General features: G+C 40.8%; 2 protein-coding genes, 1 non-coding gene and 1 pseudogene across 11 annotated transcripts; 2 read left to right on the top strand and 2 right to left on the bottom strand.

Moving 5' to 3' along the window:
• Nucleotides 1-2,281: 2,281 nt before the first annotated feature.
• Nucleotides 2,282-73,653, bottom strand: LOC125363341 (signal recognition particle 54 kDa protein). Of its 6 annotated transcripts, none has more exons than XM_048362504.1 (17): nt 73,387-73,653; nt 62,621-62,731; nt 55,185-55,276; nt 54,209-54,293; nt 50,650-50,754; nt 48,800-48,866; nt 48,658-48,715; nt 45,746-45,896; nt 44,502-44,650; nt 43,310-43,410; nt 42,680-42,766; nt 38,677-38,750; nt 38,276-38,384; nt 33,281-33,451; nt 30,128-30,223; nt 6,749-6,846; nt 2,282-3,075 (listed from the first exon to the last, which is right to left on the bottom strand). In XM_048362504.1, exons 2-17 carry the CDS (start codon nt 62,696-62,698, stop codon nt 2,869-2,871), a joined length of 1,728 nt encoding a protein of 575 aa, XP_048218461.1. In that variant the 5' UTR covers nt 62,699-62,731; nt 73,387-73,653; the 3' UTR covers nt 2,282-2,868. The 6 variants fall into 6 exon arrangements, with proteins under 6 accessions (XP_048218461.1, XP_048218459.1, XP_048218460.1 ...); XM_048362500.1 differs by lacking the exons at nt 2,282-3,075; nt 6,749-6,846 and adding exons at nt 29,215-29,780; nt 67,944-68,079 and having other exon boundaries at nt 73,387-73,648; XM_048362499.1 differs by lacking the exons at nt 2,282-3,075; nt 6,749-6,846 and adding an exon at nt 29,215-29,780 and having other exon boundaries at nt 73,387-73,647.
• On the bottom strand, nt 24,410-26,915 carry LOC125363343 (annotated as a pseudogene).
• Nucleotides 73,654-74,084: 431 nt separating the features above from the next.
• On the top strand, nt 74,085-100,453 carry LOC125363356. Of its 4 annotated transcripts, none has more exons than XM_048362523.1 (8): nt 74,085-74,197; nt 84,662-84,783; nt 86,365-86,503; nt 89,521-89,642; nt 92,507-92,617; nt 95,686-95,792; nt 97,395-97,485; nt 100,256-100,453. In XM_048362523.1, the coding sequence occupies exons 1-8, from the start codon at nt 74,101-74,103 to the stop codon at nt 100,370-100,372; spliced, it is 906 nt and encodes a 301-aa protein (XP_048218480.1). In that variant the 5' UTR covers nt 74,085-74,100; the 3' UTR covers nt 100,373-100,453. The 4 variants fall into 4 exon arrangements, with proteins under 4 accessions (XP_048218480.1, XP_048218481.1, XP_048218482.1 ...); XM_048362524.1 differs by having other exon boundaries at nt 97,395-97,489; XM_048362525.1 differs by having other exon boundaries at nt 74,100-74,223.
• LOC125363714 lies at nt 81,740-81,903 on the top strand. The gene has a single exon (XR_007213306.1). It is a non-coding gene; the product is annotated as a U1 spliceosomal RNA (small nuclear RNA).
• Nucleotides 100,454-121,896: the final 21,443 nt, after the last annotated feature.

Genomic DNA, 121,896 nt, shown 5'->3' with positions numbered 1-121,896 from the left:
AAGTGCTGAGATTATAAGGCTCATGCCCAACACTCAGCTTATTTTATGAGATGAGAAGAAAGTAGAATATTATGAGCTGTGATCCAGAGGGAATAATAATTCTCCAAAAGGATTAAGAAGTAGGAAAAAGGAGGCTTAAAATGAGACAAACCATTTAATGCACTTATGAGAAATTTCAGTTTGTATAAACAAAAAAGCATAAAAATTTAAGGCACGGTGAATAAGTACTCTATGTAAACTGGCCACATCTGGACAAGGAAAGTAAAATTCAAGAAATATAAAACCCTCCTTAGTCATCATTTTCCCTTTCTGTGATAATCAAGAAAGTTTCTAGTTAAATTCTTTTATACACTTGTACTTCTAAGGAGAAAAGATTCATATCACCTTTATACAACTTTATCTTTACTTAATAACCAAGTGTTTAAGATGAAATGCCATCTCCAATTTAAAGACAAATCAGAGAGGCCAGGCTAGAAGAGTTTAGAGCTGTTAATAAACAATATGGTGATCAACTTACGTAATCTAAAGGTTAATCCTTTTAAGTACTAAGTTACATAATTTATACCCTTGAATAAAAAAATGCCATTAGGTACTATGAACCATCATACCATATGAATCCATACAACCAAAGATTCCTAAAGAATTTAATTATCCTTCCTAAATTCTTTAAATCACAGCTGAAAAACTTAAAACATCTCAACTTGAAATTGAAGAACTTAATTTACTGACAACAGACTTCTGTAATATGCCTATAATACATACATATCCTGCATATATATGTGTGTGTGTGTGCGCGCGCGCCTGTGTGCGCCAGTACTGAGGCTTGAAGTCAGGCTCTCACACTCTTTTTTCTTTTTTTTTTTGCCAGTCCTGGGCCTTGGACTCAGGGCCTGAGCACTGTCCCTGGCTTCTTCCCGCTCAAGGCTAGCACTCTGCCACTTGAGCCACAGCGCCGCTTCTGGCCGTTTTCTGTCTATGTGGTGCTGGGGAATCGAACCTAGGGCCTCGTGTATCCGAGGCAGGCACTCTTGCCACTAGGCTATATCCCCAGCCCCTCTCACACTCTTACTTAACTTTTTTGCTCAAGGCTGGTGCTGGTGTTCTACCACTTCAATCACATCTACACTTCTTTTTGCTAGTTAATTGAAGATAAGAGTCTCAATAACTTTCTTGTTCCAATTGGTTTCAAACTTCAGATCCTCAGGTCTCAATCTCCTAAATTGCTAGGATTATAGATGTATACGAGGCAAGCACTCTTGCCACTAGGCCATATCCCCAGCCCCTAGGATTATAGATGTGAGTTGCCAGCACCTGGCTGTTTTGACTTTCTTTTGAGATATATATAAGGGACAGCTTAAGGGTACTGTCCTTTAGTTTTTTTGAGCTAAAATATAGCTTGAGCTATATTTTATACAGATTTAAGACTAAAAGCTTAATACTGTTAGAAAAAGGATGCTAGTCAATTTCTAAAATAACATTTTTTATCCACATATAGTTATATAAATCAAAACAGATACCTCACAGGGTTCTGTGTACACACTTAGGAGGGTTTTTTTGTTTTGTTTTTGTTGGTTCTGGGGCTTGAACTCTGGACCTGGGTGCTGTCCCTGAGCTCTTCAAGCTCAAGGCTAGCGCTCTACTACTTGAGTCACAGGGCCACTTCTGGTTTTTGAGAGGTTTATTGGATAAGAGTGTCACACACTTTCCTGCCTGCCCTTTCCTACCTGCCCAGGCTGGCTTTAAACTGAGATCCTCAGATCCCAGCCTCCTGAGTAGCTAGGATTACAGGCCTGAGCCACTGGTGCCCAGCTAGGAGTATTTTTTAAATTAGCTTTATATTATATAGCTTTGCAAAGTTTTCAAATAACCTAGTACATAGAAAAATGGCCAGCCTGGTTCAAATAAACTGTCCATCTTATTGTTGCTACTTCAAAATGGTGAATGACAAATAACTAATTTCACTGTCATCATTGTCTTCTGTAATATTAAATAGCTCCTAATGGGTTAACCTACATCTTTCCCAAATTCCTTATCCCCACCACACTATTTTGACTCTGAGACACATGAAGGACTCAATGGGTCATATAATCAGGATGCTGAGTGCATAATCACTAGCTACTACCATCAATACAAATATTAGTAAATGCATCTAGCTAGTTATTTCAATTCAGTAACTACAAAAGATACAACATCAAGTGACTTGCATTTAAAAATGGAAAGCCATCTCACTATTTGGGTGTCTATAAATGATTGCTTTTCATTGAAAGAAAATTCAAAGTGCTTCCATCTTGCTTCTTTTATTACATACTCAGCCATCTTTAGTATGAAATTAATGGTTAGATCTATTAAATGCAAAGCATAAAGCACAGGCATAATATCAGAAAATCTAGGAGGGAAATTTCTCATTTTAATCTGAGACTGTAGGATTATCGGCTCCAATTAGCTTCAGTCAATAACTTACCTTTTATAAAAAAAAAAAACAAGAAAATAATAAACTTAATTAACTCTTAATTGATTAGAACTCTAGAATGTCATTAACTTTAAACTCTCAGCAGTAGGCTACAGAATACTTGCCTAGCTAGCATGCATGAAACCCTGGGTTTCATCCCCAACAGTGCAAAAAGGAAAAAAAAAGAAAAGGAAAAGCAATAATTGGTAATTGGACACAAAGTAAAAGCACAGTTCAAATATCCAAAGTTCAGGTCTGACTTTTGCTAGATAGAGCCTAGAAATGAAGGAACATTTTTCCTTTCCAAATAATTTGAAATACAAGTAATTGTTTTAAGTTATTCCACTAAACAGAGAATGTGAAAAGTTCCTGATATATAAAACCATTTTAGGGCTTGAAGTTAAGATAGTCATTTCATTCTATGGCGGGACAGGGACTGCATTTGGTGTGCTTTCTGTAATTACTTCACAGTCTTCCTCCATTTCGAAATTAAGATTCACAAATGAACTAGATACCATTGTTTCTGGTTGATCGGTCTGAACAATGGAATCAGCCTGCAGCTTATTTTGTTGGTATTGTCTCTCTGCTTCTTCAGACATCCTATTTTCTTCTTCTTCCTCTTCTTCCTAAAAACAGCAAAGATCAATGGTTAAAATAGTAAATGTTCCAAAGGAACAATATTGCTTCTCACTGGCAGCTTTTTACATTTTTCTTAAATAAACTAAAATTTTTAGTGTCATGTCCAATGCAGGTTGGCCTAAGAAATTCTTTTTTAAAAAAATTTTTATTGTAAAGGGGATGTACAGAGGGATTACAGTTAAATAAGTAAAGTAATTGAGGGCTGGGAATATGGCCTAGTGGCAAGAGTGGTCCCCTGGTGAAGTAATTAAGCACATTTCTTTTAACATTGTTACCTCTTTCCTTGTCTTCTTCCAGTTTTTTCCTTCCCAGCCCCTCTCCCTGCAGGATGTATAATTCATTTTCAACAGTGTCTAGTGAGTATCACTGCTGACTTAGTTCTTTCTTTGTCCCACCATTTTTTTTTTGCCAGTCCTGGGCCTTGAACTCAGGGCCTGAGCACTGTCCCTGGCTTCTTTTTGCTCAAGGCCAGCACTCTGCCACTTGAGCCACAGAGCCACTTCTGGCCGTTTTCTATATATGTGGTGCTGAGGAATCAAACCCAGGGCTTCATGTATATGAGGCAAGCACTCTTGCCACTAGGCTATATTCCCAGCTCTGTCCCACCATTTCTATACTTCTCCTTCCCCTCTCCAAATCAGATAAACTTACATACAAGACAAAAGGTACAGAAATCAAAAACAGCAACAAAAAGGGAACAACAAAGAAAAAAAGGCTGCAAGAAGTAAAATAAAAAGTCTTATTTCCATTTCTTGGAGTTCATTTCAATAAGCATCATTTTATATGATCATATGTACATAGCTATTGAGCCTTTGTGATCCTCTCCTATGAATATCCTCCCCTTTGGTCTTTGTGAATGTTTAGAGTCCTCTAAGAAATTCCTGCAGCTCAATGTTTAAAGTGCTTTTTTGGCAAGTATAGGGGTTTGGAGTTTGGATCCCTAGCACCACCATTAAAAAAAAAAAAAAAAAAGACATGGACTTCCCTTATTCCTAAAATAAAACAATAACTAGTAGAGAGCATATTAAAGAAAGCAAGTTATTTTAAAACATAGTCCAGCATGTAGATGAGACCTCTTCATTAAAAATTTATTGGCTTTTAAGCCAGGTGCTAGTGGCTCACATCTGTAATCCTAGCTACTCAGGAGGCTGAGATCATGTTCAAAGCCAGAAAAGTCTGTGAAACTCTTATCTCCAATTAGTCACCCCAAAACCAGAAGTGGAGCTGTGGCTCAAAATGGTAGAATACTGGCCTTGAGGACAAAAGCTCAGGAACAGTGCCCAGGCTGAGTTCAAGGCCCTCAACTGACACACACACAAAAAAAAAAAAAAAAAAAAAAAAAAAAAAACTATTAACAAAGACTAGGTTTATTTAGATTAAGCCTAATTTAAGTAAAAATAAGCAATATTATATAGATTATATAATTATACTTCAGTTATAAGGTATCATTCTATTTAGTTGATTAGATTGGCTCCTTCACTTAGGGTTCATTTTCCCATAAATATTTAGTATACACATAATTATGAGACATATACAAAGTCTCTATCCCCAAGAAGTTTACAATTAGGAAACTTTAAAACATGTTTATATGAGTGTAAACATATTTCAAGAGTGGTAAGAAACAGATTTAGGAAGTAAGCAACTTCTAGAGTGGAAGAGGTAGCATTTGTACTGGACCCTGTGGTATTAAAGTGATGCAGGGAGACTATCCTCTTAAGATTCATCTGGAGTTTGCCTGAGAAGTAAGACAAGAGACCATTTACAAGGCTATTAGAATAGTACAAATGAGGTAATAAGGTTCTAAAACAAGTCTTAGAATATTTTAAAAAATCAATTGTTCATAAAAGATGTTTTAAAATCACACAACAAATTTAAAGTAATCTTTTCAGACTCATCTGCAGCATTCCCCTCCAGTGACAAAGTGCCATTCTTATAATTTACCCAATCTTCACACCTTTACATTCATTCTACTTTACCTAAATTTCTGTGCTTAGTTAGAGAATAACAGATTCTGATATTATGTGCTCATTAATATATACTAGGTGCTATTCTAAGCATTTAATATATTATCTCAAGGGATGGAAAAACAGGTTGTAAGATATCACAAGAAATGTACACACTGCCCTACTATGTAACTGCACCCTCTTTGCACAACACCTTGTAAAAAAAATTTATGTTCAATTAATAATAAAAAAAATTAAAAAAAAAATATTATCTCAATCATAGCAATCCTAGCATAGACATTAAAATTCTCATATCAATGAAGAAATTGTCATTTAGAGGTTACATTTCACTACAAAGGTAGAAGGAGCAAAACCAGACTTTGAATTCAAGCCTTTTAAATTAAAATTGTTTGGGGGAGGAGAAGGGTTCTAGGGTTAAAACCTAATGCTGGTGCATTGCTCTACCACTTGAGCGATATACACTCCCAAACCTTTAGTTTTTTCTTCTGAATTTTTGTCCAGGATTGACATTGAACTACAGTTTTCCTCCCTATGCCTTCCACATAGCTGAGAAACAGGCACACACCACCACAGGTGGCTTGTTGAGATCTTACTAATTTTTGCCCAGACTGGCCTGGATCTACATTCCTCTTAATCTTGCTTCCCAGGCAGCTTGGGTAAGCCACTGCACCTGGCCCAAAGGCCTCCTGGTTCTTGAGCCTATGCTCTAGTTTACTTATACTTTAAGTCTAAATTCACACCCTCCCCCCCCGTGTGTGTGTATACATATGTATGTGTATGTATGTGTGTGTGTATATATATATATACACATATGTGTTTGTGTATATCTAGTACTTGTAAATTTTCTTTGCATCAAATTTACTCTGTATCTAGTCTAAGAGTTGGGAGTCTTAGTTCTTCATCTTAAATCTTTAAATCTTAAAGCAGGGTGTGAAGATCAACATAGGCATAACACATATAACTAGCATAATAAAACTGTGTTTAATCTAGCACATGGATCCAAAAGATTACAGTTTTAACAAATATTAAGATATATTTTGATTGGATTAACAGAAAGAAGCTATCCTCAGTGACAGAGCACTTGCACTTGCCTTACATTCATGAGTGTCTGTGGTCACCAGCAAAAAGCGAGTAATAACCAAGCACCAGTAGCTTACGCCTGTAATCCTAGTTATTCAGGAGAGATCTGAGATCTGAGGATCACAGTTCAAAGCCAGCACAAGCAGGACTCTTATCTCCAATTAACCACCAGAAAACTGAAAGTGGAGCTGTGGCTCAAAATGGTTGAGCACTAACCTTGAACAAAAAAGCTCAGGGACAGGGCTGGGGATATAGCCTAGTGGCAAGAGTGCCTGCCTCGGATACACGAGGCCCTCGGTTCGATTCCCCAGCACCACATAGACAGAAAACGGCCAGAAGCGGCGCTGTGGCTCAAGTGGCAGAGTGCTAGCCTTGAGCGGGAAGAAGCCAGGGACAGTGCTCAGGCCCTGAGTCCAAGGCCCAGGACTGGCCAAAAAAAAAAAAAGCTCAGGGACAACACCACCCAGGCCATGAATTCAAGCCCCACAAGCAACATAAAATGTAAAAAAAAAAATGTTTTTAAGTAAGTAAATAAGGAGCTATCTCTTTGTGGCAGTTAGAAGATCCATATGCTCACTACGCAAGCCATGAAATAAAATGCAAAAAGGAGACACACCTCCTTCTTCATCCGATAATACTCATCAATGGCATACTGGTATTTTGGGGTGCTGATCCCCAAAGCAGATGCAATCTTCTCTCCAAGAAAGTCACATACTAAAGATACAAAAGTTAAGATATAAAATTCCATAAACATTTCTTCTGTACTTTATTTAAAACAACAGAAATACAAAAGTGGCTATTCCTATCATCCAGATTATCATGCTTTCTTAATTTCTCTAAGGAATCACTCCTTCTGGATACCCAACACAGTCCATCTTTTTGTTGTTGTTTTTCAGATTTTTTGAGACAAGGTTTCATTATGAAGCCTAGGCAAGCCTGGAACTTATGATCCTCTTCATATACCATCATACTTGGCCACGTTTCCCTCATAATATCTCTTACCAGCTATGCTTCAGTTTCATGTTAGTTTCTTTAAGAAAAACATACTGTTAAAAGTTAGTCTAAGCTGGGCACAGAAGGCTCACACCTATAATCCTAACTACTCAGGAGGCTGAGATCTGATGATCACAGGCAGAAAAGTCCATGAGACTCTTATCTCTAGAAGCTGTGGCTTGAAGTGGTAGAACACTAGCCTTGAGTGAAAAGGCTCAGGAACAGTGCACAGGCCCTGAGTTCAATGCCCCCCTACTCCCACTCCCCCCGCACCCAAAGAAAAGGAAGAAGAAGGTAATAATGCCAATGGGAAAGTGGCAAAAGTATGTAGTAACTGCCAACAAGATTCGAAACATGAAAATCCTACCTACATTTAATGGTGCCTTTTTTAGGGAGGTTTTTATTTTTTTTGTTTGCTGGTCATAGGGCTTTAATTAAAATCAGAGCCTGGCACTGTCTTGAGCAGCTCTACTTCCATCCCTTTGGTGGTTAATTGAAGGTAAGAGTCTCATGCACTTTTCTGTCCAGACTGGCTTCAAACCATGATACTCAGATCTCAGCCTACTGAGCAGCTAGGGAAGGTATAGGTCACCAGCCCAGCTTCTGTTTATTTTTTTAATTGAAGATGAATATTGTCTTCACAAGTTAGATTACTATTGTCTAATGCTAGATAGCTAGCTTCTGAGGATTAAGTGATTAACTCCCTATTGTCTCTCTTTCTGTTTGGAAACATCCCATTTGGGAAAGCTTCTGTTCTTAGAACTTATTACAGCAGTTATACAATATTCAAACAGAAGAACAATACCTGAGAGGGTTGATGTGGCAGCCCGTAGCATGTAAAACCATAAATAAGGGCCCCAAGTAAGTTTCGTCTGAAACAAGAAGTCAGGTTAGCAACGTTCATTCCTAAACTCATTCTATATATTTAGGCCAGAAGTAAAGAGCCAAATACTTGGCAGGCACATAGAATATTATAGAAGTGGTACTAAAAACTGATTATAATACAGTAAAAAAACTAAATCTTTATAGAAAGATTTCTACAGTTACACTACATTTACCCAAAAAACAACCACCATTTTAAGTCCATGGAAGAACCAATTACACAATTGATTAATCCAGAGCTTTTTTTATCCTGTCCTTTTTTTTTTTCTTCTGGACTTTATTGTTCCTAAGCACAACCATCAGAGAGGGGGTGCTGTCAATAGAAAGAAGCTTAAGAATCACATATTACAGTGGGGTAAGTGAAGGTTCAGAGAAACAGCAAAATAAGGTAGAACACATCAAGTGAGTCTTTTGTGTTAAGAAAATAAGGTAAGTGGCAAGATGAATTTTTGTTTCTGTAAAGATTAAAAAGTAATTAGGCTTTAAAATCAAGTAACAACATCAGGTGTCAATGGCTCAAACCTGTATTTCTAACTATTCAGGAGGATGAAATCTGAGGATCATGGTTCTAAACCAGCCCAGGCAGGAAAGTCCATGATACTCTTTTCTCCAAACCACCAAAAAGTCAGAAGATCTGTGGCTCAAATGGTACAGCACTAGCTGTGAGGGGGAAAAAAGCTTAGGTCCAGAGCACCCAGGCCGAGTTCAAGTTCAGGACTGGCACACACACAATCAAAAGTATTTGACTGGAAAAGAAGATTGGAACAATTTGCATATGGCCTGATTTGATCTCATGTCACCAAAAAATAAGTCTTAAAAAAAAAAGTTTCAGGGCTGAGAATATGGCCTAGTGGCAAGAGTGATTGCCTCATACACATGAAGCCCTGGGTTCAATTCCCCAGCACCACATATATAGAAAGTGGCCAGAAGTGGCACTGTGGCTCAAGTGGCAGAGTGCTAGACTTCAGCAAAAAGAAGCCAGGGACAGTGCTCAGAACCTGAGTCCAAGGCCCAGGACAGCGGGGGGGGGGGGGGGGGGGGAGAGAGGGAGGGTGTCCAGCAAGGAGGGCTGGGAATATGGCCTAGCGGCAGAGTGCTTCCCTGGAATACATGAAGCCCTGAGTTTGATTCCTCAGCACCACATATATAGAAAAAGCCAGAAGTGCCAATGTGGCTCAAGCGGTAGAGTGCTAGCCTTGAGCAAAAAGAAGCCAGGGATAGTGCTCAGGCTCTGAGTTCAAACCCCAAGACTGGCCAAAAAAAAAAAAAAAAAAAAAAGTTCAGGGGCTGGGAATATGGCCTAGTGGCAAGAATGCTAGCCTCATATACATGAAGCCCTGGGTTCAATTCCCCAGTACCACATATACAGAAAATGGCCAGAAGTGGCGCTGTGGCTCAAGTGGCAGAGTGAGCAAAAAAAGAAGCCAGGGACAGTGCTCAGGCCCTGAGTCCAAGGCCCAGGACTGGCAAAGAAAAAAAAAAAAAGTTCAGCAAGGGGCTGGGAATGTGGCTTAGTGGTAGAGTGCTTGCTTAGCATGCATGAAGCCCTAGGTTCAATTCCTCAGTAGCACATTAACAGAAAAAGCTGGAAGTAGTGCTGTGGCTCAAGTGGTAGAGTGCTAGCTTTTAGCAAAAAATCAAGCCCTGGGACTGGTTAAAAATAAAACAAAAAACAAAACAAACAAATATGTATTATATATATCATGACAGCATAGTCTATACCTCAAAGGCACACTGATTTAAGCATTCAATGTAGTAAATCTATTCACAGTTAGGAATTGTGGCAATGAAAAAGCACACTTTTAGGCTACTAAAATATTGGAAATATTTCTAATCTTACTGTGTAAAAGTAGTGCTTTCTAGCAAAATTATAATGAATAATTTTACAATTGTAATATAGGTGGATTTAAACCTCCAAAGACCCTTTCCATGCAATGTCTAAGCAGAAACAAGTTAAAACAAAACCCACTGATAAAATGATTATGAGTATCAAACCTACCGGATCTACAGTAGGCAAAACATCTTTCTTCTCTAGGGCATCCACTTCATCTTCATCTGTGCTGTATTCTTCCATTGTTTCACCACTAACAAAATGGATGACCCTCCTTGGGACTTTCTTCTTTTTTCCTATGACTCCCAGTTCTACATTTTCAAAGCCTCTTTCATTACTCATCTATATCAATAATAAGAGAATGAGAGTTTCAAGTGAGATTCTTTCATTATACATACCTGCCTTGTGGCTTTATTTTAGGAACTAAAACAGACAAATCCTGAAACAATTTTTTAAAAATTATATACACAAGAATATCAATAGTATACATGTAGAGTTAGCAAAATAAGCATCCATATTCGGTATGCAGTTTAGATCCACCTAATTAGTGAAAAATCACACTAAAAGTCCTACCAAAATCTCAATGCTATATGTATGTGAAGACATGCTGGACAGCAACCATTTTAAAGAATGATAATTACAGAAGGATAAGTATAACACATCAAAGGAAAATTATTTGTGCATATATATGTATATGTGTTAGATATATAAAATAAAAATAGCAGTCTATATGAGGAAATCTTCCTAAGTCTTTGGATCTGAGGTTAGCTATAAATAAGGAAAGCAGCTCAAAGCCAGGCACAGTTCACACCTCTAATCCTAGCCACTCGTGAGGCTGAGATCTGAGGACTGCAGTTCAAAGCCAGCCCAAGCAGGGTGAGACTCTTAGCTCCAATTAACCACCCTAAAACTGGAAGTGGTGCTGAGACTCAAAGTGGTAGTGCCTTGAGCAAAAGCCCTCAGGTACAGCACCCAGGCCCAGAGTTCAAGCCCCACAATCAACAAAAAAAAAAAAGAGGGGGGGATTCTTACAATTATGGAGAAACATAATTTAAATCCATGATGGCTTTTCACCAGTATAAAAGTTCTTTCAACTAGTGATTAGCCAGAATTTGAGTCTAGGTATAGCCAACCCAAAGAACACTTAACATTGTTCCATGACATACACAGACAGCACTGGAACCAACTATAATGAACTGTATTATCAAAACCTTGATAAGGCCCTAACATACTGGGAAGATGGCAGATGGTCTGGGAGTTAGTATAATGACATAATTTTACCTGGGTATCTCTGAAGATTTACAACTTAGTAATCAAAAAGTAGAAGAGGGCTGGGGATATAGCCTAGTGGCAAGAGTGCCTGCCTCGGATACACGAGGCCCTAGGTTCGATTCCCCAGCACCACATATACAGAAAACGGCCAGAAGCAGCGCTGTGGCTCAAGTGGCGGAGTGCTAGCCTTGAGCGGGAAGAAGCCAGGGACAGTGCTCAGGCCCGGAGTCCAAGGCCCAAGACTGGCCAAAAAAAAAAAAAAAGTAGAAGAAAAAGAATCTCAGAATTCCACAATGAACATGCATCTGAAAGTAATATATCATAAACCATAAATTTTTTAAAGAAGTAAAGTTATAGAGAGCAAATTAAACATAAAAACCTAAAACAGACAATGGTAGCCTTGGTAAAGGCAAACTGATAATAAAGAAGTAGGAACTGCTTTTTTTTTCTTTTGCTTTTTTTTGCCAGTCCTGGGCCTTGGACTCAGGGCCTGAGCACTGTCCCTGGCTTCTTTTTTTGCTCAAGGCTAGCACTCTGCCACTTGAGCCACAGCGCCACTTCTGGCCATTTTCTATATATGTGGTGCTGGGGAATCGAACCCAGGGCTTCATGTATAGGAGGCAAGCACTCTTGCCACTAGGCCATATTCCCAGCCCCTGCTTTTTCTTTTTTTAAGAAAATAGAAAATCAGATAAAAGAAAAAAGAAAATCAGATAGATCACAGAGCTATCTGAGTTATCTGATGTGTAAAATTACAAGCATTAAAAAAAAACAAACCTTGATGACATGGAATACTGAAGGGTTAACCTGGGAGGTAAATTCACAATTTTCTCTATCCTATCCTTAGAGTTTAAACAAGCCTTTACCAACTGCAGATCAACCCACTCTCTGTATCCATGATCAAGATGGAAACAAGACATTCACCCAGGCCACCTTTCTCCTGTAACTCCCAGACCCAAGCACTACTTAAAGCCATTCCTACTCAATTTCATGGTTCCCAATGAGATGGGATTTCCTGATGTCTGTTATTTCTTTTTCTTTTCTTTTTTTCCTTCCTTCTTTCTCTCTCTCTCTCCTTTCCTCCCTCCATTCCTCCCTCCTTCCCTTCTGCCAGTCCTAGGGCTTGAACTCAGGGCCTAGGCACTGTCCCTGAGCTTCTTTTGCTCAAGACTAGCACTCTGCCACTTGAGCCACAGCACCAATTCTGGATTTTTCTGTTTATGTGGTACTGAGGAATCCAATCCAGGGCTTCATGCATGCAAGGCAAGCACTCTACCACTAAGCCACATTCCTAGCCCCGTGTGTGTATTTCTTTTGGGACCAAGACTATGCTTTTATGATCCCTGAATTTCCTATGCAAACCCTAGGATCTAGGTTATAGCTCCACCTTCATACTAGCTGGATGTCTCTAATGCCAAAGCAATAGCCCCAGTCAGTGAACAGGGCTCAGATCTTTCATGGTCTATCACCATATTGTGCCCTGCCCTCTCTGTCAGCCCCAGAGGGTAGCTTCTCACTGCTTCTTCCTCTAGCACCTTCATAGGCTTCATTTTTCCTGTTTCAAAGCAAAAACTGATGTCGCTCATTGACTAACACTACTTTATTTTCCTTAGGCAACTTTAACAAAAAATTGTCCTAAAGGGCTGGGGATATGGCCTAGTGGCAAGAGTGCTTGCCTCGTATACTTGAAGCCCTGGGTTCCATTCCCCAGCACCACATATACAGAAAATGGCCAGAAGTGGCGCTGTGACTCAAGTGGCAGAGTGCTAGCCTTGAACAAAAAGAAGCCAGGGACAGTGCTCAGACCCTGAGTCCAAGGCCCAGGACTGGCAAAAAAAAAAAAAAAAAAAAAAATTGTCCTAAAGAGTGCTACAAAATCTCCATCAACCTTAAGTCTTGTCTATTTCTTTCCAAAAGAATTTTAAAGTTCTAAAAAAGGCAAAGGTTGAAACCTAGTTGCATTTTTCGTTCTAATAACCAAATTGATAAATATAAACAGATTTTGTGTGGGTATACTCACATTTGTGCCTCTGCGGTACTAAAGCTTTTTAAACTCAGGGCCTAGACAGCTATCCCTCGCTTTTTCACTCAAGGCTGGTGTTCTACCACCACTTGAACCACAGTTCCACTTTCAGTTTTTGCTAATTAACTGGAGATAAAGGTCTCACAGAGGAGCTGGGAACATAGTCTAGTGGCAAGAGTGCTTGCCTTGTATATATGAAGTTTGATTCCCCAGCACCACATATATAGAAAATGGCCAGAAGTAGCGCTGTGGCTCAAGTGGTAGAGTGCTAGCCTTGAACAAAAAGAAGCCAGGGACAGTGCTCAGGTCCTGAGTTCAAGCCCCAGGACTGGCAAAAAAAAGTCTCACAGAATTTCCTGCTCAGGCTGATTTCCTGCCAGGCTGGCTTTGAACCACATCCTTAGATTAACAGGAGCTTTTGTTCAGGAGACTTTTAAGAACTTTCTTTAAAACTATAATATTCACTTTGTGTTTGTATGCTGGTACTAGATCTTGAACTCGGGGCCAGGAGGTCTCACTCAGCTTGCTTCCTCATGGCTGGCAATATGTCACTTGAGCCACACCTCCAATTACAGCTTTTTATTGGTTAATGGAGATAGTTTCTTGGACTTTTTTTTCCAGGGCTGGCTTGGTACCACATATATCTCAGCTTCTTGAGTAGCTAGGATTATGAGTGTCAGCCTCTAGTGCTCAGCCTAGTACTAACTTTTGATGTAGTAAATTTCATTTTTTTAATTTTTTTTTTTTTTGGCCAGTCCTGGGCTTGAACTCAGGGCCTGAGCACTGTCCCTGGCTTCTTTTTGCTCAAGGCTAGCACTCTGCCACTTGAGCCACAGCGCCACTTCTGGCCATTTTCTGTATATGTGGTGCTGGGGAATTGAACCCAGGGCCTCATGTGTACGAGGCAAGCACTCTTGCCACTAGCCCATATCCCCAGCCCTTTTTTAATTTTTTTAAATTTTATTTTATTTTCCCCCCCCCCGGCTTCTTTTTGCTCAAGGCTAGCACTCTGCCACTTGAGCCACAGTGCCACTTCTGGCCATTTTCTATATATGTGGTGCTGGGGAATCAAACCCAGGGCTTCATGTATATGAGGCAGGCACTCTTGCCACTAGGCCATATTCCCAGCCCCTTGATGTAGTAAATTTCAAATTTTAGATTTATTGTTTTAGGCAGGGGTTAGCATACTTTTGGTAAATGCTGGACAGTAAGTATATTAGGCTTTGTAGACCAGAATAGTCTGTCACAATGAACTCTGAGGAAATAGCCATGAAGGAGCCACTCATTTGGATACTACACAGTGAATGGGTGTGGTTGTTCCAATAAAACCTTACATAAAACGGATGGCTAGCTGGATCTGGCTCCTGGCCGCCAGGAACCAGACAGGCAAAGTAAAAAGTCTTAGAAAAACGGTCTTTGACTTTTGATTCTAACCTGTATCTGGGGGAAGGGAGGTGAGAAGAAACATTACTAGGTAAAAATCAAAATAATTTGGTACGAAATTTCCAGCAATTATAAATAAAGAATATTTTACAATCAATTATACAAATTTAATTAACACCGTCAATTTAATGGATAGCAATCCATTAACATTTATTACTATGTGTGCACGCACGCATGGGCCAGTACTAGAGCATAAACTCAGGACCTGAGCACTCTTCTTTGTTTTTTTTCTCTATCCTCTTTAAAAAAAAATTTTATTATCAAACTGATGTACAGAGAGGTTACAGTTTCATACATTAGGCATTTGATACATTTCTTGTAATGTTTGTTACCTCCTCCCTCATTCCCCCCTGAGCACTATTCTTTAGCTTTTTTGCTCAAAGCTCCACCACTTGAGTCATAGCTCACTTCCAGCTTTCTGGTGGTCATTTAGAGATAAGAGTCTCAGTGGACTTTCCTGTCTGGACTGGCTTAGAACCACAATCATCAGATCCTGAGTAGCTAGGATTACAGAAGTAAGCCACCTGCAACTGGTTCATTTAACTACATTATGGTTAACTGCACTGTGTATCTGCTTATCTGAACTCGCAGGACCTGTTGGGTTTTTTCTCAACTGTATTTTTTGTCTTTTTTGTTGTTGTTCTGGAAATGTAGCCCAGGATGTTGCACTTGCTAGGCAAGGGCTTTGCCTACATCCCTGTTTTGTTTTGTTTTTGTTTTTTTTGCCAATCCTGGGGTTTGAACTCAGAGCCTGAGCACTGTCCCTGGCTTCTTTTTGCTCAAAGCTAGCACTCTATCACTTGAGCCACAGCGCCACTTCTAGCTTTTTCTGTTTATGTGGTGCTTGAGGAATCAAACCCAGAGCTTCATGCATGTTAGGCAAGCACTCTACCACTAAGCCACATTCCCAGCCCAATTTTTTAAAAAAATATATACCCCCCATAACACCCAAGACTTCTGTTATTTTTTGTTGTTGTTGTCTTTTTGCCAGTCCTGGAGCTTGAACTCAGGGCCTGAGCACTGTCCCTGGCTTCTTTTTTCTCAAGGCTAGCACTCTACCACTTGAGCCACAGTGCCACTTCTAGCTTTTTCTATATATGTGGTACTGAGGAATCAAACCCAGGGCTTCAAGTATGCTAGGCAAACACTTTACCGCTAGACCACATTCCCAGTCCCCCAAGACACATAATACTCTTGGAATTTGTTTAGTGTCACCTTCACCAACTAGATTGCTAGCAGAATGGGGTAAGCAAAGCTATATCATGTAGCCAACAAAACAATACCTCTTCACGTGCTAACAGTGGAGCTTGAAATAAATTGATGAGTGGTGTTGACATTTTAACTGCTTTGACAATACAGAAACAGATTCTGGTTAAAAGTTTATTCAGGCCCTGGTGATGGTGGCTCACATCTGTAATCCCTGTAATCAGGAGGCTGAGATCTGAGGATCACGGTTCAAAGCCAGTCTATGCTGGAAAGTCCAGGAGACTCTTATCTCCAATTAACCACCAGAAGTGTTGCTATGGCTCAAAGTGGTAGAGCACTATCCTTGAGCAAAAGAGCTGGGGGACAGCACACAGACGGAGTTCAAGCCCCAAGGACAGGCGGGGGGGAAAAAAAAGTCTATTCAGAGGCATCTGGATAGGGTGTCACAACAGGTAATGGATGGCCTGGTTAGAGCCCCAATTCTAAACACAGATTCAGTCTCCTAACTCCAACTCCCTCCCCACAAGACATTTATGGTTTATCAGTCCTGACAAATTTGGAAAGCAGTGTAGGACAGGCAGCAGTATGCCCCTCCACCCCCATCTTCATCTCATTGTATTTCCTCTTCCTCATACTGGGCAAACCCTGGGCATAGATTGGGGGTTTCCAGAGATGTTTTTGTGTCAGGAACAGAAACATGAAAGCACAAAAGGTAAATATAGGGCTGGGGATATGGCCTAGTCGCAAGAGTGCTTGCCTCATATACATGAGGCCCTGGGTTTAATTCCCCAGCACCACATATACAGAAAATGGCCAGAAGTGGCGCTGTGGCTCAAGTGGCAGAGTGCTGGCCTTGAGCAAAAAGAAGCCAGGGACAGTGCTCAAGCCCCGAGTCCAAGGCCCAGGACTGGCAAAAAAAAAAAAAAAAAGTAAATATAAAAATCTGTATAGTATGTACTCATTTGTGTTTAATTAAGAAAGAAGAGATGATCTGTGCATTTAAAAAAAAGACTTAATAGTTACTTTTGGGGATTGAGAATGTAAGAAAAAGGCACTGGATAGGCTGTAACTCACCATTCCCAACAACCTGCCCTTACACACACTATGCATGGTGCCCAAGCCACCCATATAGAGAAAAGGAGAAAAACTAAACAAGGGTGCTATCTATCTATATCCATTCACTGATCATCTATCATTTTTTTCTAAAAGCGCAGTGTTTCCTTTTGCTCTATAGCCTTCTTTAAATGTTTAAATTGTTTATTATTCAATGTTTATTTTTGTTTCAATTATTATTTTAAATCAAGAATATGAAAACAACGTAGGTCCACTAAAACAAAATGCCTCTGAAAATAACATTTAACTGGTATATCAGAACAGGGATGCTTAGTGATTAAAAATAATAATAATAATAATTCTAGTAGCAAAAGGAAAAAAATAAAACGAAAAAACACACCAAGTCCTGGTCCAGTGTGAGTGTACTAGTCAACAACAGGTTTAAACTGAAAATTAAAAGTTCTCAACTAGTGTTGTCTCCTGAATGTCTCGCATGTTACACTCTTTAAATAGAAAAAAATTCACATAGAGACTTGCATGTGGAATATACTTAGGATTCCAGGCTTAATACAAAAAAAGTACGTCATTAACGATTTTCATAGTAATTACATGGTTTTTTTTTCCAATTAACAAGATACACTATTAAAATTAGTACAACTGGCTTTTGACTTAACCGGGCTACTGACACACGTTCCACTTCAATGCACAGGAGCCACTCCTACGTGGGTCGGCCGACCCATGAGCTTCAGTTGCCTCACTGGTGAAATGGGGGCAATGCCCACCCGCCAGTGGCAATGAGCAGGCAAGCGAATCCCACCTTGAAAACGTTTGTCACAGGAACCTGTGAGAACCGCAAACCCACACAGGGAAGAGCACAGGGCGGGAGCTGGCGCCGGGGAGCACAGCTGAGGCCGGAGCCACAGTCACCGGGCTTTCAGCTACTTCAAAGACAGCGCTGAAGGGAGACTCGCCAGCTTCCTACGGCGGGCAACCAGCGGCTAGAATCGCCCCTTCCCCGAATCCAGGCCCCCAGAGTCGGCCACGCAGCCAGCCAAGGAGCCAGGGGAGCGGGGGACGCCCAGATGGGCGGCGGCCCGAGCCTTTCCCCAAGCCGCCGGTGCGTACCATACGTGGGGGGGACCCCGAGACTCAACGTCCAGCGAGCGGCCTGCTCGGAGGAAAGGTGGGCAGGCCGAGGCGGCAGCCGCGAACCCCGCGACGAGGCGGCTCGGCCCGCCGGGCCTCAGCCCCCGCGCCCCCACCGACCTGCCGCGCCGAGTCTCCAAACGCCGCGGCGGCTGCGGCTCCCGACGTGCTGACGGCTTCTTCCACACCGCCCACCGGCTCCCGGTCCATCGTCGTCGCTGCCACGGGGCTGCTGGCGAGACACAGGGTAATGGCCGATAAACCCACTTCCATCCTCCGCCTCCCAGTGGCTTAGCCAAGCCCAGCTGCTGGGAAGAGACACTCACCCGTAGCGCCCGCCCGAGCCGCGCCCGCGGAGTCACGCCGCGCTCCCGCAAGGGGTGGGGCCCGCCTGAGGGGCGGGGCAGCCCCTACCTAGCGAGGCGTTACTAGGAGCTCGCGAGGGGCGGGGCCTGGGGGACGGGGCGGGGCCTTGGGGCGCAGGGCTTCCGGCCCAGCCTAAGCCGGGAGCCAGGGAAACCACGCCCGACCCCGCCCGTGGCGTCGTCATGTTTCCTACCTGTCCTAGAGAGCGGTGTGCATTTCAGCGTGGGCTCTCAGCAATCTACGTCCGGATCCCCAATTCTGCACTGGTAAAACCAAAGCAGCCGCGCTCTCGTTTCTCTAGTGAAGTGTGGCTACTGAAAAATATAAAATATACAGCTACATGCGGCACTACTAATATTTTGGGTAAGTCCAGCCAAAATACTTGAAAATGAGAGCAATAAGATTGCATTTTGCTTGCAATTGTCTGAAATATTTTAGACGTGTTCTGCAGGAAAAATAAATCTGCCATTTTGACAAATAGGAGGCACATTTTACCTGCGTTAGAGCTGTGCTGGTGTGTATGCTTGTAAAAGGAGGGGGATTCCAGGCTCTTTCCATTTTGCCACTGTTCAAATTTTTTAAATGATTGCAATTGAACTCAAAGCCTGGGCGCTGTCCCTGAGCTGCTTTAGCATAGGGCTAGCAGTCTACCACTTGAGCCACAGTGCTACTTCCTGCCTTTTCTGTTTATGTGGTACTGAGGAATCAAACCCTGGGTTTAATGCATGTGAAGCAAGCACTCCACCATTAAGCCCCAATCCCAGCCCCAACCTTTTACACTTTTAAAACGGGTTGGAAATCCATGTTTTATATTCTGGCAATGGTTAGCTTGCTGCTGAAGTAAACAAATTACTACTATAAACTAATTCTACAGAATTAGTCACTAAACAAAGGACTTAAACACTGTAAAACACCAAAAATAAATTGAAAAAATAATAAAGGGCTAATTGTTAAAGATTTGATGAATTGGCCTTCATAAAACAACAGTTCAGAATCTCTTCTCTGTTACTGACAAGGACTACCAACAATCTCTATTATTAAAAATGAGGAATGTGGGGCTGGGGATATGGCCTAGTGGCAAGAGTGCTTGCCTCCTATACTTGAAGCCCTGGGTTCGATTCCCCAGCACCACATATACAGAAAATGGCCAGAAGGGGCGCTGTGGATCAAGTGGCAGAGTGCTAACCTTGAGCAAAAAGAAGCCAGGGACAGTGCTCAGGCCCTGAGTCCAAGCCCCAGGACTGGCCAAAAAAAAAAAAAAAAACGAGGAATGTTTATAAATGCATGGGTCTATTTTCTAAATTGTGAAGTAAACATTACATTACAATTTCCCCTAGTGAAGCAGAATGTATTTTCGTGGTTTTCAAGCACTTTTTTTAGTTGACTGAAAATTCAAAATGCAAGTTATATTCCAACATGAACTGGAAATCCTTCCTAAAAACAATTTTAACACAAATGTGTAACCAAAGAGCAATTTATTACAAACCAACAAATCAAGCAACAAAAAACATAGAAATTCCAGTTTGATTTTGAACATCTATATTTTTGTCATTATTTCCAAACTGTCACATCCAACTAAAAGTAGGTAAGAAAAATTTCCTTCTATTTTACATTAATATTGTAGCACAACAAAAAATGAATGCAAATATTGTAATTTATCTACTTGAAAATATTACAGATCTAAATTCAAATTCTGCATATGCATTTACCTTTTTAGCAAATGGCAAATTTGGATCTACTCATTTATACAGAAGTCTTGGAAAATGGTGCTAAAATAAAGTTTGATAACCAGGAACTGTCATCAAATAAATAACTTACAGCTTTTATATAGCTCACTTGTGTTTCCTCAACCTCATCCCTTTGTCTCTTTCTCCCTTCTCTCTCTTATCTCCACACACACATATGGATGCACCCATACACACACAGGAAAGAGTATTTTTCAGAGTATCCCATTCCTTAAATATAGGGTACTTCTTTTTCCCTGAAAGTCTATCTATTTTCATAAAAAATGATGCAGAAAAAAACTATATAAACGTGTGTGAGGATGGGAGGGGAAAACTGGGAGAGAGCAAGGGAAGGAGTGACATTGTCTAAAAAGAAATGTCCTCTTTACTGACTTATGTAACCCCTCTGTACATTATCTTTATAATAATAAAAACATTAAATTAAAAACAACAAAAAAATGCAGAAACCAAGCATGGTGGTGCACATGTGTAATCAAGCTACTTGGGAGGCAAGAAGATCAAGAATTTTAGGGCCAGCTAACACAAAAAGTTATCAAAATCTATCTCAAAAACAAAGCACAAGAGCTGGGAATGTGGCCTAGTGGTAGAGGGCTTGCCTGGCATGCATGAAGCCTTGGGTTCGATTCCTCAGTACTACATATACAGAAAAAGGCCAGAAGTGGCGCTGTGGCTCAAGTGGTAGAATTCTAGCCTTGAGCAAAAAGAAGCCAGGGACAGTGCGCCCAAGCCCCACAACTGGCAAAAAAAAAAAAAAAAAAAGTATAAATAAAAGGGCTGGGAGCATGGCTCAATGGGACCCCAGAAGTGTGAAGCCTTGGATTCAAACCCCAGTAAAAAAAAAAAATCACAAGAAAAGTTGATGAAATGCATTTCTATTGATTTTTTTCCTTGCCAGACCTGGGGCTCAAACTCAGGGCCTGGGCACTGTCCTTGAGCTTCTTTTGTTCAAGGCTAGCACTCTACCACTTGAGCCACAGCACTACGTCCAGCCTTTTCTGTTCATGTGGTGCTGAGGAATAGATCCCAGGGCTTCATGCATGCTAGGCAAGCACCAATAAGCCACATTCCCAGTCCCATTTTTGCTAATTTTAAACATTCAAAGAAGCTTCACTTAGCAAAGCACAATGGCTCATGTCAGTAATCCTAGATACTCAAGAGGCTGAGATGTGAGGATCGTGGTTCAAAGCCAGCCCGGGCAGGAGAGTCTGTGAGACTCTTATCTCCAATTAACCACCAGAAAACCAGAACTGGTGCTGTGGCTCAAGTGGTAGAGCGCTAACCTTGAGCTGAAGAGCATAGGGACATCACCCAGGCCCAGAATTCAAGCCTCACGATCAACAAAAAACAACAACAAATAAAAAAGGATGAAGCAGAAGAGATACTTGGGGCTGGGAATATGGCCTAGTGGCAAGAGTGCTTGCCTTGTATATATGAAGCCCTAAGTTTGATTCCCCAGCACCACATATATGGAAAACGGCCAGAAGGGGCACTGTGGCTCAGGTGGCAGAGTGCTAGCCTTGAGCAGGAAGAAGCCAGGGATGGTGCTCAGGCCCTGAGTCCAAGGCCCAGGACTGGCCAAAAAAAAAAAAAAAAAAAAAGAGATACTTGAACAGAAATTCAAAGCAAACCTGGGCAACATAGCAACCCTCCCCCTCAAAAAATAAAACATTTTAAACAATTATATTATTTGTCTTTTAAGATCTCAGTAGGGCTGGGAATATGGCCTAGTGGCAAGAGTGCTTGTCTCCTACACATGAAGCTCTCGGTTCAATTCCCCAGCACCACATATATGGAAAATGGCCAGAAGGGGCACTGTGGCTCAGGTGGCAGAGTTCAGCCTTGAGCGGGAAGAAGCTATCAGGGACAGTGCTCAGGCCCTGAGTCCAACCAAGGCCCAGGACTGGCCAAAAAAAAAAAAGATCTCAGTAATATCTTGACTTTCAGGACCAGACCAAACATTGTTTCTTTGAACACAGTAAGAAGAAAATTGAATAAAATCGAGAGATATGTATCAACTGAAGGGTTTCACACTTTTTTTTTTTTTTTTACCAAATGGAATATCAAAAACTGTGCAGCTATTTCTTACACCGCTTCTGCAGGAATTAAGATTAATTCTCCTTTACCAATTTCCCAAGATCTAAGTATTAGCTAATGATCAATAAAAAAAAAAGTCTCACAGGGGCTGGAGATATGGCCTAGTGGCAAGAGTGCTTGCCTCGTATACATGAGGCCCTGGGTTCAATTCCCCAGCACCACATATACAGAAAACGGCCAGAAGTGGCGCTGTGGCTCAAGTGGCAGAGTGCTAGCCTTGAGCAAAACAGAAGCCAGGGACAGTGCTCAAGCCCTGAATCCAAGGCCCAGGACTGGCAAAAAAAAAAAAAAAAAAAAAGTCTCACAACTTTTGGTTCATCGAAAATTTTCCCTTTTGTAAAAGCATAAAAAGCAAGCCAACATGATTCCTAAAATACGGGAATATACATCATCATGTACTCTTCTTGCTTGATGTAGCTATGAGATTTTTCTCTGGAAGAAGGCTCCAAAACTTTAGTGTATCTTGGCCTGGTGCTATTTAGCTCATGCCTGTAATTCTAGTTATTCAAGCAGCTGAGACCTGAAAGATCTTGGTTTAAAATCAGCCCATGGAGGGGGAGGGAAAGTGGGAGAAAAACCAGAGAGGGGGGTAACAATGTTGGACAAGAAATGTACTCATCACCTTATAACTGTAACCCCTCTGTACACCACCTTTACAGTAAAATCTAATTAAAAATAGCCCATAAAAATGGTCTGTGAACTGAATGCTTGGCTCAAAAGGTACAGCACCAAGCTAGGCAAGTAAGCCAAGAAAAATTGGCATTCTCTTAAGAAAAACAACATGTAATCATAGCTACTCAGGAGGCTGAGATCTGAGGATTGTGGTTGAAGCCAGCCCTGGCAAGAGTCTGTGAAACTGAAAAGCTAACAGACAGCACCCAAGCCCTAGTTCAAGCCCCAGTATGGGAAGGTGGGTGAGGATAGAAGGGAGAGGGAGGAAGAGGAGAGGGAAGAAAAGGAGAGTGAGGGAGAAACAACCCACATAAGGGCTACTTTTTCTCAGCAAGGCTTTTAAAAAATTAACATTGAATTCACTATAAATTTAAATTTTGCATAGTTTTTTTGGGGGGAGGGGTGGTACAAGGGTTTGAACTCAGGGTCTTGTGCTTGCTAGGCAGGTGCTCCACCACATGAGCTAAGCTCTGAGCCCTGGCTTAGAAAATTCTTCCTCTTGGGGCTGGGAATATGGCCCAAGAACCCTGCTTCATTATTATCTTCAAGCTAGTGCCCTGATCCTCTATCTTAGTTTAACTGTTCAATGGGACTTGAAATAAAACCTCTGTAGTTGGGTTCTGGCGATAGTGTAGGAAACATTGAGTCAAATAATAAAAACAAAATTCTCTACGGATTGGATTTTGGAATTTGACACAAATATGGACTTGTGGAACCAGATACATATTCAGTATACATCACTATTTAGTATTAATGCATTATTTTTAGAAAATATGATTATCAAGGCATGTCCCCAGATCTCTCAACTTCATATAACAATGATTCAAGTAAAATTTTCAAGGGACACATTTTTCTAGAGCAAAGCTCCATCACTGCTGAGTACTGTCATATCAAAACAATAGACTACTCTTATACCTAAGGCTTTAACTGTCAGTTTATTCCCACCCATCCCATCTTTAAACACAAAAACTACCCAGGTAAATAAATTACTTATGGCCTTTTAAAGTATTTCACTAGACTTTATACCAAGAGCTAGCTGTGCTTTTAAAACTGGTACCTGGAAACTCCCCTTTAAAATCTGCCAGTTACCTAGATCCCTTAATTTTTTTTTATTAATGAACACAACATCCTTAAAGTACATAGTATCAAAACTGTTAGAAAAATGTCTCAATGTTATTATACTTAACGGTATCAATCAGTTAAGAAAATCCTGAAATCGGGCTGGGAATATGGCCTAGTGGTAGAGTGCTTGCCTCATATACATGAAGCCCCGGGTCCGATTCCTCAGCACCACATATATACAAAAAGGCCAGAAGTGGCACAGTGGCTCAAGTGGTAGAGTGCTAGCCTTGAGCAAAAAGAAGCCAGGGACAGTGCTCAGACACTGAGTTCAAGCCCCCCCCCCCCAAAAAAAAAATCCTGAAATCATATTGGCTTTTAGAATTACACACTCAAGAAAACATTACAGAGTTGTTGCATGAACTTCCTTCTCTTCAAATGCTTTGGCATCTTTACAATGATGTGTCCCATGTAGGTTCCTTGCAGACTTTTTCATCTTGATCTTCATTTGTAATGGATTACTGGGTTTTCAGGAGTGTGAATCATGGTTGTAAAATTCACAGTGGGGAAATACCCATCAATGAGATCAAATTCATATAAACAGAGCGTTTTAATTTGAACATAAGCAAAATTTTCCCCAATACAAATATGGCATCCAGCTCCAAGTGGTACATAGGCAAATTTCTCTCCTGATGCTGGGTTATCCCGTAAGTAGTGATCAGGATTGAAGTCCAGATACTCTAAGCATGAGTCTTTCAGTCTATGATTGAGAGTGAGAGAAACGTGCACCTGATGTCTGGGGGGAATGGTATACCCTGCCACAGTCTGAGGAGTTTTGGCCACTCACACCAGCCATTATAGGAGGTCTAAGTCTTAATGTTTCTTTTATGCAGAGATCAAGCAAATATAAGTCCTAGAGCTGGTCAGAAGTTAAGGGAGGCAGATTCCCTCCACAGACATTTTTCTGTTCTAAGTAACAGTTTTCTTTTCTTTTTTGACCAGTCCTGGGGCTTGGACTCAGGGCCTGAGCACTGTCCCTGGCTTCTTCTTGCTCAAGGCTAGCACTCTGCCACTTGAGCCACAGCACCACTTCTGGCCATTTTCTGTATATGTGGTGCTGGGGAATCGAACCCAGGGCCTCATGTATACGAGGCAAGCTCTCTTGCCACTAGGCTATATCCCCAGCCCCTAAGTAACAGTTTTCTTGAAGTGTTTTGTCTTTGGCCAAAAAGAAGCCCACTGGTAGTTGAGGATGTATGCTGCCCAGCCAAGAGCAGCCCAAGCGTGCCTGCCGTTTCATCATCTGTCAAAGGATGGCCATCTTTGTAGTAGAATCTAGTAAAGTTTAGAGAATGTCCTCCATTTTTTCTGCTGACTGCCTGCATTTCTGGATTGCCTTGTAGGAAACGTTCTTTTTCTTTTTCTTTTTTTTTGGCCAGTCCTGGGCCTTGGACTCAGGGCCTGAGCACTGTCCCTGGCTTCTTCCCGCTCAAGGCTAGCACTCTGCCACTTGAGCCACAGCGCCACTTCTGGCCGTTTTCTGTATATGTGGTGCTGGGGAATTGAACCCAGGGCTTCATGTATGGAAGGCAGGCACGTTTGCCACTAGGCCATATTCCCAGCCCCCGGGGTGGGGGGGGTGGGGGGGGCGTTCTTGATCTCTCATTGAGCTCTGTCCCTGTGCCTGGAACTAGGCAGAGGCAGCCATCCTGGAAGGAGCCAGGCCACATGGCTAAAACCTCCATCAGATCTGCATTCAGTTGGACTACCTTCTCATTGATTTCCGATTTCCTTTCCATGCAAATAATGGCTAGCAGTTAAAATTATAAGCTCAGAAGGAGCTTCAAACACATTTTTTCTCCACTTTCTCCCCAACTTTGGAAATATTCCTTTGTTTCTTTTTCAATTATTGAAACATAGTTTAAAGCGGGCTATGTTAAGGCCACTTTTTTTTAACATTTTCTTCTTTGCCAAGAAAACCGTATGAAGCACATCATATGCAATTCCCTTACCAAACACAGGTGTTGAGATGACTGTAGACATCTTCTGCATTCAGGTCTTCACTTTCACTATTAAAGAGCAGTGCAGGAGCATCACTCCCCAGAAGCTAAATAAATGTCTTGCCCACACCATGCTAAAACTAAATACAGATCCATACTTCTCACATGTGTCTTCTAGGAATTCAATCGGCCTTTTCCCAAATGCTATGGCATGCCCAAGGAATGGAACTGGGGAGAAAATGTACAGTGGACTTTTCACTGCGGGGCGGGGGGGAGGGGGGAACCGGGACACTGGGACCATGTGGCCTACATTGACAGGTAGACCAGGCTATGCATGAAGTTGCAGGCGGTGGTGGAGAGCAGGTTGCTGCCTGTTACCTGCTCCATCGCCTACTCCAGGATGGACATGCTTGACTGCAGGAAACCCAGAAACATGGAGGCGGCGGCTACTGCTGCTGCTACGACTCAGCTTCACTTGGCCCAGGACAATGGAGGCCAAGGTCACTGCTGCTCCTCCGAATACATGGAGCCAGAGAAGCCAGCAGATGAGGGTTGGGAGGGGTTCCTGGGTTCCAGGTCTCCAACTAAGGCCAGTGCCATCCCTTTTAAAATTTAATGCATTTTAAAACTGCTATTGCAAAGGGGATGTACAGAGAAGTTACCGTTACATAAATCAGATAAACAGTACATTTCTTTTTGAACAATGTCACCCCTTGAGGGTGTTTCTTAATGTCAGGCTCATCCATCTGAACTTCCCCTTTAAGAGCAGTACTATCATTCAATTTCTTGTCTTGGCTGGGTCCAACTAGTGTTGATAAATGCATTATTTTGCAGGCTGAAGAGAATTCTTTAAGTCAAATAAAGCTAAAAGATACAGTATTCTTCAAATGAAGACAGAAAATGACAGAATTGCAAAAAGTAAAGCCAGGAGCACTGCTGGCTCACACCTGTAATCCTAGCTACTCAGGAGGCTGAGATCTGAGAATCAAGGTTCTGAAGCCAGTCCAGGCAGGGAAGTCCTTCAGACATTTTTCTTCAATTAACCACCAAAAGGCAGAATTGGAACAGTAGCTATGTGGTACAGCACCAGACTTGAGCATAAGAAGCTCAAGGACAATGAGTGCCTAAGCCCTAAGTTCAAACCCAGGATCAGCCCCCCTTCCCCATCAAAAAAAAACCAAACCTTTAAAAAGCAGCATACATACACATACCAAACACAAAAGAATTTGTCACAGGCTCAAATTAACAGAAGGAAATGTCTCATATTTCATTAGTTTATTTAGTGTATCTTCACTTTACAAATTATACCAAAATTACCTGTGCTTACTTTGCCACATAAATGAGCAGAGACCTACATCATGGGTTAGGGCCTAGCTCTTAGGTAAGAAACTACTTGACAATGAACACAAATGAATGTTACTTACCTATTAATATCAAAGCATGAGAAAAATTATCATAAACATACCATTGGCTATACAACTGATCTAGAGGAAAAACCTAATTTTTCAACATTTATCATGTAAATTAATCCTCCTTGAGGGAAACGGTCACTAACCTAACTCCATTTTATCCTCTCTGGCTCTATTTTTGCCTCTCTAATTTTATCCTCCTGGCTGTCCTGCAATTATGGATTTCAGGAATGAAAAGACTGATCATAAATGCTTTTATGGGACCAAAACTACCACCTAGCAAGTAGGACAGATTAACCTCCCACCTTCAACTAGGACAATTTCCTATGATAATGGGTTGCACCTAGGAGCAGGAGTAATCACCTTCTGGGGACCAGATGTTCCCTCCCAAGTGATGAGAGAGGTAATAACTTCTTGGTTTTGTCAGTTACGGGGCTTGAATTCAGGGCTTGAGCACTGTCCCTGGCTTTTTGCTCAAGGCTAGCACTCTACTACTTGAGCCACAGCGCCACTTCTGGCCGTTTCCTATATATGTGGTGTTGGGGAATTGAACTCAGAGCTTCATGTGTATGAGGCAAGCACTCTTGCCACTAGGCCATATTCCCAGCCCCTCTGGTGGTTAATTGTATAAGAGTCTCCTGAACTTTCTTTTTCAGGCTGGCGTTGAACTGCAATCTTCAGATCTCAGCCTCTTGAGTAGCTAGGATAACAGGTGTGAGTCACTGGCACCCAACAACAGCTTCTTTAGAAACCCTTGAGGAACCAGAACTAAGATAATAATTGATCATATCATTGGCCTGGCCAAGATTACCTGCTCTGTTGCTATTTATACCCCCAACTACCCCTTTACCTTTTCCATACTCTCAGAGTTCCTTTTAGCCCCTTGAGATATACATTAGGTCAGAACCCCTTACTCTGGTCTTTCCCACATGACCAGATTAAATGTCCTTTCTCTTCCCTTTACCATTACTCGTCTCTCTACTTGGCTTATTGGCATGGGTGGCCTAGTCTATTTGGACTCACCAAACAGGGGCATTTGCTCTAAAACTCCATTAACAGAGATAAAAAAGCAAAGGCAGCATTAAGTTGAAGGTTAATGGAACACCTTAATGTTTCAAATATAACTAATATGAAACAGAATTTTGAAGACAATGACTTAGATTCTAAGCCAATGGAATGCCAGAAATAAAGAGAATCAGTAAGATTTAAGCTGATATTTAAGTGATGCTTTTCTGGTTTGGATTATGATTCTTTACTAGCTCTATCATTTCTAAGTTTTTCGAAAGATCAATAATATGAGCATTTAGTTACCATTTAGTCACAACTTTCACAAACAGTTTAAAGTCTAAGTTCTTTGGCTGCTGGTGGCTCTTGCCTGTAATTCTAGCTACTCAGGAAGCTAAGGTCTGAGGATCACAATTCAAAGCCAGCCCAGGCAGGAAAGTCTTGGAGACTTTATTTTACAAAAATTACAATAAATTTGTCAAAGTGGTAGAGTGCTGCTAGTCTTGAGCAAAAAGAGCTGAGGGACAGCACCAGGCTCCAAGTCCAAAGCACATATATATGTACATATATGATAGTCTAATTTGGGATTATTTTATAAATTTCTCAAGTAGTAAGAAACATAAAAATGACTTTTTAAAATATCAACTGTGTATTAAGTCTTCAAAAATATGCTTTAGATCCAAATTGTATACCAAACATCATATATTATAGAGCATAGTCAAATTCTCAATTTTAACAATTGTCACAACTAAGATTTTCTATGACAAGTTTATTTTAATTATTGTAAAATAAAAGTTCCATATACGCATGTCAACATATTTCTCATTAAAGGTGTGTTTCTGGGAAAAGTTTTATATAACATGTATTTGTTGGCTTTTTCTTGTGTGTGTGATATACTGTTCATTTTAAGCTACTAAGAAAGTTAAGACCCCCTTAACTTATAACCACTTTGAAGTTTATTTTACAGCACTTTTATTGAGACATTATGTGATTTACTAACTAGGACCGTTTACAAATGTAATACTTGGCCTTTGTGACAATTAAAAACCTTTAAGTACTAAAATTTTACATCATGATTTGTTTAACTTAAGTGTTATGATGGTGAAAACTAAAAGAAGAAAACTTAAGAGCAGAAATATAAGGATTTCCACAAAAATCATATATTCCTTCCTTTTATCAAAACGGAAGGAAGAAAGAAGAAAGCAAAAAGAAAAGCTGAGGAAAAAATGATGAAAAGGAAGAAGGCAGGGCAGGCAAGAAAAATACTTTTTTCCCCCCATTTGCAAAAAGGAGGGAAACTCTGAGGTCTCAGCAATTAATGTAATCAACCAAGTGAGTTTATATTAAGGCATCTTCTTTACATATTATTGAATCCCATCATGCCTTTCATGTTGCCAGCAGCACCCTGTTGAAACTGTCTCATCATGGACTGTAGTCCTGCCATACCACCTATAGGGAAAGCATATGAAGACAATTAGTAGCAAGAAATGGAAATATTTACTACTTTTGCCTAATAATATTTGAACTTTATCAGCTGTTCCCTCTTTCTCTGTCATTCCCTCCCTCCTATCACTGCTCTTGAGTTGCTTAGTTCATTTTCATCAATGTTCCAGTGTAGCTGATGGGCCCCTCTGCTGTACTTTTTCACCCCCTTTCCACTGATTCCGTACCCTCCTCCCACTTTCCTTCGGTTGTGCACATGTATACATCATATATGAGGTAAGGAATACAGAGTCATCTAAAAATGATAAGAAGAGGTCCTTTGTAAAAACACATTGTTTAATGATTGCATTTACCCATGTGATGAAGAACTCTAGGATCCATCATTTTGGCCATTTGTTGATTCAATTTTGCCATCTGTGATTGACTCACATTCTTAGACATATCACCACCTTAAAAGAAAAGTGTCTGTATCAGTGTAGGATGAAATACAATCAGAATATCAAAGAAAGTCTGATGAACTGACTAAATATACAACCTACAGAATTATTTTTATTTCTATATATCACCTACTAACTCTCTTAGTCTCAGTTACAATTGTTTTAAAGAATGAAAAGGGAAATTCTACATGACAGAATATTTAAAAGATTTTCTAAAAGCTCTGATTTTTCTGTAGAGGTTTTTTTTTTTTTTTGGTGGTCATGGGGCTTGAGCTCAAGGCCTGGGCACTGTCCCTGAGCTCTTTGCTTCAAGGCCGGCACTCTATTACTTGGAGCTTCTGGTTTTCTGTTGGTTAATTGGAGTCTCATGGATTTTTCTGCCCAGGCTGGCTTTGAACTGCAATCCTCTGATCAGCCTCCTGAGTAGCTAGGATTATAGGTGTGAGCTACTGGTGCCTGGCTTCTGAAAAACTTTCAGCTATACCTGTGAATGAACCAAGCAAAACTAAGTACAGTTTTGGTTATTAATGATAAGGTATATTAACTTGCTTAATAATAAGATAAGGAAAAACTGGAGAGTCTGGGTGACCGGTAAATAAGTAAGAATGAGTTTGAGAGAACTTGAAGATCTGAATGTATCTAAGGAACTTTAAAAAAAATTTTGATAGTGCCGGGTGCCAGTGGCTCACACCTGTAATCCTAGCTATTCAGGAGGCTGAGATCTGAGGATCACCTTGAACTAAAGAGCTCAAGGACAGCACCCAGGCCGAGTTCAATCCCCTTAACCAACCAACAACAACAACAACAAAAAAATGATGTTTTTTAAAAAAAATTGATAGTTTTATAAAACAGAAAGATGATGCAATTTAATCTGTAAAGGAATAACCAGAAAAATCAAGCACACTAAAAAAACTCAGTTAATGAGAGGTACAGTCTAAGCCAGAACAGGTAAAAGCATTCTTTTTTTTGATAAAGCCTCTCATCACAGCCCAGGCTGGCTTCAAACTCTAGATACTCAGCTTCCCAAGTGCTGGGATTATTGTCATTACTATACCCTACTGAATACCTAATCTTGAGAAAGAAAGCAAAAGATATCATCAATGAAAAATAATGAATAAACTTGTTTCAGCAAAATTAGCAAATTCAGCAAAAGGAACACTGACATGGTAATTTTCAAGAATACTAATAAAAACAAAAAACTAAAGCTGTCCCTGATTCTGTGATCTCTCTAGCTACTAAGAAAATATTATAACAATTAAGACTGAATGAAAGAGATGTTGTTTATTTTTGTGCCAGTTCTGGGCCTTGAACTTATGGTCTATGGTGCTGTCCCTTAGTTTCTGTGCTCAAGGCTAATGCTCTATCACTTGAGCCAACAGCTCAACTTTCTGGTAATTAATTAGAGATAAGAGTCTCAGGGACTTTACTGCCTGGGCTGGCTTTGAACCATGATCCACAGAGATCTTAGCCTCCTGAGTAGCTAGGATTACAGGTGTCTGTTTTTATAAAATATAGGATAGAATGGTGCAAATGCTGTTTATTAAAGGCTTGGTATAACAAAATGTGTACATATCACTGTCTATTATGTTTTGGTTGTGTCCTTATTAAGTAATCAATACTTAAATAAGGTCCAATAGATCTGCAGTAGTTCCACAAATTGTTAAGAGTCACCTATGAAAAATATTTAAGTGGTAATATATGAAGTGGCATTTGAAGATGGGATTTATAACAATTTAAAAAATGTTATCTAAGGTCTGGGAATGTGGCTTAGTGGTAGAGTGTTTGCCTAGCATGCATGAAGGCCTGGGTTGGATTCTTCAGCACCACATAAACAGAAAAAGCCAGAAATGGTGCTGTGGCTCAAGTGGTAGAGTGTTGGCCTTGAGCAAAGAAAAAGCTGGGGACAGTGCTCAGACCCTGAATCTAAGCCCCAGGACAAGAAAGGGAGGGAAGGAAGGAAGGAAGGGAAGGAAGGGAAGGAAGGGAAGGAAGGGAAGGAAGGAAGGAAGGAAGGAAGGAAGGAAGGAAGGAAGGAAGGAAGGAAGGAAGGAAGGAAGGAAGGAAGGGGAAAGAAAGAAAGAACAAGAAAGAAAGAAAAAGAAAGAAAGGAAGAAAGAACAAGAAAGAAAGAAAAAGAAAGAAAGGAAGAAAGAAAAAGAAAGAAAGAAGGGAGGGAGGAGGGAGGGAGGGAAGCAAGCTAATTCAGCATCTACTATGTTTCTGATCAGAGTAGAAAAAAATTCTCTGATGTTACAGAACTGTTCAGAAATTGACAGTGATAAAGCAGCCTAAGTCATCCTAAGTGTCCAACCAAGGTACTGAACAAATATCTGTGAGTAACTACAATAGTAGTGATTAGTAGTTAAACATGTTTTACATAATACTTGGTAATACATAAAAATAAAGATTTACTAGAAGAAAACAGTAGTTACACCAATTGTTATTTCCAACAGGATCTGTGGGATTTTTGTAATGTGGTATGTATTTTTAGGATTTTTTTCTACGTTTTTTATAATATATATTGCATGTTCATAAAACCATGACATTTTCTTTTCAAAATATCTATTGCCTTGAATTGGCAAACAGGTAAACCACAGGTCACATTATAAAATGTGATAGTATTTGACTATGTAATTCAGTTACTTTTCTGTGCCAGTGCCAGAGCTTGAACTCAGAGCCCAGATACTGCTCCTGAGCTTTTTTTTGTTCAAGGCTAGCACCTATCACTTGAGCTAATTCTACTTCCAACTTTATGTTGATTAACTGGAGAAAAGAGTCTCAATGGTTCTCCTGCCTGGGCTGGCTTTAAACTGTGATATTCACATCCCAGCCTTCTGAGTAGCTAGGATTATAGGCATGAGCCATCAGTGCCCCTTCCTTTTGTAGTACTAAGAATTGAATCTAGGACCTCATGCATACTAGTCTCTACCACTGCACTCATCCAGTCCCTATAACTTGAAATTATTCAGTGAATTTTCCAAAATTAGCAATACTCCTTGACTTTAATACTTAGGTTTCCAATTTCTTTCTTTTCATCCTGTTATTTAATAGGGAACTTATTTTTCTTACCTTTGAAAAGTCCTTTGATACCTCCCATTTTTTTCACCATCTGTGCAAACTTAGTATACTGTGTCAAAAGTTCTTGAACATCTCTCGTTGACACACCTGATCCTCTTGCTACTCTCTGGATTCTTCCCGGTTGCTTACTAAAAACCTTGGCACCATCTGTACTGTCCAATTCTGTAGGCAACAGTCAGTTATACTTTTAAAATGTATATAATTATCAGTCATAATCAGAGCAATTATGTAAAGATTAACAGGATATAACTTCACAAAGCTACGCAAGTATTTTTAAGCAAATCATGAATTCATTTTTCTCTCTGTATACTCTGAAATAGCTTACATACAGAAAACACCTACTACACACTTAACAAATACAGTATCACTTGCCATGTTTGCTGCAGCTTTAAATGAAAATTTATATATTTATAAGCTACAAGAATAAACAGATGGATTGGGAATATGGCCTAGTGGTAGAGTGCTTGCCTCGCATACATGAAGCCCTGGGTTCGATTCCTCAGCACCACATATATAGAAAAAGCCAGAAGGGGTGCTATGGCTCAAGTGGTAGAGTGCTAGCCTTGAGCAAAAAGAAGCCAGGGACAGTGCTCAGGCCCTGAGTTCAAGCCCCAGGACTGGCAAAAAAAAAAAAAAGAACAAACAGGCATGTACTTTACCTAGAGGTGAAGGAAAACAGAAGGTTGTGAGGGCCTCTGAGCTCCATATCCAACATTTCCACAGCTCAGATGCCAACTCTTTCCATGCCCTCCACACATCACAGGTATATGGCATATTTCAAAAAGAACAGAAGCACTCACCTTACCTTTACCCTAAACAACTACTAACCTTTCATTCATAAATTTAGGTTATATAAGCAAAGAAAAGGAGGTAGATCCTATGTATAACCAACAGGAAAGTTATTACATTTCCTATAATCAAGTTATTACAAGTGGTTATTTTATTACTTTCTGTAACAAATAATGAGTTAATTCCCTATAGTTATTTTGGTCACTAAGTATATGAAGTACAGTTCTAGCTTTTGTTGTTTATGATCTCAAGAATGGGCTGGACTTTGTCAAAATTTCTACAGTCTGTCTCTATAAAACCCCCTAGCAAGTGGTTCTTTCTGTTTTAATATCTCCAGAAGACATACTGTACTTATCTAACATTAAGGCAGTCTATGCCATTTTGTTGTATCTGTAATCACAGCAACTCTTTTTTTTAAATTATTATTGTCAAGGTGATATACAAAGAGAGGTTACAGTTACATAATAAAGTAGTGAGTATATTTTTTGTCAAACTTGTTACCTCCTCCCTCATTTTTCTCCTACCTCCCCTCTTCCCAATCACCCTCCTCCCCAAGTTGTAGTTAGTTTACAACATAATGTCTTGTAGCAGCAACTTTTCATATAATAAATTAAAATGTGTTTCCCTGATACTTCTATTCCTATTTGTCTCCTTGTTGGGCAGATGGTAGCTCAAGCTTGAGAGTTGCCATCTGTCAGACAATGATTCAAAGTATAGACTCAAGGAAAATGCTTGGGTTAAAAGGAACCTTTCTATTCACCTGTAATATTGGGAAACTTGCTCAATTTGCCCTTACTTGTTTCCTCATCTGATAAAGGTAGATAACAATGGAGTGGCCCTGTTTACATATGTAAAGTGTTCAAGACAGAGATTTGCACAGAGTAAATACCTGAAATATGACTATGATGATTAATTCTACATGCAAAAATGTTTATAATGTTGAAGACAGAGATAAGAAAGATACAATTTCTGGGTACCACTGCTCATGCTTGTTACTCAGGAGGCCAAGATAGAAAGAATTAGAACTTAAAGCCAGCCCATAGTTCCAGCATAACAAGCAAGCTAAGTAAGTTCAAGGGCCTGAAATCAAACCCTAGGACTGACAAAAAACAAAGCCAGAATTTTTTATGGATATACTATGAAAGCCCGGATCTCAGGAAAAGAGGGAGAGACTATAAAAATCAATACTGAATCACGCAGTAAGAACAAATTAGCATTAATTATTCAAAGAAAATATACAAAATCCAAAAGAAACTCTGGGTAAGGATACAACCCTGAAGTACATATATTTATTTAAGAAATGGCTGAGAAAAAAAAGACTTGAGTAGTGACAAGAAAGGTAAGGTTAAAAATAAAGAGGATGGGCTGAAGGGATGGCTCAAGTGGTAGAGTATCAGTCACAAGCAAGGAAACAAGAGTGTATACCCTTAAGTTCAAGCCCCAATACAACCACATATAAATGTTTAAAAAAAAAAAGACAAAATAAAATACAATTTAGGGCTGGGAGTATGGCCTAGTGGCAAGAGTGCTTGCCTAGTATACATGAAGCCCTGGGTTCGATTCCCCAGCACCACATATACAGAAAATGGCCAGAAGTGGCGCTGTGGCTCAAGTGGCAGGGTGCTAGCCTTGAGCAAAAAGAAGCCAGGGACAGTGCTCAGGCCCTGAGTCCAAGGCCCAGGACTGACAAAAAATAAAATAAAATAAAATAAAACAAAACACAATTTATAACCAGATGTCAGTGGCTCATGCCTGTAATCCTAGATACTCAGGAGACTAAGACCTGGAATCACAGTTCAAAGCCAGGCCAGGAAGAAAATTTCCTAAGATTGTTTTCTCCAATTAAACCACAAAAAGCCAGAAGTGGAACTGTGGCTCAAGTGGTAGAGCACTAGCTTTGAGCAAAAAAGCTCAGAGACAGCACCAGGCCCTGAGTTCAAGTCCCAGGAACAGCACATACAAAAAGCAAAATAGAATTTATACTGAAGCAAAAATTTAAAACTTTTAAAGACAATGAAGACAGGAGATAAAATGGAAACCAAGAAAAAAAAAGTGATTAACAATGTTGTGCATCCAGTGCTTTAAAGGTCTAGAAAAAAAAGTGAAGCTGTGGTTCAAGTAGTAGGCACCAGTCTTGAGTGAAAAGCTATGGGAAAGTGTCCTGGCCCTGAGGTTAAGCCCTAGGATCAGCATAAAAATAAAAACATAATGTTTTGGAATAAATTTTGGTATACTTGCTGTGTGGAACTAGAAAGCTAAAATTAATAAGGAAAAAACATTAGGGTAATGGGATTAGAAATACTAATGGAGCTGGGTAGCACTTTTGGCTCACACTTGTTTTGTTTTGGCCAGTCCTGGGGCTTGAACTCAGTGTCTGAGCACTGTCTCTGGCTTCTTTTTGCTCAAGGCTAGCACTCTACCACTTGAGCCCACAGTGCCACGTCTGACTTTTTTCTATATATGTGGTGCTGAGGAATTGAACCCAGGGCTTCATGTATGCAAGGCAAGCACTCTACCACTAGGTTATAGTCCCAGCCCTCACACTTGTAATACTAGCTACTCAGGAAGCTGAGATCTAGAGGACTGAGTTTCAAAGCCAAAGAGGAGAGAAAGGTCAAGACTTCATCTCCAACTAACCAGCAAAATATGTAGAGTGCCAACAAAGAAAACAAATTAAGGGGCTGGGGATATGGCCTAGTGGCAAGAGTACTTGCCTCGTATACATGAGGCCCTGGGTTCGATTCCCCAGCACCACATATACAGAAAATGGCCAGAAGTGGCGCTGTGGCTCAAGTGGCAGAGTGCTAGCTCAAGTGGCAGAGTGCTAGCCTTGAGCAAGAAGAAGCCAGGGACAGTGCTCAGGCCCTGAGTCCAAGCCCCAGGACTGGCCAAAAAAAAAAACAAAAAAAAAAAACAAATGAAGGGAAAGCTTGAGGTTTGAGGTGAAAGAAAGAAAGAGAAAGATAAAAGAAAGAAAGAAAGAAAGAGCTGGGGATTTAGCTCAGCGGCTCAGCTCTGGAAAAAAAAACTATAAAAAAAAAGAAAGAAAGAGAAAGGGAAAGGGAGAAAGACAAAGAGGAAGGGAGGAAGAAAGGAAGGAAAGGAGGAAAAGAAATGCTAATGAGCTGAAGACCAGATGAAAGACAGTAGAAATCTTTCATCATAACAGAGGTAGCGATCATGTAAACTGACAAAGACAGAGCAGTCTACTTCTTAAGAAGGCTGTAACCTTGAATGTTTCAGATTAAAGGAAATTTGTAAATATTGATTCAACTATCTTTTCGTTTGTCTTTTTTATTTTTTGGTACTGGGGATTGAACCCAGGACGTTGCACTTGCTAGGTAAATGCTTTGCCACTGAGCTACATCCCAGCCCTTCAACTATCTTTTTTTTGGGGCCGGTCCTGGGGCTTGGACTCAGGGCCTGAGCACTGTCCCTGGCTTCTTTTTGCTCAAGGCTAGCACTCTGCCACTTGAGCCACAGCGCCACTTCTGGCCGTTTTCTGAATATGTGGTGCTGGGGAATCGAACCCAGGGCCTCATGTATACGAACGAGGCAAGCTCTCTTGCCACTAGGCCATATCCCCAGCCCCCACCTTCAATTATCTTTTCAAAAATTCACAATGTATGTTGGCATACTAAAACATTTTAAGTTAAATAAGCATTTAATTTTAGTGGGGGTTTTTTTGTTTGTTTTTTTTCCAGTCCTGGGGTTTGGGCTCAGGGCCTGAGCACTGTCCCTGGCTTCTTTTTGCTCAAGGCTAGCACTCTATGTCTTGAGCCACAGCACCACTTCTGGCTTTTTCTGTTTATATGGTGCTGAGGAATTGAACCCAGGGGCTTCATGCATGCTAGGCAAGCACTCTACTGCTAAGCCACATTCCTAGCCCAGCATTTAACTTTTTAATAAACCTGCTATCCTTTCAAATTTGACTATAGATACTCACCTTAATTTCTATCAGTAATCATGAAGAACTAGGATTTTTTAATTTTCTAGACTTCATGTGGAGTCGCACTGTACATTTTTTTCCTCAGTGGTGAAGTCAAATCAATAATCATAACAGAGCTTTTGAGTCATTCTAAATGTACCTAAAAATAATCTAAATTTCCCGCACCTTGTCATCAAGAAAACTGTGAAACTGTCAACTTTCTTATAGTCACAAAGCTTTACTCTGTGTCAAGTAATCTACCATCTTACCTTGGTCATTCATGCTATCCATTATAGTCATCAATTTCTTTAGCCTTGCCATTGACTCCTGCTCATTTCCTTTGCTCATAAAGTCTGTTCCAAAACCAGGTATCATGCCCTAAAACATATTTAAACATAAATTCATTAACAATTGTTCAGAATGTCTACATTTAAATATTGGCTTAAGTGTTTACACTAAGTATTAGAAGATCTACTTTTACCCAAATTATTAAAGCAAGTATCTCTTCTTAGAAAGTTTAACAAAAATACAAAAGCACATTATGAAAAATCATGTATACATTATGAAAATGTCGCAGTGAAATTATGGTTATAAGTATATGCATTAGTGAAAAACATTTTCCAAAAAAGACCTATAATAAAATGTTAGCAAAATTTGAGGAAAAACTAACCAAGATCTGACTGAAGGGGCCCATTTTCATGATATTTTGAAATTGTTCATACATGTCTCGCAACGTAAACTGACCTGAAATACAATATAAATAATTCAGATACATTAGAAACTGTATATTTCCACTCAATAAAACTAGCTTTTTCCTTAAAAATGTATTCATCTTAAATAACACTTATTTTAAAAAATCCAACCAACAAATATTCATTGGGCAGTCACTATGCACAAGATGCCAATATGAATGCTATGAAAAATAATAGGTACATGGACAGATTGTAACATAGAGAAGTAGACATATCAAATATATATTTGAAAACAAGGCACAAAAACTATATCTACTAGGAAAAGAAAATTTAAGACTGGGCTGGGAATATGGCCTAGTGAGAGAGTGATTGCCTCGCATACATGAAGCCCACATACATAGAAAAAGCCAGAAGTGGTGCTGTGGCTTAAGAGCTACAGTGCTAGCCTTAAGTAAAAAAAAGCCGGGGACAGTGCCAAGGCCCTGAGTCCCAAATCCCAGGACTGGCCAAAAACAACAAAAAAAGGACTTGACGATACCAAAGCTAAAGAGGATGTGAAACATGTGCAACTCCCATACACTGATGTGAAAACGTATGCTAGAAAAGTATTTACAATGTTGTTTGAAGTATCTTAAATGGCTTATCTGTACCTGATCAGGAAAATGGATAGACTATGAACTCAGGATTAAGAAAGAATAAATCAGACATACAGATTTTCTAGATGATTATTAAAAATATTATGCTAAGGGGCTGGGAATATGGCCTAGTGGTTGCCTTGCATACATGAAGCCCAGGGTTCGATTCCTCAGCACCACATATTTAGAAAAAGCCAGAAGTGGTGCTGTGGCTCAAGTGGCAGAGTGCTAGCCTTGAGCAAAAAGAAGCCAGGGACAGTGCTCAGGCCCTGAGTCCAAGCAATTATGCTGACAGTCATGGTGCTACATGCTTGTAATCCCCACACACAGGAGACTAAGGCAGGAGAATCACAAGTTCCAACTCAGTCTAGGATACACAGTGAGTTCCAGGTCAGCTTGAGCTACAAAGGAAAACCCCATCCCAAACAAAACCACAGGCTTGTGGCTCATCTTGGCCTTTATAAAGAAGTGATCACTGAATATATGACAATATGGAAAAACCACTGTCATAGAAATCAGTGAAAAGTTTGAAAACAGGAGATAACACTGTCAAATATTAAGAACTATGGAATATAAGATTACTACATTTGGAAATTAGATGTAGCTTGGTGACCTCAAAAAGGAGAATATTAAGAATAGCGTAAAAATGCAAACAAGACAAGCACCAGTGGCTCATGCATATATAGTCCTAGCTACTCAGGAGGCTGAGATCTGAGGATAATGATTTGAAGCATGCCTAGGCAGGGAAGTCAATTAACTACGGAAAGCAGTAGAGTGCTATCCTTGGGCAAGAAAACTAAGGAACAGTGCCCAGGTTCAGAGTTCAAGCCCCAGGACCTGCACACACACTCTCTTTCTCTGGACAATAGGAAGTCACTGAGAATTTTAAGAAAGACAATAATGGAAGCCAGTGTGATGGCTCATGCACTGTTCGAAGCCATCGGGTATAAAAGTCCTTGTGAGACTTTTATCTCCATTTAACCACTCAAAAGCCAGAAATGGCACTGTGACTCAAATGGTAGAGCACTAGCCATGAGCACAAAGAGGCTCAGGGACACCACATCTGGGCTCTGAGTTCAAGCCCCACAGCCAACAACAGGTACAAAAAAAGACAGTAATGGAATGAGATTTACCTTTCTGAAAGAGGTATTGTAGGACACACTTGTCTCAGCACTTTAGAGACAGAGACAAGGGAGATCCTAAGTTCAAAGCTGGCCTGAAGTATAAAGGGAGACCCTATTTCAAAAACAAAATAAAACTGGGCTGGGGATATGGCCTAGTGGCAAGAGTGCTTGCCTTGTATACATGAGGCCCTGGGTTCAATTCCCCAGCACCACATATACAGAAAAAACGGCCAGAAGTGGCTCTGTGGCTCAAGTGGCAGAGTGCTAGCTTTGAGCAAAAAGAAGCCAGGGACAGTGCTCAGGCCCTGAGTCCAAGGCCCAGGACTGGCCAAAAAACAAACAAACAAACAAAAAACAAACCAATAACAAAAAAATAAAATAAAACTATTACAAGTCAAATGGAAGAAGTCCAAGAATCTTTTAGTAAATTGAGGTTATATTTTAGAAGATATACAATAAGATAGCTAGGTAAGAGATAAAATTAGCAGTTTCAGGGCAAGGGAAAAGAAAAGGATAGTTAGAATCACTAGGAATATTTGATGAGAAAAATAAGAAAGAATAAGAATCAGTAACAGGGCTGGCAATGTAGTTCAATGGTATTTGCCTAGCATGCATAAAACATAGGTTTAATTCTCAGCATCACAGAAACAAAACAAACCAACAGTCACAATACCTAAGTTTCTGACTCTGGCTGCAAGACAAATGATGTTAACATTCATTCATGATGATGGTAGTGTAGAATACTGGGATGGGAAGATAAAGATATGCAGAATCTGAGGTGCCTATTGAGCACCTCAGATAGTAAACATGCAAATAGACGAGGCTGAAACTCTACAGAAAGAAGATGGTCTAGAAAGATTCTTAGAAAGATTTGACTCCATGACTAGTTGGCCAAGAAAGAGCAGAGAGGAAAAACAGTATACAGAACACAAATTAGGGGGAAATATCATTTTAAAGATTAATAACACGTAGAAAGCTTATAATGCAGTTGGCATTTCATGTACATCAGCTAATATAAACTTTACAACCATATGAGGTAATTTTTGTAGCTAAAAGATAAATCCAAGTTACAAATTTAAGTTATGTCATATTTCAGAACATAAATACAGGTTTAAGATATATTTCAGTAAAGGCTTGGTTGTCCATGGAAAGTGAAGAAAGAGTATATGTATGTATTTAATCTCATCATCCTTTGAAATTTTTACACACACACACACACACACACACTTTTATTTGTGTGTGTGCTGGTCCCAGGCCTTTAACTCAGGGCCTGAGCACTGCCCCTTACTTAGCTTCTTTTTGCTCAAGGCTAGTGCTCTACCATTTGAGCCAGATTTCCACTTCTGGCTTTTTTAAGGTAATTTATTGGAGCTAAGAGTCTCATAGACTTTCCTTCCCAGACTGGTTTCGAACCTCAATCCTCAGATCTTGGCCTCCTGAGTAGCTAGGACTACAGGTGTGAGGTTTCAGTGCCCAGATTCTTTTAATAAATTTTATGAAACACATAATTTAGAAGAAAACACCCATATTAGCAGACGGTATTCCAACATACATTTCACCCAGTTTTTTTTTTTTTTTGGCCAGTCCTCGGCCGTGAACTCAGGGCCTGAGCACTGTCCCTGGCTTCCTTTTTGCTCAAGGCTAGCACTCTGTCACTTGAGCCACAGCGCCACTTCTGGCCGTTTTCTGTATATGTGGTGCTGGGGAATTGAACCCAGGGCCTCATGCATTTGAGGCAAGCACTCTTGCCACTAGGCCATATCCCCAGCCCCTTCACCCAGTTTTTTATTCAAGAAACCCAGTAAAATGCCCAATTTTAACTTTAAGTAATTTGATTACAAGAAAATATACTGTAATTCTGTATATACATTGTAAAATCTGTAACTGCTTACATCCACTACAAGTGAAATAATTTGTATATATATCATCTAAAACAGAAAATATTTGAAGATCTAATGTTAATAAAATAAATATTATCTTCTCAAATGAATTAATAGCAGTTTTTTTAAAAATCAAAAGCTATGTATGGTGGTTCACACCTGTGATGCCACTACTTTGAAAGCAGGAGGAGGAGAACTGAGAATTCAAGACCAGCATGGGCTACACAAAGCCTATTACAACAAAAACAAGAGCTGGGGATATACATCAGTGATTTCCAGCATTGCAAAAAAGAAATCAAAGGAATATATAGGAAATCAAATGCTTTTTTGCCATTAATATACCATGTTTCAATTTCTCTATAAGTGCTTCATTATCATCCAACTTCAACTCGTTGACTTTATCTATCAGTCCTTCAATGTCACCCATACCTGTAAGACCCAAAAAAGAAAAATTAGTAATATGCTCAGCTTTACATCACACAAAATATATTCACAAACAACACTCTTGCAAAATAGGTAGGTTAGGTATTACTAGATTTCACAAGTTTATACAAGCTGAGCAAATGCTCTACTACTTTCAGACAACTGAAGTAAGGGGTTAAATTGCAGCAAAGAAGAGACAAAGCAGGCTCTTGAGCTCAGAGTTTTGTCTCCAAAGTCCATGCTTGCTCTCTAACTATTATCACCTTGAGATTATCAAGGTTTTTTATTGCAGTTATAATTGGTATTACTTTAACTGCATATTTCTGTACTGCACCTTAAAACTTTCCCAATGACTTTACATATAATATTCTCATTTTACCATTAGAAAACAGATAACTCACTCCTAATTGAGAGGTAAAGGAGATAGTCACAGAAGGAAATTATTTTCTTAAACTATTCATTATGAGAACAATATTAAAATCCTACTCTATTTCATAGAGTCATACTACTTCTCAAGAGATTTTTCTCTATCTCCATCTCAGTACATACCAAGAAGTTTGCTGATGAAAGGCTGTGTTTTAAAAGGTTCAAAGTCATCTATATGTTCCCCTGTACCAATGAAAATAATTGGACTTTTTGTGGCAGCAACTCTACATAGAAAAAGAAAAAATAAAACAACATCAAAAAAGAAAAATATCCAGCAGATTTTCAAAGCTAAACAAAGTGATAAAACTCAAGGTTGTTTTTACTAATTAAAACAGAATTTTATCAGACAAGCTACAAAATTCTATTTCTATTTAAACTTCTTTTATATGCCATATTATTAGGTCTATTAGTGAAATATAGTTTAAAAGAAGAGAAAGAGAGACATGTGCAAGTGTCTCATGCCTGTAACACTAGCTACTCAGGAGGCTAAGATCTGAGGATGGCAGTTCAAAGCCCGCCCAAGTAGGAAAAGTCCGTGAAACTCTTATCTACAATTAATCTTACAAAGCCAGAGTAGACTGGATTCAAGGAGTAGAGCACCAATCTTTAACAAGAAAGTACCCGGCACGGGACAGTGGCTCAATGGATAACACATCTGACTACGGATCAGAAGAAAGTACCATACCCAGGGACAGTACTCAAGGACAGTCTCTGAGTTCAAGCCCCAAGACCCGCACAAAAAAAAAAAAAAAAAAGAGGAATAAAAAACTGGGCACTACTGTCTCATGCCTGTAATCCTACCTACTAAGGAGGCTGAGATCTGAGGATCATGCCTGGACAGGGAAGTCTATGAGACTCTTACCTCCACTAAACTACCAAAAAAAAAAACAAAAACAAAAACAAACCAAAACAAAACTGGAAGTGGAGCTGTGGCTCAAGTGGTAGAGTACTAATCTTTTTTTTTTTTTTTTCCCCCAGTCCTGGGCCTTGAACTCAGGCCAGAACTCAGGGCCAGAGCTTCTTTTTGCTCAAGGCTAGCCACTTGAGCCACAGCACCACTTCTGGCCATTTCCTATATAAGTCGTACATGAGGAATTGAACCAAGGGCTTCATGTATAAAAGGCAAGCACTCTTGCCACTAGACCATATTCCCAGCCCAGAGTACTAGTCTTTAGAAAAAGACCAAGGATAGTGACTAGGCCCTGAGTTCAAGCTCCCGTCCCAGCACAAAATCAAACAAATAAACAAAAACCTTATAAATATTCACACATCATAGAACCCCAAGATATAGGACAATGGCATCAACAATACTTACGCACTGAGTGCACCACCTCCTTTTGCATGACCATCAAGCTTAGTCACTATTACTGAGGCAACATCAACTTTATCTTTAAATGCCTTAGCCTGGGCTTCACAAGCCTGTCCAATGGAAGCATCCATCACATAAACGATATTATCAGGTTGCTAGAAAATTTAAACAGAAAAGACACATGTTTTTATTGACTGTTCATCATTAGATGCTATAAAATACTTACTACATAAATATTCAATCAATCAACAGTTGTTGAGGGAGTACTATAATTCAGGCAGTATTTAGTTCCTGAGACAGAGGTAAATAAGACAATCTTCATTGTCCTGGCACATAGAAGATAAGATATGGGAGGAATCTTGGAAGTGGTGCTGTGGCTCAAGTGGTAGAGCGCTAGCCTTGAGCTGAAGAGCTCAGGGATAGCGCCCAGGTCCAGAGTTCAAGTCCCATGACTGACAAATAAATAAAAATATTGGTGGTATTTCTAGACTGGTGAGTTGTGGAAAGCCTCTTTGGAAGAACTGTATTAGCTGAGGCCGAAAGAAAGAAAAAAAACTAAAAAATAGCAAAAGCAAATCAGAAAATAAAAATATGAAAGACTACATACTGAAACCAAAATAAATAAAATAGACTAAGACAATATTTCTTAGATCAGTATACCTTGGTCAAAATAATGGTACAACTACAAAGGAACTTATTAGTAGTAACTACTAGCCAAAGAATCACTGTCAACATCCTAATGGCACAATGTAAGTTCTAATAAATGCTACAAATTATCTATAAACTGTTTTTTTCTCACGTATTCCCCATGTTATTCTCATCACAATACTAACATTATCATACTGAAAACTAAATACTTTTAAATGCTTCAGTCTGAAAAACTTTCAAAATTCACCTCAAGTAATATTTCTAACTAAATTTAAATAGCATAGAAAAAAATTCAACAGATATTAAAATTTTTTTTTTTTGTCTAAGATAGATACATGAACTGTGTATTGGACGCTTTTTGCTCATTGGCTGGCACTTTATCTTAGTATGCCTCCAACCTCAAAAATTAATTCTCAATTTTTTTTACACTAGACAATAAAAATGATGAGATCAAGTCCTTATCACACAGATACAGAGGTCCAAAAAGAAATGTTACCTTGAATTTGTCTTACAAGCAAGTAATGTTAAAGTCACCATAAACTCAATCAGGTTTTATAATTCAATCAAGTTTTAAAAATGTTGTTTTATGGAAAGTGACTTACTATAGCATTAGCAACTTGAAGCATTTCTTCAAACAAAGAATCTTCTTGTTTGTGGCGACCACTTGTATCAACAATAATAATTTCAAAATTTTCATTTTTGAATTTATCCACTCCTTCAGAAGCAATGATAACAGGATCCATTTCTGTGTAGCTAAATTTAACAGGTACAAATGATTTGACAACAGCCAAAATTTCCAAATACTATTGATTTAAAAATTTCTACTCTGAAATAGTAAAAATAATCACATTCATTCATTCATTCATTTAGTGTTGAGGCTTGAACTCAGAGCCGTGTGTGTGTGTGTGTGTGTGTGTGTGCGTGTGTGTGTGCGTGTGTGTGTGTGTGTGTGTGTGTGTGTGTTTGTTTTGGTCCTGAGGCTTGAACTCAGGGCCTCAGTACTGGTTCCAGAGATCTTTGATTCAAAAACAGCACTTTATCACTTGAGCCACAGCTCCACTTGTCTTTTTGTGGTTAATTGAAGGTAAGTATTTTGGACTTTTCGTGCCCAGGCTAGCTTCCAATCAAAATCCTCAGATCTTAGCCTTCTGAGTGGCTAGGATTACAGGCTACAGGCATGAGTCACTGACCTAGGCTTAGAGCCTTGTGCTCTTGTTTGACTTTTTAAACTCAAGGCTGTCCTTTTACCACTTAAACCACACTTCCAATTCTGGCTTTTTTGTGGTTAATTGGATATGAGTCACAAGGACTCTTATCTGACCTGCCCAGGTCAGATAAGAGTTGGCGTTTGGAACCAGGATCCTCAGATCTCAGCCTCTTGAGTTGTTAGGATTATAGGTATGAGCCACCAGCACCAGCCCTACCTATATTCTTTAATGTTAGATGTTAACATAAAATGTTACTTAAATAAGGGCTGGGAATATGACCTAGTGGCAAGAGTGCTTGCCTCCTACACATGAAGCTCTCAGTTCAATTCCCCAGCAACATATATATGGAAAATGGCCAGAAGGGGCGCTGTGGCTCAGGTGACAGAGTGCTAGCCTTGAGCTGGAAGAAGCCAGGGATGGTGCTCAGGCCCTGAGTCCAAGACCCAGGACTGGCCAAAAAAAAAAAAAAGATTTAATATTCTTAGGGTTTTTGGCTTCTTTTTGTCCAGCCACAAAGTAGAAACCCTCTTAAACAAGCCTCTAAAATAAGTCCTTTTAAATTCAATGTAGACTTAATTCTTTAAGCATTCTAATATGTACAGACCACCTAATTAAACAACATTTCAGAATATCCACTTGTTGTAATTTAGAATATAAATCATTAATAAACAAATACAATTTCTAAAAAATTACTACATTTTCTTATTTGATAATGACCATTTTACCAGGCATATGTATGCCAGTGTGCATTTAATGCAATGCTTCAGTTAGGTCTTAAACAACAAAAAGTCAGCCACAGTGATATACACCTCTAATACCAGCACTGAGAAGAAAGAAGCAAGAAGATCACAAGTTTGAGGCTAGCCTGGGTTACATAAGAACACCCTGTCTAAAAACTTAAAAAAACTGTCCAGGAGTAATGGCTCCCATCTATAATGACAATTGTTAAGAAAGTAGAGATCAGAATAATCATGGTTCCAAGCCAGCTGAGGAAAAGCTTAGTGAACTCCATTTCAATCAATAAACTGAGTATAGAGATGTATACTTGTGGTCCAAGGAGGCCTTGGGAGGCCATAGCTAAGAACATCACAGTCTTAGGCTGTCTTCAGGCAATAATGTGAGACCCTAACCTGAAAAATGACTAAAGCAAAAAAGGCTAGGGCTGTGGCTTAAGCAGTAGAGCACCTGCTTAAGAAGCATGAAGCTCTCCATTCAAATCCTAGTGAGACATTTTTTTTAATTAAAAAAAAAAAAAGATAAAGGGCTGGGAATATTGCCTAGTGGTAAAGTACTCGCCTTGTATACATGAAGCCCTGGGTTCGATTCCTCAGCATCACATATATAGAAAAGTGGTGCCGTGGCTCAAGTGGTAGAGTGCTTGAGCAAAAAGAAGCCAGGGATAGTGCTCAGGTCCTGAGTTCAAGCCCCAGGACTGGCAACAAAACAAACAAACAAAAAATGATAATAGAAGCTGGGTAATAGTGGTTCATGTCTATAATCCTAGCTACTCAGGAGGCTGAGATCTGAGGATCTCGGTTGAAAGCAAGCCCGGGCAGGAAAGACCTTGAGACTCTTATCTACAATTATCACCTGAAAACCAGAAGTGGGGTTGTGGTTAAAGTGGTAGAGCACGAGCCTTGAGCTGAAGAGTTCAGCGACAGCACCCAGACCCAGAGTTCAAGCCCCACGACCAATAACAACAAAAAAAGATGATAATAGGAACAAAAAGGCAGACGAAAGTAATAAAGCATATCAAGAAGTATGGTCAGTAGAGGAGAAATTACAAATGAAAATTTCCCCCCTATCCACACCAAACTGGCTCAGCAAGGTCATGTTATACAATAAATAGTAATCTGTTAATTGCATCCCTATTTTGGTCCAGAAAAGACTATATCTACAAAGAATAAATTAAAGTGTAACCAAGCTAGGCTCCAGTGGTTCAGGACAGTAGCTACTCAAGAGGCTGAGATCTGAGGACTGCAGTTCCAAGCCAGCCCGGGCAGGAAAGTCGAAGAGACTCTTATCTACAATTAACCAACCACCAGAAAACCAGAAGTGGTACCGTGGCTCAAAGTGATAGAGGGAGTTGCCTTGCATACAAAAGTGCCCAGGCCTGAGTTCAAGTCCCCTATTTTATGTGTGTATGTGTATGTGTGTGTGTGTGTGTGTGTCCATATACATATACATACCTACATACATACATAGATATATATTATCCAGACTACCTAAAATTAAAAAGATTTGAGGAGGGCAGAGACATGATGAAGCATAAGCATTAGAATATAAAAGAAAAGGCAGTAACCAACCTTCCATAGAATGGAATTCGTGCTTTGGTAGCATTCTGTTTCAGTTGGTCAAAAGCACCTAAGAGATAAAGAATTAATGAATCCTCAAACTTGAAAATGAAAATTACACATAACAAATTTTAAACTGCAACATACCCATTACCTGCTCTGAATGTGTCTGCACATATCAAACAGGTCTTCCAACCTTTCCTCTGGTAAAAGTACGCTAACTGGGAAAGAAAGATTAAAAACATATATATTATATAATATAATAAATCATTATACATGTAATTTCTTCTCTTCATTCTGATTTTACCTAAGAAGTAACACTGCTTATAGTTCACTCAAAAGCAGTATTATTAAAGATATTTGAATAAAGCAAAATTTCCAAAGAGTTTAAATTCTAATTATCATATAACTGAATTTAAAAAATATAAGATGAGGGGCTGGGGATATGGCCTAGTGGCAAGAAAGCTTGCCTTGTATACATGAGGCCCTCAGTCCGATTCCCCAGCACCACATATACAGATAACGGCCAGAAGTGGCGCTGTGGCTCAAGCGGCAGAGTGCTAGCCTTGAGCAAAAAGAAGCCAGGGACAGTGCTCAGGCCCCGAGTCCAAGGACCAGGACTGGCCAAAAAAAAAAAAAAAAAAAAAAAAAAAAAAAAAAAAATATATATATATATATATATAAGATGAGCAAGCAGGACTTACCATTGAAAAATGACAACTTCCACTAATTAGGTTTAAAAAATTAGTAAGACCCTCTAAAAGCAATAAGGCCTCTCACACACAAACTGAAACCTAGTTAAGATTTGTGGGGGAAAAAAAACATATGGTGACAATGTTGAGGCATTCAATTCTGGAAATAGGGTTGACACAAAGCATTAAAATTTAGCCTAAGGAAATGACAAATTAAGACCCATATAATGCACAATGGGGCATTGAAAAAGAAGTCCGTTCCGCTCAAAATCATGTCTTACATTCTGTATTTTATTTTTTTGTTGCAGTATCAGGGTTTGAACTCAGGGCTTCATGCTTTCACACTTCCTAGGATGATGATCTACCATGTGAGCCACACCTCCAGTGGCTTTAAAGTCCTAGGAGGGTCTCGGTCTGGGCCCTGTCCCTGAGAAGGCTAGTACTCTACTACTTGATCCACAACTACACTCTTGGCTCTTTTTTTTTCTTCCTGGTTTAGATGAGTTAAGAGTCTCATGGACATTTCTGCCTTCACTGGGTTTGAGCTATGATCTTCAGATCTCAGCCTCCTGAGCAGCTGGGATTGTAAGCATGAGCTACTGGCACCTGGTTGCTGGTTAGTTTTGAGAGAGGGCCTCATGAACTTTTCTACCCAATCTTTCTACCATCAGCCTTCAGAATAGCTAGGATTATAGGCATGACCCACAGGTACCTAGCTCATATTTATGTTCTTAAAGAACAAGAATGGCTCTTTTGTTAAATTTTTTTAAAGCCAACATTATGATACAGAAGTATAACAGTCTGACAAGACAATCATAAGGCAATTACATTACTTTATAAAAAATATTAAAGCATAATAAATGCATTAAATTATCAAGTATTATTATATACTATAAATACATAACAGCTTTAACATAAAACTTGATTTATAAAAATATATTATGTTCATGACTTCTTTTTCAGTACAAGGAATTGAAGCTAGCATGGTGCATATTAAGCAAGAAAGTTCTATTTCTTGAGCTATAACTTTTTTTTTTGACAGTTGTGGGGATTGAACTCTGGGCTTGGGTGCTATCCCTGAGCTCTTCAGCTCAAGGCTAGTGCTCTACCCTTGAGCCACAACTCCACTTTCAGTTTTCTGGTGGTTAATTGTAGATAAGAGTCTCATGGACTTTCCTGCCTGGGCTGGCTTTGAACTGCGATCCTCAGATCTCAGTCTTCTGAGTAGCTAGAACTATAGGTGTGAGCCACTGGTGCTTGCTTGGCTGGAGCTATACCTTTAACCCTGACTTTTACTTAGAATATATTTTACCTTTGAACATGTGGTTGTTTTACCACTTCCTTGCAATCCAACAAACATAATTACATTCTGTTTTCCTTTCGTGGGTGTCCATGCTTTGACTCCAGGATCTACAAGCTACATTAAAAAATAAAAATATACAGTTACATATGCCAACATTCCAATTCCCTCCCTGAGAACGCTTAAATTATAAAAACAACTAAGAATATTCTCATTTTATAAAGACCACCATAATTGTGTGTGTGTGTGTGTGTGTGTGTGTCTGTACTGGGGCTAGAACTGAGGGCTTAAGCACTGTTCCTTAGCTATTTTTTCACTCAAGGCTGGTGCTCTACCAATTGAACCACATCTCTACTTCTGCCTTTTTTTGGGGGGGGGCATTAAGTGGAAACAAGAGTCTCATGAACTTTCTTGTCTGGACTGGCTTCAAACCATCGTGATGTTCAGATAACACTCAAACATTCCGAGTAGCTAGTTACAAGTAAGCAACTGAAATGCAGCTCTAGCACACTCATACAGAGAGAAATTTAAGAATATAAAATATTGCATTGTAAAGTCATAACTAAACCTTCACTATGAAACCAATTTAGAGACCAATTTTGTTTTTTGTTTTTTCAGAGCTGAGGACCGAACTCGGGGCCTTGCACTCGCCAGGCAGGTGCTCTTCCGCTGAGCTAAATCCCCAGCCCCAAGAGACCAAATTAGGATTTCAATAAAACATAAGATGAACTTTGACCCAAAGGAACAATTAAAATCACCAATGTAGACATAGAAATGTAGCATGTTCCACTAGCAATATTAAAACTAAATATTAAAACTAAAGTGCAGCGGTGGCTCATACCTGTAATCCTAGCTACTAGGGAGGCTGAGATCTGAAGACTGATGTTCAAAGCCAGCCCCGGCAGGAAAGTCTGTGAGACTCATCTCCAATTAATCACAGAAAAAGATAAAAGTGGTGCTGTGGCTCAAGTGGTAAGCGCTAGCCTTGAGCAAAAGGAGCTCAGGGACCATGCCTGCGCCCAGAGTTCAAGCCCTCGGACTGGCAATAAAACAAAGCCACAACGAAGAAAGAGAAGGGGGAGGAGAAAGGAAGTAAAACCAGGTCTATAATCCTAGGTACTTGGGAAGCAGAGATCAGGAGATTTGGATCAGGAGGTCTGAAGCCAGCCAGGGCTCCCCCAAAAGAGTTTCCAGCCCAGTACAGGTTTTTGGTGTAATTCATAGGTAAAGTATATCTCAATTTAGCCTAGTCTCATTAGACATGCTAAATAATCAGATGTGGCTAGTGGCTACACATTGGACAATACTTAGGCTCAACTTAACAAATGTTTATGTGGGGCAAAATCACAAATTATATATAAGACTTTCCAAGTCAAATGTTATATTCTAGGGCTGAGAATATGGCCTAGTGGTAAAGTGCTTGCCTCGTATACATGAAGCTCTGGGTTCGATTCCTCAGCACCAAATATACAGAAAAAGCTGGAAGTGGCGCTGTGGCTCAAGTGGCAGAGTGCTAGCCTTGAGCAAAAAGAAGCCAGGGACAGTGCTCAGGCCCTGAGTTCAAGCCCCTGGATTGGCAACAAAAACAAAACCAAACCAATGTTATATTCCCCAATACCAACCATTTTCTGCTTTACATAATAATTATAAAGGTATAGATAAGCCCTTTGTACAATTACATCATAGTAACAATAATAAATAAAATTATTATAAAGGGAAGGTAAAAAGATAATCAATTTTATAAGAGTCAGTAGCAGCTATGCACCAGTGACTCATGCCTGTAATAGCTACTCAGGAGGCTGAGATCTGAGGACTACAGTTCAAAATCAATCTGGGCAGGAAAGTCTGTGGGACTCTTATCTCTAACTAACCACCAAAAAGTTGGAAGTTAAGCATTATGATTCAAGTAGAAGATCACCAGTCTTGAGTAAAAAGGTCAGGGACAGTGCCCAGGCTCCTAGTTCAAGACCCAGGATTGGGAGACACACACACACACACACACACACACACACACACACACACACACACCCGGAAAAGTTGGGAGACACACACACACACACACACACGGAAAAGTTAGGCTTTAGGGAAGAAATATCAAATTAACAAGAGAGGCATTTGGCAATTTTTAAGTGTGTTATGCTCCATAGTGAAGCACTTGATGCTTGAGAATTAACTACAGATACCAACCAACCCCAACAATATAAATTTCGACTTACCCTGTGCTGACCTCAACATGAAAATAATTTGAGAAGTTCTATACACAATGAATTCTGGAGATCAGACATGGGTCTGTTACTAACTGTCTAGTTTCCTTAGCTGCAAACTGAGAAGTATGTATTAGATGAATTCTTTACTTCTTTTAGGGCTGAATTTAAAAAAAATGATTTTGCTCCCTTAAATGACTAAACTGAAATGGCACATACATCTGCGTTGGCTGGACTTTTCCAAAACACTTATCAGCACTTATTTGTACAATGTAGAAAAAAATCAGAGTAAATCACTAGTAGACATCTATTGCCCTACAAACTTTAACATATCCTTCCTTTTTCTTCTATTCCTATCACTAGACTCATAGTAACTGTGTGTTGGTTCTCGGGCTTGAACTCAGGGTCTAGGTGCTTGCCCTGAGCTTCTGCTGAAGGCTAGCACTAACACTTGAGCCATACACAGCTCCACTTCTGGCTTTTTTTGAGTAGTTTATTGAAGTTAAGAGTCCCATGGACTTTCCTGTCTAGGATGGCTTTGAGCTGCTATCTTCAGATCTTAGCCTTCTGATTAGCTAAGATTATAGGCAAGAGCCACTAGCACCTGGCCCATAGTATTTTTTTTTTTTTTTTTTTTTTGCCAGTCCTGGGCCTTGGACTCAGGGCCTGAGCACTGTCCCTGGCTTCTTTTTGCTCAAGGATAGTACTCTGCCACTTGAGCCACAGCACCACTTCTGGCCATTTTCTGTATATGCGGTGCTGGGGAATTGAACCCAGGGCTTCATGTATTCAAGGCAAGCACTCTTGCCACTAGGCCATATCCCCAGCCCCATAGTAACTTTTAAAGCTCTAAGATTTGCACCATAGTTGCATGTTAGTAGCAGCAATAATAGTTCAAGTGTAAAGCAATAGGCTATATTTACTACCTGAAAAATATTTTGCTAATTCAATATTGCTTATGATCAAAGGGAAGTTTTACATGGTAAATAGTAAAGGAAACAACACTTGTCAGCTGTGACTTTCCTGTGCAAAAAAAAAGGACTATCACTAGTCAATATTTGTATCAAAAGATAAAAAGGTGAGAGGCCCGTCCATCAATCTATCTATAGTGAAGCTTTACTCTTTACAACTTAATCTTGGCATTTTGTGCAAGAACAGCACTGACCTTTCTGTGTGTACTCAGTAAACTCTCTAATAGGCCACTTTATATACTTTAATCCTTCAATTATTACTTTAATACAGATAAATATTCCATAAAATATAAAAACTTGATTTTGAAATAGTATTTGGTTAATAGTGCTAGTGTAGTTTTGTTTGCTGAGTACTATAGAATCATAGCACAATGCACAATGGTAATATGTTTTTACCTTCACAAGTTCTTTAAATACAGCATGCTGAATCATTTTTCTTTTATTAAGACCAGATGCCATCTCTTCAAGATCAATAGCAGATCTATTCATCATGGGAAAAGGAAAAGTCAGTTAAGGTTAATCAGTCTTGTTATGGTCTTCCAGTTAACATGCATATAATTACAGATTCATAAGACTATACAACAAAGAATTGTTCCTTAAACTATTAGTGCAAGAATGCTTAGTTTTTCAAAACTTTCAGTTGAAAATATTAAGCATTAATTTGTCCTTACATGCCTGTAAAGTACTCATTTTATTTTTCTTACAACTTATTTTTCACATCTTTACAAGAGAAAACAGGACTTCTCTAGTGTTAAGTTTAAATGATGACACACTTATTCTCAGGCTAAAAATACAAAAAGAGGGCTATATTGAGTAAGATAGGGGTAGGATTCAAGCAGTTAAATCAGTGACTCTATCCCTCTCAGTGCATGCAGTAACAAAGGCCAGATATATCACTTCCCTCCATTCAAACATGGACAAGAAACCAAAAGGGAAGCAAAAGAGAATACAATTCTCCAACAATAAAATCTGAATGGGGTAAAATCACACCAGTATTCTATTTAAAAGTATGAGCTTATTAAAAGGTTATTAAAAGGTATGGCTCAAGTAGTAGAGTACCAACCATCAGTAAGAAAGCCAAGAGAGTTTGGGTCCCTGAGTTCAAGCCATGGTACCAGCATAAAATACATTTACACTAAAATAATATTACATTTTACTATGGTATATGATCCAAATAAAGTGAAAGCTACACGTAGTTTATTCTTTGAATCATCATATGGAAACAAAGCACACATGCAGTTTTCTAACTTGAGTTCCAGCTGCTCCAGTGCTATATAACAGAAATCTTTCATAATTAAGCAAACCTTACTAATTGGTTTCTCATCCCAATAAATAAACATAGTTGGGCTGGTTTTGTACCCCATTAACTTACTTTACGTTTTCTCGTAGTTGCTTCACTAGTTTAATATTTACATCTGCTTCAAGTAATGCTGTGCATACTTCTTTTAGCATAGCATTTAGTACCTGAAAACAACATAAATTTAGTATGCTTAGTGTTTCATTTCAATCATATAAAAACAATGGCTGGCTGATCACTGTGGCTCATGCTTATAATTCTAGCATTTAGGAGACATTGATATCTGAGTATTGTAGTTCAAAGCCAGCTGGGCAGGAAAAGTCCATGAGACTTATCTCCAATTAGCTTCCACTAGAGACTTATTTCCAATTATCTCCAACCACCTCCAACAAAAAGCCAAAAGTGGAACTGTAGCTCAAGTGGCAGAGCACTAGCCTTGAGCAAAAAAGCTCAGGGACAGCACCCAGGCCCTGGGTTTAAGCTTCAAGATTGGTACCCCAAAACAAAAAATCCAATGTCTGATGAGGTCTGTAGACTACCATAGCTTAATAAAAAATTAAACAACAGCTGGGAAAGATGAAAAGTTCTTCAGTTACCTTTGGAGAGAAATATCCATCATAAATCATCCTATGTAGTTTTACAAACCAAGGATTAACCACCAGTTTCACTGCTATTTAAAGTAATAACAATAAAAATAATACCCAAGACAAAGGAAGTTACTAACACAGTCGATATTGCCATGGGTATTTTCTATGTCACAGAAGAGCTCTGATTCATAGTATCTACTTTCCCTAATTGGGCAACCTGGAAGAAAATGTGACAGAAGAGAATTTACCCATCTTAATCATTTCTGGTCAGGAATAAAGTTAGTAAGGAGACTATCTTCCACTAAGAACTCACTATAGTATATACTGGGTGTGTGTATGTGTGAGTGTGAGTGCTTGCACTTATACAATAAAATATAAACTCCACAAGGGGAGGAATTTTAGTATATTTTGGTCACTGGTCATCCCTGGTACTAGCAAAATGTCTGCAAAATACAGGCCCTCAAATATTTCTCGAACAAATTCAGTCCATCGACTCACTTCATATGCCCTACAGATACTCTAAAAATTGACAAAATTATCTAGGCACTGGTGGCTCATGCCTGTAATCCTAGCTACTCCAAGCTACAGAAGGCTGAGATCTGAGGTTGCACTTGAAGCCAGCCCACGTAGAAAAGTCCATGAGACTCTTTTAAAAAAAAATTTTAAATGGCAGTGCTGAGGCATGAAGTCAGGGCCTGGACGCTGTTCCTCAGCTTTTGTGCTCAAGCCAAATGCTCTACCACTTAAGCCACTACTTCTGGCTTTTTGGTGTTTAAGTGGAGAAAAACAGTCTCAGGAAACAAAAATAAAATATCAGCTCCTCTGGGACACACCCCAAACCAGTAGACAGAAACAAAGAATCAAAATTAAATCAGAAATAGATGAACTAGAGACCAAAAACAAGTATAGAAAGAATCAGCATAACAGAGCTGATTCTTCAAAAAAAAATAACAAAATTGACAAACCCTTAGCAAATCTGACCAACAAAGAAGAGAACACACCAAATAAATAAAATTAGAGAGGAGAATGGGAACATCATGACAGAAACAAGCAAGATCCAAAACACTACCAGGGAAAACTTTGCAAACCTTTATGCTAAAAATTGGAGAACCTGGAAGAAATGGAAGATTCCTAACAAATATTAATATGCTCAAACTAAACCAGGAAGATTTAAACCAACTAAATAGACCTCTAACAAGTAATGAAATAGAAATGGCAATGAAAGACTTCCCATCTATGAAAAGCCCAGGACCAGATGGATTCACAGACAAATTCTAAAAGGCCTTCAAAGGAGAACTCCCTCTAATACTCTAAACTCTCCAATGAAAGTGAAAGTGAAAGATCATCACCAAACTCATTCTATGAAGCCAGAATAACCCTCATCTCAAAACCAGACAGGAACTAATAAAAGAAAGAGAACTATAGACCCATCTCTTTGATGAATGTCAATGTAAAACTTGTCGATAAAATTCTGGCCAGATGACTTCAATAACCAAAAAAAAAAAAAAAAATCATAACTACGATCAAATGGGATTCATTCCAAGGATGCAAAGCTGGTTTAACATATTCAAGTCAATTAATGTAACTCAATGCATCAAGAGCCAGGACAAGAACCACATGATCATCTTAAAAGATGCAGAAAAAGCATTTGACAAGATTCAACACCCCCTTTATGATGAAAGCTCTGGAGAAGCTAAGAATCCATGGAATCTTTCTCAATATAATAAAGGTTGTGTATGACAAACCCTAGCCAACACTATACTTAATGGTGAAAAGTTAAAACCATTTCCCCTAAAATCAGTAATAATTAGACAAGGATGTCTGCTCTCTCCACTCCTTTTCAATATAGTATGGGAATTTCCTAGCAAGAGCAATCAGGCAGAGGCAAACATAAAGGGTATCCAAATAGGGAAAGAAGTAAACTATCCCTCTTTGCAGATGACATTACCCTGTTTTTTAAGAACTCTCCAAGTTACGTGAGCTGATCTGAAACTTTGACAAAGTAGGAGGGTATAAAATTAACCCACAAAGATGAGTAGCTTGGGCTGGGAATGTGGCTTTGTGGTAGGGTGCTTGCCTAGCATGCATGAAGCTCTGGATTTGATTCCTCAGTACCACATAAACAGAAAAGGCCAGAAGTGGTGCTGTGGCTCAAGTGCCAGCCTTGAGCATAAAGAAGCCAGAGACAGTGCTCAGGCCCTGAGTTCAAGCCCCAGGACTGGCAAAAAAGAAAAAGAAAAAACAGTAGCTTTTCTGTATGCCAACAATGAGAAGAGTGAGGCTGAAATCAGTCTCAAGAAAATCCCCAAAAACGAGGAATTAACTTAACCAAAGATGTGAAAGACCTCTATGATGAAAACTTTAAAAACCTGAAAAAGGAAATTAAAGAAGATTTAAGGAAGTGGAAAAAACCCCCATACTTCTGGATTGAGAGGATTAACATAGTGAAAATGGCAATACTGCCCAAAGCTATCTACAAATTTAATACATTATCCGTCAAAATTCCAACAACAATCTTCAAAGATATAGAAGAAGCAATCCAAAAATTCTTATGGAATAGTAGAAGACCCCAAATAGCAAAAACAATCTCCAGCAGGAAGAACAGTGCTGGGGGAATATCAGTACCAAACTCCAAACTCTAATACAAAGTGATAGTAATAAAAACAACTTGGTACTAGCACAAGATGTCCCTCAGTATGGATGAATGGAACAAGAGGACCAATGGAATAGACTAGAAGACCCAGGAATGAACCCACAAAACCTACACTCACCTAATCTTTGATAAGGGAGTCAAAAATACAGGATAGAAGAAAGACAACCTCTTCAACAAATGGTGCTGGGAGAATTGGCTATCCACATGCAGAAAATTAAACTTTGATCCTTATATATCAGCATGTACCAGAATCAATTCCAAATGGATAAAAGACCTCAATGTAAGACCAGATACCCTGAAAATATTACAGGAAAGGATAGGGAAAACACTAGGGCTCCTTGATGTGGATTGAAACTTCCTAAGACCCAGAAACACAACAAATCAAAGAAAGGTTGGACAAATGGGACTGCATTAAACTGAAGAGCTTAAACTGCATGACAAAGGACATAGCTTGCAAAATAAATAGAAAGCCCACAGAATAGGAGAAGATCTTTACTAATTATGCATCAGACAAGGGCTTCGTATCAAAAATATACTTAGAGCTCAAAAAATTAAACCCTCCAAAAACAAATCCTCAAAGAAACCACAACTCCATTAATAAATGGGCTAAAGACTTAAAAAGAGACTTCTCAGAAGAGGAAGAAATAAGAATGGCCAATAGACACATAAATAAATATTCAACATCTCTGGCCCTAGAAGAAATGCAAATCAAAACAACATTGAGATTTTATCTCATTCCAGTTAGAATGACCATTTTCAAGAAAACTAGGGCTGGGAATATGGCCTAGTGGCAAGAACGCTTGCCTCATATACATGAAGCCCTGGGTTCGATTCCCCAGCACCACATATAAAGAAAATGGCCAAAAGTGGCCCTGGGCTCAAGTGGCAGAGTGCTAGCCTTGAGCAAAAAGAAGCCAGGGACAGTGCTCAGGCCCTGAGTCCAAGCCCCAGGACTGGCAAAAAAAGAAAGAAAAAAAAAACTAACAGTACAGATGCTGGTGGGATATGTATAAAAGGGAATGCTACTACACTGTTGGTGGGAATGTAAACTTGTAAACCACTCTGGAAAGCAGTATAGAGGTTCCTCAAAAGATTAAACAGAGAGCTTCCCTATGACCCAGCAATTCCACTCCTGGGCATTTACCCAAATGGCCACAACAAGCCTCTGCACTAAAGCCACCAAGCACAACCATATGCATTGCAATATTACTTACCATAGCCAAGATGTGGAATCAACCCAGATGCCCCTCAGTGAATGAATGGATCAAGAAAATGGTATATATAGACAATGGGATTCTGTGTTTCCATCAGAAAGAATGGCTTTGCCCCATTCCCAAGGAAATGGGAAAGACTTGGAAAAAATTACATTGAGCAAAGTAAGCCAGAACCAAAGAAATACAGGTGGTATGGCTTCCTTCATTTGTAATAACTAGACTATGTCTAATTATAGACTACAAATAATTAATCCAATGGATAGTAAAAGACAAATAATTACACTTGGACATGATTAATTAAACAGTACTCTAAGCATTCGCATAGTGAGAACAAAGGAGGATATTCTTAGGAGAGGATCACAATGGTCATATGGTGATATGTGCTTATGATCATATAAAATTATGCTTATCAAAATGAACTCCAAGAAATGGAAACAGGTTTTTTATTGTACTGTTTGCAGTTATTTGTTTCTTTACTTTTTCCTTTGGTTTAATCTCTTTTGTCACTGTTTTTGATTTCTGAATCCTTTGCCTTGTATAAGTTTATCTGATCTGGGAAGGAAAAGAGGAATCAAAGAAATGGTGGGACAAAGGGTGAACAAATTCAGCAGTGATACTCACTAGACACTATGTTGGAAATGAATTTTACAACTTGGGGGGAGGGGGACTGGGAGGGGAAAAAGTAGGAGAAAATGAGGGAGGGGCTAATACCGTTCAAAAAGAGAAGTACTCATTGCCTGACTTATGTAACTGCAATCCTTTTGTACGTCACCTTTACAATAAAATTTTTAAAAAGAGAGAGTCTCAGGACTTTCCTGCCCTGGGCTGGCTTCAAACAGTGATCTTGAGATCTGAGCCTTCCCAGGAGCTCAGACTCTTAATCTCCAATTAATGACCTAAAAAAGCCAAAAGTGGAGCAGTGGCTTTAGTTGTAGAGCACTAGTGATGAGAAAAATTACTCAGGGACAGCACCCAGGCCCTGATAAAACTGATTTTCATTAGGGAGATTTCTCTTTGTTAATTTGCTAGAAGAACAACACCAAGAACAAAAACGCTGCCAATTAAAAAACAAAAACAAAACAGCTGCTAGGTGCTGGTGTCTTATGCTTGTAATTCTATCTACTCAGGAGGCTGCTATCTGAGGATCATGGTTCAAAGGCAGCTCAGGCGGGAAAGCCCAGGCAGGAGACTCTTACCTCCAATCAACCACCAGAAGACTGGAAGTGGTATTATGGCTCAAAGTGGTAGAGTGCTAGCCTTGAGCAAATGAACTGAGTACGGAGACCCTGGGTGCACAAACCACAATCCACTACCACCACCACAACAAAACACAGCTGTTCCTCTACCTTCCACAAAGCACTTTTTGAATTTTCTTTTTTGTGTGTGTATGTGGAGTGTAACACAGGGTCTCGCTACAAAACCCAAGTTGGCCTCAAATTCACAATCCTCCTGCCTCAGTTTTCTGAGTGCTGGGTTACAGCCATAGGTCATCACTACACCTTTTTTTTCTAGTAATGGGATAAGGGTAAGAGCTACACAACAAGGAACAATTGCTGGAAAACTGTTTTTTCTTATTCTACATTATAGGACTAAACAATGATTTGTTATTTAGTAATAATTATTAGGTGCTTGCTTGCAAATGGTTCACCCTTCTGCACAGAATCTTGCCTTGCTGAGAAAAAAAAGGATTACTAGAAAAACTCTTAATAAAGAATTAGGGAAAAATCTACTCTGAGATCTTACAATAAACATGTGAAAGTGATTTCTTGTTTCTGTTAAATAAGAGGTTGGGCTAAATGATTTCTAAGATAGTATCAAAATGATTTAATTCCATTAGTTTGCTCAAAGTGTTGATATCAAATTCTATAGACTTTTTTTTTTTCAAAATCTCCTGGTTAGAAAGTACTTATATAGGACAGGTATGGTGCATACATTTATAATCCCAGATACTCAGAAAGTGGAGATTGAGATGATCACAATTTGAAGCAGGCTCAGAGCACAAAAAAAAAAAAAAAAAAAAGCCAGACCCAATCACAACAAATAAGTCAGGTATGGTGGTTCATGCCTGGAATCCACACTATTTAAAAGTCTCCTGGCAGAAAAAGTTCCAGGAAGGCCAGTCCTTCAAGATACTATTTGCCACCTCAACTACTGAGTTGGCTCAACTATTGAGCCAACTCAAGATACTACTTGAAAAAAAAGTAACAAGGGCTGGGAATATGGCCTGGTGGCAAGAGGGCTTGCCTCATATACATGAAGCCCTGGGTTTGATTCTTCAGCACCACATATATAAAAAATGGCCAGAAGTGGTGATGCGGCTTAAGTGGCAGAGTGTGCTAGCCTTGAGCAAAAAAGAAGCCAGGGACAGTGCTCAGGCCCTGAGTCCAAGCCCCAGGACTGGCCAAAAAAAAAAAAAAAAGGTAACAAAACCATTTTTCCACAAGATTTCTGAGAAAATGATCAAATTTACAAATATACAAGTGCTAGTCTTTCATGAAGAATGCTAAATGGAAGTAAGAGAAATCCTAGTGCTGCTGGCTCAAGACTGTAATCCTAGCTGCTCAGGAGGCTGAGATCTGAGGATAGTGAGTGACTTAAGCTAGTCTGGGCAGGAAAGTCCATGATACTCTTATCTCCAATGAACCACCAAAAAACCAGAAATGGAGCTGTGGCTCAAGTGATAGAGCACTAGAGTACCAAAGTTCAGCGACAGTGCTAGGCTCTGAGTTCAAGCCCAAGAACTGGCATATACATACAAAAAAAAGTCAGAGAGAAAAATCAGAGAAGCTTATGCCTAGCAAAGAAGAAACAAAAAGGGCAATGAAGTGTTGATTTGCAGATGCTCTATTTTTAATGCTTTATTTTTCTTTTGTTATTTTTCTAAATTCTCTATAGAAAGGTAAAATTGAAATAGTGGTAAGATAGTTGATTTCTCAATAGAAAACACTACCTTCTGTTTGCTAGTAATATTCAATCTACATGAAATAAAAACTGATTATAATAATCCAGCTCTCCTACACTAGTAATCACGTATATGTCATACAATAGTTCCCATACCTCTTCATTGATGATGGTGGCATTGCTCAATGAGCGCAATGCTGATGTTATTTTTCTTCCAAGGTCTGCTAGAACCATCTTGAAGGCTTTATGGTATACTTAGAAGGAACTCTACAAAAGAAAAAATATTGAATGAAAACATTTGGAAACACATTCATTTCCTATGGCTGAAGATTTTAAAGAAGGTTTTTTTGTTTTGTTTTGTTTTGCCAGTCCTGGGGCTTGGAATCAGGGCCTGAGCACTGTCCCTGGCTTCTTTTTGCTCAAGGCTAGCACTCTGCCACTTGAGCCACAGCGCCACTTCTGGTCTTTTCTATATATGTGATGCTGAGGAAGCGAACCCAGGGCTTCATGTATACTAGGTAAGCATTCTTGCCACTAGGCCATATTCCCAGCCCTTAAAAAAGGTTTAAGTGCAAATGGAAAGTACTCTAGTGTTAAATACTATAATCTCAGCTTCTATGGCCTCAATCTACAGCTTTAAGATACTCATGTCCAAAAATAAAACTGCTAACTGGTTATGATGTCTTAGTTTGAAAATCCAATTAGAGAACCTGTGAATTTTAAATGTCAAATAATATCTTTTGAGGAAATAATGATAATCTCAAATTAATTACTTTCTTTTTTGACAAAAGATTTTGAATATAAATAACTGAATGATAAATCATATGCATTTTTTTTTCCCGCAGTATTAAGAGTTTGAAGTCAGAGTGTTTTCCTACGTAGCACTCTATCACTTAACTATGCCCCAACTCTCATGTACATTTTTAAATAAAGAGAGAAAGAGCTGAGATCCAGGCCTTATGCTTTTGTGAGACAGAGATATGAAATCTCTGAGGCCAGTCCAGCCTCCAGGGTATAAAAGATCCCTATCTCCTTCAATAGCTGCACCTGGTGACTCTGGCCTGTCACTCTTGCATGAGAAGCATGAATAGGATGATTGAATTCCATGCTTTGATAAAACAAATTAAAGCAAAAAGAGCTGGCTCAAGTGATAGAGGGCTTATGTAACAAAGTATGAGGCCCAGAGTTCAACACTGAATATTACCAAAGGAAGACAGAGAGGAGGGGGGAGAAGACAAGTAGGGATGGATAGAGGGTCAGAGAGAGACAAGAAAGAAATTTTTTTTAAAAGATGTGAAATCCCCAGGAATACTGTCTAATATTCCACATTACAGAATTACGCTATTTTTGCTCCTTGCTCTAAACAAAAGACAAGGTTTAATGAATAAATCACTTAACTTTTCTGGTACAAAAACAATTATTGAGACATTAAACTATATGAGAGGCACTATGGAAAGATATATATATGATTTTCATTTATTCTTTTTGACCTATCCAAGGGAAGAAATTATTACTCTGTCCCAATTAAAGCTGCTGCCCAACTCTCCAAACTCTAAAACAAAATAACTTCAAAACTCCCTTTTAGCTCTAAGGCATAAAGGTGTTCGAAAAGAATAGATGTAGTATTACATATTAAGTATGCAAAGAACTCACAGGAAAGTAAAAATTAACTTGCACTCTCTGCCCACAATATACTTATTTTATAGCCCAAGAATGAAGAGCAAAATCCATGTCAGAGAAAATTCCTCATGCTTAATTACTAACAGAAGCAAGTAGTTTTTTGTTGTTGTTGTTTTTCCATGCCTTCTAATTCAAACACTGGCTCTTTCTGGATCTCAAGACTGCTAGTTTGGGGGGCTGGGAATATGGCCTAGTGGTAAAAGTGTTCACCTTGTATACATGAAGCTCTGGGTTTTATTCCTCAGCACCACATATACAGAAAAAAAGCTCGGAAGTGGCACTGTGGCTCAAGAGGTAGAGTGCTAGCCTTGAGCAAAAAGAGGCCAGGGGACAGTGCTCAGGCTGAAGTCCACGACCCAGGACTGGTAACAACAACAAAAAAGACTGCTAGTTTGGGAACTGGAAACGGACACCACTGGCTCTCCTGCTTGTCAATTCATCCTGCCATGTCTGACCTGTCAGGCTCCAAACCTGAGCCAATTCCTTATAATAAATACTTAACTATGGTATCTGTACACACATACACACACTGTGTACACACACACACACACACACACACACACAGAGTATTGCTTCTGTTCTTCTGTAGAACTCTGGCAAATTACTAACAATCAAGGGCTAATGGTCAATTGTTAATGAAAAAATAGGAAAATAATGTGTTTTACTTAAATTGGGTGGCAAATTACCCAAATTTTGGGTAATAGAATTTCTTAATATGTGTAGGATTTGTGTAAATGTAGAAGAGAATGAGAGGGAATTTGAGAAGTGTGAAATGGGATGAGTAGAACTAGAGTCTCTCTAGAAGCCTGGGGCATATTTATGCCTTTCCAATGTACTGAATGCCATAGATCATTGAGCATTATTGGGAAGTAGAAAAGGCAGTAAACAAAATATTCTGGTCAGACAGAGGACAATATACTTAAAAGAAATAAGAGTTATAAAGAGTATTGTGGGCATAGTTGAACAGTTTGGCAAGTGCAGATCCTACTTCAAATCCCGGTACAGCCACCCCCTGCCACACACACACACACACAAAAGTGCTCTGAAAACCACGTTTACAGAGTATCAACTGTCTAATACATGTACTATTGACAGAAAAGTTAACTGTTCAAAACAACCATTTTGGTAATCCTTTCAAGTAATCTAGTCTATTTAGTCAAGCAACATTAGTCAGACATGATTCCACCTATAGAGTACACAGGAGATTAAAAATAAGAAAAACTGGGCTGGGGATATAGCCTAGTGGCAAGAGTGCCTGCCTCGGATACACGAGGCCCTAGGTTCGATTCCCCAGCACCACATATACAGAAAACGGCCAGAAGCGGCGCTGTGGCTCAAGTGGCAGAGTGCTAGCCTTGAGCAAGAAGAAGCCAGGGACAGTGCTCAGGCCCTGAGTCCAAGGCCCAGGACTGGCCAAAAAAATAATAAGAAGAAGAAAAACTGAGGACAAAAAAGCTGACTCACCACCACACAGAGAGTACAGACCTGTGGGAATGAAGAGAGGGAGGAAGGGAAAATGCACTCTGGGATATAAATGCGGCAAGGAAATATCCCAGCTATACTGCCAAAAGTAAAACCAAGACATTTATAAGCAAAGACAGCTAGCACCAGTGTATGTTGAGATTAGAAAAAAAATTTTTTTGCTCACCAGAAGTTGTTTGGTTTTTGTTTTTTTAAAAACAATTACATGGTTGCTAAACTGTAAAACAACCAGGACTTATTTCTAATCCCATACTCATTAAAGGAAATTCTGAAGTAAATATTTTTCATGGAAGAAATAAGGTTCAGACGTTTGAGTTCCATCTCCTTTATCACCGTGTTACCAAGAGTGATGTAATCCTATCATCTATGACATCACAATTAACTTTTTTGAGATCATGTCATAAGCAGATCATTCTACATTTCAAAAAGCTATTCTAAACTCTTAAATCTAAATCTAACCACATGCCAATAGCTCATGTCTATAATCCTAGCTACTCAGGAGGCTGAGCTTCATAGGACTGAGGTTCAAAGCCAATTCAAGCAGAAAAGTCCATAGAACTCTATCTCATTAGCCAGCAAAAAGCTAGGCTGGAGGTGTGGTTCAAGTGGTAGACTGTCAGCTGAGCAAGCAAACCAAGCAGGCACAAAGCCCTGAGTTCAAACACTTGTACTGGCAAAATAAGCAAACAAAAAATATAACTCCCTAAATTAAGTAGCTCTTTTAAAGACTTTTTGTGTTTCCAACTTATATTTCCTCATATAAGTACTTATTAGCAGCATATTTTAAAGTATTTTTCCTTATGAAAACCTGCACTTCAGGAGAAGAAAACACCTAATAATGCCTTTATGCTGTTTTTGCCGCAATTTCAAAAAAAAATGTTTCTGAAATTCCTGGTAACTGCCATTTTAAATCTCACTAACTTCTCATTGCATAAAGAGGCAGAGTCCTCAGAGACACCCTTAAATATGCACTAACCCTCCACACATACCTGAACTTAATCACACTGAACTTCTTGCTATTGCTGCTGGCCCTTTCCACAATGCAATGGTTTTGTTTTCTTGGATAGCATAGTTCCCTCCATTTTTCCCTTCAGAACACTGTCCCAGGTGCCATTTCTCAATGGGATCTTGTTTAATCACATACACATTATTTATATTACTTGTGGTCTATAATTCTGCTATTGATATATAGGCTGCATGAGACAGGAATTTTTGTGTTCTTTTCGCTCTTTCCTGTGTTATTTTCTTTTTTTTTTTTGGCCAGTCCTGGGGCTTGGACTCAGGGTCTGAGCACTGTCCCTGGCTTCTTTTTGCTCAAGGCTAGCACTCTGCCACTTGAGCCACAGCGCCACTTCTGGCCGTTTTCTGTATATGTGGTGCTGGGGAATCGAACCCAGGGCCTCATGTATTGAAGTCAGGCCCCACTTTACCAGTGAACCTGAGATAAGCAGGCCCTGTGAGCAAACCCAGGACAAGCTTATTAGGGCCCAGCCGGTCAAGAACTTTTTTTTTTTCCTGTGTTATTTTCAAAAACTACTTTTTACCTTATTCTAAAATGTACACACTAAAGTGCAAATTCTTTTAATTTTGTTACTAGATGACTCTAAATATAAAATTGGAGTTGTTTTAATTGAAGCACATACACTCAAAGTGCTTGTAACTAAAAAGATTTGTAACAATAAATTCAATAAGGCCAGGCACTGGTGGCTTATGCCTATAATCCTATCTCTTCAGAAAGCTGAGATCTGAGGATTGCAGTTCAAAGCCAGGCCAGGCAGGAAAGTCTGTGAGACTATTATCTCAATCAACCACTAAAAAGCCAGAAATAGAGCTGTGGCTCAAGTGATAGAGCACTAGCCTTGAGCACAAAACCTCAGGGTCAGTGCTCAGGCCTTGAGTTCAAGCTCCAGGATGGGCATGCACTTGCACATGTGCACACACTCTCCACTCCCAAAACTCATTATGTTTTCCCAAGCACTTTGGATACACAGCCTTAGTCCTAGGGAATGAATGATGCCTTAAATAACAGAGCTGAATATCCCAGCTGGAAAACTTCAGGGACAAATTTTGTTGCTATAATAAGAGGAAATCTTATTTTAAGAGCAAAGAAGTGATTCCTCTTCACGGAAGAGTAATGCTATGTGCAGAAAGAACTGTTAAGTACCACTGCAATCAGTATGTACAGGGACTGATCTTGGCCCAAGTCACAAATGCTTCTAACAGGAGCCTGATAGGAACTGGATAGAAAGTGATGGAAACAGGCTCAAGTTTGGGGTACCCTAAGTAAGGCAAGTACAAGGCCAAGAATCCTACTTACCTGTTGCAGTGTGAAGTACTGGAAAGAGCATGGGCTTTGGAGTCTGACAGACTTGGTTTCAAATCCCAGCTCTGTTACATACTGGCTGTGTTACTTTGGGCAATTACTTAATCACTCTGAGCCTCACTTTCCTCACCTGCAAAATGGAGATAATACCATTATCAAGGTAGTTAACCTGAAGGCTGCGGTGAGGATTAAATGAGAGAGTAGATATAAAATTGTCTAGAAGTGCCCAGTCTACATAAACTATTAACTTCCTTTCTTGAGTGTTCTCCACTCTCTCTTTATGATCTAAAGTCCAGAGACATCTTCTGTACTGCCTACTAATGCAAGAACCATCCCTAAAGTCTTTAACACATAGTGCCAATTACAAATAGAGTTGTTGGTCAATAGGAACTATAGTGTCCACAGAGCTACCTTTCTCTACATAAACAATTATAAATACCTCTGTTGGAATCTTGCCTGATGTTAAGATTATATATAATGTAATGACTAGAGATTTCAAATCTTATCACAACAAAATTTCTACACAAGAACATTCTTCTAAGTGATCGTCAATGACCAACTTTTTGAACCAATATCCAGCTTAAGAACTAAATATACAAATATATTAATACTAGTAAACACTTGTTTACTAGTATTATCACTTCTACATAATTTCTATAACCTACTCAAAAGCTCATATTTGCTTTTCTTTTAATTTGCAAAGCACAAATTTATAGTCTAGGAAAAGCAAATGGCCTAAAGGTATTTTATTTGGTAAAATTATTGTTATTTGAAAGCCAGGTGCTGATGACTTGTGCTCATAATCCTAGCTATTCAGAAGGCTAAGATCTGAGGATCGAGGTTTGAAGCCAGCCCTGGGAAGTCTGTGACACTCTTACCTCTAATTAACCACCCAAAAACCAGAAGTGGAGCTGTAGCTCAAAGTGGTAAAGCACTAGTCTTAAGACCAAAGCTCAGAGGCAGCACCCAGGCCCTGAGTTCAAGGCTCACGACTGACCAGAAAAAGAAAAATATATATGTATATATAAATATACACACATTATATATACATATGTATTTATGAGTGACTAATTAGAAATTAGATTTTATTCTGAGTCGATTTAGACCTTCACAGAAAGGATTCAACTCTGTATTTTGTGATTAAGTTTTAAGTATTATCTTTGGCAGTACTGGAGTTTGAACTCTAGGCCTTGGATTTGCTAGGAAGGAACATTACCACGTGAGCAACTCTGCCAGCCCTTTTTGTGTAGGTTATATTTTCGATAGGGTGTCTCTTTACACCTGGGTCAGCCTAGTTCACTATTCTATCTGTGCTTGCCCACATAGCTGGGAATAAAGTCATGTACTATGATCCTCTAAACAGCCAGGATTATTACAAGCCTGAGCCAGGACAATTGGCCCCAAATAATATTTTAGGTACAAAATATAATTAATCCTACTGGCTCCCAATACCCTAGTAACAACCATTAATAATTTGATATATATTCTTAAAGGTTTTATATTCTAGGCATATAATTTAGCCAAGTTCTGATAAATTAAGATTTGAGGAAAAGTGAGGGATATAAAAATGGAATTTTTTTTGGTAAAATATGCTTGCTAGAAAAAAAAATATGCGGGGCTGGGAATATGGCCTAGTGGCAAGAGTGCCTGCCTCGTATACATGAGGCCCTGGGTTCAATTCCCCAGCACCACATATACAGAAAATGGCCAGAAGTGGCGCTGTGGCTCAAGTGGCAGAGTGCTAGCCTTGAGCAAAAAGAAGCCAGGGACAGTGCTCAGGCCCTGAGTCCAAGGCCCAGGACTGGCAAAAAAAAAAAAAAAAAAAATGCTTGTTAGAGCTGAGAATGTGGCTTAGTGGTAGAGTGCTTGCCTAGCAAGCATGAAGCACTGGCTTCGATTCCTCAGTACCACGTAAATAAAAATTTAAAAATATGCTCTATAAAATATTAACAAGAACTTTATACATTGTATAATTATTTTTGTTAAACAGATTAAAAAACAAATATCAAAAATAACATTACCCATCAGCGAATTGAAAATCAAAACTACAGTAAGGATACCTATTCAGTAGGATACCTATAATCAAAAAGACAAATGAGTATTGGCAAGAATGTGGAGAAATCAGAAGTCTCCTACATTGCTGGTGGGAATATAAACTGATACTGTTTTTTAGTATTTGATAATTTCTCCAATTAATCACCAAAAATCCTGAGGTAGAGCTGTCACTTAAGTGGTAGAGTGCTAGCCTTCAGTAAAAAAATGCTAAGGGGCAGTGCCCAAGCCCTGAATTCAAGCCCCAGGACTGGCAAACAAACAAACAAACAAACTAAATAAATAAATATATAAAAATTGAGAAGTGAAGTACAGAACACATATCATAATGTGGATAAACTGAGCAAAGCTATAGAAACAAAGTATAATAGTTGCTACCACTTGGGCCACAGCTCCACTTTCAGATTTTTGATTAGTTTATTGGAGATAAGAGTCTCAAAATCCTAGCTACTCAGGATGATGAGATCTGAGGATCCAGTTCAAAGGCAGCCCAGGGCAGGAAACTCAGTGAGACTCATCTCCAATTAACCACCAGAAAACTGGAAGTGGCGCTGTGGCTCAAGTGGTAGAGTGCTAGCCTTGAGCTGAAGAGTTCAGGGACAGCACCCAGGCCCAGAGTTCAAGTCTACAATGAGGGGGGGGGGGGAGTTTCACATACTTTCCTGCCTAGATTGGCTCTGAACCTCAACATCCTGAGTAGCTATGATTAAGGTGTGAGCCACCAGTGGTGCCTGGATCAAAACTATAAAGAATCTAAGTTGTTGCCAGATTCTGGTGGCTCATGCCTATTTTTCTAGTTACTCAGAAAGCTAAGAAGACACAAGAATTAAAAAAAAAAAAAAGCTCAACAGCAACAGATGCCTGAACAGTGGGCTATTTCAATTACTTTTAAATAATGCCTACTAGCTAAAAATTTAATGTTCAGTCAAAATGCCCAGGAGCATTAACTTTTTTTTTTTTTTGGAGAAGTAGTCTCTCTAAATTCTTGATTAGAAGTGCAAAACAAGACAGTGATGTTTTGAAAAGCTTCACTAGTCTGATGTGCAGACAGGTTTAATTATTATTGCATTAAGCAATGAAAACAAGGGAAGAGAAGCTTGAGGCCCTGAGTTCAAGCCCCAGAGCTGACAATAATAATAAAAAGGAATACACAAAGAAAGCATTGAAGTGAAAATCTGCTCTATACCTGTAAGGTACCTTTAAGCAGAATGTGGCAGTATGTACATGTAGTCCTAGCTACTTGCGAAGCTACAGTAGGACTATCACTTGAACCAATGGGTTAAAAGCCAGTCTGAGCAACATACACCACAACCAAACATATATAATATCTATACACATATACATACACAGTAATAAAAGTATGAAAGACAATGTAGCAAATGCATCAGGAGAAAAAGTGAATCAGGAGACTACAAACACTAACTAGATAACTAGAGTCTGGTAGGGAGAAAATGTGCACTTCAAGTAGGGGAAAAGAAAATAAATGTCAAGAGCTGAGGACCAAACTCAGGGCCTTGCGCTCTCCAGGCAGGCGCTCTTCTGCAGAGCTTAATCCCCAGCCACCAAGAAAATAATTTTTTTTAATGAAGAAAAATTACTATCTTTCTCTAGTGTCTTACTATATAGTCCAGAGGCAGGTCCAGATAAGAACCCAGGAGCACTCTTTTATGTGGAGGATTTAAAACGTAGTTTGCAGGGCTGGGAATATGGCCTAGTGGTAAAGAGCTCGCCTCATATATGTGAAGCCCTAGGTTCGATTCCTCAGCACTACATATATAGAAAAAGCTGGAAGTGGTTCTGTGGCTCAAATAGAGTGCTAGCCTTGAGCAAAAAGAAGCCAGGGACAGTGCTTGGGCCCTGAGTTCAAGCCCCAGGACTGGCAAACAAAACAAAACAAAAACACAGTTTGCACAGTACCCCATATTAAGATTAAAAAAATAGCAAACAATCATATGAGAAATTCGAGTTAAGAGCTTCAAGGGAAAATATCTCCCTCCTGTTTTGCACCACCATTGCTATGTTCTAGGTACTATGCTAAACATCTTTATTCTTACATGCCTGTTAGCTAGAAAGGAAACTGAGGCTACATGAAAACAGCAACTTGCTCAGGGCCACAAACTCAAGGTGCACAATAACATCTCTATTCTGTGACTCTTTATGCGTAAGCAGAATTTATCATTATTCATCTTTTCTGCATCTGTGTGTGTGCATGGGCGCGTGCACCAGCACTGGAGTTTGAACTCAAGGCCTTGTGCTCACACTTGGATTTTTTTACTCAAGGCTGGTATTCTACCACTTGAGCTACAACTCCAGTCTTGGTTTTTGCTGGTTAATTGGAGATAAAAGTTTCATGGACTTTTCTGTCCAGGCTGGCTTCAAACTATGACCCTCAGATCTCAGTCTCCTGAGTAGCAAGGATTATAGACATGAAATACCAGCACTGGGCTATTATTCGTCTTTATATAATGTATATTTATGTGTTTCTCTTTCCCCTGAACTGAAAGCTTCTCAAGAGCAGAGCACTATTTCATTCCTGCATTACTTCATTCCCATAGCTAACAGTAAATATTTTGTTAAACTATGCATATGAAAGAATCAGGTGAAACTGGTGTAGGAAAGTCAAAATAAAAAAAAGAAAGAAAGAATCAAGTGAGGATAAAATAAGATAAGAGGTAAAATAAGATAAGAGGTAGGAGCCATGACTCAGTGGCAAAGCATATTCCTAGCAAGCTCTGGCCCTGACTTCAAACCCGAGTACTGCCAAAGAGTAGAAAGCTAGTAAGAGTTTCACGAAATAAACGGTGTCAAAAGATACAGATAAAATCACTAGTCTATTTTATCATTGGCATTCAACGAATACTCCTTGTTCATTTATCTAATGTCTACGATATGCAAAACAGTATGTCAGTATCTTTAACAATACTAACAATATTGTTAGAAATATTAACAATGTTACAAACTCACAGGAACATAAAATCTGGTTCACATCAAAAGGTTTTCAGGAAAGTAGCCAGCCTCATCTAATTCTCGCTCAGGAAAGCAATCAAAAGCCAAAGCCACAAATGCCTACATCTTCCTTGGCTTGCAGACCACTTAAAAGGATCTCTGGACATCTTTCACTAATACTTCCGAAGGAGGGCAACATATAAAAAGGTGCTAGGGCAACTGGGGCTCGGAGATGACAGTCGGAGGCGAGGGAAGCAGACTCTCCGGAAAACTTCCAAAGGAGGGCAGCTTATAAAGTGGGGCCGGAGCACCTGGGGTTCGGAGATGACAGTCGGAGGTGAGGGAAGCAGACTCCCCAGTGTGCCCCGTCCTTAACCCAGTCTGCGGCTGCCCCATCCGCCCCTCGGTAGTCCCCATAGATTGGAAAACCAACACTTACCGCAGAAGCACCACTAACGCCGTGGCCCTAAAAGGGCCGGGGAGTCCTTGACGAGGCCCCACACCGGAGGAGGAAACCCGGGAAAACGGGGAGCAGACCAGACAGCTACGCTCCCACCACCCGACCTCGCGAACTACATACACTAGGGTCCCAGCGCCCAGCCCGCGAAGCCAACTCCCACCAGCTGGAAGACCGACGACTTGCCACCGAACCTTCCGCCCAATGAGGAGACGTCATCACTCGGCGTAGTCCAGCCTTTCATGAAAGGAGGCACTTCCGCTTCCGGGGCAAAGTGCCGCCCGTCTTAGGTTCGGCTTCTAAGTGCATGGTTCTTTGCTTAGACTGGCTTCTGGCTTTAGTTTTCTACCCGTGAATAATGGAAGCAGGCAATGAGAAGATAGACTAAGTCTCTCTGGATGTATTCTCTGGGGTGAAAAAAAGACAGGGTGACAAAACTGTTGAGGTGCACGTGGGAACTCCGTAGGGGGCGGGGCTGAAGGCTTCTGCGGTGGAGACGAGGTGGGCGGGCTCTGTGGTAGGTTGGCGGGGGGCGGGGGGGTGAGGGTGAGAGATAAGTGGCGTCCTACTGTACGTGACGTGCGCAGAGCCACTCGGAGCTGGGGGACGGGGGGGAAGGAGAGGGGCGGGGCGGCGTGTCCAACGGCGCGTGCGCACTGCCGAACTTACCCAGACTCTATTGGCTGCGGCGGCGACATGGACTTTCGCTCCGCTCAGCGGGCTATCCTTCAGCTGTTCGGTACTGTGGCTCCCGCCGATCGCACGGCGCTGCTCCAGTGGATGCGAACTACCCGTAAGCACCACAGCCAGATGCAGACGGTGGGGGCAAGGGTGTTTCTTTGGGCACTGACTTTTGAGGCCTTGGGCGGGGTGCAGCCGTGAGTCTCCCCGGTGGTCGCTGTACCCCGGGCCGGGCTCCCCTGGGGGGCGGAGCGCGGCGCGCCTCCGAACTTGGGCGGCTCACAGTGCCACTTAGGATGGCTTTGCAAACTTCGGGCAGGCCTCCAGAACCCCCTGTAGTACCCTCACCCCTTTTGTGAATGTAGGAAAAGGAGAGACTTTTTAGCCCTCCTCGTTGTCAGTCCCAGAGAGCGGATTGCATCTGGAAATACAATACAATAAAGGCTTTAGGCTGTGCAGTCAGTTTACCCTGCCGGTAACCCTGTAGATTAGTGCATTTTTATTTTCTCGATGGTAAAAGGATCCATTTAGTAGTATTTATATCCCTCACCCCGCCCCCAAGGGAAGGTGAAGAGGAAAGAATGACTTCGATTTTTAAACCGTTAATGTAGTAGTAAAAAAAAATGAAAATACAAAGTTAGAGTTGAGGGAGTGTGAGAGATCTAGTTATTGGAGTGAGCTGTTTTGCTCTAGCGAAGCGGAGCTTACTGAGAGTACATGCACAAGTAGAACGTGCTCTTTTCTAAACTACCTACCTATCTATCCTATAGCTTTTTCCCAAAGTTTGATTCCCGTGATTACTTTTGTTCAGACTTCTTACTTCAAATAGCCCTGATTGCTGCAACTACCAACTAGATTTTCAACCTTGCTCTCCTCCGATCTCTTCCATTGTGATGACAGAGTCAATCAGTAGGTATAGTTTTTATAGTAATAATTATTAAGCGTTCTTCTTTAAAATGTTAGTTAACATACTATAAATTAAAGTGAGCTCCTGTATCTTTTTTTTTTCTTCTTTCCAGTCCTGGGTCTTGAACTCAGGGCCTGAGCACTGTCCCTGGCTTCTTTTTGCTCAAAGCTAGCACTCTGCCACTTGAGCCATAGCGCCACTTCTGGCCTCTTCTGTTTATGTGGTGCTGAGGAATCAAACCCAAGGCTTCATGCATGCTAGGCAAGCACTCTACTGGTAAACTACATTCCCAGCCCTGTTCCTGAGCTTTTTGAGGCAAGCACTCTTGCCACTACGCCATATCCCCAGCTCCTGAGCTTTTTGATAAAGCTAGTGCTCTACCACTTGAGTCACACCTCCACTTCTGGCTTTTTGGTGGTTAATTAGAGGTAAGAATCTCATGGAGGGCTGGGATGTGGCTTAGAGCTAGAGTGCTTGCCTAGCATGCCTGAAGTCCGGTTCTATTTCTTAGTACCACATAAACGGAAAAGGCCAGAAGTAGCATTGTGGGTCCAGTGAAAAGGGCTAGCCTTGAGCACAGAGGCTCAGGGACCATGCCCAGGCCCTGAGTTCAAGCCCCAGGACTGGCCAAAAAAAGAAGGCTCTCAGGGACTATGGACTTTATTGCTCAGGCTAGCTTTGAACTGCCACCCTCAAATCTCAGCCTCTGGAGTAGGTAGGATCACAGGCATGAGCCCCCAGTCCCACTCATTTTTCTCTTTAATGACATATTTCTTTGCTGAAATTTTCTGATTTTTTATTTGTTAAAAGAGAATTCAAAAGTGCTTAATGAAATAGTGCTGCTGTAAAATTCCTGTCCTATAATCCAGCATTTCATTCATCTAGATTTAAGCATGAGCATTGTCTTTTCTCATTTAAATTAGAAAGTATTTGCATGTTTTTTATATTATGCTGGAAGACTCCTGATCGTATTTGAACCGTCTCCCTCAGTAGGCAGTTTCCTTGCTTAAGGTTAACTTGTGACAGTGAAGTGTCAGTATGCTTGCAGTGCTGTTCACATCAGCTTCATTATGTCAAACTACAGGGGCTGCTGCTCATCTGTTGCTTGAGAAAAAGACATTTTCCCAAATCAACTTTTGCCACTAACTGGTCTGCTTTCTGCTACTGGGCAGAAGGCTAGGAGACGCCAGGCACAAGTTTCTCTGTCCCTGGATTGATCCACAGCCGCCTCCCCCCTGCCACACCCACCCACCATTGCTGTGGTTGAGGACTGGGGAGTGTGGCTCTCTGGTAGTTTCTCTGCTGTTTTCCTTTTCCTGGTCTCTGGCCACATAAAGCAAGCTTTCCTTAGGTAGTTTGCTTTTGTTTTTCCTGTTTGGGCTTGATGGGCTCCTGAATCCCAGGTGTCTCCAGGACTCCTCTAGACCACATTAAAGATTAAAAAAGCAGAGCTTGCCTTGGCATCCTTCCTCAAGTCCTGAGGGCCATAGAGAGTTCACTTTCTTTTTCTTTTTTTTTTTTTTCTAGTTTTCCGAGTCCTTTGGTTATGCCTATTGGAGTTATTTCTAGGACACTTGTATTTAGAAAATAGCCAAGAAAAATAAGGAAAGTTATTACCTTGCCTAGGACTTGAAGTCCTCTTGGAGCCTTTTTTTTTTTTTAACTTGGATAGGGACTTAAGTGTGATATAGACAGTATAGACAGTCTATAGAAAGTCTATAACTCACTGCTTAGTTATGCCTTGTAGGTCACTAAAGTGTAGGATTTGGATTGGTGAAGGCTAGAGGTCTAGCCTTGCAGAAAAGCAGACATGGATTGGAAGGGAACAGTGTGAACTAGAAGGAATGTGGGGGAAACCTGACAGTCTGCCTAGAAAAAAATTTTTAGCAACTAAAATGGAAGATCAAAAACAAGTGTTGAGCCAGGTACTGGTGGCTCACACCTGTAATCCTAACTCCTCAAGAGGCTGAGATCTGAGGATCACAGTTCAAAGCCAGCCCATGAGAGTCTTATCGCCACTTAACCACTCAAAAACTGGAAATAAAGCTCTGTGAACTGGAAGAAAAGACTGAAGGTGAAGCTCCAAGTAGTAGAGCCCTAAACTTGAGCAAAAGAGCTCAGGGACTGCACCCAGGCTGAGTTCAAGCCCCACAAAATGGAAAAAAACAAAACAAAAAAAAACAAGTGTCAGCAAGGATGTAGAGAAAAGGGAACCCTTGTACACCACTGATAGTTGTAGGGAGGTTCCTCAAAAAACTGAAAACAAAAATACCAATATAATCCAGCAATCGTACCTCTTACAGCCAAAGGAATGCAAGTCAATATGTCAAAGAGATGTGTGCACCCTGTGGTTCACCGAAGCATGATTCCCAGTATCAAAGATACAGAAACAAAATGTCTATCAAAACGTGAATGGGAGCCAGGTGCTGTGGCTCATCCCTGATATCCTAGCTACTCAAGGAGGCTTAGATCTGAGGATCACAGTTTGAAGCCAGCTGGGCAGGAAGGTCTATAAAACATTCATCTTGGGGCTGAGAATATGGCCTAGTGGCAAGAGTGCTTGCCTAGCATGCATGAAGGTTTTGATTCCTCAGCACCACATAAACAGAAAAGGCTGGAAGTGGTGCTGTGGCTCAAGTGGTAGAGTGCTAGCCTTGAGCAAAAAGAAGCCAGGGACAGTGCCCAGGCCCGGAGTTCAAGCCCCGGGACCGACAAGAAAAAACAAAAAACAAAAAACAAAAAACTTCGTCTTCACCTAACCAAAAAAACAGCTAGAAGTGGAGCTGTGGCTCACATGGTAGAGTGCTCGCCTTAAGCACAAAAGTTCAGGGACAGTGCCTGTGCCCTGAATTCAAGCCTCAAAGCAGCACATAAACAGAAAAACCCAGAGGTGGTGCTGTGGCTCAAGTGATAGACTGCTAGCCTTGAGCAAAAGTATCTTAGGGACAGTGCTCAGGCCCTGAGTTCAAGCCCCAGGACTGGCAAAAAAGAAAAAATTTGGATGGTTATATTCTGATTATATGAAGGGCCTTAAAAGCCTAGAATCAGGATATTGAGAAATAAAAACAGCCTAAAAATGTGAGGAGAGTGAAAAGAAAGTGAGTCTAAGCAAGATTAGTTCAAAATAGGTGTGTGTATCAAGGAGCTAGGTGTGAGTTAGTAGTATGTGGTGATGATTGTGACTATGAGGTTATTTAAGAGGGAATGGAGAAGAAATAGGTAAAAGAAAAAAGTCATATTACTGCCTTGGTGAGGTTTCCTTGCTTATGTATTTAATTAAACATAAGTAATAATTAATTTTATCCTTTAGAGAAGCTCTTTTCCCCTTTCCACCTACATATATGTAATTTGAGAAAAAACTGAACTGTCCTTGGGCAGTTGATTATACCTTCCTTCCATCTTTCTCCAAGTAATAATACTGTTATCACACATTCTGAGATAGCTATTAGCTATGTTAAAAGATGTTTGCCCTCACTAGTAATTAAGTAAATACAAATTAAAACAACCAATTTGCTTTTATAGTATTCAGTGCTGTGAGAGTTTGATGACACATATGTTTGGCTGTCATTGTTTGAGTTACTTGTTTCAGTATATAGTCAGTCAGACTGATCTTGAATTTGCTATCTTCCTGCCTTAGTCTCCCAAGTGCTAAGATTGCAGACGTATAAAAACCAGATCAACTGAGATATAGTCTTACTCATATCTGTTAGAGAAAATTGATAAAATCTTCAGGTAAATTTGTAGCAACAGGCTTTACAATATTTTGGGGTTTTTTTGTTGTTGTTTGTGTTTTGTTTTTGTGGTCCAGGGCTTGAACTCAGGGTCTGGGCGCTGTCCCTGAGCTTTTTCCCTCAAGGCTAGCACGCTACCACTTTGAGCCACCACTCCACTTTGTTTTCTGGTGGTTAGTTGGAGATAAAAGTCTCCTGGACTTTCCTGCCTGGGCTAGCTTTAAATTAGTAGTTACAGGCATGAGCCACCAGTGCCCAGCTGCTTTAAAATGTTTTAAGTACTTCCAAGTCTAAGAATATATAGTAAGGAAATAAATCAGAGGTGGAAGATGATGTGCCTCAAAATGTGTGTGACTTTTAACAATTACAACTCTTACCTGTCTATGGGCAAAAGTAAATAGTTAAGAGCATTAGAGACTTTACAATGGAATACCAAACAACCTTTAGAAACATTTCAACAGTTTTTTTTTTTTTTAATTTGAGACTTATCTTGTAGGTTGCCCATTCTAGCCATAAACTCATGGACCCAAGGGAGTCTTCCTCCTTAACTTCTCCTGTAACTGGGGCTGCAGGCATATGCCACAGGCCTGCTTCAACAGATGGAATTTTGGTTCTGTAGAGTAAATACTTATTTTTAAATGCTAAATTCCAGTTTTATGGAAGTTAGAATACCCTATCATTTCATGCTTTTCCAATCTGTTTTATAGCAATTCTTAGGACAAAAAAAAACAAACTTGCTACTCTTTTCTGAAGCTACTAATTATTCTAAAGAGTAAAACGAATTTTAGACTTGTTGAGCTAGAAATTTCCTTTTGAAGTCTGAAAAGTACCCATTAACAATCGAGAGTCAGTAATATTTGAATAAGAAGGTACTTGGAGCCAGGCATCAGTGGCTCATGTCTCTAATCCTAGCTACTCAGGAGGCTGAGATCTGAGGAACAAGGTTCACAGCCAGCCTGGGCAGGAAAGTCCCTGAAACTTTTGTTTGTTGGTCGGTGGGCCCTGGGTCTGGATGCTGTCCCTAGCTCTTTTACCCAAGGCTAATGCTTTACCACTTTGAGCCACAATGCCACTTCCAGTTTTCTGGTGGTTAATTGGAGAAAAGTCTCATGGACTTTCCTGCCTGGGCGGGCTTCCAACTGCAATCCTCAAACCTAGATACTCAGCCTCCTGAGTGGCTAGAATTAAGACATGAGCAACCAGCACCCAGATTGAGAGATAATTTTAAAGGAGGGCTGGGAATATGGCCTAGTGGCAAGAGTGCTTGACAGGAAGCCTGGGTTTGATTCCCCAGCACCACATATATAGAAAACAGCAAGAAGTGGCTCTGTAGCTCAAGTGGCAGAGTGCTAGCCTTGAGCAAAAAGAAGCCAGGGACAGTGCTCAGTCCCTGAGTCCAAGGTCCAGGAATGGCAAAAGATAATGAAAAATTAAAAAAAAATAAAAATTAAAGGAATGATTCTTAACCTCATTTCATCAATCTTAAATAATGTTTAATTACTTGGACTCTGGAGCCAGAAATGAGGAAAACAGCATTTACTTACATGTTTTGGACTGTAGAAGTGAATGCATATTCTATGTGCATAGAGCAAATGCCATACATACATTACTCAGTAAGTATTAGCTCCTATTAAGATTTCTTAAGAAACTTGTGCCCAAGCAGGGGCTGTGTGGGGGAGGGTGACAGGGCTGGAGGATCACTAGCTTGAGAACAGCCCAATCAGCATAGCCAGACAGGAAAAGAAGATGGGGGTTGGGGGAGTAGAGAGGAAGGTGTCCAGGAGGAAAGGAGAAAGGAAGGAAAGAAGAAAAGACTTTCAAGCTAACACTAGACAGTTCTTGCCTTCTAACATTCAAAGCACACGTTAGTGTGCTTTTCTTTCTGTAACTGTACTTACCTTGGCTACCAACATCCATTTATTCATTAGCTCAACCCTAGAAAATCTTACAGCTACATACAGTAAGAAGGAAAATCAAGGGTTGGTAATGTGGCTTAGTGGTAGAGTGCTTGCCTAGCATGCATGAAGCCCTGCGTTCCATTCCTCAGCACCACGTAAACAGCCAGAAAAAGCCAGAAGTGGCGCTGTGACTCAAGTGGTAAAGCAAAAAGAAGCCAGGGACAGTGCCCAGGCCCTGAGTCCCAAGCCCTAGGACTGGCAAAAGAAAAGAAGAAGGAAAATCAATTGTTGGTTTTTGGTTGTGTTTCTGTAAACTTTGAATATGCTTGTAGCCATCATATTGTGTTTTGAAGCCTTTTGGTTCCTTCTCTTTTGTTATGTTCATTCAGATGTTAGATTTATTTATTTAGATGTTAGATTTATTATTGTCAATGTTAAGTCTCCCTCTACCCCTAGTTAAAAAAAAAAAAAGGAGTAAATTGCAAAAGGGGTCACACCTTCCTTTCTGTTCCGCTAGCCATGTAGCTGTCCTGGTTTCTGTCTTGTATCTCCGTAAAATGGGGCATGTTTTCTTGTTTCAAACCCTAAACTGTTGAGACACTTTAGAGCGCTTGCCCAAGACCAGTAAAATACAACAAGCCAAGTAGGAACCCACCCAAGGGCTGCCTGGCCGATGAGAATAAGACCTCACAACGGGGAGGAAATTTCCAAAAATAAGGAGATAAGCAAGCAACTCAATTTAATTTTTAACGTTCTAGCTGAAAAACAAACAAACAAACAAAAAAAACCCTTATTTTAACTAGAAGTCAAGCGTCTAACCTCTCAGATTCTATTTAAGGTTCCGCGCCCGCGTGAGAAAGAAGCAATCGCTGGCGTCACCGAGAGGGCGTGGCGTATGCAAAGTAGAGGCGCGCGGAGATTGCTGGTCCCACTTATATTGGGGCTCCACATCCTGCGTGGGCAATAGTCAAAAGGTGCAAGATGAATTTTCCTGTCGGTAACTGCGAAGCCAAGAGGGCTCTCAGGGAATAAGGGAGTAGAGGTTGCACGTTTGAGGTAACCGTGACTTTAGTGCGAGGCCAGTGGCAGGGTATGGGTCGAGGGGGCAGAAGCAATTCATACTTACCTGGCAGGGGAGATACCATGATCACGAAGGTGGTTTTCCCAGGGCGAGGCTTATCCATTGCACTCCGGATGTGCTGACCCCTGCGATTTCCCCAAATGTGGGAAACTCGACTGCATAATTTGTGGTAGTGGGGGACTGCGTTCGCGCTCTCCCCTGATTAAGCTGTTTAAAGAAAAGACTGGTTTTTTTCCTTACCCAAAGCTTTCTGCTTGAGTACGAAGTTATGGCATAAAGTACTCTTGCGTTGTCCTTATGAAAAGTCTAAGATCTTATAAGGGTAAGGTTTTAAACTTGCATTTTTTTCTGTGTTTTGGAAAGTTTTCCTATAGGTTAATTATGGTTGAAAGTTATGATTTTAGGTCATCAGAGCGTTTTTGTTTGTGAGTTGACAGTTGATCACGCTGTAATTAAACCGTTTTGACACTTTTCATTATAAACATAACCTAGGCTAGTGCAGTACATCACCTATTGTCTTGTCTTGCTCATGTAATCTTTCATCTTCCTACATAATTGTTATAGACATCTCTAGTCAGAATATGTAGCCTTCTTCCTAGTTCATATAAACTCTCCCATTCTGCTGTGGAGGGAATCTAAGCAAGGTTTAGTATTAGCACCTTAACAAAAGTTAGTTGAATTTAAGGCCAAGATGGTAAAAATCCACCAAACATTCCACTTAAATTCTATCTGGAGTGTTTTATTAGTACAATTGTTATTTATTACCAGTCCTGGGCTTTGGACTCAGGGCCTGAGCGCTGTCCCTGGCTTTTTTTTGCTCAGTCACTTGAGCCACAGCGCCACCTTTGGCCGCTTTCTATATATGTGGTGCTGGGGAATTGAGTCCAGGGTTTCGTGTATAGGAATCAAGCACTCTTGCCAGCCCCCTTATTGTTACAGTTTTCTGTTTGTGGTTTACATTATTTCTTAGGAATTATTTGGAGCAGTAGGTTAGATACTGGAGGAAAAGGAAAGGGCTAAAAAGGTGTTTTCATATCAGAGTAAATGCTCAAAGAGAAGTGCTTGTGTGTAAAGATCTATGTAGGGATTTAGAGTGATGTAGTGAAAAAGAAAAATACAGTTTGTGGGCAGCAACTTAGTTTATACAGCTATTGGTCTAATTCTTAATTAACTTTTGACATATTGTTTAAAGACTCAGTTTCCAAATGTCATCTTGTTCTTTCTTTCTCATGAGGATAATAGTTAAATGATTTAGTTTCTATATGAAACTTTTCTGCTTGGGCTGGCTTTAAACCAAGATCCATAGATCACAACCTTCTGAGTAGCTAGGATCAAGGAAATGATGATTCCCTTTAAAAAGAGCCAGAGATTTGGAGGCTACAGAAATGGATGGCGTTTTTCTTCAAAAGTCCTGTTTCCTTCTGTAGCACTTTACCCTCCACTCCCTGCCTTTCTCTCCTTCCCTCCCTCTCACTGGCCTACAACCTCAACCCAAACAGCTGTTTTGGTTGGAAAATGGAGGCAGACAGTCTCACTGTGTAGCCTAGGCTGCCCCTCTACTGAGATTACACATGATTTCCATCATATCCACTCTCCCAGTTAACAGTAAAAGAGACATAGTCCATTTGAGTTCCTTTTCCTCTAGCAACATTTTAATATAAGAAAGTCATAACTGGGCACTGGTAGCTCATACCTGTAATCTTAGCTACTAGGAGGCTAAGATCTGAGGACCATAACTCAAAATCAGCTTGAACAGAAAAGTGCATGGGTCTCTTATCTTTAATTGACCAGCAAAAAGTTGGGAATAGAGGTGTGACTCAAGTGGTAGAACACCAGCCTTAAGCATAAAAGCCAAGGGAGTTCAAGCTCCAATACCAGCACAAAAGAGAGGCAAGTAATTCCACATGCTGTATAAGAGTTGCTCAAGTAGTAGTTTCCTCTCCCCTCCTCTCCTACTTAGAACATCCATACATAGGCCACAGCCTTCAGAAATATACTTATTTTAATTATCGGTTTGTCTTTTTCTCTAGTGCAGTGTCAGGCATGTTATCAACTTTATTATATAGTGAGTACATTTTATTCAAGTCAGGGATATCCCGTTCAGATTAAAATTATTTTAGTAATCCTTGAGTGATATCTCCTAAATTTCTAATATCTGTATGGTCAGAGACAAATTACTGATTATTTATTAGTGGGTGTGAGACCCTAAAAACTTGGAAGGGCTGGGAATATGGCCTAGTGGTAGAGTGTTTGCCTTGTATACTTGAAGCCCTGAGATTGATTCCTCAGCACCACATATATAGGAAAAAGCCAGAAGTGGTAGAGTGCTAGCCTTGAGCAAAAAGAAGCCAGGGGGCTGGGAATATGGCCTAGTGGCAAGAGTGCTCGCCTCATATACATGAAGCCCTGGGTTCAATTCCCCAGCACCACATATACAGAAAATGGCCAGAAGTGGCGCTGTGGCTCAAATGGCAGAATACTAGGCTTGAGCAAAAAGAAGCCAGGGACAGTACTCAGGCCCTGAGTTCAAGCCCCAGGATTTGCAGGGGTTGGGGGTTGGGATCTATTGGAAGCACTATTATTTTTTCTTTTCTTTTCTTTTCTCTCTCTCTTTTTTTTCCCCCCAGTCCTGGGTCTTCTCTACCACTTGAGCCACAGCACCACTTCAGGCTTTTTCTATATATGTGGTGCTGAAGAATTGATCCCAAGGCTTCATGTATACGAGGCAAGCACTCTACAATTAAGCCACATTCCCAACCCAGAAGCACTATTCTTGAATAAAAATAGTTAAAATCCTACTTATTTCTTAAATGCAGTTGGGAGAAAGGAAAACTTCAACATTTTACATTGTGTTTATTGTTTTAAACTGATGCTATCTAATGGAAAATATACTCATTATAATGATTTGATCTAGGTTTGACAAAATGTATAAGAGGTATTTCTTTTCTTCTTTTCCAAGGAGATTTTGATGAATTCACGCATGATAATACTGACATTATGTTGAAAAACATAGCAGATGACCTTCGGAATTGCTTACCTCTAGAAACGATGCTTTCTTCAGAACATCTAGCTCTTCAAAAAGTAAGTACATTAAATAAAATTATTGTGTTTGGGTTGGCGGAAAAAAAGCATTTATTATACATAAATAATTGTTTGGAAGAGAGCAAGGGAATGAGTGGCATTGTCCAAAAGGAAATGTACTCTTTGCCTGACTTATAACTGTAACTCTTCTGGTTCAATAAATATTTATTTTAATTTTAAAAAGTAATTGAGGGCTGGGGATATGGCCTAGTGGCAAGAGTGCTCAGGCCCTGAGTCCAAGGCCCAGGACTGGCCTAAATAAATAAATAGATAATTGAGGGGCTGGGAATATGGCCTAGTGGCAAGAGTGTTTGCCTCGTATACATGAAACCCTGGGTTTTATTCCCCAGCACCACATACACAGAAAATGGCCAGAAGTGGCGCTGTGGCTCAAGTGGCAGAATGCTACCCTTGAAAAAAAGAAACCAGGGACAGTGCTCAAGCCCTGAGTTCAAGGCCCAGGACTGGCGAAAATTTTTTTTGTCGTTTTGTCACAATATTATCGGTCAATTACTTTTTTATTTTTTATTTATTTATTTTTCCTGCCAGTCCTGGGCCTTGGACTCAGGGCCTGATCATTGTCCCTGGCTTCTCTTTGCTAAAGGCTAGCACTCTACCACTTGAGCCACAGTGCCACTTCTGGCCGTTTTCTATATATGTGGTGCTGGGGAATCGAACCCTGGGCTTCATGTATATGAGGCAAGCACTCTTGCCATATTCCCAGCCCCAAATCAACTGTTTTGTCTTCCTGGATTTCTTTCTGATCTTTTTGTGCATACTTGATTTTAACACATACAGCATTTTTTGTGTGTGACTATCCAGGCCAAAAAAAATTTTTTTTTTCCATCCCAGGGGCTTGAATTCAGGGCCTGGATGCTGTCCTTGACCCTTTTTTGTGCTCAAGACTAGTGCTCTACCACTTGAGCCACAGTGTCACCTCTGCCTTTTTCTGGGTAGTTTATTGGAGATAAGATTCTCATAGACGTTTCATGCCCAGACTGACTTTTAACCACAATCTTCAGATTTGAACCTCCTGCATAGCTTGGATTATAGGAATGAGCCACCAGTGTCTGGTGAAAAATTCTGTGTGTGTGTGCATGTGTCCATGCACATGTGTGCACATGCCAGTGCTGGGGCTTGACTCAGGACCTGGGCACTGTCCTTGAGCTTTCGTGCTCAAGGGGGTTAGGGCTCTGCCACTGAAGCCGAGGCTCCACATCCAGCAAAATTCTTTATTATAAGTGAGGTAGTTTCTTCGGAGAAATCACCCAGAGTATCAATTTCTTTGTCTGTAACATATGCTACTTAGGATAGAAAAGATGATCTCTAATATTCCTTTCAGCTAAAATTTTATATATTTCTTTCTAGCCATGTTCTGTATTATTCTAGGTCTAATAAAAAGTGATTGCTGTCTCGGTAATAAAATGAGTAGAGCAGTTCCTGACTTGCAGCAAAACTTGTCTTTCTTGTGTTTTTGCACTCAGAAATCAGCATATGAGCCACTGATGTTTTGCTTTATTTAGCAATAAAAAAAGACCTCTTTGTACTTTGTTTCTTTTGATGTTTTGCTCTCTCCTCCAGATACAGCAGCAGCCAGAACCCACAGTTCACGTTGATGCATTCCTTTATGATGAAGACTTTATTGATTCATTATGTGAGGAAGGAAAAATGAGCAGAAACTACTGCCTGGCTTGTGGCTCCCATCAGACAGCCCCTCTAGGTAGGCAACTCAAGTATGCCCTGGATTTCATGTGTGCTTACATTTGCAGAGTTTTGTCTAAGCCACTGGACATTTTTGGAGACAGTAAATCAATACTTATCTATGCTATCGAGGCCACCTAATGTCCCTAAGAACATCTAGACACCGTTCAATCAGAGATGACTCTCTTAAGTCTAGAAACTAATGTGAAATGACGAAATACAGGGGAAACTGATTCTTCCTACTCACCAAAGATGGATGTATAAACTACATGCTGATGTGTTTAAGGAGAAAAGTAACTTCCAGGAGGGCTCAAATGATCTCCTTGGAAAAACATCTGCGGGAGAGGTCAGATAGGATCCAGCAGTGTTGAGTGATAGGAGTGAGGCACTCAGAATGCAGAACCAGCTAGTCTTGAGCAAAAGCTTTGGGCCATGTTTTGACCTGATGAAACATCTCCAACCCATAACAGAACAACTGCAGTGACGGTAACTTTCTTGCCCCTTAGCTACAACAACAGGAAACTAGATTGACTCCATGTTCTGTTTCTGTACCTTTTGTTCAAACTGGATGGGATTGGGCTGGGAGTATGGCCTATGGTAAAGTGCTCGCCTCGTATACGTGAAGCCCTGGGTTCGATTCCTCAGCACCACATATATAGAAAAAAGCCGAAAGTAGCGCTGTGGCTCAAGAGGTAGAGTGCTAGCCTTGAGCAAAAAGAAGCCAGGGACAGTGCTCAGGCCCTGAGTCCACGCTCCAGGACTGGCAAAAAAAACAACAACAAATAAACAAACTGGACGGGATTGTCCAGGCTTTTGCTTTACACATACATAACCCTGCTCCCTTAGCTTGAGAGATATTATTTAGGCAAAAGATTGGCAACTTTCCAGGTAGGTAATCTTGTGCCTTCTAATACTGATCTTAGATAATATTCTTCTGAAAAGTTAGCTATTGCCAACTTTGAAATCCTTGCTAATACAAAAAGATTATTCCTATATTATAGTTTGGGACTAAACCTGATTTACTGGTAAGATTGACTTCTAAGGACTTGCACAAGAACAATAGAGAAAACACTAAAAAGTGAATTATAATGCCAAATTAAATAGATCTGCTTCATAGAAATTTATACTCAGGGGGCTGGGGATATGGCCTAGTGGCAAGAGTGCTTGCCCCGTATACATGAGGCCCTGGGTTCAATTCCCCAGCACCACATATATAGAAAATGGCCAGAAGTGGCGCTGTGACTCAAGTGGCAGAGTGCTAGCCTTGAGCAAAAAGAAGCCAGGGACAGTGCTCAGGCCCTGAGTGCAAGCCCCAGGACTGGCCAAAAAAAAACACACACACAAAAATTTATACTCAGGCACCATTGGCTCAGGCCTATAATTCTAGCTACCCAAGAAGCTGGGGCTCCGAGGAAAGGAGGGGAGAGACAGACAGGGAGGAGAGAGACAGAAAGCGGGAGGAAGGGAAAGAAGTTTATAGATGAACTTAGACAAAAATCCAAAGGTTATGTTACCTCTGCTCATAAAAATTAGGTTATAAATAATGACTGGATTCCCAGAGCAACTCCGATACCTGCAATGAATCTGAAAGAGCTGTTATCATGAGGGACTCTGACAAATACAGGACAAGGAGTTCAGCTGCACTAATGGCAATTCTGTAGCCTGAGGAAGAAGGACTGCTGTGACCAGTATGACCATCCCAGGCAGATAATGACCACCCAGGCACCAGAGGCGCTTCTGAAGCCTCGGCATACTTTGTATTCTGTTCCAAGGGATTGGCCTACAAAATCCACTTGCTTTGCCACCTTCTGTTAGCTGTAACCAAGGTCTCTCCCTTCCCTGACTTTTATAGATACAGGACACAATATAGTGAGTTTGGGGGTTACCTCCTATTGAAGAAAACCAGACATAGGCTACCACAGAAACGGGGATGTGGAAGGCAAATAAAGAGGCAAGGAATGGATACAAAGGCGGTTAGGGAGGTGTCAGTCTTCCTCGGTAGCTCCTCTCTGGCACTGCAGAATGCACAGGCAGAGGTGGTCCTTGTTTGACACGTCACAGTGTATGCAGCCTTTTGTGGTAGCTTTCAAATTAGCTCTGGGCTACAATGAGAAAGTCAGACAGTGTGGAAATTACAAAACGGTTCTAGGCAAAAAAGAAAAGGAAAATCCAGGACATCCCAGCAGCAGTAAGACAGAAATAAGGACACTAGGCTAGGGACAGACATCTGAGTGTCTATGCTGATCATCTAGTAATGTCTTTTTTTTTTTTTTTTTTGGCCAGTCCTGGGCCTTGGACTCAGGGCCTGAGCACTGTCCCTGGCTTCCTTTTGCTCAAGGCTAGCACTCTGCCACTTGAGCCACAGCGCCCCTTCTGGCCGCTTTCTGTATATGTGGTGCTGGGGAATCGAACCCAGGGCCTCATGTATACGAGGCAAGCTCTCTTGCCACTAGGCCATATCCCCAGCCCTAGTAATCTCTTAAATATCAGACTTAATATTTGTTCTTCATTAATACAGCTCAGAATAGATTGATACAAATTTATCCCATTAATATTTTCTGAAACTGGGCACTAGCAGCTTTTGCCTGTAATCCTAGCTACTCAGGAGGCTGAGATATAAGGATTACAGTTCAAAGCCAGCCCTGGCAGAAAAGTCTTGAGACTCTTGTCTCTAATAAACTACTCAGAATGGGCTGGGAATGTGGCTTAGTGGTAGAATGCTTGCCTAGCACTCAGAAGCATGAAGCCCTGGGTTCAATTCCTCAGCACCACACAAACAGAAAAGGCTGGAAGTGGCTTTGTGGCTCAAGTGGTAGAATGCTAGGCTTGAGCAAAAAAGAAGCCAGAGCCCAGGTCCTGAGTTCAAGCCCCAGGACTAGTCAAAAAAAATTTTTTAATAATATAAAAATAAAATTTCTGAATAAACTGGAGGGCTTTCATTGTGTACTTTATAAATACAAGCAAGATAATTAGAAGTACAGAAACTTGCAATAGTAATAGCCACAATTTGATGTTCCCTCTGTTCTGATTCTCCAGGATTTATTTCTCATTCCTTCTCCATCGTGGAACTGCAGTTCATTTATCATCATGTCCTCCCCGACCTGTCAGGAAAGGTCTTGGTTGACGTGGGCTCCAGGCTTGGCACAGTGCTCTATGGGGTAAAGTCCAGCTGTGGACATCCTCAGCATTTGGAAAATACTTTCTTCTCCTGCTGGTATCAGCTTTCTTTGCCTGCCACCATCCAAGGTGACAGCTTGGCTTTATTTATTAAAAATAACAGAATGAGGATAAAATGGTGTGTGACATAGGCAAGCTCCTAATTCTATTGGATGGTAATGGTTGCGTCTGGAATTTCAAACACCAACTGTCTGCTTTCCTTTACCACCTTGTCTCTGCAGTGCAGGTGACAAATGTAAACAAAACAGGCGTGTGGCTTTTGTAACAGTGCTGTTTGCCAGTCTCTACGGTCTTCTTAACTCTTTTTACCTTGCACGGTGCTGGGATGAAATGGCGTGCTGGGCTTTGATAAGAACCCTTAGAAAACGGACAAGAAATCCTTGGGCAGCTTTATGGCAAGTCAGTTAACACCTCTGGGTCTCTAGTTCCTCATCTATAATGAGAAAACTAAATGATACCCAATGACACATCTTGTTCCAATTTTCTCTGATCCAGAGTTTGAATGTAGGTATCTGGTTCTGAAATATCACTTCAATGTCGCTTTTCTTTTCAATTCAAATCATGTGACTTTCTAAGTTCTGAAATGGTTTTTATCAAAAAACACTGAAACATGGTTTCTGGTTGTTATTAGTAGACATGTTAATACATGTGGCCAACAGCAGTAGAGACTCATGCCAGAAACCCCCACTCAGCTCCCAGGCATTGCCTGCTTTAAACAGAAATGGTTTACTCTTCAGTGCTTAATTTCTCAATGTGAGAAGTTTTCTTTTTTCTTTTCTTTTTTGCCAGGTTTGGGGCTTGAACTCAGAGTCTAGGCGCTATCCCTGAGCTTTTATGCTCAAGGCTAGCTCCCTATTGCTTGAGCCACAGCTTCACTTATAGCTTTTTGGTGGTTAATTGGAAGTAAGAGTCTCATGGAACTTCCTGCCTGGGCTGGCTTAGAACCACGATCCTTGGTTCTCAGCCTTCTGCGTAGCTAGGATTACAGGTGTGAGCCATCTGGTGCTTGGCAAAACTTGTTTTCTACATAGATAAATACACTTTGAGTGTTTGTTTTAATTGCTTGGTTGCTGCTTTTGTTATTTGGGCTTTTCTGGGGGGGAGAGGGAATGTTTGGTTTTGTTGTCCTTGTTTTATTATTATTATTATTATTATTATTTTGAAATGGGAGTCTTGCTATATCAACCAAGCTGGCCTTGAACTCCTGAGTACAGCCATTCTCTGGCCTCAGCCTCCTGAGGCCACCCTAACCAGCTTGCTCAACGCCTCTTTTGTTTAGAAAACAGTGGAGATTAGGATTGTTGTTTCCTGTATTTTTCAGGTGCTAATATTCAGATTTGTTCAAAAAGTGAAACGCTGACATCCCTATAATCCCAGCACTCGCCAGGCTGAGGGAAGGTGCTCACGTTCCAGGCCAGCCCAGCTGGGCTCCAAAAGAAGTGTTCAATTAGTCTAATGCTAAATAATTCTGCCTATGTGGGTATAGTGTTGGTGTTAATAAATTTAAATAGATGGACATTTCTCTTTCTATTAGGTCACTGAGTCAGTCAATTATTGTACACATATATTACACATATTCTGAAAATCCTTGATAAAGCTATAGATTGGATTTTTTTTTTTGCCAGTCCTGGGGCTTGAACTCAGGGCCTGAGCACTGCCCCTGGCTTCTTTTTGCTCAAGGCTAGCACTCTACCACTTGAGCCACAGCACTACTGTTGGCTTTTTCTGTTCATGTGGTGCTGAGGAATGGAACCCAGGGCTTCATACATGCTAGGCAAGCATTCTACCGCTAAGCTACATTCCCAGCCTGGAATTTGATTTTGTTTGTATTGGTTCAAGTGAATCTTAGAAAATGACCACACATGGGCTTTAGCCACAGCTCTACTTCCAGCATTTTGGCTAGTTGATTGGAGATAAAAGCCTTCATGACTTCCTCCCTGCCCAGGCTGGCTTCAAACCTTGATCCTTAGGTCTCAGCCTCCTGAGTAGCTAGGATTATAGCCATGAGCCACTGGGATCCAGCTATATCATCTTTCCTTGACCATCCATTCTTAAGAAATTGGTTAGTTAACTTGGCTATGCACCAGACAGACTGCCATCAGTCTTTGTCCTGACTCAGGCTACCTTCCCTAGTGTCACACTCTGTGTGAATGAATTACCACCATGTCTGTTCAGATTAACTCATTTCTTCCTTTCTTGTGTGTTTTGTTTTGCTTTGCTGGTCCTGGGGCTTGAACTCAGGGCCTGGACACTGTCCCTGAGCCTATTTATGCTCAAGGCTAGTTCTCTACCACTTGAGCTACAGTACCTCTTCCAGTTTTTTTGAGTAGTTTATTGGAGATAAGAGTCTCAGGCTACTTTTCTGCTCGGGCTGGCTTCAAACTGTAATCCTTGGATCTCAGCCTCCTGAGTAGTTAGGATTACAGGTGGGAGCCACTGGCTCCCAGCTTCATTTCTTCCTTTCTTTTGATATAACTTCTCTAGAAATTGGGTAGTAGAGAATCTGTATGTGGTCATTTTTATCATTTTCAACTTTTTTAAAATGCCCAGTTTTTATCAGGAAAATTAAGAAATAAATCTAAAATTATAAATCCATGATGGGAACTAGTATATGACAATCAAGGCCTTGGTCAGTACAAGTAAATTTCTATAGATTGAAAAGTTTTACATAATCAAGACGTTTCATTTTATACTTACTTCATTGGGCTTTTTCTTAGGTTTGACTTTTTATTTTGTTTCTGATTTTTTTTCTTTTTTAAAGTTTGACTTTTTAAATTTCAAGTAGAAATAAACCCACACTAAAAAGTTAATTCATTTACACCAAAATACATTTTCCTGTTTTTAGGGTTACCTTTACAGTTCTGCTGTGCAACTCTATGGAGTAGAATTGAATGGAGACTTTTGCCAATTGCAGGAAATGATCATAAAAAAATACCAGTTCAGTGACAGAATAAAGGTACTTCAAAATATGTATCATGTTTTCTATGTATATCTTACCTGAACTCAATCTCTTCTACATTGTTTTTTAACTTGTTCTTGGTGGTTGTATAGAAACAGACCAAGTTGGCTTTAATATTTTAAAACATTAGTAAAACTGACATGTTATAATTTTATCACTCATATTTCTCTTCCTTTCTAATTTTATTAGACAGTAGAAATTTTTTTCTTAGTTTTGTCCATATCAGGTATAGTTTTGGTAGCAACATTTTTTTAATCTCTAGAGGTTTGCTAGCGCTGTATTTCATTAAACTGTTAATGTTGAAAATTTTTAAAAGGGCTATATATCGCTCAGGTTAGGTAACTTCCTTATCTAAGTTTACAGAAGGTATTGTGGATACCACAGAATAGCAGTTCATCAAGGATGATGCCTTGGGTTAGGTTTTCTTTTTCTCCTATGAAAAAGAAAAAAATTAAAAACCAGACAAACAGATTGCATTTGTTAATGTAGCAGTCCTGTCATTTCACTAAGGATCTTGTACTTAGGATGACAACATAGTACTAGCTGTCTCTAGTGTTAAGGGCAACCTAATGTTAAAACACATAGTCCAGTAAAGATATTTTTTTAAAAGGATCTAGCCTTCCCCATTTTTTATGGGAATGTAGAACAACTTCTTGTTTTTCCTTCCCCCGCCCTTTTTTTTTTTTGGCCAGTCCTGGGGCTTGGACTCAGGGCCTGAGCACTGTCCCTGGCTTCTTTTTGCTCATGGCTAGCACTCTGCCACTTTAGCCACAGTGCCACTTCTGGCTTTTTCTATATGTGTGGTGCTGAGGAATCGAACCCAGGATTCTTGTATGTGAGGCAAGCACTCTACCACTAGGCCATATTCCCAGCCCCTTTCCCCATTTTTGTAGAAGGAAAATATTTTATTTCCTCTTCTACTCTCTTTCTCCTCACCATCATCTTAGGAATAGAGAGATAAATAATCATAGTGAATTCCTTGTCCAGTAATAATAAGTTCACAGAATCTGGATGACACACCCACACAGCATGCACAAGTGTTCTAGGTTCAATCCCTAGCTTAGCAAAAATTAATTTTAAAAAATCATGATTTTTCTCACTGTTCCATATGTTGTGAACAATAGCACTGTTCTTACATAGCAACAATCACAAAGCAGGAATATGTATTTAATTGAAAATTGAGATTTAACACTCAGGATCTCTTAAGAATCATAGTTTACAAATGGGTAATCAAGTATTTTCTTGTTTTTCTAAGATTATATATATATATATATAAAATGTATATTTCCTTTTTTCTTTTTGCCAGTCCTGGGCCTTGAACTCAGGGCCTGAGCACTGTCCCTGGCTTCTTTTTGCTCAAGGCTAGCACTCTGCCACTTGAGCCACAGCGCCACTTCTGGCCGTTTTCTGTATATGTGGTGCTGGTGAATCGAACCCAGGGCTTCATGTATACGAGGCAAGCGCTCTTGCCACTAGGCCATATCCCCAGCCCGCATATTTACATTTTAAAAGAATTTTACCCTTTCCGGTGCCAGAGGCTCATGCCTATAACCCTAGATATTCAGGAGGCCGAGATCTGAGGATCGCGGTTCAAAGCCAGCCCAGCAGGAAAATCCATGAGACTCATCTCCAATTAACCACCAGAAAACTGGAAGTGGCACTGTGGCTCAGGTGGTAGAGTGCTAGTCTTGAGCAAATAGCTCAGGGACAGCACCCAGGCCCAGAGTTCAAGCCCCGTGACCAACAAAAAATAAAATAAAATAAATTTTAAGATGTATAAAATATCCTTTAATTTTCAAAAGGAAATAGGCAGATATACATCCACCCATATTATTTACATACTTTTCTGTGGCTACCAGCAGCTTATGGTTATAAAGTTCCCTTTCCCCACCTCTGCGATGGGGATAGCTCAGGACCTTGCACATGTTAAAGAAGCACTCTTCCAGTGAACTATATATCCCCTAAAAAGCTTCCTTGTATGCCATACTATAATTATTGGAACTCTCTCCTTTCCTTCCTTTCTCACTTGATCTTGGCTTACTCCCTCCTTGGCCCTTTTATGGAGTTAATTATAATAGTTTTTCATCCTACTACTAGATTGCAGTATATTTGAGAGCATATGTTTTGTGTCTCATTCATGGTGGTTTCTATATCCCTGCATTTATCTTGCACGTAGGAGATAACCAGTAAATGGGTTGGGCAAATTAGCTGCAAGTGTGGCTCAAGCAGCAGAGTTTCTGCCAAAGCACCTGCCAAGCCCTAAGTTGAAACTCCAGTACTGACTCCCTAAAAATAAAAATAAAGGTTTCCTTAACCTGGAGCAGACACTTATGGGCTCCCACAATGAAATGAACCAGGCAGTGTAAGGATGGCTGGAGGAAAAAGCAATTGAAAAGGGATGGAAGAAATAGGGGTAACTGTTAGAAGTAGGGTGAACAAGCAGGTTCGCTTACATGTCTAATTAACATCCACTTTATTTATGAAGGAAACCTGCTGTCTAAGAGTACAAACCTACCTGATGATAGAGCCTGATGTGAATCTAGGCCTTTTGACTCTTATAACTATGATAGAAATAGAGTAGAGGGCTGGGAATATGGCCTAGTGGTAAGAGTGTTCGCCTCTTATATATAAAGCCCTGGGTTCGATTCCTCAGCACCACATATATACAAAAAGGCCAGAAGTGGTGCTGTGGCTCAAGTGGCAGAGTGCTAGCCTTGAGCAAAAAGAAGCCAGGGACAGTGCTCAGGCCCTGAGTTCAGTCTCCAGGACTGGCAAAAAAAAAAAAAAAAGAAAAAAAGAAATAGAGTAGAACATCTCTGAACTAAGAGTCGAGAGAACATCTATGGAAAAAAAGGGGAATAACATATGATTCAATAAATATTCTATACAAAACAAATCATAGCAAGGGTTTGGGTTTTACTAGCTAGGCAGTCACTCCTGTGGGAATCCCGCAGGCTGCTCTTCCCTGGGGCAGGAGTGCGGGTCGCTCATGGTTCTTCTGTGCGCTGAGCAGGGCCTGTTTCTTACACGGCATGCTTCTCTCACGTGAACTCACTCTTCTGTAGGTGCTTCATGCAGACATCTGTACCCAGGGCCCACTTCTGCAGGATGCTGATGTCATCATCATGAATAATGTCTTCGAATATTTTCTTAATGAGGCACAACAGATAAGGTATGTTATTTTTCACCTAGGAAATCCATTATAAAAATATATCCATGGGGCTGGGGATATGGCCTAGTGGCAAGAGTGCTTGCCTCGTATACATGAAGCCCAGGGTTCAATTCCCCAGCACCACATATATAGAAAACAGCCAGAAGTGGTGCTGTGGCTCAAGTGGCAGAGTGCTAGCCTTGAGTAAAAAGAAGCCAGGGACAATGCTCAGGCCCTGAGTTCAAGGCCTGGGACTGGCAAAAAAAAAAAAAAAGCCTCACAGACTTTCCTGCCCAGCTGGATTCAAACTGTAATCCTCGGATCTTGTCCTCCTGAGTAGCTAGGATTACAGGTGTGAGGCACTGGTACTGGCAAAAAAAAAAATTTTTTAAGACTTGTTTAATTCTGTAGTGTTACATTAAATTTTTTTGGTGGTTCTGGAGTTTTAACTAAAAAGCCAGAAATGGAAGTGTAGCTCAAGAGGTAGGCCACTAGGCTTGAGAAAAAAAAGCCCTAAGTGATAGGGTACTGGCCCTGAGTTCAAACCCCAATTTTTATTTTTTTTTATTTTTTTTTTACCAGTTCTAGGCCTTGGACTCAGGGCCTGAGCACTGTCCCTGGCTTCTTTTGCTCAAGGCTAGCACTCTGCCACTTGAGCCACAGCGCCACTTCTGGCTGTTTTCTATATATGTGGTACTGGGGAATTGAACCCAGGGCTTCATGTATATGAGGCAAGCTCTCTTGCCAGTAGGCCATATTCCCAGCCCCAACATTTATTGAAACATGAAAAAAGAGCCATAATACGTAGCCCCTTAAAGATTGCTTTCTTGCGCTTGGTAATATGCACTAATGGCTCCTTTACATCTTTATAGCTTGACAGCTCATTTCAATACACTATTGTCTGGATGGACAGTGTCTTTATTCTCCTGCTAAAGGACATCTTGGTTGCTTCCAAGTTTTAGCAATTATTTTAAAAACTGCTATATTCTTATGCTGATTTTTGTGTAGATTAGTCTTTAATTCTTTTGGGTAAATCTCAGAGAATGCAATACATGGATTGCATGGTAAGAGTATTTTTAGTTTTAGTAGAAATGACCTGATGGCTGGAGTTGTAGCTTACAGATTTAGTTATTTATTATTATTATTATTTTTGGCCAGTCCTGGGCCTTGAACTCAGGGTCTGAGCACTATCCCTGGCTTCTTTTTGCTCAAGGCTAGCGTTCTGCCACTTGAGCCACAAGCGCCACTTCTGACCATTTCTACATATGTGGTGCTGAGGAATCGAACCCAGGGCTTCATGTATACAAGGCCAGCACTCTTGCCACTAAGCCATATTCCCAGCCCCAGATTTAGTCCTTGTTCAGCATGCTCAAGGCCTGGGGTCAGACCCAAGCACTACTAAACAACAACAAAAACCAAGCCTTGTAACTATCTTCCACATGGCTGCACCTTTCTTCATTCCTACTAGTCTCCAATGAGTTTCTTTTGTTCCGCATGTCTGCCAGCATTTAGTGTTTTCAGTGTTTTGGATTTTTTTCCATTCTAGTAGGTGGGTAGTAATAGCTCATTATTGTTCTAATGTAACTTTTGGTGTTTTTTTTTTTTTTTTTAAATGTATTGTAGTGCCTGGGAATATATCAGCCACAACATAAGGAAAAAAGGATCATTGTTAGTGACGGTACCAAGCCTTGAAGATTCTCTTTCAGGCCTTCAAGTATGTAAGCCACTTTTAAACAATTATACCACATGATCTCATTGTGTATGTCCATACATGTGTGTATTGAGCCACGATCCTCCCAATCTCAGCCTCTCACTTAGCGTGGGACGACAGGCACATAGCTCCGTGCCTAGTGGGTTAAAAAGAGGAGGTTTTGTGAAGTTTTCTGCTCTGGCTGGCCTTGAATCACAGTCCTCTCTTTCTCAGACTCCTACGTAGGATTAGAGAAACCTTAGTCACTAGTGCCCAGCATACTTCTCCAGAACTTTGTTGTCAAAGGGTTTCCCTCCCTCTTTTGTTCTCTAGTGCTGGTGTTTTGAACACCAGGCCTCGCATTTGCTAGGCAGGCGCTGTGCCACAGAATCACACCTCCAGGCCTGTTTTGAAATGGCTAATTTTGAGATAGGGCCTCACTTTCTACCCAGATGCACTCCTCAACCACTACACACCTATTTTAAGCTTCCTTGTTGGTTCTCGGATGACAGGCACATACCACTGGGTCCAGCTTCCCTCTGTTGAAATGGAGACTCACAGAGTTTTCCGCCCAGGCTGGCCTCAAACCATGATCCTTCAATTTGCCAAGTTGATTGGATTATAGGTGTAAGCTACTGATGCCAGTAGTGACCAAGAAGGCTCGCTTAAGTATGGATTTGTGGTTTATTTCCTGATCTTAAGAGTCCTGAAATATATTTCACATCTAAGTATAGATTGATTCCCTTGCTTCTCTATTCAACTTTTTAAACTAGTTTTAAGTTACCAAACACTAGTGGGGTTGGGGGGAATTTAGCTCAGTGGAAGAATGCTTGCCTGGCAAGTGCAAGGCCCTGAGTTTGGTTCTCAACTTTGGGGAGGGGGACAGGGTGAGGGGGGGGAAGACAAAGGAAAAAAGAAGGCAACCAACACTAGTGAATATTCCTAACAGACTTAGAACACCCATATCATATCCAGGAGCAGTAGGCCATGCCTTTAGTTCCAACTTTGTGGGAGATCTCGTATCTCTTTTGCACAAAAGTTCAAGACCAGCCTAGACAACAGAGACCCCTTTCTTAAAACAAAACAAAAAGCTAAAATACTTTTTTGCATGTCCAGTGTGGTAGCTAATGCTTGTAATCTTAGTTGGTTGAGAGGTAGAGATTAAGATAATCAGAGGTTGAGACAAGCACAGGCAAAAAGTTAGGGAGACTCTATTTTAACCAATAAGCTGGTCATGATGATACACGCCAATCATCCCAGCTATATTAAAAATACAAGGAGGAGGATCAGGCCAGCCAGGATTGTCCCCTATGTGGAATAATAACTAAAGCAAAACTATTATTTGTTGTGTCTATAATTTGTGTATATATATTGAAATAATTTAGTGGTTTTTCACTTACCAGAATAACAGCTTTCACACTAAACACATAAATCTTTCCAAACAACGATTAGAAATGGCTTAATAGTTAAAAAATAATAATTTTTATTTTATTTATTTATTTTTTTTGCCGGTCCTGGGGCTTGAACTAAGGGCCTGCGCACTGTCCCTGGCTTCTTTTTGCTCAAGGCTAGCACTCTACCACTTGAGCTACAGCGCCACTTCCAGCATTTTCTATATATGTGGTACTGAGGAATAGAACCCAGGGCTTCATGTATACGAGGCAAACACTCTACCACTAGGCCATATTCCCAGCCCACTACAATATTTTTAAAAGAGTCTATGTAAACTCTGGTTAACCATATTATTTTCCTCCTTAAGAAAACTTTCTGGTAGGGGCTGGGGATATGGCCTAGTGGCAAGAGTGCTTGCCTTGTATACATGAGGCCCTGGGTTTGATTCCCCGGCACCACATATACAGAAAATGGCCAGAAGTGGCGCTGTGGCTCAAGTGGCAGAGTGCTAGCCTTGAGCAAGAAGAAGCCAGGGACAGTGCTCAGGCCCTGAGTTCAAGCCCCAGGACTGGCCAAAAAAAAAAAAAAAAGAAAACTTTCTGGGGCTGGGAATGTGGCTTAGCGGTAGAGTGATTGCCTAGCAGGCATGAGGCCCTGGGTTTGATTCCTCAGCACCACATAAACAGAAAAAGCCAGAAATTGCACTGTGTCTCAAGTGGTAGAGTGCTAGCCTTGTGTAAAAGAAGCTCAAGGACAGAACCTAGTCCCTAAGTTCAAACCCCAGGACTGGCAAAAGAAAAAAGTAAACTTTCTGTGTGGTGGTGACTCAGTTTCTGTGGCAGGGATTTGTGTTTGTGATGTCAGGGTCTCATGAACAGCCATGCTGTGTTTTCTGTGTACTCTTAGGATTATTTTAGTCTACTGATGGACTTACTATACTGATGCACTTACTATACTCTACCTACTCCATGAGACTGATTCTTCTATATTTTATTTTTTCAAGTTCCAAAATCAGAATGAAGTAAGTTTCTGAATCCACAGACCTGCCATGTAGTGCAATTCAAAAGTATTCATGGGGCTGGGAATATGGCCTAGTGGCAAGAGTGCTTGCCTCCCATACATAAAGCCCTGGGTTCGATTCCCCAGCACCACATATATAGAAAATGGCCAGAAGTGGCGCTGTGGCTCAAGTGGCAGAGTGCTAGCCTTGAGCGGGAAGAAGCCAGGGACAGTGCTCAGGCCCTGAGTCCAAGCCCCAGGACTGGCAAAAAAAAAAAAAAAATTATTCATGTGGCCCCACAGAGTGACACCTACGATGTCAAGTCCTGTGTACAGGATGGCTTTGGATAAGCCCGTAAAGTGGCTCAGTGTGTAGTGTTCAATGTTGTCTTCTCTTTCCTAGGCCAATATAGAGTTACCCCTCTGGGTTGAAGAGGTGCCGCTGAACTATGAGGCATACCCACAAAAGGACGTCGACAGAGAAGCCCTGGAACAAATTCATTTATATAAGATTCTCTAGCACTAAAGCAATCCTATCTCATGTAGTGACGCATTGAGTGTGTTACAAAGACAAGGAGACATCCCAGTATCCTACTACAAACTTTTCTGTGTGTTCTCTGTATACTTTGTGTGTGGTTGCATAGTTTTATATGTATATGCATCCATATGAGTGCCTATGTAGGTACATATACTATGCTGCTCTACTTTGTGTGATAATATAATTAAAATATTTATTTGAATTTTATTTTCCCTTTTGTTCTGTTAAAAACATAACTGTGAAAAAAATAAAAACGTAACTGTGTCTGTCTTGACTCATTAAATCTATAAAAATAGGACACCCAAAAAGCCTAGACTTAGTTTTATTTCACGAGAGAAAGGAAAGTCTCTGCATCCTGCATTCTGCATCCTATTACTGTATCTGCTCCATAAATTCCTTACAGCATAATCTGAAGAGATGATGATAGGACTGAAATTGTAAAACCTACAATTCCTCACTGAGCCTGAGCTCTGCTCTCTCTCTTTTCCTTCCTTCCTTCCTTCCTTCCTTCCTTCCTTCCTTCCTTCTTTCCTTCCTTCCTTCCTTCCTTCCTTCCTTCCTTCCTCCCTCCCTCCCTCCCTCCCTCCCTCCCTCCCTCCCTCCCTTCCTCCCTCCCTCCCTCCCTTCCCCCCTTCCTCCCTCCCTTCCACCCTTCTTTCCTTCCTTCCTTCCTTTCTGAGTGGTACTGGGGTTAGAGTTCTGGACCTTGAATTTGCTAGGCAGGCACTCTACTACTCGAGTCATGGCCTATAGCCCCCCCCCCCCTTTTAGTAATGACTTTATGTATGTATGTACATGCTTATGAGACATAGTGAAACCTTCAAGTTTAAGACCAATATGGGAAATATAATGACATTATCTGAAAAATATAAATCCCAAGAGGTTTATACAATATACTTTTCATCATCATGTGTTTATGAAAAAAAAAATTGTGTTAGCACCTGTAGCTCACTCACCCCTGTAATCTTAGCTATCCAGAAGGGTGCAACCTGGAGGGTTTGGGTTCAAAGCCAGCCCAAGTAAAGAAACAAACTCAAATGAAAAACTATCCATGTGCGCGTGTGTGTGTGTGTGTGTGTGTGTGTGTATACTGGGGCTTGTACTCAGGACCTCTCTCTCTCTTGCTTGGCTTTTTCACTCCTAGCTGACACACTACCTCTTGAGCTCTCTGTCCAGTCCCGGAGCATGTAGAAGTATTCTCAGACAGTAGCCACCAGTAGCTCACCCCTGCAATCCTGGCTGCTCAGAAAGCTGAGATCTAGGAAAGGACTGAGACGGTAAAACCTGCAGCTCACACCAAGCCTGAGCTCTTTTCTCTCTTTTCCTTTGTTGTTGGTACTGGGGCTTAAATTCAGGGCCTTGAATTTGCCAAATAGGCACTACTCTGCCACTTGAGTCATAGCTTAGGGTGATCATGGTTAAATGCCAGGCTGGGCAGGAAAACCCAGTTAACTACCAAAAAAACACAAACAAGTGGGGGCTGGGAATGTGGCCTAGTGGTAGAGTGCTTGCCTAGCATGCATGAAGCCCTGGGTTTGATTCCTCAGCACCACATAAATAGAAAAAGCCAGAAGTGGTGCTGTGGCTCAAGTGGTAGAGTGCTAGCCTTGAGCAAGAAGAAGCCAGGGACAGTGCTCAGGCCCTGAGTCCGAGGCCCAGGACTGGCAAAAAAAAAAAAAAAGAAGCCAGTGCTCAGGCCCTGAGTTCAAGCCCCAGGACTGACAAAAAAAAAAAAAAAGGACAATAGGTTAAATAGGAACCTGCTAATGGAGACAGGCACACACACAGGTATAGAATTGCAGAGAAAAGCTTAAAGTTCCACATATTTTTCCATGTTGCGGTGATGGACACACAAAGAGTTTTACTGGGGGGGCTGGGGATATGGCCTAGTGGCGAGAGAGCTTGCCTCATATACATGAGGCCCTGGGTTCGATTCCCTAGCACCACATATACAGAAAACGGCCAGAAGTGGCGCTGTGACACAGTGGCAGAGTGCTAGCCTTGAGCAAAAAGGAAGCCAGGGACAGTGCTCAGGCCCTGAGTCCAAGGCCCAGGACTGGCCAAAAAACAAACAAAAAAAAAAAAAAGAGTTTTACTGGGGACATAGAAACAAACACATAAAAGCTAGATTAGAAGGAATTTGTTTGTGGAAACAGTATTGGTTAGGAACACCTAGGAACGTGGCTGTTACATTCCTAGACATCCCAAAGGCCTTAAACAAGCACCCTCTGCTGTCCTTTGTCCAGTAGGAATAGAATTTAATTAGGGTTTCTTAAGCAAGAGTTCCCAGGTAACATGTATTTTGTAAATGCACCCAGTGGTAGATAAACAATACCTTGACAACCACATATGGAAGAGGGTATAATCATAAACGGTATAAATTTGGACTAATATAACTTTCTCTCAGAAGAGATTTCCAAAGAGAAGTGATACAAAAATCATTCTATTAAGGATCCTCATTTCCAACAGTATTAAGTTCACCTTAATCCTTGCCAACAACTGATTATCTGGGCAAGTTCTTTAACACCAGTTGGTATTCTGCTCCTTTGAGGAACATGGAAAAATAAAAATAGACCCAACATAACTTTCTAGAAATAAATTGAATCTGGATCGATGAAAATAGAATTATATTACTAACTTATTTTGCCATACTGGGAATTGCAGTCAGGACCCCGTGCTTGCTAGATAGACGCTCGGCTGCTGAGCTGCACAAATCCCTTGCATGTTTGTTTGTTTTTCTGTGCCAGTACTAAGTTTGAACTGAGGGCCTAGCACTCTTGCTTAGCTTTTCTTGCTCAAGTCTAACACTCTTAACCACTTGATCCATAGCTCTACTTCCTGATTTTTGCTGGTTAATTGGAGATAAGATTACCACAGACGTTTCTGCATTGGGTAGCTTTGAGCCATGTTCCTTAGATATCAGACTCCTGAAGAACTAGGATTACATGCATGAAGTACCCACCCCCAGCTGCAGTCAGTACGTTTGACATAGGATCTCCCTCCTGCCCAGCCCCACGCCAGGCTTCCCCTCCTAACTAGACTGACAGGCACTTGCCACTGTACCAAGTATTGTTCCAGAAAAGATCTTGTGAACTATTTCCTCCTGACCTCGCCTTGCCTCTGTCTTCTCTATCTCAACCAAATAGTTAAGGTTACAGTATGAGCCACCCGCACCTGCCTCATAATTTTTTCCTAAGAAGAAAAAAAGTGGAAGGCGTGACATTGTCAAAAAAAAAAAAAAGAAAGAAAGAAATGTGGGCTGGGAGTGTGGCTTAGAGATAGAGCGCTTGCCTCCCATGCATGAAGTCCTAGGTTCAATTCATCAGTATCACATAAACAGAAAAGGCCAGAAGTGGCGCTATGGCTCAAGTAGTAGAGCGCTGGCCTTGAGCAAAAAGAAGCTCAGGTACAGTGCCCAGGCCCTGTGTTCAAACCCCAGGGCTGGCAAAAAGAAAAGAAAAGAAAAGAAAAGAAGAGAAGAGAAGAGAAGAGAAGAGAAGAGAAGAGAAGAGAAGGAAAGAAAGAAAGAAAGAAAGAAAGAAAGAAAGAAAGAAAGAAAGAAAGAAAGAGAGAGAAAGAAAGAAAGAAAGAAAGAAAGAAAGAAAGAAAGAAAGAAAGAAAGAAAGAGAGAGAGGCTAGGGATATGGCCTAGTGGTAGCGTGCTTGCCTCGTATACATGAAACCCTGGGTTTGATTCCTTAGCACCACATATATAGAAAAAGCCAGAAGTGATGCTTTGGCTCAAGTGGTAGAGTGCTAGCCTTGAGCAAAAAGAAACCAGGGACAGTGCTCAGGCCCTGAGTTCAAGCCCCAGGACTGGCAAAAAAAGAGAGAGAAAGAAATGTACTCATTACCTGACACATAGCTGTAACCCCTCTGTACTCACCTTTATAATAATGATTTTGGTACACTGGATATTGTATATATGCTTATCTGAACTAGGGAAGAAAAAGAAAAATGAGGGAGGGTGTTACAAATAAGACAAGAAATGTACTCACTACCTTATGTAACTGTACCCCCTCTGTACATCACCTTGTCAATAAAATTTAATTTAAAAGAGAATAAGCTAGAAAAGCTATGGCAAAGAAAGATGACAAAATATAGTGGCAATACAAAAAAAGTATATAAATCTCAACTGTATCACGACAAAAACAAAAACAAAGAGCTGGAGCCAGTAAATCATGCCTATAATCATGGCAACTCAGGAGGCTGAGATTTGAGAATTGCAATTCAAGGCCAGACCAGGCAGAAAAGTCTCTAAGACTCTTGATCCAATTACCTTCAAAAAGCTGGAAGTGGAGGTGTGGCTCAAGTGGTAAGCACAAGCCTTGAGCAAAAAAGCCAAGGGAGCTGGGGGGCTGGTAGCTCATGCCTGCAATCCTAGCCACTCAAGAGGCTGAGATCTGAGGATCACAGTTTGTTTCACAGCCAGCCTAGGTAGGAAAGTCTATGAGATGGGCTGGGGATATGGCCTAGTGGCAAGAGTGCTCGCCTCCTATACATGAAGCCCTGGGTTCGATTCCCCAGCACCACATATACAGAAAATGGCCAGAAGTGGCACTGTGGCTCAAGTGGTAGAGTGCTAGCCTTGGGCAAAAAGAAGCCAGGGACAGTGCCCAGGCCCTGAGTCCAAGCCCCAGGACTGGCAAAAAAAAAAAAAAAAAAGGAAGAAAAACAGAAAGAAAAAGAAAGTCTATGAGACTCTTATCTCAAATAAACTACTCAGAAAAAGCCAGAAGCGGCGCTGTGGCTCAAGTGGTAGAGCTAACCTTGAGCAAAATGAACTCAGGGACTGTGCATAGGCCCTAAATTCAAGCCCCAGAAATGCTCAGGGAGAGAGGAAAGCCCTGAGTTCAAGCCTCAGAACCAGCACATACATTCATCCATACATCCATGGATTGGGGCATAGTAGAGCACACAATAGGTTAGAGAGAGAGAGAAAGAGAGAGAGAGAGGGGGGGGCTAGTAGCTCATGCTTGTAATCCTAGCTACTCAGGAGGCTGAGACTTGGAAGTTAGGCAGAAAAATCCGTGAGACTCTATTTCCAATTAGAAAAAACAAGATTAGAGATGTTGCCAGTGGTAGTGCCAGCCTTGAGCAAGAAAGCTGACTTCAAGCCCACCTACCCCCCACCTGGAAAAAAAAGAAGTTGAACATTTAGAAAATGGCACAGCCAGAGAGTCCACCTTTGTCCATTCAAACTTCAAAGACCGTGCTGTTTTGCTGTGCTGTTTTATTTTATTTATTTTTTTTTTATTTTTTATTTTTGGCCAGTCCTGGGCCTTGGACTCAGGGCCTGAGCACTGTCCCTGGCTTCCTTTTTGCTCAAGGCTAGCACTCTGCCACTTGAGCCACAGCGCCACTTCTGGCCATTTTCTGTATATGTGGTGCTGGGGAATCGAACCCAGGGCCTCATGGATACGAGGCAAGCTCTCTTGCCACTAGGCCATATCCCCAGCCCCTGCTGTGCTGTTTTACACTTTTAAGCTTTATTGCCGAATAATAACCACAAATGCAAGATTTCTAGTAGAGATTTGCTTTCATTTGCATTTGGATTCCTCATCAAATACGAGAGTTGTTCAGTAATTTTCAAACAGGAGCTGTGAATTATGATTTATAGGTTTGTTACATGCTTAAGATAAGAAAAATGAGCCACATCACCAGCCCCCAACATGACTAATATTGTAATTGGTATATGTTAATACTTTAATCTGATGTCCTAAAGGTGTGGTTTTTTGTTGTTTTGGTGCCTTCTGTTGTTTTGCTTTGCTTTGTAGTTTTTTGAGATAGGGAGGCTGTCTCCAGACTCCCAAACTCCTCCGTGATCCTCTGGCCGCAGCCTCCTGAGTAGCTGAGATTCAGGCGCACGCCACTGTGTGCAGCTCCACAATTACTAAGGTGACCTTGTGTCTACATTGATAGTAAGTCTGAAACCAGGCAGGCTGTCTCATTTCTAAAATCCTAACTATTCAGGAGGCTGAGATCTGAGGATCACAGTTTGAAGCCAATCTGGGCAGGAAAATCTGCGAAATTAATCTTTAATTAACCACCAAAACAGCTGGAAGTGGAGCTGTGGCCCAAGTGGTAGAGCAAAAAAGCTCAGAGACAGTACTCAGGCCCTGAGTTCAAGCCTCACAATTGGGGAGGGAGGGAAGAAGGAAGGAAAGAAAAGTCAATCTGCTATTATTATTCATTTTAGATAGTTTAGTTTTCATTTCTCCGAATTTGACTGGATTTTTTGTTGTTGTTGTTGTTTTTGTTTGGCCAGTAAAGAGTCTTGAACCCGGAACTTGTTCAATTGCTTGGTTGGCAGTTGCTCTGCTACTTGAGCCATGCCTTTACTTCCTAATTTCCTAATATTTTCTTAGTAAAATACATGATCCAAATGTTACACAAAAACTATTTTGCATTAGATTTTAATTGTTTAAATTACTTGATAGAGTCAAGCTCTGATGGCCTACACCTATAACCCTAGCTACTCAGAAGGCCGAAATCTGTGGATCTCAGTTTGAATCCAGCCTTGTTAGAAAAAAAGAAAGTCTTGGAGACTCTATCTCCAATTAGCCAGCAAAATGCTGGATTGGAGGCATGGATCAAATGGTAGAGCACTAGATATGTGCAAGAAAGCAGATGAAGATCACAAGGCCCTGAGTTTAAGTTCTAGTACCAGCACCAAAAAAAAAAAAAAAAAAAAAAAAAAAAAATCAGCCTGGTGCCAGTGGTTTACACTTATAATCCTAGCTACTCAGGATGCTAAGATCTGAGGATCAAGGTTCAAAGCCAGCCAGGCAGGAAAGTCTATGAGACTCTTGTGTCCAATTAACTAGCAAAAAACCTAGAAGTGGAGCTGTGATTCAAGTGGTAGAGTGTCAGCCTTGCGGTGGGGGGGTAGGGGTGGGGAGGGGGGCTGGAGCTAAGGGACAGAACCCAGGACATCACTTAATAGGGTGGAAGTATCTTAAAAACAGAATCAAAGGTCTAACATGAATTGTTGAGAACTAAAAATAATGATTATGATACTTTGCCAAAATGTAGTCATAGCTAATAATTAAGCCACTTAGGTAATACTTCAAAGGCTTCCAGAAAATTTGTGCAAAAATATTTTAATTGTGCCAGGCACAGGTGGTTCATGCTTGTAATCCTAGCTGCTCAGGAGGCTGAGATACAAGGATCATGATTCAAAACCATCCTGGGCAGAAAGTCAGTGAGACTTTTGTCACCAATTAACCACCAAAAAGCTTAAAGTGGACCTGTAGCTTAAGTAGAACTCTAGCCTTGAGCTAAAAAGAAAACTCAGGGACTATGCCCAGACCTTGAGTTTAAGCCCTAGGACCAGCACAGAAAAAAAATTAAATTATCAAGGGCTGGGAATGTGGCTTAGTGGCAGGGTGCTTGCCTAGCATGCATGAAGCTCTGGGTTCGATTCCTCAGTACTACGTACACATAAAAAGCTGGAAATGGCTCTGTGGCTCAAGTGGTAGAGTGCTAGCCTTGTGCAAATGAAGTGCAGGGACAGTACTCAGGCCCTGAGTTCAAGCCCTAGGACTGGCAAAAAAAAAAAATTTAAACTCTTGTCATTTCTTGCAGTCAGAGACATACTGTAGGAGGTATTGTGGGCATTTTGAAACCCCAGCTTCTCTCCACAGTTTCTCTTTGCCAAAATATGAGAAATATAGGCTAAGAATTGGCTTAGTGGTAGAGTGCTCACCTATCGTGCATGAGGCCCGGGGTTCGATTCCTCAGCACCACATACACAGAAAAAGCCGGAAGTGGTGCTGCGGCTGAAGAGTGCTTGCTAGCTTTAAACAAAAAGAAGCTCAGGGACAGTGCCCAGGCCCTGAGTGCAAGACACAGGACTGGCAAAAAACTTTTTTTGAGAAATATGCTTATAAGTATGGGAGATGGGAGACATTGAATATAAGATTTCATTTTCAATTGGTTGGTAGTTAATCTAATGAAGCCAAAAATAACTAGTAGCATTTTCTAGTACAAGTGGCAGAACAGAGAAGGCAACTTAGAAGAAAATACTTTTAAGAAATACTTATTTATTTAATATATAATCTACTACTTGAGCCACAGCTCTACTTCCAGCTTTTTCTGTTTATGTGGTACTGAGGAATTGAACCCAAGGCTTTATGCATGCAAGGCAAGCACTCTACTACCAAGCCACCTTCCCAGCCCAGACCCCTTGCATTTCTGCACTGGTATAAACAAACACTGGCAAGTTTGGTTCTGAACTCCTTTCAAGGATGTTTGTATACTGAAGAGCCTTGGAACTCAGAGATAATGTCCCCGTCCAGAGCTGAGGTCGGGGCTGTTCAGTGTCTGGCATAAGACAGATACTGTCCCTTTCCAGAGCAAAGTTGGGCTACTGTACTTATGTTCCCTTGTGAAATAACACGCTCTCACAGTGAGGCAGACCTCCTGTGCACAGAGTATCCAACTAAGCTACTTTGTGTTACCCCTACCCCCGGAGGTGAGGTATAAGGTAGGCCACGTTGTGTCACCCCATGAGTACTGTGGTGGAAGAATTAGTACAAGATGACAGTATTTATTCCGGTTCCTACTGGTGCAATCCAGTCTTCTTTGTGTTGGGCTCAGGAATACCCTATCTTCTCTGGCCTCGATGATACTCTGGCAGGCTAATTTAGGAGCTCGCACATAGAGAAACACCTCAGACCTTTTACAGTTCTTGACAGAAACCTCTGTTAGCAATCAGGGGCAGCAGGGAGACAGTGACTCGCAGCTACTCAAGAGCCGGAGGTCTGGAGAACTGAGGTTCAAAGCCATCTTGGTAGAGAAGTCTTTGAGACTCTAGTTCCAATTGACCAGCAAAAAGGCTGGGGCTAATGGTGTGGCTCAAGTGGTAGAGTGCCGGCTGTTAAACAAGTGTGAGAAACTCTGAGTTCAAGCCTCATTACTGGCAAAACGAACAGTTGAGTGTGCAAGTAGATACTTTTTCCATGCTATATATAAAATGTATTGAAGTCAAAGAAAAATATCCTGTAAGAGTTGTCATTGACACTATGTTAAACAGTTCTCTCTCAGAAAGTGATGGAATTTATTTTTTAATTTTAAAAAAGGAGGGAGAGGGACTGGGAATATGGCCTAGTGGCAAGAGTGCTTGCTTCGTATACATGAAGCCCTGGGTTTCATTCCCCAGCACCACATAATATAGAACATGGCCAGAAGTGGCGCTGTAGCTCAAGTGGCAGAGTGCTAGCCTTGAGCAAAAAGAAGCCAGGGACAGTGCTCAGGCCCTGAGTCCAAGGCCCAGGACTGGCAAAAAAAAAAAAAAAAAAAAAAGGAGGGAGAGAGGAGAGAGAGAGAAGGCAGAGAGACAGAAACAGAGATATTTACCCAGGCCTCTTGTGGATTTCTCAGGTAGGGCAAAAACATCTATTTCCATCTCAGATATATTTATAAGCTTGGGGATGAAATCATTGCACCAACCTGCACTATCTTCAAGTCTTTTTTTCTTTTTCTTTTTTTTTTTTTTTTTTGCCATGCCAGTCCTGGGCTTCCAATCAGGACCTGGGCTCTATCCCTGAGCCTCTTTTTGCTCAAGGCTAGCAGTCTACCACTTGAGCCACAGCGCCACTTCTGGCTTTTTCTGAGAAGTTTATTGGAGATAAGAGTCTCACGAACTTTCCTTCCTGGGCTGGCTTCAAACTACAATTCTCAGATTTCAGCCTCCTGTGTAGCTAAAATTACAGGCATGAACCACTGATGCCCAGCTTAGAATTATTTTTGACCTATAAACCACAATATCACTGTGCTGATTTATATTTGGGTTTGTTCCACTAAAAACTGTATATAGAGAGTTAAAAAAACAACCTTAAAATCTACAAATAGTGAGGAAAAGCTATAAACCATAGTACCATCTTTGTTTCTGTGGAAAATATTATTTCACTTAGCAATCTTTCCTTTCCTGACCCCAAAGTCTTCAACGCCATCTCTACACACAAAAGCTATTCCTGCAAAATGGCTCTTAGCTGAGTTAGTATTTTTAAATTTTATTTTGCTGGTCCTGGGGTTTGAACTTTGGGCCTGGGCCCCACCCCTGAGTTTTTATACTCGGGGCTAAGAGCTCTACCATTTGAGCAACAGCTTCACTTCCAGCTTTTCTTCTTCTTCTTTTTTATTTTTTGCCAGTCCTGGGGCTTGAATGCAGGGCCTAAGCACTGTCCCTGGCTTCTTTTTGCTCAAGGCTAGCACTCTACCACTTGAGCCATAGAGCCACTTCCAGCCTTTTCTGTGTATGTGGTGCTGAGGAATCGAACTTAGGGCCTCATGAATGCTAGGCAAGCACTTTACCGCTAAGCCACATTCCCAGCCCTGCCCCCCCCCCCCCCGCCTTTGATAGATTAGTGAGAAGTGTCATGAACTTTCCTGCCGGGGCTGGCTTTGAACCGCCCTTCTCAGATCTCAGCCTCCTGAATAGCTAGAATTACAGGTGTGAGCCAGGCTCCTGAGTTAATAGTTTTAGTTTTAGTTTTTCCTTCTTTCTGCAATTACTGTGGTGAAGTGTTTCAATAGGGCTCCCACCTACTTTCACAGGTTGTGCAGTTTCCTCTCCATACACATGGGCTAGACATTGTTTTTTTTTTTATAATAGAACATGGCAATGTGATAAAGATAGATTAAGATAGATTACAAAAGACTGTGGCTTCCATCTTCCTCTCTGTTGCTCAACAGCTCATTCTGATTATGGAAACAGCCATGTTAGAACTATCCAAGGCCAGGCCCATGCAGCAAAAGAAAGGAGCCAAAGATGACTTCTAATCAATAACCATGAAGGAAAGTGGGCAATGGCGGCTCACACTTGGAATCCTAGCTACTCAGGAGGCTGTAAGAACTGAGGACCACTGTTCAAAGCCAGGCTTGGTGCAAGAGTCCATGAGACTCAAATCTCTAATCATCAAAAAGCTGGAAGTGGAGCTGTGGCTCAAATGGTAGAGCACTAGCCTTGAGCCCTCAAAAAATATGCATGTGAAAAGATTTATTCTTTCTCCAGTTGAGATAATCATTGACCAGAATAATACTTGCCAAGTGATTGCACCATAATCTTGTTTCTAAATTTAGACTTACTATCCACCTGTAGTTCTGCACGGAAGGTGTTTGCAAAAGTTCAAGAGGTGAAAGAACTGGCAGTAGCTCTTCTGGTCTACATGTTGTGTTTCACATAACAGGAATGTGAAAACCCCAACTGCAGAGATACTCTTTCTCACCCAAATACCAAATGGCAGAGTGGAATGGCCTGGGCCCTCCATCTCCTTCCGGATGAAAATCTGTTACATAACTTCCTGAGTCTTCGGGCAAAAACAAGGTTTCAAGTAAGAGATGTTGTCATCAGTTCTACTGATCAGAACAGGAGATCCTCATCTGTTGCTAAAAGGAATATAATGAAGGTCTTAAGGAATATTTAAATATCTTTCCTAAGCAGTTCAATTTTTAGGAGCTTAAGAAAATTGCATGTTTTTTGTGAAATGATTTGTGTATGGTAGCTCTCTATATAAAAGGGAAAAATTGGAAACCACCCCAATATCCAATTGTAAGGACTCTGGGATTTACAACCAGTTATAAAGGAGTATTTCAGGATGTAATATCCACATATAGTGTTTGTTTAAAAAAATTACATCACCCCAAGTACCAGTGGTTCATACCTATAATCCTAGCTACTCAGGAAGCGGAGGTCCAAAGATCACTATTCAAAGCCATCTTGGGCAAGAAAGTTTATGAAACTCTTACCTCCAAATAACCATCAAAAACTGGAAATAGAGCCAGACGCTGATGACTCATGCCAGTAATCCTAGCTACTCAGGAGGCTGAGAGTTGAGGATTGCAGTTTGACACCAGTTTGGGCAGGAAACTCTTATCTCTAATAAGCTACTCATAAAAGCTGGAAGTAATGCTGTAGCTCAAATAGTAGAACATTCACATTGAGCAAAAGAAGCTCAGGGACAGCACCCAAGCACAGAGTTCGAGCTCCAGGAACCGCAAAAAAAAAAAAAAAAAAGAAGAGGGCTGGGAATGTGGCCTAGTGCCCTGGGTTCGATTCCCCAGCACCACGTATACAGAAAGCAGCCAGAAGGGGCGCTGTGGCTCAAGTGGCAGAGTGCTAGCCTTGAGCAAAAAGAAGCCAGGGACAGTGCTCAGGCCCTGAGTCCATGCCCCAGGACTGGCAACAAAAGCAAAACAAATAAACAAAACAAAACAAAAAAGAATCTGAAAGTAGAGATGTGGCTCAAGTAATAGAGTACTAGCCTTGAGAGAAAAAAAAAAAAAAAGCCAAGGAACAATGTCCAGGCCTTAAGTTCAAGTCCTAGTACCAGCATAATAACAAATAAATAACACACTTAGGTGGAGATGGGGAAGGGAAAAGGTAAAGAATGTTGAAATACAGGCTGGGGATATGGCCTAGTGGCAAGAGTGCTTGCCTCATATACATGAGGCCCTGGGTTCAATTCCCCAGCACCACATATATAGAAAACGGCCAGGAGTGGTGCTGTGGCTCAAGTGGTAGAGTGCTAGCCTTGAGCAAAAAGAAGCCAGGGACAGTGCTCAGGCCCTGAGTCCAAGGCCCAGGACTGGCCAAAAAAAAAAAAAAAAAAGAATGTTGAAATACATTTTGAAAGAGGATGAATATGGTCTGTACCGTTTTCCAAAAGGAACTGCCATGTGGTTGTTCAGGCAGAAAAGAGTTTATTAGGAGTATCCGGACCATTGGGCTACATGTGGTGTAGCTTGGGTAGAGATGGGGTTGACTCCTGGCAGGTTTGGGATTATGTAGGGAGAGGGCAGGGAGGAGGTGTGGCCATGGCAGATTTGGATAGAACCTCAGTCTAGGAATCTCCCATGGTCCCAGGGAGGGGTCATGGGGGCAGTTCAGGAAGACAACAGAACTGCCCCCGGGTGTGCCAGTCACCTAGGTAACACAAGCACTGGGCAGAGACTTCTGGGGGAGGACAAGTGTGGTCCTGCATGGAAAACGAAGGGGGAAGAGAGATCCATGGCAGCTTCGCGGGGAGAGAAAGGGTTATTTTCCTGGGAAGACCTAGCATTCCAGCCTTTTGACAGTTATAGAAGGAATGCTGACTCTCTCTCTGGCTACTTTCTGCCAGCAAAAGGCTTCAACATTAGGGGTAGGAGACAGAGATGTCTTGTCTGGTCCAGGAAAAGGCAGTAAACAGCAACTGTTCCTTGGTGGTGAACACGTGTATGTGTCCTGGAAGAAGTCTTATGAGGCAGGGGTTGAGCAATAAGAGAAAATATTAGCGGGCACACAAGTGGCACAAGGAAGGGTTCAGGTCACAAAATTCAAAACTAAACAACTTGGATAGTTCCTATCTCTTGCATTCCAGGTGGTCCTGGAGTTGGTGGAAAATGTCCCTAGCTACTTCTGACTGATTAACATCTGGCAAGCAGTCAGAAGCTGGGGCTGGATTGATTGGAATGGTTAAGCACCCGGTGGGAGGCCTTGGTAGATGTCTGGATTATAGAGTATGTATAGAACCCAGGCAAACTGTCCTGAGTCTAAAGCTCACTTCAAGTTCCTGTCCATGTAGAAGACAGACAGTTATGAATATTAGACAGGCATGAACATTAGACAGGCATACTTAGTAACTATTTTTTTTTGATCTCCTGGCTCTGGTTAGTTTTGAAAAGGTAGGCACAAAGTGACTGCATTTAGGATGTGACATCATCCCCTCTTACTCCTCTCAATGATCCCTAGTCATCGGGATTAGCTTTGCCCTGGGTGCGGGGGGTGGGGGGGGAGTGAGGGGGGTATCTATGTACTTGCTGCTGGGATGGCTTGTCCCAGCTGACATCTTTGCTCATTGGCCTCGGCACTATCCCTGAACTCTTTTGCTCAAGGCTAGCGCTCTACCACTTTGAGCCACAGCACCACTTCTGGCTCTTTTTGAGTAGTTTATTGGAGATAAGAGTCTCGGAGGGATTTTTCTGCCCAGGCTGGCTTTTAACTGCAGGCTTCAGATCAAATGAGTGTTTGCCAATTACTCCCAATTGAAACAACAAGGAGATCAATAGAAGGTTTTTAAGCAGGGTTTGCCTGGAACTTGTTAAGAGTTGACCAATAAATACTTGCAAGAATTATTTATTCCTCTGTGGGTCTGACTAAATGCTGCAGAGGATAAAATCTATAATGACAAAACTCAGTATACATGAGAGATTTAAAACAGCAACTGATAAACTGAATATGGTCCTTTAGAATACTACTTAAGATTGAAACCGGCTGGGGATATAGCCTAGTGGCAAGAGTGCCTGCCTCGGTATACCCGAGGCCCTAGGTTCGATTCCCCAGCACCACATATACAAAAAACGGCCAGAAGCGGCGCTGTGGCTCAAGTGGCAGAGTGCTAGCCTTGAGCGGGAAGAAGCCAGGGACAGTGCTTAGGCCCTGAGTCCAAGGCCCAGGACTGGCCAAAAAAAAAAAAAAAAAAAAAAGATTGAAACCATTGTCAGCTTTGTATCCAAGGTGACCTACATACTTGGGAAACAGATATTAAACACTTGACACACTTAGTAGTGCATGAACAATTACTTTCATAGATGAACATACGAATGAGATGCTACTTTTACATCACTGTGTTAATCTTGACCTTTGAACACTTATTAGAAGGGGTGGGGGTCACAAGAAAACCCACCATGTGGCCAAGATGGCAAAAAACAAGTCAGGATGGTATGAAAACTTGGCGGAGCTTTATTAAGCAAGCAAGCAAGCAGACAAGCAGCAGACAGACAAACAGAAAGGGAGAAAGGCAAGGTCATACCGTAACAGTGTGGGTACTCTCAAGAAGAGACAGAGACATAGATACACAGAGAGAGGGAGAGACAGGTTTAGCTAAGAGAATTGGAGGTGGGACAGTTCACCTTTAAGAGGGAACCTAGAGGGGGTCCCTGGGACTCAGCCTGCATCTTCCTTTCAAGGGCACAAGCAGAGAGGCAGAGACAGAGCAAGAAAAGGAGACAAAGAAAATTACCTTTCTAGAGGAGATGGCTGGGAGGCTTAGGAGACAGGAGAGATATGAGTCAGAAACACAGAGACAGAATGAGCAAGGACAGCCTGAATAATATAGAACCTCTGGCCACTTACCATTGCGTTAGCAGGACTTATGTGACAAACTGTGGTAGATTTGAACTGTTACTACGTATCTTCAGAGATTATTTCCTGCCTACAGAAGTTGGATAGTAAAGGGAAAAGACAGTTATGATCTATGAAGATACCTCATCACAGCCCAGTCCCGAGGAAGAGTTCCATCATTTTCCACATTGGCCACTATCTCAAATCAACACATGGCATGAAGGAAGGAGTTGTCCTGACTTTGTCGTGTCTTCTGCATGGAGTTTAATGTTGTGAATGAAGAGCCTAAGCATATGAACAAGATGTGCACCATTAGACCAAGCTCAGGGCATACGTGAGTCTGGGAGTTTTAAGGCCCTTGTTTTGAAAAGACTTAAAAACAAGTTTTCTTGCTCAGTTTTCTCTGCTGCCAGTCTAGCCTCAGTATCAGGGGTTGGTTTTTTTGTTTTGTTTTGTTTGTTTGTTTTTTCTTAATGCTCATCATTTGATTCTTGGGTGTTAAACCCTGTTGGTAGCAAGGATTCCTATGACTCAGTGTGCAGGTTTGGAAGTCTCGATAAAGGAGGTAGTCGTCATTAAGAGCTCCATCTACAGCCCCTAGATTATCTTCCAGCGGAAGTATCCCTTGAGCCCCAAAGTGAGTGTGTCATACTTGGTGGGAATAGAGCAGTTGCAGGGCAACTGGTCTTTAACTCATCTCTCCATGCTAAACTGATTCCCTGTGTTCTTAATTGCCAGATAAAAAGTTTTCCCTATTCTCTGGCTTTGATCACATGAAGGGCCTTAACATTTATCTCCACAACTCCAGCAGAATGAGAATCAGGGAACAAGGCCTCCCAAACTCACTGCAAGTTGAAGCTATGAGGGTAAGCTATAGTTTCTTTCCTTCTATTATATATCACTGTGAGTTCCCTGATTTCACTCAGTATACAGGCAGCTGCTCGAGCACCTTCCCTGATTAAATCACTGGCATCCAGTCTTGCCACACAGGAGACCCCAAAGATGTCTTCACTCAAGACCTTTTTGCCAGGCTGAGAATATGGCCTAGTGGCAAGAGTGCTTGTCTTGTATACATGAAGCCCTAAGTTGGATTCCTCAGCACCACATATGTAGAAAAGGCCAGAAGTGGCGCTGTGGCTCAAGTGGCAGAGTGCTAGCCTTGAGCAAAAAGAAGCCAGGGACAGTGCTCAGCCCTTGAATCCAAGGCCCAGGACTGGCCAAAACAAACAACAAACAAACAAAGACCTTTTTGCCCTTAGCTTTAGGAATTGAAGGGAGTGAAAAGCTCTCAGATGCTTCAGGGATAGGTTGATCTCTGAGACCTAGTCTCGCCAACTATGCATCCTCTGTAGTGGAATACAGATCAAGTCCACCAGCAGATCTGTCATCATCCTGCTCAGCTTCACCAGGGAAATATTCGTGAGTATTGGAGGAAGGAGCATGAGGCTTCATCAATAGTTGAGTTGTTCAGGAGGTTGATGTGGTTTATGGTTGGAGGTAGGTGATCCGGCTCTCTGCCTGAAGGCAGTTCCAGGCGGAGGAGACGAGAACACCCCAACCCCTCGATGGAACAGGTTCTTCAGGAGATAGATCCTGGCAGGTTGGAATTTTCTTTTTGTGTTGTAATGCTTGAAGTTTAAATTCAACTTTATGAGCTGCCTCTTTTTTTTTTTTTTGCCAGTCCTGGGGCTTGAACTCAGGGCCTGAGCACTGTCCCTGGCTTCTTTTTGCTCAGCCACTTGAGCCACAGTGCCACTTCTGGCTTTTCCTGTGTATGTGGTGCTGAGAATCCAACCCCAGGGCTTCATGCATGCTAGGCAAGCACTCCCCCACTAGGCCATATTCTCAGCCCCTATCAGCTGCCTCTTTAAGAGCCTGATACCTAGCATCAGCAAGTATGCTCTGGTAGACTGCTGATACCTCTAGAGCTAGAGCAGAGAGCTGAGGAAATTGTCCATGTTCAGTTTGGAAGACTCCTGAGAGGTCTAGGACTCGTGCGAAAGGAGCACATATTCATTCCCTGTGTGTGGAGGTTGCTCCTTAACCCGACTGTCTCCAGCAAGAGGATAAATCTTTATTGTGTCACTCTCTTCTGTTGTGATGTATATAGGCACATCTCCTACCATGAGGAAACCAGAAAAACGAGATTGTTCCACAGATCTGGCACTAATGCTATCAACTGCATCATTTCCAGCACTCGGGTGTAAGACCTGGTAAATCAGGCAGAAGCAAATCATGGCCCTGTACACTGATCTGATTGCATTTGCCACTATCCAGCCTTGAAGGTTTAACATTAATACCCTGTGCTCCCAACTGTTCATTGGTTTCCTCAACTGCTGGAGAACAAGCAGCTTCTCCCATTACTAGCTTGGGGAGAAAAAGGCTCAAGGCAGGCCATAAAGGCTGTCACGTGGTTGCCAGGAGGGCAGTGGAGATAGTTGTTTAATGACTTCACTGGTTCTTCAGGGCAACCTAGTGATTGCACAACCCTGTGGAAGGGATCATCTTGTGCAGCACAGAGTTCTGAAAACTTGTATCCCTGTTGTTTTCCAAGATGCCAACTGCACTCTTCCTCATTAAAGCAGCAGCATCTCCTTGATAGCAGTAACATGCGAGGTGCAAAAACACGCTCATAGAAACTATGTGGCACCAGTCTGGCTTCAAAATGCGGTATTATATAGCTCACCCTCAACTCTACTCCTTTGCCACAGAGAATGCAAGCACTCTTGACACGTGGCAGTAGTTGAATGTGGGCCAATTCAGCAGGATGGAATGCAACATAGCAGCACCAATGTACCTTTTTCCTTAATGTTCTTCTTCCATGTCAGTTTAATGAGCTTGCCCATCTCTGATTGTATTTGCATCCTAGCCTGCAACTGTAGTCCTTTTCTTTAGCTTAGAATTTGAGAAGGGAAGAGACTTTACCAAGGAAATACATACATACTTAGAACTTTACTCGCACCTGTGTATCTTACTGTGCATCTTGCTAGTCTTCTCTGGTTCCTGAGCCAGTTGTGGTTGCTGTGAAGAATGGAGTGACCAATTGCCTTATTTCTCCATCTGTGCCTGCTTGGGAACGCACCAGGTTTTTCTTGAGCCTCAGGATGAGTTTCTAGGGTTTCCTGGTTGTACAGCGGCACCGGATGACAGAAACTAGTTTATTAGGGGTCTCTGAACAGCTAATGCACAGATGGTGTAGCTTGTGTAGAGAAGGCAGAGGTGGATGTGACCTCTGAGTCCAAAGGAGGCGTGACTGGGGCAGCTCATGATGTGACCTCAGAGGAAGGGGAGGTAACTGCCCCCAGGTGTACCAGTCACCTGGGTAGCACAGGTGCTGGGTGGAGACTTCTGAGGGAGGACAGGTGCATGGAAAACAATGTGTGTTGGGGGGGGGGGAAGGGGTCTTACGGACAGATAATTTTACTCTTAAGCTTGGTGGTACATGCCTGTAATCCCAGCATTTAAGAAGCTGAGGCAGGAGACTATATAGGGAGACCCTATCTCAAACAAACAAACATGTTATAAAGTTACATATGCTATGCCAGATCTAAAATACAATGGGGGTGCTGGGAATGTGGCCTAGAGGTAGAGTGCTTGCCTAGCATGCATGAAGCCCTGGGTTTGATTCCTCAGCACCACATACAGAGAAAAAGCCAGAGGTGGCGCTGTGCCTCAAGTAGTAGAGTGCTGGCGTTGAGCAAAAAGAAGCTCAGGGACAGTGCCCAGGCCCTGAGTTCAACCCTCTGCAGAGACAAAAAATAAATAAAATACACTGGGACATGATAAATTATATAAGACTCTAGGCATTCATACACAGTGAGACCAAAGGAGTATACTTAGGAGAGGAACACAAAGGCACAATGCCTCTGTGCTTCTGATCATATAAAACAATGTTTATTGAAATGAATTCTAGGAAATGGAAACAAGAGGTGTTTTTTTTTTCTCTTAAGGGAGGAACACTAAGGCACAGTGCGTATGTTCCTCTGATCGTGTAAAGTATTTATGGACATAAACTCCAGGAAGGGCTTTTTCTTTGTTGTTATTTTTTCCTTTTCTTTTTGTTTATTATTTCCTTTTCTTATTTGTTTATTTGTCTTTGGAAGGGTCAGGTGGGGCACAGAAATGGACAAAGGAACAAATGCAGCAGTGGTACTCACTAGACACTATGTTGAAAATGAACTATACAATTTGTGGGTAGGAATGGGAGGGAAAAACTGGAAGAGAGCAAAGAAAGGGGTGACATTGTCCAAAAAGAAATATACTAATTACGTGACTTCTGTAACTGTAACCTCTCTGTACATCACCTTTATAATAACAATAAAAAATAGTAAGGATTTTTTTCTTTCCTTTTTGGTTTGTTTGCTTATCTATCTTTAGGACGGAAGGGGGCACAGAAATGGGGGGACAAAGGGTGAACAAATGCAGTAGTGAAATGGTAAATAAAGGGCCTTATGGAATATAGGCTAATGTTATGCTAAATATGAATACCAAAGCCATAATCATGATGCATGTCTTCGCAAACCAGAGTTCTATAGGTGCAATCCTTCGGTTCAGGAAAAGATAAAATACGTTCCAAAAAGGAGTGGAGAATCGGCAAACCAACTGCACATGAAACTACTGAAGCTAATGATGCTGTCTACTGACACTGGGACAAAGGTCCTTAAGATGAAGGTCAAAGAAGCCCCCTCCTGCCTGAGTTACACAAACTTACATCTTGGGGGACCTGAGAAGTCTTTGCTTTTTCTATTCTCTTTTCACTTCTTTTTTTCCTTGCTTTGATCCTTCTTTGATTGATCGGTTGACTGATGTCCCCACTGCCCCCCTCCTTGGGCAACCTTAGCATGAGTCATAGTTTTGAGATTCCAAGCTAGTGAATGAGTGGGTGGCTACTGTGTGGGAGGGCGAAGCTCCAGAAAACCAGGACCCAGGATGACATATTCCCTTGCGGTAGTAAGAAAGAATATTAAAATTCCTTTTATAGAAAGAAGTACTGAAAAGATAAGACACTGACAGCTTTGGGAAAACAAGAATTGTAAAACACAATGCCAAGCACTAATGGCTCATTCCAGTAATCCTAGCTACTCGGAAGCTGAGATCTGAGGATAGCAGTTTGAAGCCAGCGCAGGCAGAACTCTTCTCTCCAATTAACCACACAGAAACACCTATAAGTTTGAGTGACTAATGGGCTAGTAATGATAAGAGCAGTAACTTTAACTCAAGAACCTAAAAGTGAATGATGTAAATTACATGTTTCCTATTCTTTGTTTTGCTTTCCAACAAATCACATGCTTATCAGATTTCCTTTCATTTAAAATCTGGTCAATATTTCTTCCCCATATTACAAGTACCTCTCAAAGTAGTTAACCCCCAAATTAGCATTTCTAATCTTGAAAGAGGCAGACTCTTTATGACTGAGTAAGAAGTTTCCAGTAAACCTCCTCCTCTCAGGAAGTTCACGTCAAAGCTAGTGTTTACATCCTGTGGAGTGAGATCTTTGAAATTTTTTTCTCCATTCTAGATATGATTTGAATTAAAACGATTGAGTCATCTGTCCTGAAATTGTCATGTACATCCCAATGACAAATGGAATATCCATGACTAATAATGACAGAATTTCAAGATTTTTTTTTCATTATTAAGTACCTATAATTATAACTATTTATATTCTTTTGCCTCATTCCTTATTCATTTGCTCTTTCAAGTAGGTCCTTCTTAACCATGGTCTAATTCATTAATTATGCAGCTAGTGCATGACAAACAAGCCAATAAATCCCTGCATAGAGTAGCCCCAAGCTTCCTTCCAGGATTTGCCAGGAAATAATGAAATGAAGGAGGTGATGGCATTGATTCTGGCCTTCTAGTAGCTGACTCTCTGACTTTAGTTAAGTCCCCTGGTAATGAGAGAGGTGGGTTAAGTAATCCTTGATATGCACTGTTTAATTTTACTACTGGGAAGTGCCAATCTTCCTCCCTCCTCCCCTTCCCTCAAGGCTGGCTCTCTACCCCTTGAGGTATTCCTCTACTTTCTGCTTTTTGCTGGTTAATTAGAGATAAGTCTCTCTGATTTTTTTCTGCCCAGGCTGGCTTTGAACAGTCTCAGATCTCAGCCTCCTGGGTAGCCAGGATTACAGGTATGAGACACTAGTACCTGGCTTTATTTTTAATTTTTAATTATACAGTATTTATTGATTGTATATCATAGATATATAGTGATATTTCATTGTAGCTTCAATTTACAATTAGGTAATTAATGGTTAATGATTGTGAAGATCTTTACTTTTGCTGACTTGCCATCTGTATACCCATTTAGAGAATTATCTGTTCATGTCAACTCAAAAATTACATTAAAACAATAACAAAGGGCTGGTATGTAGCTCAGTGACAAAGTACTTGCCTAGCA

This window comes from Perognathus longimembris, chromosome 14 (genome assembly GCF_023159225.1).
Source record: "Perognathus longimembris pacificus isolate PPM17 chromosome 14, ASM2315922v1, whole genome shotgun sequence".
In the NCBI taxonomy this organism is placed as follows: Eukaryota; Metazoa; Chordata; class Mammalia; order Rodentia; family Heteromyidae; genus Perognathus; species Perognathus longimembris.
The sequence above is the reverse complement of the archived record's forward strand: the minus strand, read 5'-3'. Positions and strand labels throughout refer to the sequence as shown.

Bases quoted from the DNA above. Each gene is read 5' to 3' on its own strand.
- LOC125363341 (XM_048362504.1), bottom strand. From the start codon at position 62,698: ATGGTTCTAGCAGACCTTGGAAGAAAAATAACATCAGCATTGCGCTCA. The intron at 44,651-45,745 runs GTAAGTCACTTT...TAAATTTTCTAG, and splicing joins TTCAAGTTGCTAATGCTATA to CAACCTGATAATATCGTTTA. The intron at 6,847-30,127 runs GTAAATGCAATC...TTGTATCTTTAG, and splicing joins TAGAGTTCTTCATCACATGG to TATGTGACTTTCTTGGAGAG.
- LOC125363356 (XM_048362523.1), top strand. From the start codon at position 74,101: ATGGACTTTCGCTCCGCTCAGCGGGCTATCCTTCAGCTGTTCGGTACT. The intron at 84,784-86,364 runs GTAAGTACATTA...TCTCTCCTCCAG, and splicing joins AACATCTAGCTCTTCAAAAA to ATACAGCAGCAGCCAGAACC. The intron at 97,486-100,255 runs GTATGTAAGCCA...TCTCTTTCCTAG, and splicing joins ATTCTCTTTCAGGCCTTCAA to GCCAATATAGAGTTACCCCT.